This window comes from Squalius cephalus, assembly GCF_949319135.1.
Source record: "Squalius cephalus genome assembly, chromosome: 19".
NCBI classification, from domain to species: Eukaryota; Metazoa; Chordata; class Actinopteri; order Cypriniformes; family Leuciscidae; genus Squalius; species Squalius cephalus.
In genome coordinates, this window is record NC_137140.1 from 16,790,143 (window position 1) to 16,934,321 (window position 144,179).

At 41.5% G+C, this 144,179-nt stretch overlaps 5 protein-coding genes across 8 annotated transcripts in view; 3 read left to right on the forward strand and 2 right to left on the reverse strand.

Annotated features, from left to right (window-relative positions):
* Window positions 1-1,657, reverse strand: part of acbd4 (acyl-CoA binding domain containing 4) — a 6,489-nt gene extending 4,832 nt beyond the window's left edge. For both annotated transcript variants that reach the window (XM_079850673.1, XM_079850672.1), the window contains exons 1-4: window positions 1,445-1,657; window positions 1,061-1,198; window positions 729-849; window positions 520-604 (exon numbers count right to left, since the gene is read on the reverse strand). In XM_079850673.1, the coding sequence (XP_079706799.1) occupies window positions 520-604; window positions 729-849; window positions 1,061-1,133 (279 nt within the window). In that variant the 5' untranslated portion in view covers window positions 1,134-1,198; window positions 1,445-1,657. The remainder of the gene's footprint in view (window positions 1-519; window positions 605-728; window positions 850-1,060; window positions 1,199-1,444) is intronic.
* Window positions 1,658-1,733: 76 nt separating this feature from the next.
* LOC307147366 (uncharacterized protein) lies at window positions 1,734-6,142 on the forward strand. 2 transcript variants are annotated; one of them, XM_079852070.1, is made up of 5 exons: window positions 1,954-2,232; window positions 2,782-3,007; window positions 3,513-3,591; window positions 4,538-4,723; window positions 5,542-5,714. In XM_079852070.1, the coding sequence occupies exons 1-5, from the start codon at window positions 2,052-2,054 to the stop codon at window positions 5,617-5,619; spliced, it is 750 nt and encodes a 249-aa protein (XP_079708196.1). In that variant the 5' UTR covers window positions 1,954-2,051; the 3' UTR covers window positions 5,620-5,714. The 2 variants fall into 2 exon arrangements, 1 of the variants encoding a protein (XP_079708196.1); XR_013819289.1 differs by lacking the exon at window positions 2,782-3,007 and having other exon boundaries at window positions 1,734-2,232; window positions 5,542-6,142.
* Window positions 5,791-7,378, reverse strand: LOC307147362 (uncharacterized protein). The gene is made up of 5 exons (XM_079852065.1): window positions 7,273-7,378; window positions 6,858-7,040; window positions 6,261-6,756; window positions 6,005-6,171; window positions 5,791-5,858 (listed from the first exon to the last, which is right to left on the reverse strand). Exons 1-5 carry the CDS (start codon window positions 7,370-7,372, stop codon window positions 5,824-5,826), a joined length of 981 nt encoding a protein of 326 aa, XP_079708191.1. The 5' UTR covers window positions 7,373-7,378; the 3' UTR covers window positions 5,791-5,823.
* A 5,228-nt stretch (window positions 7,379-12,606) lies between these two features.
* plcd3b (phospholipase C, delta 3b) lies at window positions 12,607-117,513 on the forward strand. Of its 2 annotated transcripts, none has more exons than XM_079852052.1 (16): window positions 12,607-12,826; window positions 13,319-13,418; window positions 25,682-25,849; window positions 44,704-44,932; window positions 50,462-50,591; window positions 50,854-51,079; window positions 51,194-51,395; window positions 51,579-51,720; window positions 56,552-56,704; window positions 59,287-59,409; window positions 61,594-61,741; window positions 63,551-63,667; window positions 63,766-63,944; window positions 100,551-100,686; window positions 115,956-116,105; window positions 116,189-117,513. In XM_079852052.1, the coding sequence occupies exons 1-16, from the start codon at window positions 12,824-12,826 to the stop codon at window positions 116,314-116,316; spliced, it is 2,334 nt and encodes a 777-aa protein (XP_079708178.1). In that variant the 5' UTR covers window positions 12,607-12,823; the 3' UTR covers window positions 116,317-117,513. The 2 variants fall into 2 exon arrangements, with proteins under 2 accessions (XP_079708178.1, XP_079708179.1); XM_079852053.1 differs by having other exon boundaries at window positions 12,809-12,886.
* A 5,624-nt stretch (window positions 117,514-123,137) lies between these two features.
* On the forward strand, window positions 123,138-125,135 carry LOC307146666 (zinc finger BED domain-containing protein 5-like; the record flags this gene model as incomplete). The annotated part of the gene is made up of 1 exon (XM_079850875.1): window positions 123,138-125,135. The coding sequence occupies one exon, from the start codon at window positions 123,138-123,140 to the stop codon at window positions 125,133-125,135; it is 1,998 nt and encodes a 665-aa protein (XP_079707001.1).
* Between the last annotated feature and the right edge of the window lie 19,044 nt (window positions 125,136-144,179).

Genomic DNA, 144,179 nt, shown 5'->3' on the forward strand with positions numbered 1-144,179 from the left:
AATGAATCCTGAAAAAAGTATTCCAAAAAAATATATTAAACAGCACAACTGTTTCCATCATTGATAATAACTGAGTATCAAATCATCATATTAGAATGATTTCTGAAGGATCATAAGACACCAAAGACTGGAGTACTTGCTGATGAAAATTCAGCTTTGCATCACAAAAATAAATTACATTTTAAAGTATATTAAAAAAGAGAACCATTATTTTAAATTGTAATAATATTTCATAATATTACTGGGTTTTTTTTGTTTTTTTAACTGCAGGCTTGATGAGCATAAGAGACTTCTTTCAAAAACATTAAAAATAGTAATGTTTCCAAACTTTTGACTGGTACTATATATATATATATATATATATATATAATTTAAATGGAAACAAATTATTTGCTTGGCCGCTCTGAACACAAATTTGCATGTAATCTACAGCGACATGATTTAGAGAACATTTTCCAATACTTTCTTTTCCCTGAAGTTGCTTTATGGATTTATGAGGTTTCAATGAAGCTCTCACACCTCTTGTGCAACTTTCTTCATTTCATCCACATATGCAGCCATGGCAGTCTCTCGACTCATGTCTCCCAGCTGATTCCAAGCATCCCTGACACAAGACCAGGAAAACATTGTGTTAAAGTTTTTAAACAGTCCTTTAAACAGCTCTCATCACATGTACTTTAATTAGGCACATTATGGAACTTGATGTTCAAAATTGGTTAAAACTTTACCATTTGTAACGGCCTATAGGGTCCCAGAATCCAGGGCGTGGCGCTGTACATGGGCCACTGACTGCCTGTTTGTACAGGCCATAAAACCGCAGCATCACTTCATAAGAGGGTCTGTAGGAACCTGTACAAGTGCAATTTAAATTCACCATAGGTGTCACGTGCTGCTACAAATAATGTGAATCAGTGTGATGTGGTGGACTCATATTTATAACTTACAGAAATGTTTGCAATTACAAGCAGTGCAAGTTTTACATCTTCTACAATAAGATGATGTCATGTTGAATGACATAATCACTGTTATGTACAATAATGTCATTTTTGTCAAAAGCTACCATTTTTGGGCAGGGCTTGAATGACGTCGATAGCCGTCTGAAAGCGTCTTTGACAGTCCTCAGTCTCTGACATTGCAATATCATACGGTCTCTATCTTTCACACACTCCTGCTGTCGCATGTGCATTAACTGGACAACCTGTAAATTATATTGGTGACAAATGTGTCATTCTGCCATTCTAAACAATGATCAGATATCAAGTTTCGGAAGAAATTGTGCTCTCGGATTACATGGACGACACTTTAAAAAAGGTTATGAAATTAACAGCCCCTAATTTAATTAATATAATTATTTTTAGTCGTCCCGATTACTTAGATTTTCTGCCCTCTCTGATTTCAGGTTATTAGCCAGGAGGTCAAGCAGAGTTAGCTAGGTTCTACTCACCTGCCCTGTACTGCTGCTGCCATAACACCCGAACACTATAACTGTAATACAAACAATATTAACGACCGGTCACGTTGGAAACAGAGTTTATAAAAGCGGTGCACGCTTTCCATGTACAATCAGTTTGAGTACTGTATGCTTCTGTTCTTTAATAAATGGATCGTTCAACTTTTGGAATTTCGACCAGGAGTTCACTTCCTGGTTCTGTCACGTAATGGAGTATTCAGGGTGATGATTGGTCTCTGTAACAAAACGAGAGCCAATAGAGAGCCTAAGTCCCTCCCCTTCCGGTCGACCACCATGGGACCTTATTTCGGAAAAATATTGTATGGGAGTCAATGGCGAGAGACAACAAATATTTTGATCTCGTTTGAATTGTGCCCTGATTTACACATATGATGTTTGTCAATTTAAAAGATACATTTTAAAGTCAAGAAAGTCGCAGCTTGATGTAAAACTGCTGAGGTATAGACCAACGCTACTTTTGCGTCATCGAAGGGCAACGCCCCTTTTTGGGGGAAAACAAACGGATTCCCCTGTGAACAGAACTCGCTCTAGATCTGCAAAGTTTGAAGTTTCTTGATAGCAAAAACATACACACAAAAACATGGCACAAACATACACACACTCTTTGCCGACCGAGGACCGCGAGCGGTATTTAAAGAAGCTACTGGATACGGGGTTAAAGATGTGTCCCTTTGAAATGGTCGAAAACTGGATTAATGACCCCACGCAGTGGCCAAATGTGGACTACTCAGACGTCTACCACTATCTCGTGGAATCACCAAGTAAGTAGCCTATTTTTCTGTCATTAACACACTCACAGTATGACAAACTAGACGATGAGGCCATGTCAAGAGGAGTCGGTGGTTTACTTGGATCATATTTCACTTGATTTAAGCTATTGACATAGTTAGCTGCTAGCAGATAAGTTACGTGATTAGCTCTCACTATGCTTGGCTGTTAACTGATTTTACTGTTGAAATAGTGGCAGGCTAGGACTAAAGTGGACTTAGCTGGTTTCTGCTTGTGTCTAGAAAGTGCTAAGACTTTGAAAGTTGTAAAAAGGTTTACCTAGTACGGTAAAATATATATGGGACCAATGTATGTTATGTATGTATAGGGCTGTCAAATTGGATTTTGTGACATTACGCTAGCTAGACTATCTAGCCTAGAAGGCTTGATCTACTGCCGTTCGTGTTGTTACATATAACGTTAGCCCAGAGCAGTGGTCGTCGAAAAGTCATATAGGCCTAGTGCTAATCTTGATAGAGCAGACACCACTATAGTCAGAAATGATAAACAATGTAGGCTATGTAACTGTTTGTGTCTGACAGGCCTGTACACATCGGAAACAATGAAAAACAAAAGGTCCCTGGAGGCCCATAAGTTTTTCGTCAGTGGTTGGGTCCAGGCTGTTTTACACATAAAAACAGACAAGTGCTTTGTTTTCAAAAGCAGTGTTAAACCTTCTTGGAGGGTGACTAACAAGCCCCACAACACCTGGGTAGCTGTGGAAAATAGTGGCAAAGTTAGAGCAGCTCACTGCGACTGCATGGCAGGGTAAGAGATCCATACCCTACAAAGCAAAAAGGCAGTAACTACGCAGAGTGCAGAACTGAGAAAAATTACTTTAAAGTTATCCTGTCATCCAGCTTAAGTAGTTGTAGGTAGATTATTGGACATGTGGCTGTTTTGTTACTTTATATTAGCTTATTCTTTGTATATATCAATCCTCATATTTAATTTGATATTTTACCCCTATTTTGCAGTTACTGTATTCTTGCTTTGTATTACTTACCAAAAACGTGGCACCATACCAAGGAAAAAGGCAGTAACTACAGATTCTCCTAAAACTATTACCATTTTCTCCAAAACGACACACATTTGAGATAAGATGTTTTGTCACATAACAAAGGATGCCTTGAATGTCATGAAAATGATAATTCATTTTTGACCAAAAATACAGTTACTGCCTTTTTGTTTTGTAGGGTAGGAAAAAAAAAGTGGTTGACTTGTGCTCATGTTTTCGTGGAATTGACACTGTCTTTTTTGTTTTTTACTCAAGACTAGGGGAAAGCTGTTCCCATGTGGGTGCAGTTCTGTATAAATTGGAAGCTTCAGTCCGCCTGGGCATCACCACCACTGTAAGTACCAGTATAGCCTGTCAATGGAACGCTGTTTCTACAAAAAAGGTTGAGCCATCAGAAATCCGCTCAATAGATTTTGGAGGCAGTGGCAGGAGAGTCATAGGCAAGGTCAAAAGACCCATCCCCAAAGCCTCAGCAAGCCAACAGGCACAATTTTTACAAATGCTAGACGAGACAGGTGAATGTCCTGTGGTGCTGAGTACTTTCAGTAAATATGCAGGCTCCACACCACACCACTCCTCGTGGTTTGAAACACTAACCTTTACCAAGGAAGAGGCAGACAGAGTGGAGGCAGAGACTGTAATGCAGGCAGCCTGTAAGGCCTGGCGCAGGCACCGAGTAGGAAGAATCACCAGCTCATTTGCTCACACTGTTCTTCACACTAACCAAGAGAAACCCTCAAACACTGTAATCAGAACAATCATGTCAGAGGCTAAAAACATAAATAGTCCTTACCTTAAGTGGGGAAGAGACAATGAAAAACATGCCCTAGAGACCTACAAATATGCACTGGGCATTGGCCCAGCCACTGACCAATTATCTACCAACATATTGACAACTGAAGATGTATGCAAAGTGCATGAAGGATTAAGAGTGGACAGATCAGGCTTTAGAATCAGCCATGAAAGACCATACTTTGGTGTATCATGTGACGCCTATGTGTCATGTGATTGTTGCGGCAAGGGAGTGGTGGAGGCAAAGTGTCCGTATAAGTGGGCAGGTCAGCAGTCAGTTAGCTGGACAGATGATGAGAAAGGGCACCTTTCCACATTGTTTTCTTTGAAGCCCAACCATGCTTACTACACTCAGGTACAGTTTACTCTGCAAAGGCAAAGCTATACACAAAGAAATCAGTAGCTGTCAACAGAATTGTGACATTCTTTAACAAATACTGTAGGCACATTTTAATAATACTTCCTTTCCCTCTTCCTCCTTGCAAAAGGTTCAGCTGCAAATGTTTGTGTGTGCAGCACAGTATGCAGACTTTGTTACTTGGACCCCACAGCAGACCACCATCTTTAGAATCTTAAAAGATGATGAATTCATTCACGGAATGGTGGACGTGATCAGCAGATTTTGGGCAAAACACATCCACCCACGATTGATGACAACAGTGCTACAAAGTGAGGTGAGAAAAATAATAATCTTTTTTAAATAATCTATAAAAAAATAGAGACACTATTGAACATATTTTAGTATTTATTGAATAATACTTTGTGACATGTTTACAAGTGCTGCACAATCTCTGTACGAATAATAGTATTTGTTCTTGAAATAAAAATATATATATACAAAAGAAGTGTGATAAACCAATTTTACCCTCACAAGGGTTTGAAAACCAGACATAACAAAAATGTACAAATAACAATAAATACTACTTTAAAGGGATTGTTCACTCAAAAATGAAAATTCTGTCATCGTTTACCCACCCTAAAGTTGTTCCAAACTTGTATGAGTTTCTTTGTTCTGCTGAACACAAAGGAAGATATTTGGAAGAATGTTTGTAACCAAACAGATCTTGGTTCCCATTGACTTCCATAGTAGGAAAAAATGTATACTATGGTAGTCAATGGGGACCGAGATCTGTTTGGTTACAAACATTCTTCCAAATATCTTCCTTTGTGTTCAGCAGAACAAAGAAACTCATACAAGTTTGGAACAACTTGAGGGTGAATAAACGATGACAGAATTTTCATTTTTGGGTGAACTATCCCTTTAAGTATATATATATATATATATATATATATATATATATAAAAACAAGTGCTGCACAAACATTTACACGTTTGTTAACTGTTGCTTGCCCTTGGTTTTTGTCCCGTGCAGACTGAACCAGAACATATTTTAGTATTTATTTAATAATACTTTGTGCCATGTTTACAAGTGCTGCACAAACATTTACAAGTTTGTCAACTGTTGCTTGCCCTTGGTTTTTGTCCCGTGCAGACTGAACCAGACAGCGAGGGAGTGGACCGTCAAGGATGTGAAAGCGACCTTTCAGCACACCAATCACCCGCTCTGTAAGGACGACAACAACAAAAAAAGGAGCGCTTTTGTAAATTGACTTTTCAAATAAAACGGCATTACAATAATAAAATAATAATTTACTTACCAATATGAATCCGGATGTTTGACTTCCTACGAGACATTTCCACCTCTCTCCCAGGTAACTGCTTCCTCCCTTTTGTGAATGATGGTGTTATCAGCTCGACACCGAGTAGGGCAAAGTCATCCTGGAGTGTAAACCCCCTGTCTGCCAATATCTAGAGATAAAAAAAAATCCACCATAATATTGCATTGTATTTACTTTGTTCTGCTTTCTCACCAGAGGGTGGTGACATGACACCCTAATCAAATGACATGCATGTGGTTAGTTGAGATACACGTAATTCCAAGTTTACCTGATCACCTGGAGAATGGTACACTGAGGACAGGAATCCTGACTGTCGAACAATATGCACATCAGAGGCCCTTCCTCCCCATCCATTTGACAAAAATGTAATGCTGCCAGATGGACTGCATGCTATTAAATATTTCACTGTTGTCCATTTCTTGTAGTTAGAGTATGATTTTGCTCTAAGAAAGGATACATAATAGCAATGACATAGCCTTTTATTTCAATATGGGATGTGAGAGTGTGTAAAGACATTTCTTGTGACACTCACCTAGCTTTAAGGTTGCTGGGGTACTCTGTCCTGATTTCAAAACAATCTATGATTGCTGTGAGTCGTGGGAACTGGGCCTTCATTTCTGGAGGTATCATTGAAAAACATTCCCTATCAGGCCAGTGAACTAAAAAGGAAATTTTCCCATACATCAGGTCAAGCCATCGGATAAAAATTTGCCTGACAGTTGTTTGAGGCATTTTCAGAACGTGACTTAAGAAAAAAAAGGATGGGTTTTGACGTAGTTTTATCAGTGTAATAAACAGCTGGTCCCGTGGTGGAAGGGAGATGGAGCCTCGTCTCTTCACGAACTGATTAAGAAATGTAAATAGGCTCAAAAACATCGTCCAGCTGAGTCCAGTCATCTGTCGGCACTTTCCATCATTTCCCTCCACAGAATAAGATGACAGGCAGTTCCTTGACTCACGCATCTCATCAGGGACATCGTCAGCATCATCATAATCGTTGTCAGCTGGGCAATGGCCTTCATCGAGAACTAATGAGAAGAAGTTGCTTTAGCCCGCACATCTAACCCCAATCCAGCTTTAGCCTGACCATCTTAATAAAATCTCAACGAGTGCATGTCATTAAACTTACTTGTAGGTAGATCTGGGCTCACAGCAGTCGTTTTTGCCACCTTGCGTTTGAGAAGGGGTGACGTCTGCTCACGTTTCCTGGCGTGTTTATACCTATTTAATTTCTGGTTTGGGTCTGCCACAGTACGGTGAGGAAATATTGTGGGCACAAAATCCGGGTGCAGGGATTCTTTAACATGGCTTCCTGGAATTGGTTCAACATTGTAAAATACCGTTTCAATACATTCAATACACAGCATGCATATGAAAACTAGGCGGTATCCTAGCTGCCTAGCCATAACTAGATGCTATCTAGCACTAACTGGCTTAGCAGCTAGTTGATATGGAAACGAAATTAAAGCCAGTAACGTTAACTAGCAAGTAAGTTACACTACTTCATGTTAGTTTTGAGGGGATGAATTAAATAATCGGCTTACCTGTTATGAAATGTTTCCCACATACATATGTGTAAGGGGACTTTGGGTCCCATAACCCTCCATCTGGTGCTTCCCTCTTTATCGCCTGAAGCCATAACATTCTTCTTTCCGCTTGTTTTATTCGGCATGGTAAAGGTGTAAATTTTAAACCAGGGTTTTTACAAACATTTGAGGTGCAGCTCACCACGCAACAACTTTTGGGCATGTTATTTTTGTTCTTCAGTTACCGGAGTAAACAGATTTCAAATGTCTGTTGAGCGAGTTCTGTTCTCAGGGGAATCCGTTAATCCGTTTGTTTTCCCCCAAAAAGGGGCGTTGCCCTTCGATGACGCAAAAGTAGCGTTGGTCTATTGAGCCAATCGGATTGCTTGGGTCCTACGCCCGGACCCAATACACCGAGGCTGAGTCCCAATTCGCCTACTTATACTACGACCTAAAAGTATGTACTTTTTTTGTGATGAAAAAGTACATACTTTTGAGTGTGTAGCAAAAGAGTATGCACGTTCTGGGACATACTTCGATGACTTCATGCAACGTGAACTTGAACGTGGTTGCCTAGTTACGCACACCGCGACTGTTAACAAAACATTTTACATTTCATTCATTCTTATATATCCAAATATAATTTTATTTACTATTCCCATCTTTTTTTCCACAATACATTTACAATGTGTTTACCAAATTGAGGAGTGAAGCAGGGCGTCGTCGTAGATCAACCAAACGCAGGTCGTTTGTGAGGCGGCTGGTTCTGACGTTCATGTGCAAATGTGTGTAACGAAAGCTAGCGCTAACGTTACTTATTTTCTGAGTTAAAATATTTAAAGTTTATAGTGTAACTATTGTTTAACGTATTTTATACTTAATCTTATACTTATGTATAATACTTAAAAATACCCCGATGAAAATGAACCATGCTTTTACTATAGTAAAAGTGTAGTAACCATGTTTCTTTGGTTGGACTGATAAAGTTAACATATGTACAGCCACAGTATTACTACAAATAAGTCAGACAGAAACATCAAAAGAAATACATAAAAAAAGACACTTGCATGACACTGTACTAGAGCCTTTTTATTTATTGTTTTGTAGCCTGCACTGAGGCGCTCAGTATCTTCATCGGACCCTACAAGATAAACACGGTACTTTTTTGGCACAACATAAACCCATTAATATTACGAGACAATAAAATATAACTTTAATTAGGGTTAAACATTTGAATTCTTACACTTAAAAACTGAGGGCGCATCTCCGTTGCTGCATCCGACTGCCAGGTTTACATCACCATCATCACCGCAAAGCTCCTCCCTCCCGCACGCAATGGGTTGTGGGCAATATTAGCCGTTAGAGTGTGCATTGATCTGCACTTCGAATTCTAACCGGAAATAGTAGACCATCCGGGTATCTTTGGAACACTCATTTCAACATGCTACGATTTGGGACGTACTAATTCTAGTTTCGCATACTATTTAGGACGGATAGTATGCGAATTGGGACTCAGCACGAGTAACCAAATTATTCACCACACCGGAAGTAAAAATTCAATACAATTTCTCCATTGACAGTTGGGGTATAAGCCATAAAAACGTAACCATACATGGTAGACTTAAAACCAGCTACGGCAGTACTGAGTGATTGTATATGCTCATATAACCGCCAAAAGTTCATGGGGCACTAACCTTGTTTTGAGATAAATGCCTTTTATTCGTGATGTCTTGGAGAAGTACTTCATTACCCACAATCCTAAACAATCCCACAGTGATGCATCTGATTGGTGGAGCTCGTGTAAACCCCGCGAAAATCGTGAAGACTCAAGATAAATAGAAAAAAGAAAAAAAAAACTGTTTTTTTTGCACGGTATCACTGATGTGACATTTGAACCGAGGAGTCTTCATGTATGGTATGAGTCATATCAAGCATTTTATGATGCCACTGTCAAAACAATATTTAGCTTGCCACAGAGAGCTCTTCATGCATTTACTGAACATTTGTGTAATAATTCATGGCAAGTTAATAAACTGAATATGATGCACTTTCTGGTTTGCTGACCTTCACTTTTTATTAAGAATTAAGAAATTCTGTTATACTGTTATTAAGAAAATACATTTAATGTTATTAAAATTAAGGATGAACTATAACTTCATGAATAAAATGAGCATGGACCACAAGTGGGAAATTGTTGAGGCATTTGTCAGCAACCTGCCGCTGAAACTGATGAGCAGAACGCCGCGCGGACTGCCAGATCTGCACCCGTGAGCCGCGGACCGCCAACCATGCTTTCCAGTCTATTTACACAATTACTACTGAAAGAACTGCTATAAACGGCACAAGAAAAAGTTCGCGTGGCTGTCGTCAGATTTTAAAGTCGCTCTAAAGGCTCTTTCGCGGTTGTGGCTTCAGTCGACTTCAGTGAGGCGCGGTGGTTTATGGGATGAGTAGTTCCTTCGCTCGGAAATAAAAATATGTACACAGTCTTGTACCTTTGACTTTTTTTGGATTTTCTCACCGTTTTTTCACTCGAAATGATATGTTGTATGCCTATGAGTTCAGCCGTAGCTGGTTATCCTCAGACATGCTCTAAAACTCTTTAGATACGGATTTTCGAAAACGTCAATGGGAGAAATGAATGGGAAATTTACTTCCGGTGTGGTATAGTATTCAGTATTTTTTCTGTTTGTTAAATGCTTAGTTAGGGTTGGGATCTCTGCAAAGGAATACCTTCTCACAACATAGCAACACTTTATAATTAACTTAATGAATTACTAGCGTAATGATAGCAGCTGACATAGTTGCACATCATCCTCTTCAGTGGACCCATCCTGGTACATCATCCTATATATTTCAACCAAGTGGCAAGCCGTTGTGTTTTGATTTTTTTCCCCCCTCCAAACCAAGATGGCAAATGGTCAGTCAGAAATTGCAAGTTGCTCCGGAATATCCACCCATTCCTTCTATCCTAGGAGACTCTTGTAGGTAAAAAAAATATTGCAGCATCAAGCAATATCTAATGAGTCCTATCACAGTTGGGTCAATACGTAAACGTGCCATTTTGTGTCCCTTAGTGAAAAAAAAGCTCTGTAAATCTTAATAAACCATAAAACAAATAAAATATTTTATAATTTAGTTTCCGTAATATGTCTAATAATATAAGAATAAATTATTTTCTGTTTCTTTTGTTTTTATAGGATTTTAATCAAATTTTTTGTGCAAAGCATCTTGCAGAAATGTTGCAAATGGCATGTCCCTCGGTATGATTTTTCTACTTCTGCTTGCATCATCTGCCTTTCATGAAGTTGATGGTAGAAGACAAGTGTTCTCTTCTTTTCTTTGAGTTTATGTAATATCTGAAAGACAAAGACACGCTCATTGTGTCAGCCCTGTTACCAGAAAAGCATATGTTAAAAAGTTATTTGTACATATTTAAAAAGGGATCTCCATATCTCAGCTCTGGAAGGCTCTAGAGTCTCCAATCTTGCACTCCTGTCTGCGCCTCAGCACCCTCTATCCGAATCCAAAGTTTCAAGAAGATCCGAGAAACTTTATTTTTCGAACCAAAAAAACTATAAGGCTAAACTAACCCCTGTCGTTTTTTTTGGGTCGAAAAATAAAGTTTATCTGATCTTCTTGAACCTCTGGATTCGGATAGAGGGTGCTGAGGCACAGACAGGAGTGCAAGATTGGAGGCTCTAGAGCCTTCCAGAGCTGAGATATGGAGATTCCACTAAGCATTTGTTACACTGCAAAATAGTGGTTTCGCGGACAGTGGACAGTGTGCTTAGTACAGTGGGGGTGGTTTAATTAACGAGAATTGATATCACACATGACGGGAGAACAAAAACACATAAATGTCCCAGATCCAATCAGAGGATGCAAAATAATGGTTTCATGGACACTGCATTTTAATGAAAATCAAGCACTAAAATGACTTGAAAATGAGTGTGATGTGTTCAGTCGAGTGTGCTTAGTACAGTAGGGGTGGTTTAATTAACGAGAATGAAACTTTTAAACACCAAACTTTTCCGCCCGCTCCAGGGGGCCGTGGCGAGATGGAAAATGGCGCCCCCTAGTCGATCGGCCCTTTCTAAGTGGTGTCCATGAAACCACTGTGGCAAACGCATTCATTTAATGGGTAGGTGGGAGTTTTATACAAAAGTCCCAGGGGCTCCAAATTTGGCACGGTGACCCCTGGGCCTGCCCCGATCGACATACCAAAAGCGCAGGTCTACAGAGCAAAGGCAAAAATATTCCCTAACCCTAACCCTAAAACTAGCATTTTCAGCCTCTAACATTAATTGGTGAGTTGGAGTTTTATAGAAAGGTCCCAGGGGCCCCAAATTCGGCACGGTGACCCCAGGGCCCGCCCCGAGTGACATACCAAAAGCACAGGGCTCTAGAGCAAAGGTGAAAAATTTCAGCCGCTATTTTTGGGGATGCGAAAGTGGACTGACTTTTGGTGGCAGCGATATCTCTGGAACATTTCTCATTTGCAAATGCCTTTGCATTTATTTAAAATGGAAAAATGTATTTATTTATTTAAAACCTTTTCAAAAAGTAATTAATATGTCAGTAACAGGGTTGACCAAACACAAACATTTACATTGGTTATATGAAAAAATAAATAAAAATAAGATGGCACGACACATTTTCCTGAGAGGTAAGGAGGTAAGGATCTACTTCATCCAAAAAGGTGCTTACAGGGATGATTAATCAGATTTATCTCCCAATCTAAAATCAAAACTTGGAAAATGTAACTGGGTCATTATACGAAAACGTGCCATTTCCCACTTTTAATGTTTGATTTTCAAAGTACTGTACTCTTTAAAGGGATAGTTCACCCAAAAATGAAAATTCTGTCATCTCTGAATACTATACCACACCGGCACCGAAGCGCTCTCGGGCTGTGGGCGGGACTGTGATGCTCTATGTCAGCAGGAGATGTCCGCGGATTTACAGCACACAGGAGCCTTGCTAAATTCGCCAAAAAATAAATAAATAAATATATATATATATATATATATATATATATATATATATATATATATATATATATATAAATATATATATATATATATATATATATAGAGAGAGAGAGAGAGAGAGAGAGAGAGAGAGAGAAAATACAATGGATTTGACAAAAATCCGATTTAAAATTAACGTGTGAAATTAAGATATTTATTGAGTGTATTTGACAATTAATTACATGTTTATGTGAACTAAATGTAAGAATGTTTATAGCAAACAGAAAAAAAAATTGTGTATAGTTTTGTGAAAAAAATATCTGTAAGCGTTTACATTTAAATAAAATATCTAATGTACACCAATCATGTAAAAGAAGAAGAAGAAGAAGAAGAAGAAGAAGAAGAAGAAGAAGAAGAAGAAGAAGAAAAAAAACACTACAAACGTTAAACTTGTATCGTACCTTACGCTTGAAATAGCAATTCAGCTTTGATTGATTCAGTTGGTTGTTTTTAAATGTTTTTAAATGTGACATCGCTAGAGGGAGACATTTTATTAATCCGGATCTCAGCACAGGATCGTCTGCTCAAAGCTGTCTATGGTAAGAAGTCATCATGTAGCCTAGTCCAGCCATCATAAACCCGTTTGCTGTATATTTTCGGTGGGTTTGATTTTTGCGCTTTAATTTGAAGATACAGTCGCTGTATTTTTCCATGTCTGTGTCTAATCTCATTTGAAAGAGTTGCGATTCTAAATCGCCATTCATTAAGATAATACATTTGAGGTTACCGTTTTAGAGCATAGATTGGACACTATCATCTTTATCGGACACCTAAATATGTGGTTTATGTGCTTTAAGGGGTAACAGTTTCTGTCTTTATATTTATGTAGGTTAGAATTTGTGTATCGTAGACTTGTAAAATAACAACCGGAGCCAATGAAATGTAATGTCATAGCTACGGCACAGCAGCTTTTTAACATTCATGAGCTCATCACACAGGGGCAGTGTCTACACTGTTTAGTTAGAGCTATATCATTTCTGAACACTAACTAGACACCCATCGTTTATTTATCCACATCATAAACCCTCTAGCTTAAGACGCAAGAGGACCTATACTGCGTCATGTTGAGAAAGGAGAAGAATGGAGCGGGGACGTCCCAACTTAAACCAGACGATCCCCTGAAAAAAATGGGTAAGTCATTACATTATTAGGCTATTATTATTATTATTATGATTATTATTACTAGTGCAGTGCCCGTGCAATATCAGTTTTTGTTTGTGTTTTTAATAATTATTGGTTTGGTGTGTTTGAGTGCTCATTGTTACAATTACACAGCAAAAGTTCAGTGACATTTGTATTTGTGTATGGTAGAAAGCAAATACTGATACTGACATAATGACATACAATAAATATGGAAAATTGAACTACATGGTTGCAAAACAATTTATAATGTTGATATTAGGACATGTATTTGGGTATCTGTGTACAGGTATCAGGAGTTTAGATTAGATTAGATTAGATTTACGTAGTTTCAATTTGTGTCATTGTGCAGATTACAATTATAGAGAATGAAAGGCAGTTAGCGTCTAACCAGAAGTGCAAAAATGCAGAAAAGTGCAATGTGCACAGTATAGACAGGTAGTGCAGTATAAACAGTATATGACATAGTGCAGTGTAGACAGTAGTATACAGTTGATGAAGTGGTGTGGTGTACAGTAAGGATATGGGGATTTGCCGTCACGATCAGTAAGAGGAGAGTTAACCTTGTTTAAGCCTGCATAGCCTACATGAGCTGTCCTGTTGAATAGGCAGGGCAACTATTGAACATAGCATATTCAACATCATATAGTTACAGGCTAACTTCAGCGCGCATGACACAGTAATAACTTAGTATTGAGACCAGGCTATGCTTGAGCAAACAGTATGTGAATAGGCTACTACAAATGATGGCCGTGAAAGAGACTGTGAACACACTGAATAGGCAGAGGTGGGTAGAGTATCCAAAAACTGTACTCAAGTAAAAGTACAAGTACTTATAGAAATATTTACTCAAAGTAAAAGTAATAATCTTAATAGTTAGCCTACTTGAGTAAGAGTAAAAAGTATCCAATGAAAAAACTACTAAAGTTGCTAGTTACTAGTTACTTCGGATCATAGGCCTATGATATTATTTAGATATATTAAATTTAAATGACTATTAATATCATAATTAGATAGGCTATCTTTGCAACAAAAACAGAAGAGACAAACATTATTTCTGCCATCTGTAGCCCGAAAATCATTTCCTGTCCTTTGGTTTGTATAATAGTAACTTAACTACATTTGGATTATTAGACAATGTCGAAATAAAGTGATGAAAATGTAAAATGTATAAATTAATATTTCCAAAAAACAGGTAATGTTATACTTTGTAGTAGTGCTATCGTGGCGTAATAATCTGTTTGGTAAGATGTATTCCCTTAATGAAATGAAATCGAATGTATCGTCCAATCATTCATTCACAGACAGCATACGGAGATGCTCAACTAATAAAGATCCTCATCGCTGGCAAAAATATGATGCATTTGCAGATTTACTTTCACTTGACTGTACTGTAGGTCCATGGCTACTTCATCTAACGCTCTTGATGTTCTTTTTTTTGTAAATTTGGAGTGCTGTCAATACAGAGAACAACGACAAAAATCGGTGTTGCCTACACCGTGTTATCCTCTTTTTAAAATTTGAAAGGGCCGATCGACTAGGGGGCGCCATTTTCCATCTCGCCACGGCCCCCTATAGCCAGCGCACATACCTGTATTTTCTTCCTGTTTTCGGTCGAAGTCTATATTAATCGATTGTCGAGTTCACGCGCGTGATAAACCTATGCGTGTGAACCATAGACTGTAAAGGTGTGAACTCGACAATCGATTACTACGGACTTCGACCGAAAACAGGATGTAAATACAGGTATGTGCGCTGGCTTAAATAACATCATTTTTATTAATATCTTTCACATCTACTGCAGTCAGATTCACCCGTGATCACTCTGAAGGAATCACTCACATTAGCTGTGCACTTGTAATGACACATCAAGGATGTTAAGAGGCATAAAGCTGGTTTAAAACTTGCCCCATTTAAGTCAACAGGGTGCAAATTTTAAAAAGAGGATAACACGGTGTAGGCAGGGGCGTAGCAACCGGGGGGGGGGGGGGGGGGGGACACACGTCCCCCTCACTTTTAGAAACAGGTGATTCTGTCCCCCGCATTTTTTTTTTTTTTTTGACCCACTATTTCCGCCCGTGTTCTCTGATTTGTTACTTAGACTTGAGTGAACTAACATTCAGCCAATCACAGCGCGAATCATCTCTTGGGCGTGTCTGCCATGAGCTTCAAATCTCTTGTTGCTTGCTCTTGCGAATTTTCGTTCGTTGTTTAGCTTTGCTGTTTGGCCGTCTGGGGTAAAATGAACCCCAGAAAAAAGCAGAGGACATTATATCCTTTTATATCCATTATATCCTTTATGTCGCGATGACATGAATCACGCGTAAAGTTTCCTTGTTGATTTAACCAACTGTAACGCAGTAAGACCGTCTATGAGTAAAACGTGTAAGACAACAGAACCCGTATGGACCTCGTCACGTCGCGCCTGATTGTGCCGAGTGTGTGTTAAATCAAATGCTCTCCTACTTGTCGCTATGGATAAAAGCATCTGCTAAATGAGACATAACAGATTATTCCCATCAGGTAACTTACGCAATGTAAGACGTTGATATTTGGTTAAATTTCGGTTGCGACGTCGGGTGACCAAAATAATATTAAAACTTTGTAAATACATTGATTTAGGTTTTATTGATAGCCTATATTTAAATAAAATGTCTGTTGTATAAAATTAGGGGGAAAATGCCCTTTATAAAGGTACAAAAAATGAGTGTTTTCAAACAGTGATGTAATGAAACATTGACAATTTAAGTTTGAAGGGAGTAAAGCTTCTGTTTATGCTATTAAGGAAATGTAATTTTGCCAAAAGAAGAACTTTTATTTTAAATAAATGTTCATTTTAAATCAGCCTACTTCAGTGTGATATGTTACCATATTATCATGCTTAACACTAAGAATTTGAATAATTGTAATGTGATGATCAGATGCAGATATCTAAATCAAAGAATATGGGTGGTTGGCGGGTGGATTATTTATTTTTAACAGTGGATTCGGGTGACTAAAAGTGAACCAGATTAATGAATTTATCTTTAAAATGTACAAAATTTTCTTACGGGGGTGCATGCCCCCGGACCCCCCTAGAGGTACCAAGCTACACCCACAAAAATAATGTGGGAAACACATTAGGGTATATGATGATCTACAAATAAAATACACATTTTCATTAGGCTATTAGGATTTTACCACCTCTGCCTCATTTTGAGCCAGGAAAAACCCTGTTATGAACATCACCTTTGGGTCACATCCTATGGTCACATACAGCTTTCGTCCCCCCCCACTTTTAGAATGGCTGCTACGCCCCTGGGTGTAGGCAACACCGATTTTTGTCATTGTTCTCTGTATTGACAGCACTCCAAATTTACAAAAGAAATGAGCTCAATGTTAAAATTGACCGGAGTTCTCCTTTAAGTCTTCCTGTTACGACTCTGATTCGAGTGTGAATTGAAAGCGCTTCAGACGATTCAGTGTGTATGGGAAGCCGTTCAGGAAATAATTCATATGTAGTGTGTGAATATGGATTGGTTTACTGGTTGAACGTATGGTTTAATGACAAACGCATTGGTTTATAATACATTGGTATAACCAGACATATACTGGTTTAGATACATCGGTCTGATCAAGTGTACATGGGTTTGCTCATTTATACACTGGTTTGTTCAAGTAAACATTGGGCTCCTCAAATATGCATTGGTTTCCTCAACTATATATTGGTTTGTATATATTGGTTTCCTCAACTATATATTGGTTTAGATACATCGGTTTCCTCAACTATATATTGGTTTTTATATATTGGTTTCCTCAACTATATATTGGTTTCTTCAGTTATACATTGGTTTCCTCAACTATACATTGGTTTCTTCAACTATATTTTCCTCAACTATATATTGGTTTCCTCAACTATATATTGGTTTAGATACATTGGTTTCCTCAACTATATATTGGTTTCCTCAACTCTATATTGGTTTAGATACATTGGTTTCCTCAACTATATATTGGTTTCCTCAACTATATATTGGTTTAGATACATTGGTTTCCTCAACTATATATTGGTTTCCTCAACTATATATTGGTTTAGATACATTGGTTTCCTCAACTATATATTGGTTTCCTCAACTATACATTGGTTTCCTCAACTATATATTGGTTTAGATACATCGGTTTCCTCAACTATATATTGGTTTCCTCAACTATATATTGGTTTCCTCAACTATATATTGGTTAAGATACATTGGTTTCCTCAACTATATTTTGGTTTCCTCAACTATATATTGGTTTCTTCAGTTATACATTGGTTTCCTCAACTATATATTGGTTTCCTCAACTATATATTGGTTTCCTCAACTATATATTGGTTTAGATACATTGGTTTCCTCAACTATATATTGGTTTCCTCAACCATATATTGGTTTCCTCAACTATATATTGGTTTAGATACATCGGTTTCCCCAACTATATATTGGTTTAGATACATTGGTTTCCTCAACTATATATTGGTTTGTATACATTGGTTTCCTCAACTATATATTGGTTTCTTCAGTTATACATTGGTTTCCTCAACTATATATTGGTTTCTTCAGTTACACATCGGTTTCCTCAACTATACAGTATATTGGTTTGTATACATTGGTTTCCTCAAGTATATATTGGTTTGTATATATTGGTTTCCTCAACTATTTATTGGTTTGTATATATCGGTTTCCTCAACTAGATATTGGTTTAGATACATCGGTTTCCCCAACTATATACATGTATTGGTTTAGATACATCGGTTTCCTCAATTATCTATTGGTTTAGATACATTGGTTTCCTCAACTATATATTGGTTTGTATACAGTTATCACAACTGTTTTCTACATGTCAAAATATTATTTTATTACTTTAAACAAGAGGTATAACTAAAAGAGTGTATAGAATGCACATCATTTGCTTAAGTATTTAAATTAATATACACTCCTTAACATACTGATTCATCCAAAGTGTATTTCCTAGAGTGATTTCTTTGTTACTCATGTGAAATTGTCAGGGTATTGTCGGGAGTTAGTCGTACACAGTAATAAATTAACAACACAGACACAAAGAAGAAGTAGGAGTTTAATAAAAACATTTTTGATCAGGCCTGTTCATTTTGGCTATAATTATAGCATTTGTATATTCTGATAGTTTCTTTTTTAAGGTATGCATAAAGTGTGCTGGTTTTATGCATTCATGACCAAAATATATATATATATATAATTGAATTATATATGTTAAAAATACTTTTATGACTATTTGAGATGTTTCTTCCTATAAGCATTGGAGGAAGATTGCACAACTGGATAATTTGAGCTAACAATTATAGTGGATACGGCAAAATACAATATATCCAAAATATAAGTAATCGCATAGACAATTGAGGAAATTATAATAAATTCTGTTTTTAAGCAATTGAGGAAATTATGATAAATTATATATTTTAAGCAAATACAAGCTAATAGGATGAACACATACTGAGAATTGAGGAATATAAAGGAGAGGTCATATGTCATACAAGGCCTGCAGGAAACAGTACACGAAGAAGTGGGCTAAGGGTTGTTTTTGCGTATCAGTATTATAAAAAGCAGCATTATGCCAAAGGGAAATGTCAAATTGTACGGCCAGGTACTTTATTTAGATCCCTTGGAAGTATGGATAAACTCTAGGTAACTTTTGTGATGCATGTTCAAGAGCAATTAGATACATTAAAAAAAATTATATATATATATATATATATATATATATATATATATATATATATATATATATATATATATATAAGATGTTTGGCTTATCCAGGGCCAGGTCGCGGGGCAGGAGTCTAAGCAGAGATGCCCAGACTTCCCTCTCCCTAGACACTTCCTCCGGGAAGGTGTCCAGGAGGCATCTGGAACAGATGCCCGAGACACCTCAGCTGGCCCCCTTCTCGATGTGGAGGAGCAGTGGCTCTACTCTGAGTTCCTCCCGAGTGACCGAGCTTCTCACCCTCTCTCTAAGGGATCGCCCAGCCACCCTACGGAGAAAGCTAATTTCGGCCGCCTGTATCCGGGATCTTGTCCTTTAGGTCATGACCCACAGCTCATGACCATAGGTGAGAGTAGGAATGTAGACTGACCGGTAAATCGAGAGCTTCGCCTTGCAGCTCAGCTCCTTCTTCACCACGACAGACCGGTACATAGACAGCATTACTGCAGAAGCTGCACCGATCCGTCTGTCAATCTCCCGTTCCATCCTTCCCTCACTCGTGAACAAGACCTCAAGATACTTGAACTCCTCCACTTGAGGCAGGAACTCTCCACCAACCTGAAATGAGCAAGCCACCCTTTTCCGACTGAGAATCATGGCCTTGGTTTGGAGGTGCTGATTCTCATCCCAGCCGCTTCACACTCGGCTGCAATCCATCCCAGTGCATGCTGAAAGTCCTGGTCTGATGGGGCCAACACAACAACATCATCCTCAAAAAGCAGAGACAAAATCGTGTGGTCCCCAAACCTGACACCCTCCGGCCCCTGGCTGTGCCTAGAAATTCTGTCCATAAAAATTATGAACAGAACCGGTGACAAAGGGCAGCCCTGCCAGAGTACAACATGCACTGGGAACAAGTCTGACTTAACTGCCGGCAATTCGAACCAAGTTCCTGCTCCGGTCGTAAAGGGACCGGTCAGCCCTTAGCAATGGGCCCCAGACCCCATACTCCCAGAGCACCCCATACTCCACCTCCGAGCCCTCGGCCTCTGCTTCCTCAATGGAAGATGTGTCGGTGGGATTGAGGAGATCCTCGAAGTCCACTTGGCCTGCCGGTACCCGTCAGCTGCCTCAGGAGTCCCACAAGCCAGCCAGGCCCGATAGGACTCCTTCTTCAGCTTGACGGCATCCCTTACTTCTGGTGTCCACCACCGGATTCAGGGATTGCCGCCTCGACAGGCACTGGAGACCTTATGGCCACAGCTCAGAGCGGCCGTGTCGACAGTGGAGGTAGAGAACATGGTCGACTCGGACTCAAAATCTCCAGACTCCCTCGGGATCCGGTCGAAGCTCCGCCGGAGGTGGGAGTTGAAGATTTCTCTGACGGGGGACTCTGCCAAACGTTCCCAGCAGACCCTCACAGTTCATTTGGGTCTGCCGAGTCTGTTCAGCTTCCTCCCCCGCCATTGGATCCAACTCACCACCAAGTGGTGATCAGTTGACCGCTCTGCCCCTCTCTTCACCCGAGTGTCCAAGACATATGGCCGGAGGTCAGATGAAACGACCACAAAGTGCACGTGCACTGATGGACACCCTTATGCTTGAATATTGTGTTCATTATGGACAAGCTGTAACTAGCACAGAAGTCAAATAACAGAACACCACTCGGGTTCAGATCCAGGGAGCCGTTCCTCCCAATCACGCCCCTCCAGGTTCACTGTCGCTGCCCACGTGGGCGTTGAAGTCCCCCAGTAGAGCGACGGAGTCACCAGTCGGAGCACTTTCCAGCACCCCTCCCAGAGACTCCAAGAAGGCCGGGTACTCTGCACTGCCGTTCGGCCCGTAGGCGCACACGACAGTGAGAGACCTATCCCCGACCCAAAGGTGCAGGGAAGCGACCCTCTCATGGTCCTTGTTTTTGCTTGTAACATAAAGGGTTTATGAACCACTCTTAGTCTGACCCATTACCTAGGAATAATATAAAGACAATAATTATGTCAGCTACGGATTATGAGTATGGTATGGATCTACAATGAAAAATATTATAGTAGTACAGGCACACGCTAGAATTCACTTTGGCATAATGCTGATTTTTATAATACTGATATGCAAAAACAACCCTTAGCCCACTTCTTCGTGTACTGTTTCCTGCAGGCCTTGTATGACATATGACCTCTCCTCTATATTCCTCAATTCTCAGTATGTGTTCATCCTATTTTCTTGTATTTGCTTAAAAATATAATTTAGCATAATTTCCTAAATTGGTTAAAAATAGAATTTATTATAATTCCTTTAATTGTCTGCTATTACTTATATTTTGGATATACCGTATTTTACCGTATCTGCCATAATTGTCAGCTCAAATTATCCAGTTGTGCAATCTTCCTCCAGTGCTCATAGGAAGAAACATCTCAAATACTCAAGATCCTATAAAGATATTTTTAACAGATATAATTAAATTATCTTTTTTTTTTTTTGCTCATGAATGCATAAAACCAGCACACTTTATGCATACATTAAAAAAGAAATGATCAGAATATACAAATGCTTTAATTATAGCAAAAATGAACAGGCCTGATCATAAATGTTTTTATTAAACTCCTACTTCTTCTTTGTGTCTGTGTTGTTAATTTATTACTGTGTACAACTAACTTCCGACAATACCCTGACAATTTCACATGAGTAACAAAGAAATCACTCTAGGAAATACACTTTGGATGAATCAATATGTTAAGGAGTGTATATTAATTAAAATACTTAAGCAAATGATGTGCACTCTATACACTCTTTTAGTTATACCTCTTGTTTAAAGTAATAAAATAATATTTTAACATGTAGAAAACAGTTGTGATAACCCCATCAACTCACCAGCAAACCAATGTGTCCAAACCAATTTGAGCCAACAATATATAGTTGAAGAAACCGATGTATCTAAACCAATATATAGTTGAGGAAACCAATATATGGTTGAGGAAACCAATGTATAGTTGAGGAAACCATTGTGTAACTGAAGAAACCAATATATAGTTGAGGAAACCGATGTATTTAAACCAATATATAGTTGAGGAAACCAATGTATTTAAACCAATATATAGTTGAGGAAACCAATATATAGTTGAGGAAACCAATGTATTTAAACCAATATATAGTTGAAGAAACCAATATATACAAACCAATATATAGTTGAGGAAACCAATATATAGTTGAGGAAACCAATGTATTTAAACCAATATATAGTTGAGGAAACCAATATATAGTTCAGTAAACCGATGTATTTAAACCAATATATAGTTGAGGAAACCAATGTATAGTTGAGGAAACCAATATATAGTTGAAGAAACCGATGTATCTAAACCAATATATAGTTGAGGAAACCAATATATGGTTGAGGAAACCAATGTATAGTTGAGGAAACCAATATATGGTTGAGGAAACCAATGTATAGTTGAGGAAACCATTGTATAACTGAAGAAACCAATATATAGTTAAGGAAACCAATGTATTTAAACCAATATATAGTTGAGGAAACCAATGTATTTAAACCAATATATAGTTGAGGAAACCAATATATAGTTGAGGAAACCGATGTATTTAAACCAATATATAGTTGAAGAAACCAATATATACAAACCAATATATAGTTGAGGAAACCAATATATAGTTGAGGAAACCAATGTATAGTTGAGGAAACCATTGTATAACTGAAGAAACCAATATATAGTTGAGGAAACCAATGTATTTAAACCAATATATAGTTGAGGAAACCAATGTATTTAAACCAATATATAGTTGAGGAAACCAATGTATTTAAACCAATATATAGTTGAGGAAACCAATATATAGTTGAGGAAACCGATGTATTTAAACCAATATATAGTTGAGGAAACCGATGTATCTAAACCAATATATAGTTGAGGAAACCGATGTATACAAACCAATATATAGTTGAGGAAACCGATGTATACAAACCAATATATAGTTGAGGAAACCAATGTATTTAAACCAATATATAGTTGAGGAAACCAATATATAGTTGAGGAAACCAATGTATAACTGAAGAAACCAATGTATACAAACCAATATATAGTTGAGAAAACCGATGTATCTAAACCAATATATAGTTGAGGAAACCAATATATAGTTGAGGAAACCAATGTATCTAAACCAATATATAGTTGAGGAAACCAATATATAGTTGAGGAAACCAATGTATACAAACCAATATATAGTTGAGAAAACCGATGTATCTAAACCAATATATAGTTGAGGAAACCAATATATAGTTGAGGAAACCAATGTATCTAAACCAATATATAGTTGAGGAAACCAATATATAGTTGAGGAAACCAATGTATCTAAACCAATATATAGTTGAGTAAACCAATATATAGTTGAGGAAACCAATGTATCTAAACCAATATATAGTTGAGTAAACCAATATATAGTTGGGGAAACCAATGCATATTTGAGGAGCCCAATGTATACTTGAATAAACCAGTGTATAAAGAAGCAAACCCATGTACACTTGATCAGACCGATGTATCTAAACCAGTATATGTCTGGTTATACCAATGTATTATAAACCAATGTGTTTGTCATTAAACCATACATTCAACCAGTAAACCAATCCATATTCACACACTACACATGAATTATTTCCTGAACGGCTTCCCATATTGCAGGAAACTGAACAGATCATTCAAACTTATTTGCGAACCGATTTAGACAGATCTGCCAACTTGTTTGATAAAGTCTTTGAACAGAATCGACTCAAAAGAGTGATTTATTTGTGAATTGAGCATCGCTCATGCCCAGAGATACAGCGTGCTTGGTATAAACTACGCATTTAACAACATGTGTTGCATTAAATAAAGTAATGAGAGGAACGTCGCCCAACATAACGAAGTAAAAGTACAGTTTTTTAATTAGAAATGTACTCGATATGTTTAGTTGGTGAATAGCATAGGCTACTATTACACAGTAGCCTAGCGATAACGTTATGCGCACCAGAATAAAATATAATATTCAGAAGTAAACAGTGTAGCTGACTTAAAGATTCAGTTAACATCCACAAATGAATAAGCGCGACGATTCAGGGAGCAGGCTACACAGTGAACTCTGAAAAAAGGCTACTTAAGCTCCGCTACTTTCTTCGACCCTCTCTGTCTCTGGTCCTGCGCTGTAGAGTTCTCAACGGGCCTGAAAATTACAACCCGACCCGACCCGGCCCGTGGCTTTTAAAGCCCGGACCCGATGTAACCCGACACAAAAACATGAATTATCTGCCCGAACCCGGCCCGCGGCCCGACGCCGCGTCGGATTTTTTTTTCTCTCATACACGTATTATCATGACCAGCAGATGGGAATTCAAATCAACCTTTAATGTTCATGCCTTTTAACAATACAAACAACTGAAACAATAAACTTTAAATATATAAATAGGCTGTAGTAGCGACGGTGAATTCACCTGCGGCAAGTTTACTTCTCACCAACTCCATCTTCTCCAGACTAAAGGCGTGCACGCAGCGGCGTCAGGTCTGCCGCCGCCCCTCTCCATGATGCACGTTACACGCAGCAGCAAGACTTTCTTTACGGTGAACAGCAGCGATGATTAATAAATGGGGTTTTTTTGTTGTTGTTGTTTTTTTTTACTGAGCGGAAAAGATTAAGCCCGAGGTCCGACCCGACCCGAGTCATTTGATTATATTTTCGACCCGAACCCGGCCCGAACCCGCGGGTCCCGTCGGGTTTGTCGGGCCGACCCGACCCGTTGAGAACTCTACTGCGCTGTGCCCACTCAGTGTGCAGTGCGAGAGGGGGAGTGGCCAGTGGCTAGAGCGGCAAAAGCCAATGTGTGCTTCTTTTACCGATATATTTAACGATATCTTTTGCATTTCAAAATCCAAACAACGTCAAACTTGGCACTGCACTTACTCGTGCCTGTAGTAAGACACCTGTCAAGTTTGAAATCCATCGGACTTATGATTCGAGAGATATGCGAATAACAGACACAAACACAGACAGACAGAAAGACATTCCTGTAATTTATAGATAGAATATTATTTAGGTTTTATTTATGTATAGCCTATTTGTATACATGTCATTTTACTTAATATCTGTCGCAGTTTATCTGTCAGTCAGATGCGCGTGAAAGTTGTATTTGTTACTATAACAGACCTGCGCGTTCTCTTTCAGAACCATCACTGGCCGGTGAAAAAAACAGAGTAGCCCTATATAAAAGCTTTTTATTTAAAATGAAGATAAGTTAAAGACCCACTCGTCATGTTATAAAATGTCTGGTATAAATAGCCTAAATATTATGAATAATGCAATGAAATTTCAATAACCTGTGAACGAGCCAGAGAAAGAGAACAAACAACAGTTTTTTTCTTTTTGAAATATAACTTATACTATTCAAGAAAATAAACATTCTTTTTGCCTTCACTCACATTAGGTGTTATTAATATTCCACACAGTTTTGTTTAGAACAGCTTTGTTTCATAGGAACCTAAGACTGATTTGAGTGCCACAATCATCAGTCTTATAATACTCTCCTGCAGGGGTCCAGGACGATGATGATGTGAAGACAATGTTGCAGGGCTCCTCAATGATGAAGGTGCGTTCTCCACGCTGGAAGAGGAAGCGCATGCTAAAGCTGTTGAACGATGGAGTCACCATCTGGTGTGAATCCAACAAGGCCACCAACAAAGCCAAAACTCAACAGTCCTGTGAGTTTTCATGCTCAGCATATAGTGTTTATATGTATTGGATTAGAATATAATTTTTTTCATAGAGTGAAAATGTTCAAAATAAGATTTTCATGAAGAAGCAAGTGTGTGTAAATGATGTTCTGTGGTGTGGAAATGTTTGTGCCCCTCCCGGTGAATACACCTCCTAATTATGGCTGCCCAAACAGGCAGGATCCAGGTTTACTGGCCACAGCACTGACAGTCATTACAGGGCTGGCCTATTTGTAGATCATACTGGGGGGTTTCTAAGCTTCACTACACTCTAATTACAGTCTGTGACTCTGTGGGAAGAGTGCAGCCCTTCACTTTATGGTTTGCTCCATATAGTACATGAATTATTATCATTGCCCTGGCAACTATGCACATGTCTTAAATTAGAATTATGGTCTATAATTGCTTTTAGTTGAAAACATCATGTTTTGTGTGATGTGGCTGAGACATGTGCGTGTGCACCCACTTGTACACTAACACTGTGTGTGCCTGTAGGAATGGAAAAAAAAAAGTTATCTCAATTGTTTCTTCTAGACAACATTTGCTTAAATAATTCCACGTACGGGTCAATGACATGGCGTGTCAATTCTGGTGCCCAAAGCATATTCATAATATTAAAAATGTTTACATTTTTAAATGCACTTCAATTAAGTGACTCAACTTCCCCCTCTTTAATTACTCATTTGAGAATTTATTATAAATAATTAATCTTTAAGGAACTATTGAGCTCAAAAGTCCCAAAATGCCATTCTGGGTAACTGTCCCGGCTTAAAATATAAAATATAAAAATACAACAAAAATGTAAAAAATGTAAATAAAAGTATTTAAAATCTACTTGGGCATAATGGTATTGATGTTTTCAAGGATACCTACAAATATAGTGATAATACTAAGCTTATTTAAATTTTCATGACAGAAAGACTTCAGTCTCCAAATTGTGATTTCTCTAATGTCAGTCCTGGATAACATACATCAGTGACCATTTTATACCATAATGCATTTTGGTATGTCATGTGACATAATATTGTATCAAAAAGAAGACCCTGAAGGAGCACCAGAACATGTGCAAAGGTCAGGAAGCGTCTCTTAAAATGTTGATATTTTGACCTTTTCGGTCACTGGTGCACTTTGTAGCAATATCATGTGTCCTTTTGGATAACACTAATAAAACATTTATAATGTTTTTATATTAAATAAAAACTATCTATTTGATCTAAAAGATTACCTTAAGCGATGATAGCTAAGTTGTAGTTTTCCATAGGTGGTTAAGTTAGTGCCTGATTATAAAGAAAAAATATTTGTTTTGTCATTCCTGGATAACAACATGTCATTCTTGGATAACAAAAAAACCTCTGTTAGCCAGGGCATGTCATCCGTTATCCAGAATGACATATGCACAACAATCTGGTTTTTAATTAACATTTGTAAACTTTTAGGCATAGTTATTATAGTTATATTATTAACATTATTTACATAATTGTATGCTTTTTTGCCATATTTTTGCTGTCATTCATCTTGATTTCATATGATTCAATGAGTCACATGGGTCATTATCATTGAATTGAATTTTGTAATGTTAAAGGAGAAGTTCACTTTTAAAATGAAAATTCTGTCATCATATACTCACCCTCATGTTGTTTCAAAGCTGTATGAATTTCTTTCTTCTGCTGAACAGAAAGGAAGATATTTAGAAGAATATCAGTAACCAGACAGTTTTGGGTCCCATTGACTTCCATAGTAGGAAAAAAATATACTATGGAAGTCAATGGGACCCAAAACTGTCTGGTTACTGATATTCTTCTAAATAGCTTCCTTTCTGTTCAGCAGAAGAAAGAAATTCAAACAGGTTTGAAACAACATGAGGGTGAGTATATGATGACAGAATTTTCATTTTAAAAGTGAACTTCTCCTTTAATGGTCAAATCATGAATAATGTAATCATATTTATTAATATATCAACATTTTATTAAAGCTTTAGTATAGCTTCTGATGTTTTAAGGTCAATTCTGTCCTTCCAGATGCCTCTGTCTAATAAAGAGAGGCAGAGACTGTTCAGAGCCAGGATAAACGCAGATGCAGAAGCTAGGGCTGAGTATCTTGGAAAAAAGAGAGCAAGGTATTATAGTGATGACTCAGTGGAATGATAATGTATCAGTAACAAGCAAATTTGAAATATTAATCGAAATAGGTTCACACTCCTATAAACATTCCTATAAACTAAACCCGTAATATGCATGTGCACGGCATCAGCGTTCTCACAGGTTCGCGTTTTTAAAGTTTGTGCAGAGAGAACTTAAGGGTTTTCTGTTAGAACGGTGTTGTGTTAGCGGCCCCTAAGTTAATAACTAATGATCTTTGCGACAGAAGTGAATCAATCAAAACTAACTTTAGCTGGACAATAACTTTATTCTAGAGCTGAAGTAAAGCCAAAACAATCTCTGTTACTGTAAGTTCCTATTATCACTGTAAAGCTGCTTTGAAACAATCTATATTGTTAAAAGCGCTATATAAATGAAGGTGACTTGACTTAACTAATTTTCAATAAGCCTAAGGGCCCTATCTTGCACCCAGCGCAATTGACTTTGTACACCGACGCATGTATCATTCCTATTTCTCACCCGACGCACAGTGGACTTTTCCCTCCACAGACGCACGTTGTTAAATTAGGGAATGAACTTGTGCCCCCTGGGGCGGTTCAGCGAAAAGAGGAGGCGTGTTCCGGCGCAAACGTTCCCTGGTGCTATTTTGCAGTTTCAGAAAACAATTGCGCCACAGACCAGGAAAAACTTAGTCTAAAGTCAGTGGCACGTTATTCAGATGCTATTTTAAGGGTGCATGCTTAGCCATAATGTAGCGTGTGCACAAAGCGCATACACTTTGCTTCTCTCATCTACACAGACGCAGCAGTTCACATTTTTGCAAACCATACATAATTACAAGGAAAAATATTCCACACGAGGGAAATCATTGTTGTGTCCATGAAGATGTGAAAAATAGGCATAGATCTAGCTTAAACATTTACCCAAATTATTATACGCCTGTTTAACCAAAGCTAATTTGGGTGGGTTTCTCCCATCCCCATACAATGTTACTTCTCTGTTTTTTACGGCCCTGACGAGACCGCTCCTGGCGTGCGCCTGGCAAATCCGCCGTTATAAAAGTTATAACTTGCGTTTCGCGTTTGATACTTGCGTTTCAGATCGTTAAAATAGGACCCTAAATGTTTAAGCTGTATAATGTGTTGGACTTTACCCTTGGCCATTGTTTATTAAGCATTATAATTTTACAGATTTACTGTCAATTTTACAGATTTTTAAATCATTAAAAACTTATCAGTGTCTCTTTCTTTGTTTCAAGTTTGAGTTTTGGAAAGAAAAATTATACTGAGGATGGTTTTATGGTAATCCTGAAAAATATTGCAGAATGTCCTTCCGTCTAACAGTATGTAATTCCGGCTAACAATGACACAGGCAATTAATTTAACCCATATTTGTGTGTTAGATTACACAATTCAGTTTTTTTGTTGAGTTAATGATAAAACAAGTCTTATTTACTTTTTTGGAAAACATTTTAAAAAAAAATTCCAGCTTTTATTTTTATTTGGTTCTGAATTTTGAGTTATCAGCAGCCAAAAATGAGCCCATGTCTATATGAAATCCCAAATTGATTATATTAATTGTGATTAAAATGTAGTTTTCCAAACACTAATTGTTTGTTGAGCTCCAATTATGGAGATCAGTACATTTGTATATGCCAATAATGGTAGAAATGTAATTAATTAAAAATTTCATTACGTTACCCACGAATGACATTTTAATGGGGAAAAAGATCTGATTCACCAAAAAAATGGTTAATTACAATCTTGAAATGTGTTCATATCATTGGATTACATACACAACACTCTAATAAGTATAGAAAGTCCTAAAATTAGAATTTTTTGCCAGTTTTTTTTTTTTTTCACATTTTAAATCCTTATCCATCATTCACCCATACACTGTTCAATAGTTTGGGGTTGGTTAGATTTTTTTAATGTTTTTGAAAGAAATCTCTTATGCTCACAAAGGCTGCATTTATTTGATCAAAAATACAGTAAAAACAGTAATATTGTGAAATATTATTACCAATTTCAAAGTAACTGTTTACTATTTAAATATATATTTAAAATGTAATATATTCCTGTGATGGCAAATAATTTACAGGAGTCATTACTCCAACCAAGATATTATCGTATCAAGAAGTCAGAGATTTCAATACAAACTCCAATATTTCTCATCAGATTATTTCAATATCAAATCATCTGAGCTACCCTCATTCATTTTATAGTTTTATACTCTTACTGTATGTCAACTGTTGATTTCTCCTTAAAAATTTTAGGAGCAACATCTCAAAGTTAATATTTGAATAAAACATAAACATCCTCTGAATGATGAATGAGCATCTTCTGAGCAATAAATGTTTGCTAATAAACTACAATTATTTTGTTGTTGTTGTTGCAGGTGCCTTTGTCTAAAAAAAAAAAAAAAAGGAATGTATATCAGCTCTTATTTTAATGTCTGCAGCTTGTGTGCTATTTACTTCTCAGAAAATAGTTCTTAATCAAATTTTAATTCTTTGTTTTGGCACCACAATGCAGAAATAAAAGGAGATGATTTACCAAGCTCTTTCTGTCTGCACCCAGTAATAATTAATATCGTCTCGGTTACGTATGTAACGTCTCGGTTACGTATGTAACCCTCGTTCCCTGAGTAGGGAACGGAGACGTTACGTTGGATGACGACGAATGGGGTTTCGCTTAGAAAGCCTATCACCTTTGAGTATATAAAACGAGCCAATGGCAATGAAATGCCATGGGTCTGCGGAATTTGCATAGCGTATCTCCGCCCCACCCTGGGGGTATAAAAGGAAGTACGCCGGCAACATGCAGATATGTCTTCGCTGAGGAGCCGAGACTGAACTCAGGCGTTCCAGCGGTACAGCGGAAGTGGCAGGGAGACGTAACGTCTCCGTTCCCTACTCAGGGAACGAGGGTTACATACGTAACCAAGACGTTCCTTTTCGTTGTCGGATGACGACGAATGGGGTTCCCAGTGTAATCACGCCACCTCTCGACTGTCTTCCAGTGCCCTGCGTAAGTCTGAGCTCCCTGTCGTGAGACTGGCACGGACGAAGGACTCCTACTTAACACAGGAATACCAAGGTACACTGGGAAGCATACATCTCAGTGGAAATATGCAATCACGCCCAGCCCGAAGGGGGGGACTAGGAATACACATATGACCCCGAGGGGCTGTATGTGGAGAATCACTGGGGTGTCCAGCCGCAGGTGGAATATTTCAACCCCAGGGGTGGCAAGGTGGCTTGCCAAGGGAAAGACACATGCTCAGAGAGGCTTACAGTGGAAATACACATGTGGGGGTCACCCAGAGGGGGAACCATGCACATGGAGGCACCTAGCCAAGCACGAAAGCTGCCAGTGGCATAACTCTGGTGTTGACGTCGTCAGTGCTGGAGGAGACTCAGGGCTTATTAGGCTCACCTGAGGAGAATATCGCACGTATCCCGTCCGTGGAGAGGAATGGCGAGCAAGCGAAGACACCTGAGCAGAATCTAGTACCGGCTAGTTGAAGCGAGTACATGAGAAGAAACTAGCTCCACTCGGAGATTGTAGAATCTCGCGAATGTGTTAGGTATCGCCCAGCCTGCAGCTCTGCAGATGTCTGTTAGCGAGGCGCCATGCGCTAGAGCCCAAGAGGATGCCACACTCCGAGTGGAGTGGGCCGTCACACCAAGGGGGCATGGTCGACCTTGCTGCTGGTAAGCCAAAGCAATGGTGTCCACTATCCAGTGAGACAACCTTAGCTTGGAGAGAGCCTTTTCCTTCAGCTTCCCACCATGACAGACAAAGAGCTGGTCAGAGGTCCTGAAACACTGCGTTCTGTCTACGTAAGCACGGAGTGCGCGTACTGGACAGAGCAGTGCCAAGGCTGGGTCTGCCTCCTCCAAAGGCAGCGCTTGCAGGTTCACCACCTGATCTCGAAAGGGAGTGGTGGGAACCTTGGGCACATATCCAGGCCGGGGTCTCAGGATCACGTGAGAGTTAGCCGGCCCGAATTCCAGGCACGCTTCGTCAACCGAAAATGCCTGCAGGTCCCCTACCCTCTTGATGGAGGCCAATGCAACCAGGAGCGCTGTCTTCATTGACAGGAACTTAAGCTCCACTGATTGCAGAGGCTCAAAGGGAGCACTCTGCAGGGCAATTAGTACCACTGAGAGGTCCCAAGAGGGAACGAGAGGAGGACGAGGAGGATTCAGTCTCCTCGCTCCACTCAGGAACCTGATGATCAGGTCGTGCTTTCCCAGAGACTTACCATCAACTGCGTCGTGATGTGCGGCAATGGCGGCAACATACACTTTCAGGGTGGAGGGAGACAGCCTTCACTCCAACCCTTCTTGCAGGAAGGAAAGCACAACACTGATCGGGCATTTCGTGGGTTCTTGTTGTTTAGAAGAACACCAGTTGACGAAGAGGTTCCACTTCAACGCATAGGCATGTCTCGTGGACGATGCTCTAGCGGAAGTGATGGTAGCCACCACCGCTGGTGGTAGGGTACTCAAACCTGCCTCGTCCCGTCCAGGAGCCACACGTGGAGGTTCCAAAGATCGGGACGAGGGTGCCATAAGGTGCCCCGTCCCTGAGAAAGCAGGTCTTTCCTCAGAGGAATTGGCCAGGGAGGTGCTGTCACGAGGAGTACTAGTTCTGGGAACCAGGTGCGGTTGTGCCAATACGGGGCAACCAAAATTACCTGCTCCTCGTCCTCCCTGATCTTGCGCAAAGTCTGCGCAAGAAGGCTCACTGGGGGAAACGCATACTTGCGGAGGCCCAGCGGCCAGCTGTGCGCCAGTGCATCCGTGCCGAGCGTGCCCTCGGCCAGGGAATAAAACAGGTCGCAGTGGGACGAGTCGTGGGAGGCAAACAGGTCTACCTGTGCGTCCCCGAACTGATCCCAAATCAGCTGAACCTTCTGGGGATGGAGTCTCCATTCTCCAGCGAGAGGCCGAAGCCGAGACAGCTCGTCGGCCGCCTGGTTCAGGTCTCCCGGGATATAAATGGCTCGAAGCGACCTCATATGCTTCTGACTCCATATGAGGAGGTGGCGGGCGAGTTGTGACATACGGCGGGAGCGCAGACCACCTTGACGGTTGATGTACGCTACAGTCGCGGTATTGTCTGATCGGACTAGTACGTGTTGACCCCTGAGCAACGCACGGAAGCGGTGCAGAGCAAGACGTACAGCCAACAACTCGAGGCAATTGACATGCAAGAGGTGCTGGGGTCCTGTCCAGGAGCCCGCGGCAGCATGTCCATTGCACATGGCACCCCAACCCGTGGTGGAGGCATCTGTTGATACAACAACATGCCTGGAAGCTCGTTCTAAGGGCACTCCGGCCCGTAGAAAACTGAGGTTCGACCACGGGGTGAAGGTCTGACGGCAGGTCGGAGTCACTGGAACTCGGAACGTGCCGTGATGCCATGCCCACCTCGGGACTCGATCGCGAAGCCAAAGCTGAAGCAGTCTCATATGAAGCAATCCGAGCGGCGTTACTGCGGCTGCGGATGCCATATGCCCCAGGAGCCTCTGAAATAGTTTCAGTGGAACCGCACTCTTGCCCTCGAACTTGCGAAGACAAGTCAGCAGTGACTGCGCGCGCTCGCTCGTAAGTTGCGCGCACATGGCGACCGAGTCGATCTCCATACCGAGAAAAGAGATCCTCTGCACGGGGCAGAGTTTGCTCTTCTCCCAGTTGACCCGAAGGCCCAGACGAGCTAGGTGCCGGAGCACTAGATCCCTGTGTTCGCAAACCTGATCTCGAGAGTGGGCTAGAATCAGCCAGTCGTCGAGATAGTTCAGGATGCGAACCCCGTGTTCCCGTAGGGGAACAAGGGCTGCCTCGACGACCTTCGTCAAGACGCGAGGAGACAGGGCTAGCCCGAAAGGGAGAACCGCGTACTGGTATGCCTGCCCCTCGAAAGCAAACCGAAGAAACGGTCTGTGTCGAGGAAGAATGGAGACATGGAAGTAGGCGTCCTTCAGGTCGATCGCTGCAAACCAATCCTGCGGCCGTACGCATTCGAAAAGGCGTTTGGCCGTGAGCATCTTGAACGGTGTTGTAGCAAATTCTAAGTCCTCAAATCGGGTCTCGAAGAAATCTCTCAAGAGTCGAATTTCCAGGTGTCAGAAGAAGTAACTTTATTGACAAGCAACAAAGTGAGATGCAGCTGTTCATCTGATCTGCAATGGTCAGAACCTCAGGTTTTATACCTTTTCTTATCACTAGGTAGCCAATCAGCTATCGAGATCTCGCTACCGTTAGCGTCATCTTTCCGGAGACATTATTCTATTGGTGGAAAAATCTTTGGTCATACCCATTTTCTAGAACATCTTTGGTCACATGATTCAATGCACCTGCAGTGTTGTCATACCATCCATCATTTTTAATTAACGTTTTTAGTACCATCTTATCAGCTACCTATACACATCTTCTCTCTGAGCTTGTTAGGTACTCTTTCATCCTCACAGACCACTTGACCTAATTCAACCTGATGTATCCTGATTTAACCTGGGTTTTGACTGAGACACAGAAATACAAACTTTTACATGAGGCAAAGGAAAATCTCCAACAACGGCAGCCTGTGAAGGGAGCGGTTCAGGACGCGCAGGTCCAGGATAGGTCGTAACCCACCGGATTTCTTCGGTACAATGAAGTAGGGGCTGTAGAAGCCGGACTTCATTTCGGCTGGAGGGACAGTCTCGATCGCACCCTTCGCCAGTAGGGTGGCGACCTCCGCTCTCATGACAGGGGCATTGCCACCGACCAAAGTGAAGCGGACTCCGCTGAAGCGGGGAGGAGACCGTGCAAACTGAATCGCGTAGCCGAGCCCGATGGTCCTCTGGACCCAGCGGGACAGTCTGGGAAGCTCTAACCAGGCTCACAAAAACTGTACGAGCGGGGTCATGCGGACCACAGACGTACCCTCGGTGGTGCAGCGAGGCGGAATGACCGGCCCAGGCGTGGGTGGCATAGCGGCCCGGTGCGGGGGCACGGTCATTAGCCGCGTCCTGCCAGAGGAGGCCAGGGGAGGACCAGCGTCCCACGGGGGCGTGCTCTGGCAGGGGTCTGGCGACAGAGGGGGACGAGAGTGGCGAGGCTTGTGAGCGGCGCGCACTGTAATCCAAGAAGTCTGTGTGCTCAGAGATGGGGGAGTGAGTTCTTTCTTTAACCACATTAGGGTGCTGCCCGTCGAGGGACGAGCAGCGGGAGTGGGACAACCAAGGATTCTCCCCCGGCCCTCCACCGGGGGAAGGAGTGGCCCTGCTACCGTCTCCTGAAAAGAACTCAAAGCCATCTCTGAGCAGCCCATCTCAGGAGCGCCGTTTTGCCTGGCGTTTAGCGGCGCGCGGGGCGGGAGAGGGCTGTGGCGCCTTCCTGCGGCTTCCTCCACGACGCGACTCGGAAGCAGCTTGCTGCTGGGGCCGATCGGGAGGGGCGGGAGCCGCAGAAGGGAGCCCTCGGCGGCGAGCAAGTCTGAGGCACCTGTGCCGACGGAGCAGCGGGCCGCCGGGGCAGGATGTGTTTTAGAGCCTCAGTCTGCTTCTGGGCAGTCGAGAACTGCTGGGCAAAGTCCTCGACTGCACCGCCGAAGAGGCCAGCCTGGGATATGGGGGTGTCGAGGAACCGGGTCTGCTCGGCCTCCCGCATATCAGCCAGGTTGAGCCACAGGTGTCGTTCCTGGACCACACAGGTGGACATCACCTGACCCAGCGAGCGTGCGGTCACCTTCGTCGCCCAGAGAGAGAGGTCGGTGGCGGCACGCAACTCATCAAAGAGTGCTTGGTCAGTCCTCCCCTCGTGCATGTCACGCAACAGCTGGGCCTGGTAGACCTGCAGCGTCGCCATGGCATGCAGTGAGGAGGCTGCCAGCCCCACAGCTCTATAGGTCTTCGCCACAAGGGTGGAGGAGAACCTACAGGCTTTGGAGGGGTGCTTTGGGTCACCACGGGAAGAAGCACTCTGAGGACACAGCTGCATCGCAACAGAGCGTTCAACCTGGGGAACCCCAGTGTACCCTTTGGCAGCCGCCTGATCGAGAAGAGGCAAGGCGGAGGAGGTCGCCGAGCGATCACGGGAAGACAATGGTGCCTTCCAGGACCTCGTGACCTCCTCATGCACATCCGGGAAGAAAGGCATTGGGGTTGGGCGGGCGAAGAGGGTCAGCTGCCGCTCCCAAAAACCAATCATCCAGCTGCGAGCGCACCGGACCAGGTGGCGGGGACCACTCTAGACCAATGGCCACGGCTGCCCGGGAAAGCATGGCCGTCCAAGCATGACCTTGTGATGCAGCGATCGACATCGAATCTTCCTCTGGAGCGCCGAATGAGACCCGCGGCAAGTCAGAGGACTGTACCGCGGGCTCATTCGGAACATTCACGGGTTGCACGGTGGAAGAGGGAGGTGTGGAGCGTGGAATAGTCAGCGCTTTATTCCACACCGTAACCCTCAGGTCACCCTGGCCGCCAGCCGAAGTACCAGCTCTCGTGGAGCTCGTAGATCGGGGTGCGGATGAGGGGACTCTACCACAAAGGTCATTGAGTCTCGACCGCAACCGTGCGATGGGCATGTTCCCGCAATGGGAACATGACTCATCCACAAATGCTGCCTTAGCGTGCTCAACACCCAGACACACAAGACAGCGATTGTGCCCATCAGAGTCAGAAACGAAAAGACTGCACCCAGAAGTGCACGGGCGAGGCATCTTTAAAAAGACGTGCCGCGTGCAAGCTCTTTTAGAAAGGAAATTTCTCCGCAAATGCTGAAGCGACCAGGGAGAGAACACACAAACTCACTGAAACAAATCACTGCACAGATAAGCAGGGAATGTGCACTCGCTGGAACTCGCTGTCACACCAACACTTGGAGAGAGGCTCGTCTCGAAGAGAAGGAGAGATGAATCTCAGGATTGGCTGTGGAGTGAAGTACATCAACTTGGCTCCGAAGCGAAAACATATCTGCATGTTGCCTGCGTACTTCCTTTTATACCCCCAGGGTGGGGCGGAGATACGCTATGCAAATTCCGCAGACCCATGGCATTTCATTGCCATTGGCTCGTTTTATATACTCGAAGGTGATAGGCTTTCTAAGCGAAACCCCATTCGTCATCATCCGACGTAACTCGGAGTGACAACGAAAGGGAACCCTCGTTCCCTGAGTAGGGAACGGAGATGTTAGCAAACCCAGTTAGCCGGCCCGAATTCCAGGCACGCTTCGTCAACCGAAAATGCCTGCAGGTTCCCTACCCTCTTGATTGAGGCCAATGCAACCAGGAGCACTGTCTTAATTGACAGGAACTTAAGCTCCACTGATTGCAGAGGCTCAAAGGGAGCACTCTGCAGGGCAGTTAAAACCACTGAGAGGTCCCAAGAGGGTACGAGGGGAGGACGAGGAGGATTCAGTCTCCTCGCTCCCCTCAGGAACCTGAATGATGAAGACTTACCATCAACTGCGTCGTGATGTGCGGCAATGGCGGCAACATACACTTTGAGGGTGGAGGGAGACAGCCTTCGCTCCAACCCTTCTTGCAGGAAGGAAAGCACAACACTGATCGGGCATTTCGTGGGTTCTTGATGTTTAGAAGAACACCAGTTGACGAAGAGGTTCCACTTCAACGCGTAGGCATGCCTCGTGGACGATGCTCTAGCGGAAGTGATGGTAAACTGTGTTCGCAAACCTGGTCTCGAGAGTGAGCTAGGAACAGCCAGTCGTCGAGATAGTTCAGGATGCAAACCCAGAGGGGAACAAGGGCTGCCTCGACGACTTTTGTGAAGACGCGAGGAGACAGGGCTAGCCCGAATGGGAGAACCGCGTACTGGTATGCCCGCCCCTCGAAAGCAAACCGAAGAAACGGTCTGTGTCGAGGAAAAATGGAGACATGGAAGTAGGCGTCCTTCAGGTCGATCGCTGCAAACCAATCCTGCGGACGCACACACTGGAGGATGCGTTTGGCTGTGAGCATCTTGAATGGCAGCCTGTGAAGGGAGCGGCTCAAGACGCACAGGTCGAGGATTGGCCGTAACCCACCGGATCTTTTCGGCACAATGAAGTAGGGGCTGTAAGCCAGACTTCATTTCGGCTGGAGGGACAATCTCGATCGCACCCTTCGCCAGTAGGGTGGTAACCTCCGCTCTCATGACAGGGGTATTGCCACCGACCATAGTGAAGCGGACTCCCCTGAAGCGGGGAGGAGACCGCGCGAACTGAATCGCGTAGCCGAGCCTGATGGTTCTCGCGACCCAGCAGGACAGCCTGGGAGGCTCTAGCCAGGCTCCCAGAACTGTACCAGCGGGGTCACGCGAACCACAGACGTACCCTCGGTGGTGCAGCGAGGCGGAATGACCGGCCCAGGTGTGGGTGGCATAGCGGCCCGGTGCGTGGGCACGGTCATTAGCCGCGTCCTGCCAGAGGAGGCCAGGGAAGGACCAGCGAGAGTGCCACCCTGGCCACCAGCCAAAGTATCCCCTCTCGAGGAAGAGATAGATTGGGGTGTGGAAGAGAGGACTCTCACACATAGATCATTGAGTCTCGATCTATAAACATCGCGATGGTCATGTTCCCGCAATGAAAACATGACTCATCCACGAGCGCTGCCTAGCGTGATTAAGCCCAACATGCGAAACAGCGCTCCTGAACGTTAGGCAGATGAATCACGCGCCCACATCCAGTAAATACACGGGTGAGCCGTCTTGAAAAAGACGTGCCGCGTGCAGCTCTTTTAGAGAGAGGAAAAAGCTCAGCAGAGTGCTGAAGCGCCCAGGGAGAAACACACACACTGTCGGCAGATCACTGCACAGATCAGCAGCAGGCAATGCGATCTTGCTGGAACGCGCCATCACACCAACACACTGAAGAGCCGCTCGTCTCGTAGAGTGAAGATGATTCAGAATGGCCTGCAGGAGTGAAGAGAACTCTTGGCTCCGAAGCGAAAACATATCTGCATGTTGCCAGCATACTTCCTTATATACCCACGACGTGGGGCGGACTTACGCTACACAGACCCATGGCATTTTCTTGCCATTTGCTCGTTTTGTATACTCGAAGGTGAGAGGCTTTCTAAGCGAAACCCCATTCGTCGTCACTGACGTAACTCGTAGTGACCATGAAAGGGAACTGAAAATCTCTGTTAACACAGGCTGTGTAAGGTGTGCTCTTTATAAATTAGTATGAAAATCACTTTTATGCATACACTCTCAGAAAAAAGGTACAAAAGCTGTCACTGGGGTGGTACCTTTTCAGAAGGTACACTTTTTTTTCTTTTAGGTACCAATTTGTACACTTTAGGTACTAGTACCTTAAGCCAGTGTTTCCCAACCCTGCTCCTGGAGGCACACCAACAGTACACATTTTGGATGTCTCCCTTATCTGACCCATATATTTTTGGTCTTGGAGTCTACTAACGAGCTGATGAGTTGATTCAGGTGTGATTGATTAGGAAGAGTTGGAAAATGTGTAGTGTTGGTGTGCCTCCAGGAAGAGGGTTGGGAAACACTGCCTTAAGCTACCAATGTGCACTCTTTAGGTACAAAGGTGTACCTTTTGTAAAGGTACCACCCCAGTGACAGCTTTTGTACCTTTTTTCGGAGAGTGTAACATTTAGGTTTAGTCTCTCAGCAAATTAATTTCTATTAAAAGTTATTTAAAGGGATACTTCACCTTTCTAGACTGAGAAAAGCCAGAAAATGTATTTTTGGCTTATGTGGATGAAAGACAACAACTCCCAGAATGCATTTGCTTCGCTGCCTTAGGAGGCCACGCCTACCGGTTAGAGAGCACAGTTGAAAACAACAAGGCTAGCCTAAGTGATGAGTTTGCCAGGGATTTAGAGACCCAAAATGTCCGGGATTCGGCTTTTGCGTTCTACAGTCGCCATTCATCATGTTTACTGTGGCGAGCAGGACGAGGCTGACGGCCGCGGGAGAACGGCGCGAGGTCGGTGGCATCATTACTGAGACGCGCCTGTTTTACGGATCAACTGGGGATCATGTTAACTGGGGAACGCGCGTGCACGCAGATAGTTTTACCTGGATTTCCAGCAGATGTTAGACGGCTACAGATTTGTCGCAGCCATTTTTCACGGATCCATGATTAAAAACGTATGTTTCACCAGTTGTATATACACTGGTATGCATAATAAAGCGATTTGTTTTTGAAGTGTATATTCCTGCGTATTTGACGCAATTTCAAATAAGTTTAACATACTTAAGTGTCAAGCTCAGAAACCACGCCTATGTTAACATGGGGCATTCGGTTTCATTGGATGAACAGACTTGTCAGTGCACTTCAGAAGACGTGTAAGAATCTTCTTCTCAACATTAGTGTATCATATTTTCTGTAGTGTGTTGTCATGAGTTCTAATCACAAATAACAACAGACAGTAGATAAATTAAAGTAGCTAGGCTACCTAAAAGAAACATAAATTGCAAAGTCATTTACATTTTTTTTCAAGTTGCATTTATTGATCTGCATATAGCCTAATTTTATAATGGATCTATTATTTTTATATAAAAGCACTTATCAGCTTATTTTACCCTGCTGATTATATTAAGATCTCTTTTCTGTACAACCAGCTCTGACGCCTCTGTATCATTTTCCCTGGACATAAAGCAGCTATGCTTATACACGTAGGGTCATGAAGTTAATTATCTCATGAACTTGTAACATTTTCAACAGATTTATAAAAAAAAAAAAAAAAAAAAAAAAAAACGAATTTTGACTCTTCTTTCAGAACAATTCTATATAGTAGCAAATATATAGTAATATTAAATTATACATTGTGTCGAGTTTTCCTGTAGCTCAAACAGTTGAGCATTGGTGCTTACAACACCAAGGTCATGGGATCGATTCCCAGGGAAAGCAAGAACTGATAAATGTAAATGTGTACTTTGAAACGTGATGTAAGTCACTTTGGATAGAAGTGTCTGCCAAATGTGTAAATGTACATTACGCTCAGTAGGAGCATGAACTTGAATGTTGTGTATCTAATGTCTTGTATTGGACATGCAGAAAACACTTTGTCTTTAGTGATTAAAGTCCACCTTAAAGGCAACCACAAATTGTATTACTGAAATAAGCAAAATATATGATATAGTGATAATGAATTATTACAAATATATACTGATATTCTCTATGGCTAATATTCTCATAGGCCTACTGTCACCAACCTCTTAATCATTTGTCACCTCACACGAATAGCTTGACCCTCTCTAAAACAATAGGAAATGCTTTATTGTTTACTTTTTTGCTGACCTCTTTAACAAAAGAAATATGACACAATCTTTTTATGTAATATACATTTAAATTATGCCAGTTCTCTTCATTTGACTGGTACCATGAATCTCATTAACATGTTCTCTTTACTTGTTATCCATCACATCATGTGCTTTCATTATTGTTGTCTGCTAACCATTAGGAACAGATTAAAAGGTCTATAAATTAAGACACATGCCTTTGGTGTGAGAGACCCGGGTTCGAATCCACTGTGAGACACCAATGTGTCCCTGAGCAAGACACTTAACCCCTAGTTGCTCCAGAGGCGTGCGACCTCTGACATATATAGCAATTGTAAGTCGCTTTGGATAAAAGCGTCAGCTAAATGAGTAAATGTAAATGTAAAATGTAAGTGTCATTGTTGTTGTTAGGCCATATACTGCCACAGCAAATGGATGCAATTAAAGTTAGACAAATCAAAAACTTTGCAGGATAACCAATATCCCGATCGCTGCTCAAGAAAGGAGCGTGATTATATAAAGAGGAGATGTGAAAATTTCACAATGAAGGGTGATGGTGTGTTAAATTGTTCTTAAAAAGATAATACAACTGTGACATTTATTTACTAATATAACATGATTACATTAGATGGAGAACAGCATAGGTATGAAGGCCAAACTGGCCAATGGGTAAGAAAAATGTATACATATACATTGCAAAACAAGTAACTGTTCTTCATTAACATGTAACTTAGTCTATAGTTTGTTCTCCCTTCTTTAGATTGAATGTTCAGAATGTGGAAGGTGGGACTGTCTGGTCAGATCTTCCACTGTTGGCAAATACAGCTGTCCTGCATGCATGCACATTTGCCTATTTTTTTTCCTTTTTTTTATTGTTACTTTCATACCTGTTAGCTAATGAATATGTTTGTTGAACATTCCCCTGAATAAATGCTGTGGGTAATTCACTAGATCCATAAACTATGGCTTCTCAATTTTCAACACTCTTTAGGAACATTTATGGAGTCTAGCCTACTGTATGCTTTATGTTTTAACTCATTCCTCAGTAACATTAAAATAAATAATAAATACATGCTTGACATCCCTTTTACCACAGCAGTATTGCTGCTCAATTTAAATTAAGCCACAAATTGGCATCATAACAATAATCTGCGAATATACATGCACTGCAAAGACACAATGTCTATAGCATAATTTATTTAATCTACTAACAGTTGTCATCAGATATTCAATTTCATTGAAACGAGTAACAAAATAATGTGGGCGTGGTCTGTGTCGTGAAATTAAAACACATTAAAACTTCCCTTAAATGCGTCTGAAACATTCAGCAGAGCAGCGACAGAGTAAACAACAGTGTCCTAATATGATACAAACATTTACCAATAACGTGGAAAGCTTTTAAATCTGCTCAGTGAAAAATTCGCTGTGACGAATCTGTCACCGTTCAACATCTGCTGGAAATCCAGGTAAAACTATCTGCGTGCACGCGCGCGTCCCCAGTTAACATGATCCCCAGTAACAGTTGATCCGTAACACCGGGTCTCGCATCTCTCACGGAGGAGCGGAAATTTTCTTAGCAAGGGTAAAACGCACATCAACCGATCACTTGTTTAGCGTTCATGTAAACACTACATTCAGATTCACCGATCGGAATTAATTCAGTTAGATTGAAACGAGAGGTGTGCATGTAAACAATGAATGGCGACCGCAGAACGCAAAAGCTGAATCCCGGACATTTTTAACAGTCTCGCCCGCCGGACAAGTCCGGGAAAAGGAAGATGGTAACCCCTACTTACTCAGCTTTCTCCTATTATTCAGCTTTCTCCACAGAACAAGAGCATGCTAGTAGGGGTGGGCGATATCTCGATATTTACGATATATCGAGATATTTTTTAAACTCGATATGGATTTTGACATATCGTATATATCGATATATTGTTTATATTTAATTCTGATTTCGCCACTTTGCTTGTTTGCCTTCTCTGTGCTGTGCTCGCCCCCGCCCTCCTCCGCCTCCTTGCTTTTGTTCCCCCTCCCCTCTGCGTCAGAAGTGCGTCAGAAACAGCGCGCGCGCGATCAGTTGTTGTTGGCAATTTTTTGTGTAGCGTCGCCTCTCGCCGCATTGCTTTTGTTTGAGGGCGCTTAACACACTCACACTTAACATGCTCCCCTGTAGAAACGGGCCTGGCAGCTCGCGCCAGGTCTAGACACGGTGAAAGTTTCCTGATTGTGACGGATGGCCGAATTTACATGACACATTATAAATTAGCATTAGCCTACCTATTTTGCTATATACAGTGCCAAAAAGAAGAGAAGAGGATAAAGGTGGATAAAGACAGAGGTAAAGTGATGTAATGAATGAACAGTTTATCTAATTGCATAGTAGTAAGATACTGTAATTTAATGGCAGTTATTTTTGCCTTAAACTTTATGCTAGCAGTTGTTCTGAATTCTCCAGAGGCCCCAGACAGTGTGATTTTGTAACAGTCATGTCAATTTTTAGATGCATTTGTATCACTTTTTTTTTAAATTAATGTTTTACTCTACAGTTGTGCAGTTTTTGGGGGATATATGGCATTTTTTTATTTATTTGCCAAAATTAGTAATGATATTTCTATACAGGTTTATTTAAAATAGTGCAATATGTATTATTTCTTCCTTTATTTTACAGTTAAATTATTATTTTTGTATACAGGGATTTTTTTTTTTTAAATGTCGCAGAAACACTTTGTTCTTACATGAACTGCCTACCTATTTGCACTTCAATAAAAAAAGACTTTGTGGTATTTGGCATGTTTGTTTTTGCAGTAGTTTTTGGGGGGTTATTTTTCCTGTAAAGATATCGAGATATATATTGTATATCGAGATATAGCAAAATATATCGAGATATATTTTTTGCTCCATATCGCCCAGCCCTACATGCTAGCTTAGCTTCCAAAGAAAGACGGCTGATACTGTGTACATTCTGTGAGTGAGATCCCACCCTCTATGGGCGGGTTGTAAACATGCGGAACAACGCCATCTACTGGCTGTAGTCTTTAGCCTCTGGACAGAAAATCCCGCGTCATCGGAGGATTTTTTCCAGACAAAAAATACATAAATCTCTCCTCTCAGGGGGATATGAGGGGGGAAAGCATGGTAATTCGAAAATACTACAGGTTTTCTACTAATACAAAGCTTAATGCTAAATCCTGAAGTAACCCTTTAAACAGTTGACAGGACACAAATATGGATACTTTTTTGGAGTCAATACTCTGTTTTAGGCCACTGTTGTCTACCTTCTACACACTTTTAAAACATTTTCTAAATGTATAAGATGTTTTGGTATTTGGTCTACTGACTATTGACTCTATACACAGGAAAAGCAAAGTTGTCTGTGTGTTGGCTTAATCATTGTTTGTTTTCTTATTGTTGTGCCCCTGTCAATATTAGCAGTATTATTTTAAATGTTTGGTTAAACTATGTCGGTTGTGTCAAATTAAAAAATACCTCCTTTCCTCTCAGTCTCTGTCATGGAAGTGGAGTGCGTTTGGGAGGGCTGTAAGTCTGAGACGTTGAGAAATCTGGCAACCTCGCTTCCAGAAGAGCAGTGTCTCACAATTTTGTTCAAAGGAGGGAGGAAGAGCTTGGATCTCCAGTGTGACACAAAAGAGGAAGCCCAGCACTGGGTCAGTGGCATTCGAACCCTCCAGGGCAGAGTCAACAACATGACCCAGAAAGAGAAACTCGACAAATATCCTTCAGCAGATAATCAGATTCATTGTACTCTACAGTCCCAGCTCATTAGTCCAGGTCATAATCAAATGACAAGTAAAAATACCTTACTGTTATTCATTACTGATTATGTTACTCTACTCTTTTGCATCAGGCTAATGAACTAGAATTGTTGGTGTGTCTAGCATTTCTTTCCTTCAGTGGGGAACAAGTGACTGCAAATTTATTTGAGAGAAAAATACATTTAAATTCCTCAATTTGATGCAGAATTGCAATTAAAAATGTAAGCAGGTAGAATTAAAATGAATTTAAATGCAAATAATTTAATTGAATGTAATTTGTGGAGCACAAAATGGGTATGGGCTGGGAGGGTCTGTACACAGATTATGCATGTATGTTCCTGGTTGTCGATCATTCAGTGTATGGAACATTTAAATGAAAAATGGCTTGTGACAAAAACTATGTGTTATGAAAATTAGCAGTGATGAAGGAGCGTTAAAATAAGTGTGCTTGGGCTTGAAAATGAGAGTCGCAACAGAATTAAAAAGAACACATGGGCTCCAGATGCATTTTTAAATGATTGTTATAATTTGACACAATGTTTAAAACATGTCACGAGACAATGAAGTGCCACGCTAGTTTTGAGTTTGTTTGCCAACTGGCGTAAAAGTCAAGTCAAGTCATCTTCATTTATATAGCGCTTTTAACAATGTAGATTGTTTCAAAGCAGCTTTACAGAGATAAGCATATAATTTAAGGTAACATAAATTGTTTTGGCTTTATAGCGGTTCTTTAAAGGGGGGGTGAAATGCTATTTCATGCATACTGAGTTTTTTACACTGTTAAAGAGTTGGATTCCCATGCTAAACATGGACAAAGTTTCAAAAACTAAATTGTACGTTTGAAGGAGTATTTCTGTGCCAAAAATTGTCCTTCCGGTTTGTCACAAGTTTCGGAAAGTTTTTTTCGAGTATGGGTCTTCGTGACGTCAGCTGGGGCGGAATTTCCTTATATGGGTCCTAAGGGCACTTCTCCGCGGGCGCGCGCACACTCGTAGACCAGACAGAGAGAGAAGAGAGCGAAAGCAGTACCTCATCAAAGCGCTCTGCTCAGCTTTTGGAAGTCAATGTCACCAAAGAAGTGGGTTTTTGGTTGCCAGGGCAAGACAACCCTGCACAGATTCCTAAAGAACCCAGCGCTAAGGGACCAGTGGATGGAGTTTGTTTTTTCAGAGACTGTTTGTTTTTGTGCAAGACTGTTTGTTCCCTGCATTTCGACGATGATTGTTTTATAAACAAAGCCCAGATCGACGGATTTGCAGATCATCTAATGCTTAAGGATGGAGCAGTCACAATGATAAAGGTTCGCGGTCGCAGGCGGTGAGTAAAACTGCTTCAAATGTCTCTGTGTGTTGTTAGCTCGGCGGGTAAGCACAGCTTTAGCTTCGCCCACACGGCCCGCCTCCAGACGCTCGTTTTTTTCCGGAAAGACTCGGTACAGCCTATCTTTCTTTTATAAATATAATTCTGTCAGGTCCATTAAGTCAAGAACATACAGACAATAAAAATAATTTAAGAATTTTTATTGAATAGATTGCAAACAGGTTGATTTTCCTGAATTGAAATTTGGCGGTATGGCTCTGTTCAGGGAGTCCTCTGACCTTTCATGAGCACCATGAAATAGCAGAGAGTCAGAGGACAGCAGCAGCAGCATTAGGGAACGTTCACACAGTTTAGGACTGTGAGAGCTAAAATATCCCCCCTGTGAACAGAGCAGGCAACATGACAAAGCAAAATGCCACGTTATGCATAAGGAGGAGCTGGGGAGGTGGCGGGCAGCAGTAGCGAGCAGCAGGCATGTATGAGAAAACTGAATGTGCTTTAAATAGGGCGCCTTGTTTGAGCTTGGCCATTGAGCAGCGAGGGGAGTTACCCAGCTAATGCAGCTCAGCTGAAGCAGATCAGCTGGAGCAGATCAGCTGGCGGGACAGTGTTGAAGCAATAGCATTAGCAGCGTCTTGACTACCTGGTCTGCCAGAACTGACGCTGACGCTTAATTTCTGTCAGGTCCATTAAGTCAAGAACATACAGACAATAAAAATAATTTAAGAATTTTTATTGAATAGATTGCAAACAGGTTGATGTTCCTGAATTGAAATTTGGCGGTATGGCTCTGTTCAGGGAGTCCTCTGACCTTTCATGAGCACCATGAAATAGCAGAGTCAGAGGACAGCAGCAGCAGCATTAGGGAACGTTCACACAGTTTAGGACTGTAAGAGCTAAAATATCCCCCCAAACAAACCACACCTGACAATCCTCTGAGATACAGAGGATGATTTATTTTAACAATTTATATGCTTAGTAATCTTACGAATATATACGGATAATTTGCAATATGTTCATTACGTTATTTGACTAGATGAGCTATCCCCCCAAAACAGAAATTGAGTGTCTCGAACGGTGTCGTCTGAGCCGCCCTAATTTAGCGATTTATATTAGGCTATAGTAAAAATTAATTAATTACTGAAATGACTATTCAAGACCGCAATAACTAAAAACATGCTGTTAACTAGAATTATCTGTCTTTGAACTGTTTTGACGGTCTACAGTGTAAGCGCTATGAAGAGATGACTAAGCCACCTTCTGAGAAACGAGCTAGATGAAGGAATTAAACAGCTGGTAGCGCATCCAGGGGAGTTATACTGAGCAGAGCGCGAGCAAAGTAATGATCAAATGCGTTTATTAGTGAAACAAATCAGAGACTTGAGCTCATGGCTTTCTGGGCGTCAAGAATAGCCCGAACGTCGGGACGCAGGTATCGTTCGTAAGCAGCAGAAGACCACCGCCCCATAGCTTTAAGGGTTAAAACCGGAGCAGATGCTGCCGCTGTTGTAGCTGCGCCGATGCGCAGAGAATGAGCAGTATAGCGGTCCGGGGGCAGTCCACAGAATTGGCAAAGGAGGCGTAGGTGACAAAAAAACAAGGTTCTGGACATGGTTTTCCCTGCCTGCGGATTTTTTGAAGAAATATACAGCTGAGTATCATCAGCATAACAGTGAAAGCTAATTCCATGTTTCCTAATGACATCTCCTAATGGTAGCATGTACAGAGTGAACAGCAACGGTCCTAGTACTGAGCCTTGTGGTACGCCATACTGAACTTGTGATCGATGAGACATCTCTTCATTTACTGCTACAAACTGATAACGGTCAGATAAGTATGATTTAAACCATGCTAGTGCAATTCCACTAATACCAACATAATGTTCGAGTCTATTTAAAAGAATGTTGTGGTCGATGGTGTCAAATGCAGCACTAAGATCGAGTAACACTAATAGAGAGATAAAACCACGATCAGATGATAAGAGCAAATCATTTGTGACTCTAACGAGAGCTGTCTCGGTACTATGGTATGGCCTAAATCCGGACTGGAAATCCTCGCAGATATCATTTCTTTCAAGAAAGGAACACAGTTGTGAAGATACTGCCTTTTCTAATATCTTTGACAGAAAAGGTAGATTCGAGATCGGCCTGTAATTGACTAATTCTGTAGGATCAAGTTGCGTTTTTTTAACAAGCGGTTTAATCATAGCCAGCTTAAAGTTTTTTGGTACGTATCCTAGAGACAAAGACGAATTAATGATATTAAGAAGAGGATCTATGACCTCTGGAAGCATCTCTTTCAGTAGCTTAGTCGGTATAGGGTCTAACATACATGTTGTCGATTTAGATGATTTAATGAGTTTAGTAAATTCTTCCTCTCCTATAGCAACGAATGAATCAAATTTTTCCTCAGGGAGACTACAATGCACTGCCTGATGTGATACTGTAGTAGACGGTTGCATAGTTATAATTTTGTCCCTGATATTATCAATCTTATAAGTGAAGAAGTTCATAAAATCATTACTGCTGTGTTGCTTGGAAACTTTGGTGCTTGAAGCTTTCTTTTTCGTTAGTTTAGCCACCGTTTCAAATAAATACCTAGGATTATGTTTATTTTCTTCTAATAGGGTTGAACAATAAGCAGATCTAGCAGCTTTTAAAGCCAAAAACCAAAGTAGACTTTATTTATGCACTAGACAGACTGTTGTGCTGCTTTTTCAACATCTCGCACATGAGTGCCAGCTTTTATAACTTGTTATATGAAGTTAGACCTTTAAAAACACGCCTCTGTTCCTGCATTATTGTCCATTTCACTCCGCTGCTTCTTGTTTTTTAAATGTAAACATGCGTTGTGAGTGAATAGTCACTACAATCTATTGAATATCTGATTTGAATATACTGAATACCTTTTATATCTCTCTTAGTCTAGTTTTCATGATAAACTAAATATGGGCGCTGCCCTAACACATTTACACTGAATCAGCTCTCTTTGTTCAGTAGTCAGGGCACTGATCAGGGAGCCATTTTAACAGCTGTCTCTCTAAGGCCTACAGAATGTCCTGCATCCTGCAGTGGACATCCAACCCTGCCCACATCTAAGTGTGATATCAGAAGCCACTCCCATGTCCAATATAGGTAGAGTAGGTTTTAGGTGGGTTTCAGTATGTAGGTTCTAGATTAAAAGGGTTTTTAGGCGTATGGTTACAGTAACGGGTAGGTTTAGGGATCAGTGTTTGGTGTAGGCAATCAGTACTGTGATTGACATAACCTATAAAATCTTAAGAATTGCCTACAGGGTGGAGTTTCCCCTGAACTGGTTTGGGAACAATCAGGCCAATGAAAATGTTCTGTATTTGGACATGGTCGTGGCTTCTGACATCACACTTGGATGTGGGCCAGGTTGGATGTCCACCACAGGATGCAGTGATATGCTTCTCTCTGCTTTGCATGTATGAGGTCCTGGGTTCAATCCCCAGCATCTCCAAGGATAGTGATCCTTAAATTATAAATTTAGTTGTGGCCTAATGGTTAGAGAGTTGGACTTGTAACCCAAAGGTCACAGGTCTTAGTCTCAGTACCGGCAGGAAATGTAGGTGGGGGGAGTGAATGAATAGTGCACTCTTCCACTTTCATTACTCACAATAAGGTTGCCTTGAGCAAGGCACCTAACGCTCAAAAAATGGCTGCCCACTGCTCACGGTGTGTGTGTGTGTTCAATACTCACTGCTGTGTGTGTGCGCACTTGGATGGGGGAAATGCAGAGCACACATTCTGAGCATGAATTTATAATTATGTTACAGCTGATATATTTAAGTGATATGTAACAAAGTATTTATCATACTATAGGCTATAAATAGACATTTAAAAAATGATGTTAGAAAAATATTAGTTCTGCCATTGTTCTGCCATAAATACCAGTAGCGACCTTGTGATGTTGCTGGAAATAGAGTCATTGGTGTCCAAATGTGTATTGGTCGTTATCAGTGCCCGAATTTGTGAACACGATGTACTGATTCATAATCTAGGGAGCTGATTGAGACTCTGTCATTCAGTTTATAAATGTAGGAAAACGTTTGAATTTTTAAGACAATAAACTGTATAATAGTAATATAATGCATTAAACTGATTACCCAATTTTAAACAGTTAATACCCTTGACCACTCTCACTTGGATCTATGGCTACCTGAAACAAGCTGATATGAACAAAGATGGAAAGATGTCATACAAGGAGGTCCAGATCCTTTTCAAGATGATCAACATAGACCTGAATGACGAATATGCTGCCAACCTCTTTAAGGTCAGCCTTTATTCCTCAGCAGCACTTGACCTGCTTTGAAATGCTTCAATTGGAAATACTTCAATTGGAAATACTTTATTTACAGAACAATTAAAGTTCTGTAAAAGCAACACAGACAATAATGAACACTTAAGACGAAATGGATTTTAAGAACATGAAATGTATTTCATGTTCTTAAAATTCTTTCCACTAATTTAGAGTGGAAAAATTTAAATAAATGAATTTGCTTGGTATGTTTATAAATATATAATCTGTGTATCAGAAGTGTGATAAATCAGAAGACGGACGGCTTGAACATGAGGAAATTGAGCTGTTTTGCCGTGAGTTGCTACGTCGGCCTGAGCTGGATGCAGTGTTTCAGCAGTACTCCGCTAATGGTTGTGTCTTGTCCACCGTGGATTTGCGAGAATTCCTGAAAGACCAGGGCGAGGACCACACACTTGTGCATGCTCAGAGCCTTATTCTCAACTATGAACTCAATGAATGGGGTATTTGTACACTTAATTTACTGTAATAATCAGTACTATTTTATTGCAATTTGCACTTTTTTCCAGGCATGTGATACTGAGCGTAGAGATGCATCTTTGTTCTGTCTTTTGCAGCCCAGAAGAACCAGTTTATGACGCCCAATGGTTTCACCATGTACATGCTGTCTAAGGAGAATGATGTGTATAACCCAGAGCACAATAGAGTCTACCAGGACATGAGCCGCCCACTCAGTCACTACTTTATCTCCTCCTCACACAACACCTACCTCACTAAAGATCAACTCATCAGCGAGAGCAGCGCTCACGCTTATATCAGGTAAAATGCTCAAATATATATAAAAAGACAGCACTGGCGCTTTTAGTAGATAACGCGTTCACATTTACATGCATACTGGATGAGATGACCTTTTCAGTGAAATCTTTCACACAAACATATTTCACACATATACTTTTTCTTGAGCAAATATTGTAAAAGTGTTTATGTTTGTTTGTGGCACAGAGCTCTAAGACAAGGCTGTCGCTGTGTGGAGCTGGACTGCTGGGATGGGGAAAAGGAACCAGTCATTTACCATGGGCACACCCTCACATCCAAAGTGCCATTTAGCGAGGTGGTGAAGGTCATTGCTGAATACGCTTTCAGGGTGAGCACAGGAAGTGGCTCTTCATCTTCAGCTCACTGGGTGATGCATTTATTTTGGGTATATAATGCAAACAGTTATTTTGTTTGCGTTTTTACCTTAAAGGGCACCTATGCTACTTTTTACTAGATGTAAAATAAGTATCTGATGTCCCCAGAGTGTGTAGCTCAAAATACCCTACAGGTATTCAAGTGTGCACACTCCCTTTCATTACTGCCGTGACCAATATTGGTCCGGAGACTGTAAACAGTCTGGAGTGAAATGAATTGCGCAGACATAAACAAATTTAGGTATATTTTGCGGCGCATTTATTCAAAAATAAAGCTACTCCACTGTGTCCTCAGTGGCTCGGATGATGGGAGAAAATGAAGACTCTTATGTTCATTCTTACATCCAACAACAGAACACCGAGATTGCTTACAAGACATTGTCACTACAGCTGCTCGAACATGGATAAAATGGCGGATAGTGTACAACTCTCTGAGGGCTGTGGGCGCGGCCTGAGCAGTGTGAAAATCAAAACAGCATGTCTAATGAAACTTTGGTTTAATGGGGATTAAAAAAAAAAGTGGGTGGATTTTTATCATTGTAGGGTAATTGTCTTCACACACTGCCAACACACATTTATGTCCAAACACAATATAAAAATGGATTTGCATAATAGGTGCCCTTTAAGACTATAAAAATTATATCAGTATTTTTTGTCTTTGTTTTATTGTAAATATCTTAACATCCTTAAAGCAAGATAAATTTCTAGCATCCCTCCACCAACCCAACTCCTCACTCTTAAATATTTTCTATTCCAACTAGGGTTATGGGAGTACTCTTGGTTCAGGCCAAATTCCGAGCTTGGAGCCCTCCCCTCAGCAAATATGTATACTTTTACTTTATCCGATTATATGTAAGGGTGAACTCGTGAAATGGTTTATTTTATATTTCGAATAAATGAGTAATGGCTTCACATATTTTTAAACGTGTTTTTAAACCGTACTTTTATTAGGCATAATGTGAATTAAAAAAGAAAGAAGAACGTCTTAGTTACTGATGTAACCCTCGTTCCCTGATGGTGGGTACGGAGACGTTATTATGTCAACAAATGCAGTCTCACTTGTGAGCCCCAATTACCTCTGAGTTTTAGAAAAACAACCAATTGACCGTCCGCAAAGACCCACCCCCTTTAGTTACTGTTGATGTGTCCGACAAGCCATGCTGCTCGCACTCTACACCATGTTCTCACGCAATACAACGCGGAGCAAAGAGGACACTGACAATGCGCTGACAGACAAGACAGAGCAGGTTACTTTTGATAAGAAACAGAGTCTCAACATCAAATTTGTTCATTTTTTAAAAGAAATTTCAACAATAAATACCGTTTTGTTGCTCTTTAATGTGTCGTGACAGATCGCTGTAGAGCCTCAGTTAAAGCTGCTGTTCCATGCTCATCTCTTCCTTCTAGTTAATTTATAGCATCAAATAAACATGATTGAACATCAGAAGGATTGTTTTTTCAACCGTGGAAAGATGTCAGTACACACTGTTTTTCAAGTTCAAATCCACCGACGTTAAAATACTAACTCTCCTGACTGCTTTGTCGGACAAAAATTGGTGGATGGCGGATTATGATTGGTTAGATCGCCTGTCAATCAAACTCCCTGCGAAGGGTGAATTGAATAATTGGCTAGTGGAATTTGCATGCCAAGGCCCATCCAGGAGCCAGATGCTGCATGCCCATTGCATATAGTACCCCAGCCCATCCTTGAGGCATCTGTTGTAACAACAACTTGCCTGGACACTTAGCAGAAGATTGGTGTGATGGTCACACGGAGTGTGCCGCGGGACTCAGCCTGTGCTGTAGCGGTCTCATATGCATCAATTCAAGTGGCCTGACCGCAGCTGCAGATGCCATGTGCCACAGGAGCCTCTGAAATTGTTTCAATGGAACCACTGTCTTCCCCCTGATTGTATTCAGGCAGTTCAGCACTGACTGTGTTGACTCGTTCGTGAGATGTGCCATAATATTGACCGAGTCCAACTCCATACAGAGAAAAGAGATGCTCTGCACAGGGGGGAGCTTGCTCTTCTCCCAGTTAACCCGAAATCCCACATGGCTGAGTTGCCTGAGCACCAGGTCGCTGTGTTCGCACAACAGATCTTGAGAGTGAGCTAGAATGAGCCAGTCATCAAGATAGTTGAGAATGCGAATGCCCACTTCCCCTAGCAAGGGCAGCCTCCATGACTTCGGTAAATGCGGAGAGACACTGACAGTCCAGAGGCGAGTACCTTGTACTGGTAGGCACGACCCTCGAAGGCAAACCAAAGAAATGGTCTGTGTCGAGGCAGAATTGAGACGTGGAAGTACACATCCTTCAGGTTGATTGCTGCGAACCAATCTTTGGGACGAACGCACGTGAGAATGCGTTTCTGCATTAGCATCTTGAACGGGAACTTGTGAAGGGCCCACCGCCTTTCTTGGGTATGATGAAGTAAGGGCTATAAAATGCCGACTTCATCTCGGCTGGAGGGACAGGCTCTATTGCATCCTTCGCCAGCAAGTCCACAATCTCCGCATGCAGGGCGGGGCATATTTACCTGCCACTGAGGTAAAGAGGACACCAATGTCTGGCAAACTTTGCCGAGTCTGATTGTCCGCATGAACCAGCGGGATTGGGCTGGGAAGCACTACCCAGGTTCCCAGACTCTGACCGAGCAACACTAAGGTGACAACCGGCGTACCCACGGAGGGGCAGCAAGGAGGAGCACTGGGGCCCAACCCGGGAAGCATAGCATCCCGAAGTAGAGGCAGTGAGTGTGGTGTGACACTTACCTGGCTCCAAGGATCGTGAAAGGTGGTGACTAAAGACACATGAGGAGGCAACGCATCCTCGAACCGCTACCTCTATAGGCTTGTGGCGAATGGGGAGTCGAGGCTGGGAATGAGGTAGCATAGCGTTGCTTACTGCCAGACTGAATGGCTGAGAGATTGAGGAAACTGCTCTTTTATTGACAATGTGGTAATCGCCAGGGGCTCTTTTAGGTGAATAGAAGAGTGATCGGTAAGAGAAACAGACAACCACTCGGTTCCAAAGCAAAAACCTGAATAAGTGGATGTGTGCCACCACCTTTTATACCCATATGTACGGGGGAGTGGCTTGTAGGGTTGGGCGATATGCTCCATTTTCATATCGTCCTATCGTCAGCCTGTGAGATCGGCGATACACGATATTATCGTGAGGGGTCGGGGCTTACTTATTTGATTATTAACTTGCTTATTTACTCATCAATTTGCTTGTTTTATTACTTCGTTTTAAATGATAATCTTTTTCTATTTTGCTAGCAAAGGTGGAGTGTTTATTAATAGGCTAAATCAGGTTATTTCCTGGTATAGTGAGGTAAAAAAAGATCCTAATCATTATTGTATCTGACTCTGAGTATTCCAACATGTCAGCGGGAAATTTACGGACACACATTATCCTCTCATGCCGTTACAGATGCAGCATTTTGACTGTAGGCTGCTTCTGCACGAGATGAGAACACGTTTTAATTTATTGGGTCAAGAAAGAGTCGGAGTCTGCGATATGTCCTCCTACCAGTGCTCTCTCTGTCTGGATGCACTTCACTTATGTGTACCGCACTTCAATAAGCACAAATAACGCGGGTTAATGTGTTTTAAATGCCGGGAGAAATCAGAGGCAAAAATCTAAAAGTCGATCGGTTATACTTAAACTTATGACTTGACTCTGATAAAGGAAAACGGGTTAATCCGTTTACATGACCACATGCATTGTCAGTTTATTCAGCATAATCGAGTTAATAACGTGCATGTAAACGCGCTCATTCCCTGAAAACGAAAGCAGAAACGGACTGCGCTTTCGCTGCATTAACGGCGCGTTCTCTCAGAGACGACGGTGGATAACGGTAGGCTACAGCAACTATCTTAATTTACTGGCTTAATATTTCTCTTGTGGACTTACATTATTGACAGTGAAAAAATTAGAAGAATATTTCTTGTTAAACAAGTTTGAAGTTTCTTGTGATTTTCACAGATGGCAGAGTTTCACAGATGCTTCGTGAACTAAAGAATTTTATTAGGCCTAGGCGGCCTATGTAATTTTATTGATATTATTATTATAATTAATATTTTGTAATTGTATTGTTTTTAGTGTTATTAGTGTCATTAAATATTTTGTTAATGTGCTATGGAAACAAAATACTGACAAACAACGATGCCGCGTCTTCATCTTGGCTCTGTATAAGAATGATGCGTCTGTTAAAACAAGCACTCTTGACAATTTGTGAATGGATCACCTTGCAATTAAATTTCGTTGTGGGATGTAGTTTTTTTTAGTCTGTTTTAAAAACATTTTCTTTGAGGAGTCCTCATACGCGCGCGTCGGTGATGTCGCAAGTGTGATTATGTGGTGATGCCGTTATGAATTTAGGCAAGGCAAATATAATTGTAGTTCCTAATTAATTTAATAACTATACTAGCTTCATAATAATAATAATAATAATGATTTAATACATTAATGGGAAATCGAGCCAATTATCGTATTGATATCGTCAAAGGCATCTGCCATCGGCGATATCTCTGTCTATCGTCGATACACGATACTATCGTCTATCGGCACAACCCTAGTGGCTTGTCATGCAAATTCCACTCGCCAATTCGCCAAGGTGATTAGGGCTCCTAAGTGAGACCCCATTTGTCAGTCTACATAATGTGTTTAGCCCCTTTCCTTTGAAAATAGGCCTTGCCTTAAAAATGCCAAAAGGTAAAATAAAATAAAACATACATAAATACATATGTATACATAGATATATGCTTATCTTCTAGACTTCTCCATATCCTCTTATTCTGTCTCTGGAGAACCACTGCTGTGTGGAGCAGCAGACAATGATGGCCCAACTGCTGCAGTCAATTCTGGGAGACAAACTGCTCACCAAACCTCTCAATGACAAGCCGCTTCAGTGGCTACCATCACCAGAGGTAATACAGTCAGCCCTTCCTTAAAAGATTTTTCATTAAATGTACTCTAAAACCAGTAAAAGCAGTCTATCTGTAATGTTTTGAATTTTATGCAAAAGACAGTGCTTGATTTTCCTGGACTGTCATAACAGTTCTTCTATATAGGTTAACTGTGAGTATATCTGAGCATATGCCTTATAATTCTCAACACCTCTAATCTGTAAGAATACATAGATTTCATTGACAGTAGATGAAAAGCTATCCACAAAGTGCTTTTGAATACTTTGTGTATTGAAATGTGTTGGTCTCATTTTACCTTTAATATGTAAAGTCAAGTCACCTTTAATTATATAGCGCTTTTTACAATACAGATTTAAAGCAGCTTTAGGCCGTGTGTCCACCAAAGCGTTTTAGCCAGCTGAAAACGCTAGGCGCTCTGCTGAAAACGCCTAGCTGTGGGCGCTTGAGAGCGTTTTGGCAGCGTTGGTCTTTTTTCAGTTGAGACACTTTGCTTGTTATGATACGGAATATCCGCGAAAGTGTTACTAGTATCTCATTTCACACATATTTTGTTTCTGTGTTGATTCTATATTAAAATGTAGATACAATGCAATGTATCGATTGCACAATCTGGCTCTTGTTTTAAATAATTTTTTTCCCTTATTATGCTTGTTGTTGTCATCTGTTGACGTTGTACCATAGACTGTAAAAAATATGGACAAAGCGTCTGTGACGTCACCCATAGACTTTCTGATGAACGGGTTTGAAGCCGTTTATGGGGGGTATGGGCGGCGCCATCTTGGAAAATCTCGGGAAATCCTAACCCCGCCCACCTTCTGGCCAATCCATATATGGGTAAAAGGGCGGGCTTTGCGTGAGACTGGAACGATGTCATTTTCGCGTGAAGAAAGCAACATAAACAACAATGGATGACATACAGCAGATCTTGTTCTTGCTTCTCGGCGTGTTTGTCACAAGAAGCCAAGCGCCGACATTAGGCGTTTCTCGATAGCAAGTACGCAAAGTTCGGACTTAATTGCCAAGTCCGACTCAGGAGAATGACTCCCGAGGACGCGAGTCCGGTTATTCTGCATCACTCCGCTCGCTCTGCTACTCCGGTTATCTCTGTATGTATATTTTAGGCAACAATAAAACGAAATATGTTATAAAACACCACACTGCCACTTTTCGTTTTAATTTAAAGAAATCTTAAACATTATAGCCACAGAAATGTGGTTCAGGCAACGCGTATTGATTATATTCACTGCATATAACATTAGCCTATTTATAACAAAACGAAATATAAAACACAACCCTGCCTCTTTTCGATTTATATAATATAAAAATATTAAACATTTTAATATGGTCCAGGCAATATGTGCATTTGTACTAAACAACAGATGTTGCAGTAAACAACATTACAGACCATCTTCGTTGTATTAAAATTTAAAATGACAAAACTCAACCCAGTCTCTTTTTGTTAAATTTCAGTTTTATCAATATTAGCCATTATAAAAGTATAAGTAAAAGGTACAAGAAGCTATACAAATAAAGCAAACAATTCAGTCAAACATACAAAGTCAGCGCTCTAGTCTAACCATACAACGGTAAAGTTAAATAGCTTATAAAGTTATGAAAATTCACTTAACTTAGCCCTCAGCCAAAACGATTGGCCAGGGAACAAATTATAGATTCACGAGACCAAAGATCGCCCGTTAGATATACACAAGACGAATTATATCTCATGTTTAACCACTACAGAGACGCCAGAGTCAGCGGCAAACGTCAGAACGACTATCCGAGGAAAGGCTGTTCCCGGCGGGGTACATGAGCGTTGAGCGTCCGCTGATCGCCTGCATCTCACAACCTGGATCAAATTTTCATAAATCTTTATGAATAAACCACAGATTTGAGCTTTAAACAACTACATTCTCACCTGAAAAACTCTTAAAACTACATTTCATGATACAGAAACAGTAGTATTATATTTCAACTGTATATTAAAAAAATGGCGCTTCCTATGTTGTCATTCTCCTTGGCGCAGCCTATGCTCGTTATCAGCTGTCAATCAAGCTGTCAATCAAAGTTAACCACGCCCTTATTTGGCATACATTTTATATCTAAATACTATCTAAACTAACGAGTTAGAAAAAAATTCACCCCCCTCACAATTGTCAGGCACTCGGAACCTATCGAAAAATACAATAAAAGTCCATGGGACCAACCTGTAAAAACATGAATTTATGCTGTGAAAACGGACATTTTAACATGGGGTCTATGGACATTTGCTCCCTTTTCGATGGGGATACCCATCCATCCCATCCACACTCCCAGGACCATGATTTCAATTGAGGAAATCCTACAGCAACAACCTGCACTGGGGCTCCAGATACAGATAAGGCCCTGGAGCAACAACCCCTCGGGTTGAAATAGCAGGGGCCCCCTGAAAGCCAGGGGCCCTGAGCAATGTCACCACCTTTCTCCCCTCTAGTGATGGCCCTGCTTAACACTGAAATAATAACCGAAATAATATTATAATGCTAAAATGTAGATATGTGTGGTGATAGATAAAAAAAGCTATAGAGATATATTTTTTATGGCAGGACCTAAAAGGGAAGATCTTGATAAAAGCAAAGAAGATCAAAGTGAAGCAGGACAGCTCCAGCTCTGACTCAAGCTCCTCAGATGATGAATCTAAAGCTGAAAGCAAGCCTAAAGCATGGAAGGTCAGCGTCTGTCTTTTTGCTACTTGTTTTGTGCAAATATTAGGGGTGTAACAATATATCGTGTCACAATATATCGCAATACAAAAATGCAACAATATGTATGGTGAATAGTGACAATATGTATTGTATATAATTCACCCAAAATGAAAATTACTGTGCATGAAAAAATTCAAGTTTACAGAGTTTTAGTGTCAGTGCTACATTAAACTACTATAATGTTGAATATAATGTATAATAATGCAATGGGGGAATATTTGTGGGTCCTGATAAAGATAAAAAAATATCTTATGTTAACAGGAAAAAGTTTTACATTATTTTAAATATATCTATTCAGTGACAGAGTGGAAGCATATTTATCTGAAATAATTCTGTATTTTCAGCTTCAGAATCATGAATATTTTTATTCTGGTGTCACTATTTTCCTGTGCATTGGGTTACCAGCACCAAGTCCAAGCCTATTAATTTCCACACCCAATGTAATAATTTAGCATTTTAATCAACAGTACATTTTTTGTTAACCTTTTACCATATGTCTTGGAGTATCGCAATAATATTGTATCGTTATTTCAGTATCGTGATATGTATCGAATCGTGACATGAGGGTATCGTTACACCCCTAGTATATATACATGTTTCTATTTGCATTTGTATGTACGCTAACTTCAAAAGTTTGGATCTAGTTCGATTTTTTTTTATGTTTTTGAAAGAAGTCTCTTATGCTCACCAAGGATGCTTTTATTTGATCAAAAATACAGTAAAAACAGTAATTTTGTGAAATATTGATATATGATATAGCTGTTTTCTATTTTCTATGTAATTTATTCATGGTGTGGCAAAGCTATATTTTCAGCAGCCATTACTCCTGTCTTCAGTGTCACATGATCCTTCAGAAATCATTCTGATTTGGTCCTTTAGAAATAATTCTGATTTGGTGCTCAAGAAATATTTCTTATTATGAATGTTAAAAACAGGGGCAAGTTACAAAAGCCACTATGTGAAGACTGTTTCTTAAAAGGTTAGTTCACCCAAAAATATAAATTATTTTATTAATTACTCAACCTCACGTTGTTCCAAACCCTTAAGACTTTCGGTCATCTTCTGAACATAAATGAAGATCTTTTTGATGAAATCTGAGAGCTTTCTGTCTGTCCCTCAATAGACAGCTACGCAACTGACACTTTGATGCTTCAAAAATAATTATAAAGAAATCGTAAAATAATCTATATGAATTGAGCGGTTTAGTCCAAAAGTTTCTGAAGAAACACGATCGCTTTATATGATGAACAGATTGAATTCAGGCTTTTATTCACATATAAACATTTATCAACTCACTCATCAGTTGAGGTAAACAGAAGCTTGACACGTGAGAACCAATGAGGTTCATTCTCATGTTACACAGCACGTTTGAGCTTTCGCAAGAGGTTTGTTTAATCTGTTCATTATATAAAGCGATCGCGTCAATTCATATGGATTAGTTTTACGATCTCTTTTTGAACTTATTCAAGTGTCAAAGTGTCAGTTGCGTAGCTGTCTATGGAGGGATAGAAAGCTCTCAGATTTCATCAAAAAGATCTTCATTTGTGTTCCGAAAATGAACAAAAGTCTTACGGGTTTGGAACGACATGAGTTGACATTAATGAAATAATTTTCATTTTTGGGTGAACTATCCCTTTAAGAACTAGTTAGATAAGAGGTAATCAGTCTTACTTTTCCTATTCAAATTCTATAGACTTCTCTAACTTTTTATGTAACTGACTTAAAAAAAAAATGATGACTAAGTTTTAAGACTAGTTTAAGCGGCTTATGCAACAGGCCACTTTTGTGCTGGTTAATCATTTTGTGGAAACCATGATACATTGTCTCCGGGATTATTTGATGAAAAGAAAGTTCAAAATTACAGCATTTATTTGAAATAGAAATATTTTGTAACAATGTAAAAGTCTTTACTGTCCCTTTTGATCAATTTAGTGCCTTGCTGAATAAAAGTATTAATTTCTTTAAAAAAATCCTACTGACCCCAAACTTTTGAACTGTACACATGTTTGGGTAGGTGTATCTTCCTCATATCACTACTCATTTCATATCATTACTTTTTTTTTTTTACTCATTTAATCACTTTTTTGCAGTCTGGCAGTTTGACAATTTTATTTGAGTACAAATTTAGCTTTTTCTTTTCCTTTGAAGGACTGTAAGTTGAGTCCAGAGCTGTCTGATCTGGTGGTGTATACCCGCAGTGTTGCCTTCAAACAATTTGATCCATCTGCCAAGAAACCTCCCAATGAGATGTCCTCTTTCTCTGAGAGTGATGCATTGAAACTAATCAAAGAATCAGGTACTATTGTGTTTATTAACATTCAGTGATAGAAATTGCATCTTAAATCTTTTTTGAATAAAATAGCTGACATTTTATTTATCTATACACAGAGTTAAATAGAAATATAGTAATTTGACAAAATTACTGCCTGAGTGAAAATGTAAATTCAATCTTGAAATATTCTGTAAATTCACAAGTGATATTTGCGGTGATTTTTTTTTTGTTTTCTACACATGACATCTCATATTTAGTTTTTGTGGCGGCTGCGGGTCTTTCAAAGAGGGGAAGCTCATTTTCGGCCGACAAAAAATGTCAGTTTATTTATACGTAAATTGTACGTTCCTTCTCAAGAAAATGCTCTGTGACCCTGTTGTACCAACTAGGCGTCTTTTCCAGTGACTTGACCAGTGTCCTCTCAATGGCCAGAGCTATATAATTGTATAAATGTAATAATATAATAAAGGTATAAATAATAATATAATATAATAAAGTATAATAATACTACTACTACTAATAATATATTTTTTTATTATTTTGATATATTTTTTAAATTATTACTAATAATAATATAAAAAATATAATAAGTAATAATATAATAAAGGTATAAATGTATAATTGTGTGAAATGTTTTATGAAAATTGGCTGGCAATTTCGACAAGCAAATACCAAGAAATAGGTTGCAGCAGTTTGTCTTTCGACTATACTTGCAAAATCCGCAATGGGACTGAGCTCGAATAGCTTCAGCATTTTGTCTTTCGACTATACTTGCAAAATCCGCAATGGGACTGAGCTCGAATAGCTTCAGCATCAGCGACTTTTTATTGTATGAAATCGCTGTCAATCAAAAGGAGATGCAGCCTTGCGACAGACCCTCCAATCATCACGCAGAAGCCCGGAGTCCAGGCCAGCCCACTCCTCATTCACCCCCAGAGACGATGAGCGTCCGTGGGCGGGACATAATCGCAGCATTTATCCAATGACCGTCTAGTTTGAAGCACAAAAAAACTGTTCAAAGCAGCCCCAGTGAAGTCAATGGACGCTGGGCTTCAACAGAAAAATGCACGATGATGCTACAGGAATGTATGTGTCACGATCGCTAGCGGAGAAATGGGTGGATCCAACCGCAGCAACATGGTAATCAGGGCAATCCAAATAATCGTCATCCATGCAAGAGTCAAAGTCCAAATAATCAGAATCGTAGTCCTCCATGCCAGTGTCGAAAACCATTTAATCAATCAGATAACGAATAAACAAAACAAGCCAGGACAACAACGAGAACAGACTTGAGAACAGACCCTAGAGTTGACGAGTGACATACAATAATGACTCCGTAACATGAACTAACACAAACAGGGTATTTATGCACCGACACTAACAACATAAATGGGAACAGCTGGGTGTAATCACAAGTGATGGGACCAAACAAGGATTATGGGAAATGTGGTTTCAGGATGAATGGAGACAGGAAGGAAGGGACCTCTAGTGGACACCCAGTGGAAACACAACAGACACTGTGACAGTATGAGAAGGAAATCGAGTCAGCCAACCTGCTATATGTAACTGATTCTGAATGAACTCGTCTTTGAGATGAACGTTTTCTAACGCATTTTTAGTCAATAAAATGTTAACACAATAGTACATATCTGACCATTCATTTTTTGACATTATAGGGGAAGCCAAGCTTCCCTTGCAGTCTTGCAGAAAGCCCCACTGATATATATATATATATATATATATATATATATATATATATATATATATATATATATAGATAAACATGTTCTTGTTTGTTTTCATTGGTTCTAAATTTCTCTCTTTTTTTCATAGGCAAGTTGTTTGTACGTCACAACAGCATGCAATTGAGCAGGATCTACCCATCTGGTCAGCGGGTGCAATCCTCCAACTACAATCCTCAAGACATGTGGAATGCTGGTTGTCAGATGGGTAAACATTTAATTAAAGAAAACTTGCAGACTGCACGTTTTTAAAAATGACTGCACAGTCAAAATTTATAAATTACTGACAGAAAAATTATTTTGCAGTGGCATTAAACTTTCAAACCCAATGTAACGAGATGGATCTAAACAGAGGCCGTTTTTTACCAAACGGCCGCTGTGGCTATGTGTTAAAACCAAGCTTCATGTGCCAGCCTGATTCAGAGTTTAACCCGGAAAACACTGGGGGAGGCCCTGGCCACAACCCAGTACTGCTTACTATCAAGGTGAGTTAATGAACAGAGGGATCTTTATGAAAACTAAACTTCTGTTGAAAAGAATTTGCCTATTTCCTGCTAGAAAATAAATTAAAATACTTGAGTTTTTAATGGTTTTATTGTGACATGATGTCACAATATTTGACTTCCAAAAATTGACGTATCAATACAATTGTAGTACATCATCATTCATCATTTACTTTAACCAAAAGCAGCTATTCCACCGTCAGAGTAATGACCGGTTCCAGTTGTATTTCCACTTAAGCCTGGTACTGCACGGCACGGTTACAAACTGTTCTCGACCCATTCTTGACACGGTTGCCTAACCGTGCTGGTAGAATACATGTAGTGACTTTGCAACCCAGGATTGGTCACTTGTCTGTTGCTTGGCAACCAGTTTCTCTATAGCTTGCTAATCATGCTATTTGATTTGTATACACAAATTAATAAAATGAAAAGAAATATCTGATCATCCTCCATCACGCAGTCGCTATTTACATCTCATTTCATCTGTAAACTCTTGCTTTACCAAGGCAACGACTGACGCATTTGTAGGGGTGGGCGATATGGCAAAAATATCATATCACGATCAGGAAAATCACGGTTCACGATTTGATCACGACTCTCTTTCATGTTGGTTTTACTATTTTGCAAGTGCCTGAGCATAACAGCCAAACTAGTTTCCCTATTTTAAAAACAAAGCCTTGGCTTACAAGGTATCAAAATATGAAATAAAAAAAGAATGGCAGACAAGTATAGGCCAAAGTGGCACAAATAAAAATAGGCTACACAACATAATATACAAAGAAATAAACAGGGCTTTATTTTTCCAGCTACAGTAGGTGTATTTAACAGTAGCATTCAAGAAAGAAATGAAATGAACAAATATAAAAATAAAACACTACATAGACATCACTGTATAAATTATACATTGATTCTTATTAAAGCTACATTTAAAGTTCTCAGTCAAGAGCAGTGAGTGATTTTCTCTTTGTGTTTTGTTGTTTTATTAACATTAAAGGATTAGTTCCCCCCAAAATGAAAATTGTCATAATTTACTCTCTCAAGTTGTTTTAGATTTTTGGTCCCCAGTGACTTCTATAGTATATTTTTTTCTTATGGAAGTCAATGGGGACCAGCAACTGTTTGGATAGCCACATTCTTCAAAATATATTCTTTCTTTTTTTTTTTTTTTTTTTCAGCACAAGAAAGAATTAATACAGGTTTGGAACAAAATTAGAGTGAGTAAATAATGACATAATTTTCATTTTTGGGTGAACTATCCCTTTAAGGATAAACGGCAGCATGTTTACTATTGGGCTACTGTCACTTTAAGACCGGCACGCATTTAATGGACATGCATATGACACGCATCCTATTTTCTCTCAAATGTGTGCTTTCACTTTAGACATAACCAACTGTGTTTATGTAAACATTGTGTGTATTTGACAGTATTAGCGCAATAAGGCTTGAAAAAAATAACTTAGTCCAGTAATCAGGCGCTGTTTGACGTTTTAGTGTGTGTGCTTAAGGTGTACGCGCTCAGAAAATCGCACAGGGCCGCTGGAAGTAATTTTGAACGGGGGTGCTGTGAAATTTTTTTTGTTTTTTTTTTGGACAAAAAACCTATGAGCCTATAGGCCTATTTAAAATACATTTTAAAAATACATTGAGATTCACTACTTTATTGTCATATACACTTCAGTGCACACAGCCAGGGTCTGAAACACACAGACATCATCAGGGGCCTGTTTCAGAAAGGAGGTTAAGTGAAAACTCTGAGTATGTTAACCCTGAAATGAGGGAAACTCTGAGTTTTCTGTTTCAGAATGGGAGGTATGTTAAACCTGAGAAAGCAGAGTAAGTCAAGCCTGTTTCTGAAAGAGAGGTAACTTATACTCAGAGTCAGTTACCATGGTAACTTACTCTGTGAACCTAACCTGGTCGGGAGCAGGTTTTCTTTGGTAAACCCAGAGTTTCTTCCGGTCTCCTCCCCTTTTTTAAAGAGGAAGTGGTGTTTAAACACCTCATTCATTCTTTCAGTACCTTTTTATTAATAAAATTAATCGTTTATTAATAAATAAAAGATTGCTATTTTTACTGCTGTTTTTTTTTGTTTTTTTTTTTGTTTTTTTGTTTTTTTTAAAATAATATATAACTCCTTAACTGGCAACTGAAAATACAGTAGTAGATTAGAGTTACATAATGTAGTTCTAAACAAATTCTACAGAATTAAACTGTGGCATTTACTGAAAATCACTGAACTGTGTTCATCTGTGCACCAGAAGTTGATGGACCGTCCTCCTGCTGTTCTTCCACACTCTGGGGGCGGGGGGAGAGATAAGAATACCCGTTTATACTTAGATTTAAACTTAGATTCTAATGGCTACTCCACATAAAAATGTGAAAAAATGTGAATGTGTAGATTGTTTGATGTGTAGACACATAATATTAGCATTACCTCTGTAGGCCTCTCTGTGGCAGCAGAAACTCTTTATCCCCATGTGATGAGCATTTGGTTGAGTACACTTTATAACACTATTTGTCATAATTTCTGGTGTATTGAATAGGCGACTTACAACTGCCTGGGGTTCTGTTGGGACAGGAGGCTCCAAAAGACAGATATTACCATCAGAATTTATTGGGACCAACAAAAATCCTAACCCAAAGTAAAATATATGGAAATATAAAAAATAGCCTATATAAAAAATAACACATGTAAACACATTTTATGAAGGCCCTTGGATCTTTGGGACTGGCTCTGAAGTCCCTCCAGGAATTCCCTCAGCCAAAAATTCTACTGCACTGCTGGACACTGGATGCTATTTAGTTATTTAATATGTCAAATGTTTGTAAAGTCAGGTAGCCTACACCCATGATATGCTCAAACCTTACTTGATTGAATTATGTTTTTATATTTAATTTTCAGCTGCTGCCATGTTCTTTTAATGCCTGCAGGATTGCACCTACATGAAAATTAAAATTAGGTTCTTCCAGTTTCACCTCTGATATTATAACAGTTGGGTAAATTACTTGTATTACTAACTACAAATGACATCTTCAACAGTGTAATTAGATTAATGTAATAATGACTATCTTTAGAAATTATTGGTCTACTTATTACTAATTACTAAATCCCATGTCAACCTTAAACACTTGAACAATAGACCCTTTTACAGTTGGTAAACATGGTGACGTATTTGTGTGGGCGGGGCTTAGCTGGAGGCAGAAAGATCCCTCTGGCCGCTTCACTAACGCTAGTTTGCCAGTTTGTTAGCTTGTTTTTTTAACAATGACTGGAGAAAATCCAGTTTTATCTTAATGTGCAAGGTCACTCACTGTCCAGGACCGCGATTGTTATTTGCAAAAGTTAATTTTAACGGACGGAACCAGACTGGCCGACCCGTACACGTTCAGTCAATGGATGGACGATCTGACAGGATTAACGTTAACGCTACCAACGGTTGAGTGGCCTGACTTCTACACCTGCCCGATAGAGATACTGAGGACATATAAATCTTTAGATGCCTATAACTATGTGCTGAATGGTCATGTAAAGATTTGTGTGTACGATCCGCAGTTCTGCCTAACCAGCGCCAAGAAGACGGCAATGTAAAGAGTGACATATTACGGTGCAATTTTAAAGATGTGGATATTTTCTAGAAATAAAAATTCCAGATACAGCATACTCATTTTTCATCGATTCTTGCACCCAATAACACAACAAGATGACATTTAATAATAAAAATAATAATTTAAGGTCCTTATTATGTAGCCGAATCTGTGCTGGTTTGTATTGGCCGCCTCCAGTTTTCCGTTTGTTTTGCCTCCAGCTAGCGCCGTGACTAACTGTGACGTCGGCGCAAAAGGGGTCTATACAAGGAGAGACAAGAAACAGCACTTTTAATGCTTTCAAATAAACAATATACAATTGCATGAATTATTCTTGAATTGACCAAAGTGTGTAGAGGGAGAAGGTTACATTAAAAAATATACCTTTTAAAAATGTATGTTAAATAGCCTATACAGAATTGTTCTATAGTCTAATACAATTACATCAGATTTAACTTTAAATTACAGAAGAATTAAGAGTAATCCCTTTAATTAAATTACAGTATTTAGATTACTTGGTAATTAATTACACCCATCACTGTATAACAGTAATTGAAATGTAAACTTATAACTTATAAACGAAATAATGTTCATACTCTCCATATGCTTGCAGAAGCACATACAGTTATGCTGGTGAGAAATATGAAGACCTCTTTTTGTCTGGCGCTGTTGCCATGGTGACTCATAATATCTGCGCTCCATTGATAATGGCTTTTTATAGTTGTGGTGCACGCGCTTAACTCAGAGTCAGTCAACTCAGAGTTGATTGAACTAACTAATTTCAGCTGTTCTCAAGAGTTTCCCATCTCAGGGTAAGTCAACTCAAGAGTTCAAGTTTTAACTCAGAGTTGGTTGAACATCCTTAATGAAACAGGCCCCAGTTCTCAGATGAATATATGCGCTATTAATCAGAAGCTGCAGCAGAATCAGAATCAGAAATACTTTAATAATCCCAGGGGGGAATTACTTTCGTTACAACTTCAGATATACATACATACAACATATTTAGATACAACAAATAATATTATAACAACATATAATATTAAAGGTCCTGTTTTTCGTGTGTTTTTGAAGCTTTGATTGTGTTTACAGTGTGCAATATAACATGTGTTCATGTTTCGCGTGTAAAAAAACACTATTTTTCACACAATTTACTTATCTGTATACCGCTGTTTTCACTGTCCTAAAAACGGGCTGATAACTTCCTTGTTCTATGAAGTCCCTCCTTCAGAAATACGTAACGAGTTCTGATTGTGCCAGCAGTTCCTGTGTTGTGATTCGACAGCAGCTTAGCGCACGTTGCCCGGAAAGGTCACGCCTCTTACCATAACGTGGAGATGCATGCGCATGCGCATAAATTATAACCATTGATCTCTAAGTACAGCGTTCCTGGGAAGGCCAAACAAAGGTGATTGGACTCCGGGATGAAAATAACAGCGTCTCGACGACATGGCGACAAACACACTCTCAAACGCAACTCTTCCTCTTCTCTGTGGGAGCGCAACAAGACCACGCCCCCTTTTTTTGTGTATTCCTGTGGGCGGAGGTTAGTCAAAAAACTGTTCTAGTGACGTCATTAAAGAAGGAAGTAGAGGGATGTAGTCCAAACCGGCCGTTCACTGTAGGCGACTTCTGTTAAATAAAATATCTCGCTTGGCATTGAACTTTGAGCTTTATAATTTTACAGATATTATTTATACTCTAACAACAACATTACACACTAACTAAAGTTTTGAAACATGGGATCACGAAGAACGGGACCTTTAATTAAACTTCACAATAATGCTATAACAATGCAATCGATTTGGTCAGCTGGCATGAACCTGAATCACTGCACTTTTATGTCACACGCAACTCCAAAATCCTTTTACGCATACCACAAGGAAATAATCTCTGACTATTTAAGCACGTTATTGAACAGTTCTCCACATCCATTACGCAAAGAACACACGCACAAAATAACGCTTTCTGTCTCCATCTCCAACCTTTTTACACAAACCACAAGGAAATAATCTCCGACTATTTAAATGTTATTTAACAGTTCTCCACATCCATTACGCAAAGAACACACGCACAAAATAACACTTTCTGTCTCCATCTCCAACCTTTTTACACAAACCACAAGGAAATAATCTCCGACTATTTAAACATCATTTAACAGTTCTCCACATCCAATGCACAAAGAACACACGATCAAAATAACACTCTCCATCTCCATCCCCACCACCTTGCAAAAATACTATAGTGTATTACTTACAATTGCTTGGCTAGTCAAAGCTGATCCCACTTGTTGTCTAAAAAATAAATGTTACAAGCGCGGCGGCACCATGTTCTTACCTGAGCTACAGGCAGGGTGCCCTGGTTACAGGTATCCAAATGTCGAAGTGCGCTCTGGGGTCGTGGAGATAAAGTCTCTCATGAGGGGATGAATGTCCAGGAAGTTCAGAATGTCTGTGTTGGTATGCATCAGCGAAAGGTGTGTGAGTCTTTTCTGGGTCATGGTGCTGCGTACCCATGTCTTCAAAAGACGCAAGGCGGAGAAAGTGCGCTCGGATGAGGCCACGGAGATGGGTAGGCACAGACATAACTCGATCAGTTTTTCTGTCTCTGAAAACATGGCTCTTGTTTGTGGCTGGAGCTTTGTCAAACATGCTGCTACATAGCTGCTACAAGATGCTACATCTTGGACTGTGACACACTTAGGCCCTCTGTCTTTTGTGACATCGGCAAGCTGCTTGGCGATGCTTGGCCTAAGCATTTTGAGCTGGAGTTCAAGGCGGTCTGTGTCAAGCTCCTCCTGGAGCTGAATGGCATCCAGATTGATGCTCCTTCCCTCTGCTGCTTTGATAACAGCCCTCTCTCGCTTTGCGGCAAGCTTCATACTGGCCTGATCAAATCTTCTGTCCAGCCCTGCCGATATCACATCAATAGCCTCGAAAAAGCTACGTCGCCAATCCACTGTTTGTGCGCCATGCGCGACTGCCTCTGGCTCTCTAGTTTGGCGAAGGCGAGCTGGGGTTTTGCTTACTCTAGGAGTGGTGGTGTCTGGCATTTTCAGGGAGGTTTGTGATGCGCAGGTTTCAACCTTGCGGATCAGCTCGTCCACAACTAACTCATCACGTAGTGTGGCTATTTGTTCTCTCAGCACACCTGTGCATTCCAGTGGACCTTGCGAACTTGCTGTGGCACTCTGTAGGCTTGTGGCAACTGCTCCACAGGGCTCGAACAGGGCATGGCAGCATAAAAGACCGAAATATGTTCTCCCTTTTAAAGCCTGTTTGCAGAGTCCCCCGATCTTTACTCTGCTGTCCCCCCTGACACTCTTGTCATCCTTCAGCTCGTGCAGTGTAGTCAGGAGAGTGGGGTAAGCTGCAGTGACGCGGTTAATGGACATGTCACAGATACACCACCTTGTCGGGCAAAGGCCTAAGATGTTGACAGCAACCTCATCACAGCCAAAAAACGATTGGTAGAGCCGTTTTCGCTTTAATGACTCTCTTATCACAGATCAGACACCCTGAACAAAGTTCAAAGTATCGGCTACAAGACTCACTTCATACGCGACTTCTTGAAGAATCAAATCCAGTGAGTGGTTGTTGCAATGCACATAAAGTGAGTGTGGGTTTAACTCTTTAAGCCAAGCTTGCACGCCTGAAAAACACCCTGACATATTAGCTGCTCCATCAATACAAAATCCTGCGATGCGTTCAATGGGGATGTTTAGTCTTAAAAAAATATCCTTGATGCAGCTGAAAAGAGTTTCTCCAGTGCTGTCCCGGGCGTTATAAAATCCCCAAAACACAGTGTGAGGCTCCAAGCAGCTGTCAACATATTTCAGACTCAGGAGAACTGCTCAGTGGTGCTGATGCCATAAAATCGGCAGTGCTATGAGCGGGCAACAATTTCCCTCTGGATAGCATGAGCAAACTTTTCAATTATTTAATTTTGTATAGTGTCCGACATCCAGTTGTCTCTTCCTTCTATCCACTTTCTTTCTTCAGGGAGATCATAGGTGCGCTCCAGCATCAATTCATACAGTATTCCTTTGCGTGCTGTGTCGCCCTTGAAGGCAATTCCCTTGCTGCCAAGGAATCAGGTGGTCCTGAAGAGAAGCTCCAAACAGTGTCAGGCAGTAGCCTGCTTTCTGGCATGAGCGCTGGATAAGGGAGCATCTATGGGGACGTCATCCAAATCGGCCAACTTTTGTATTGACTCGCTGTGCAACTCTGATCTCTCATGCTCGTTAAAATTTTCAGTGGCTTTACGCCAATTTGAAAAGCCGGCATTCACGAAGGGGTTCTCTTTCTTAAATTTGTCTCTAGGTATGACTTTTTTTCCGACTGCTTTCAGGCAAACAAAACACAAAATATGATCAGTCTCTTCCACATAATGCAGCCACTGCCATCTAACAAACCAAGCCGATGCCACAGAACGTGAGAACGTTTCATTACCACAACGCCGTGCAGGAAATTTGAAACTGGATGTTGGCTGGAAGGGCTCGTCTAATCCAATCACGCTAGGTTGGGTTGCGGGTGCTGGGGCTGGGCCTGCCGGTGCAACTGCAGGCAGAGGTGGGCGGACAGACTCCATTGTCATGGTTGCGGTACTAGAGTTCTTCACTGGTGGTTTTCCAAAAAAATCCAAAATCCGTTTCTGTGCCATATTTCCTCCTTGTTTCTGTCATTAGACTATGTAAATTTACTAGTCTGCTGCTGCCATGGATGTATGTATGCTGCATGGAACGATCGGGAAACCTCTTTACTCGATGACCACTAGCCTGCCAGTCTGACGTTGACAACGTAACTTCCGAACCTGTGTTGATTAGGCCTCAAAATAATGAAATTAAAATCCAAATTACACGTAATAGCCTACGTGTGTCAAAATCATTTCCTAAAATATTCATAAGGAATTTATAAATTGTGCAAAATATTTTTAATAGGCCTACATTTTTTAAAAATCTCCCTCTCGCCAATAGGAGGTGCTGCAGCACCCCCACTTCCCGAGGCCGTGAAATTGCATGTTAGTTAGAACCGCGCATCAGCACGCAAATTAAATGTTTAACAGGCAAAGCTTTAATGCACAGGCAAATAATGAACTTGCATGAACTGCAGTGTTCTGTGAGTGTAACTCTACCACTATATTGTAAATAGTCTAGATGGAAATAGGGGTCCACGCGCACCCCCCGCCTTTTTTTATGCCACCTGATTTTTTCAAATCTTTAAAGTGTCTATTTTCAGAATCTGCCAGGTGCCAAGCTGAAATAATGTCCCAAAGGCTTCATTTTTAACCCTTTGCTGCACCCGACCGGAACCCGAAAAATAAAAAAATTATATAGAAAGTGGCATAACATTTGAAGTAAACAACATACAGAGACAAATGAACATATTTTCCCATACAATTCTGACCCCAAGAATTGAATGGAATGGTTATTTTTGACATTTGAAACCATATTGACCCTATTTCTGGACAAAAATAGCAAAAAATGGCCAAAAATGTGTAGAGGATCAACTATATTTTCATTTTCTCAAGTGCATAGGGTGATTTTTTTTCCACAAACTGTTATTTCTTTATCATTCAAGTGTCTATTTTAAAATTAAATTGGGTACCAAGCTGAAATAATCTCCAAAATGCTTTATTTTTAACCCTTTGCTGCACCTGACCGGAACCCCAAAAATCCAAAAATTATATAGAAAGTGGCATAACATTTGAAGTAAACAACATACAGAGACAAATTAACATATTTTCCCATACAATTCTGACCCCAGGAATTGAATGAAATGGTTATTTTTGACATTTGAAAACATATTGACCCTATTTCTGGACAAAAATAGCAAAAAATGGCCAAAAATGTGTAGAGGATCAACTATATTTTCGTTTTCTCAAGCGCATAGGGTGATTTTTTTTTTTCACAAACTGTTATTTCTTTATTACGGAAGCCCTGAACCGCAAGGTGAGAAAAAAAATAAAGAAAACTTATCTCGTTATTTCGACTTAAGTCGTTATTTCGACATAATATCTCGTTATTTCGACATAATATCTCGTTATTTCGACATAATATCTCGTTATTTCGACTTAATAAGTCGTTATTTCGACATAATAAGTCGTTATTTCGACATAATAAGTCGTTATTTCGACATAAATATCTCGTTATTACGACATAATAAGTCGTTATTTCGACATAATATCTCGTTATTTCGACATATCTCGTTATTACGACATAAGTCGTTATTTCGACATAATATCTCGTTATTTCGACATAATATCTCGTTATTACGACATAATAAGTCGTTATTTCGACATAATAAGTCGTTATTTCGACATAATATCTCGTTATTTCGACATAATATCTCGTTATTTCGACATAAATATCTCGTTATTTCGACATAATAAGGGGACATTCTAATATGCATTAAGCTACATTTAGCGTTCTTATAATGAGTTTCTATGGGAGGAAAATGCTTAACGTCAAATTAAACGCTTTGCGTTCATATTCTGGACTTATCTGATTTTTGTAGTAGCATATAGCCTACTTTATTATGATTTTAGTATCATATTGATTAATAAATGCACGCACAATTATCCGTGAACTTGATAAATGTTGCAGATATGTTTTAGGCTACTATCCACAAACAAATTGCTTTCAATTATGTGTGCAAAATTCAGAATTCAACGAATGCAGTGCAACAACAACAATAATAGTTAAATTAATATTAGTATTATTAATAATAATAATAATAAAGGTCGCCGTAGTGCTAGGCTAAGGCAGTGCAAGCCAAGTCAAGTAAAACAGAGTTTCTTTGCGTTCATAGTCTGGACTTATCTGATTTTTTTGTAGTATTTATTATGATTTTAGTATCATATTGATTAAGAAATGCACGCACAATTATCCTTGAACTTGATAAATGTTGCAGATATTTTAGGCTACCCATAAACAAATTGCTTTCAAATGTGCAAAATTCAGAATTCAACGAATGTGCAGCGATTTGTACAAATAGAGACATTTTTGTGTATAAAAGACATTTTTGTTTTATTTTGTATTAGTGATTATAATTTGCGCGTCCATTTATTGACGTCTGAGTCGATCTCATTTGAGTGTATTCGGCAATTTGCTTAACGTGGAATTAAACGCGTATATTCTGAGCTCATCAGATTTTGTTGTGCATATACTTTATTACTATGATTATTTACTGTGTTTGGTCTGTTAGTAAATATGTTAAGATTTGTATTCATTTCGATATGCCACTAGAGGGCAGAATAAGACCGGGAATTATAGAATGCATTGTAGTTATGTTGACCTACTGTTTTCATAACACTGGATATTCTACTAATTTATACTTTTCTAAAACGTTGCATATTAATGGCAATTAACTTTGGCAATTACACTAATAATAATAAAAATGATAACAGCCGCAGTAGTGGTATAAGGCAGTGCAAGCCAAGTCAAGTAAAACATAGTTTCTGATCTGCAAAATAGGCTATCTGCGATTGAGTTGTGTAAAGTTAACAAATAAACCAATCTAATAGATAAACTATCAAGCTGGCTGAAAGAGCAATACTGACAACAAAACTAGCACAAAACTATGTGTAATTGCCAAATAATTTATTTGCCATTAATATGCAACGTTTTAGAAAAGTATAAATTAGTAGAATATCCAGTGTTATGAAAACAGTAGGTCAACATAACTACAATGCATTCTATAATTCCCGGTCTTATTCTGCCCTCTAGTGGCATATCGAAATGAATACAAATCTTAACATATTTACTAACAGACCAAACACAGTAAATAATCATAGTAATAAAGTATATGCACAACAAAATCTGATGAGCTCAGAATATACGCGTTTAATTCCACGTTAAGCAAATTGCCGAATACACTCAAATGAGATCGACTCAGACGTCAATAAATGGACGCGCAAATTATAATCACTAATACAAAATAAAACAAAAATGTCTTTTATACACAAAAATGTCTCTATTTGTACAAATCGCTGCACATTCGTTGAATTCTGAATTTTGCACATTTGAAAGCAATTTGTTTATGGGTAGCCTAAAATATCTGCAACATTTATCAAGTTCAAGGATAATTGTGCGTGCATTTCTTAATCAATATGATACTAAAATCATAATAAATACTACAAAAAAATCAGATAAGTCCAGACTATGAACGCAAAGAAACTCTGTTTTACTTGACTTGGCTTGCACTGCCTTAGCCTAGCACTACGGCGACCTTTATTATTATTATTATTAATAATACTAATATTAATTTAACTATTATTGTTGTTGTTGCACTGCATTCGTTGAATTCTGAATTTTGCACACATAATTGAAAGCAATTTGTTTTTGGATAGTAGCCTAAAACATATCTGCAACATTTATCAAGTTCACGGATAATTGTGTGTGCATTTATTAATCAATATGATACTAAAATCATAATAAAGTAGGCTATATGCTACTACAAAAATCAGATAAGTCCAGAATATGAACGCAAAGCGTTTAATTTGACGTTAAGCATTTTCCTCCCATAGAAACTCATTATAAGAACGCTAAATGTAGCTTAATGCATATTAGAATGTCCCCTTATTATGTCGAAATAACGAGATATTTATGTCGAAATAACGAGATATTATGTCGAAATAACGAGATATTATGTCGAAATAACGACTTATGTCGAAATAACGACTTATTATGTCGTAATAACGAGATATTATGTCGAAATAACGAGATATTATGTCGAAATAACGACTTATTATGTCGTAATAACGAGATATTATGTCGAAATAACGAGATATTATGTCGAAATAACGACTTATTATGTCGTAATAACGAGATATTTATGTCGAAATAACGACTTATGTCGAAATAACGACTTATTATGTCGAAATAACGACTTATTAAGTCGAAATAACGAGATATTATGTCGAAATAACGAGATATTATGTCGAAATAACGACTTATTAAGTCGAAATAACGAGATAAGTTTTCTTTATTTTTTTTCTCACCTTGCGGTTCAGGGCTTCCGTACTTTATCATTCAGGTGTCTATTTTAAAATTAAATTGGGTACCAAGCTGAAATAATGTCCAAAATGCTTTATTTTTAAACCTTTGCACCAAACCCGAAAAATCTAATGTGATATAAAGTGCCATAACTTTTGATGTAAACAACTCACAGAGACAAATGGACACATTTTTCCATACAATTCTGACCCGGGGAAATTGTTATTTGTTATGTTTTACAACATCTTGACCATCTATGGTCAAAAACAGCAAAAAAAAAGCTAATTTGACACCATTTTTATTATACTAATAGCAGCCTGAAATGGGGTTTATTTTAACCTTTTACTGCACCTATCCTGAACCTGAAGAAATTGAAAATAGCTTTATTTTTGAAGTAAACAAAACAAAGCAAATTAACTTAAAAAGTTTGAGAATGTTGGGGCTTTGCAGTTGGCAGTTGGTGGCTGTCAGTTGGTACCTGCAGATCGCCATCTCCCACTGCTTTCTCTTTTGATAATTTATTTCTAATAATTTAAAACGCAGTGCAACTGCACAGCGAACACAGCAGAGCGTCTAGCTCGCCCATTGGCTGTGCTGCAGCAACTGCACAAACTATGGCCAAGCGCCTCTGACGTGATGGGCGCCAAGTCATTTGATTGGGTCGCACGTCAGAGCGCGCCTAAATGGGCGTGGCCTTAGTCTAATAAAGGAAGCCAATTCTGGCCAAATAGCAGATTTTATCTCCTTCAGCGACTCTTCACGATTCTGACCTCCTCTGAAGCTTTCGCCGTCGAAACAAGCAATAACAGCTAGAGCAAGCCTTGCATACAGTAGACAGCGCCTTCAGCTCACCTCGAAGCCGCTTCTCTTCTGTCGCTGCTCTCCTGAGGCCATCCGGCGAGAAAAACGCTATATCCTTTTACTGCTACTGTTGTGTTCGCTGCTGCGACACTCAGTTCTAAAAGAGTCAAATTTAGCGAACGTTGTTTCAAATGCCTCGCCCCTCGTGCACCTCATGCGGAGCACGCATACACAAGGAAGATGGGCACTCAGAGTGCGCCACGTGCCTGGGACCCACCCACACTGAAGATGCACTCTCTGCCGCGGGCTGCTCTCACTGCAAGAGCCTGCCCATCTCAACACTGCGGATGCGGCTAGCTTTCTTTCGAGACGGCGACACTGTCGCTTTCTCACTTTCTCACTCACTTCCTACTTCGCCGGTCCTGTTCACTCAGGCAGACCAATGCCCCCTCTCCCTTCAAGCGACAGGTCTCGTCTCCTTCGGCAGATCGCACGAAAAACACGACGACAGCCTCTCCATTGCTGCGCTTGAGGAAGAGTGGACAGGCCCAGCTGACCCCGCCTTCTCACAGTCTGGTGCTAGCGCTGCTGCTACCGGAACTAGGCTAATTCGGACACTGAGATGCTGCGTATCCTCACTGCGGCCGTTTTAGACCTCGGTCTCGAATGGGCCTCGCCTGAGGAGCAACCTAGAAGCAGGCTGGATGGATGGTTTCTGCCTGGGCGCCAGCAGGCCCCCGTCACAAGCCAGCGCCTTTTTTCCCTGAGGTCCACGACGAACTCACGAAATCATGGCGTGCACCGTACTCAGCACGCATGAGCGCTTTTACTTCCGCCACGCTCTCCTCTGTTGACGGCGCAGCAGAAAAAGGTTATGAGAAGCTGCCTCTGCTCGAAGAAGCCCGCCCACTGCTGTTGGCTGGAGATCCAGAGCGGTTCACAAGACATCCCTGGAGTGTCGTAATTTTTTTACGGTGGATCTGAAAGACGCTTACTTTCACATTAAGATAATGCCCCATCACAGGCCATTCTTGAGATTCGCCTTCGAGGGGTAGGCTTATCAATACACGGTCATACCGTTCGGTCTGTCTCTAGCAGCCCGTACTTTCACAAAGTGCATGGACTCAGCACTTTCTCCCCTGAGGCAACGGAGTGCGCATGCTGAACTATCTCCACGATTGGCTCATTATGTGTCAGTCGAAGACCGAATTATTGACAGACAGATCTATGCTCCTCAGCTATTTGGAATGCCTGGGGCTCAGGGTAAATTTTTCCAAGAGCAAACTGTTACCCAGCCAGAACGTAATCTTTCTGGGCACAGTTATCGACTCTACAATGATGAGAGCGCGGCTCACACCAGAGTGCGCTCTCTCTATAAGGGGTCCTTCAGGGTAGGTGCGTGCATGCCCCTCAGGAAGTTTCAGAGGCTTCTCGGTCTCATGGCCGCTGCATCGTCAGTACTCCAGCTAGGGTCCGATCTTATTAGTCTACCTATTACTGTCCATTAGCACAATTGTCCTGGGACTTATGTTCGGAGCGACCCTTATACTCCAGCCCCTTATTCATGAAACCCGACTCACGTCTGGTTACTGTCACTATGTTGGGGTTTGTTATGGCTTGTTTCTGTGAACCTCGGGTTGCTTCCCTAGGAGCCAGTTGTATGCAGCCACTTGCTAATAGTGCGGCATTTTACATTGCGTCCCCACTGCGTATTAGCTACATAATACGAAGTGACCGTTCTCGAAAGGGAACGTACTCGTTTACTAACGTAACCTCAGTTCCCTGAGAGTAAGGGAACGAGTATTGCATAGCCTGCCGCACTATTACAATCTGTCGGGATTTGTCACTTCAGTCGATTTAAACCTGCTATTTGGCCAGAATGGGATTCCTTTATAGACTAAGGGGATATTTTGGGGATATTTAATTTTATTTTATCAATGAATAAATTCCACTAGAAACAAACCTTGTTGTATTATTTTAATTTAATACTGTGAAGCTGCTTTGATACAATCTGTATTGTGAAAAGCGCTATACAAATATACTTGACTTGACTTGACTTAACTAAGGCCACGCCCATTTAGGCGCGCTCTGACGTGCGACCCAATCAGATGACTTGGTGCCCATCACGTCAGAGGCGCTTGGCCATAGGTTGTGCAGTTGCTGCAGCACAGCCAATGGGCGAGCTAGACGCTCTGCTGTGTTCGCTGTGCAGCTGCACTGCGTTTTAAATTATTAGCTTTAATATTCTCGAGGAAAGGAGTTTGCCACTGCGTATTAGCTATGCAATATGAAGTGACCGTTCTCGAAAGGGAACCTTGATTTTCCAATGTCTTCATGTACAAGTTGGGTCTTAGCTGGACAACCTCTTTGCATTCAATCACATTCCTAAGAATGTAATCCTTTACCACACAATACGACTTATGTGCTGCTATCTTCTGGGCCTGCAGGCTGTCAATGTTGTCTGCTGCCTTTTCTGCCCTCTCCCTTCCATGCTCATGGATTTGGTACTCTGTGTTGAAGTTGTTTCTGCATGATAGATGATACTTAGCTTCCATTGCAAAAAGGTCCTTGTCCTACACCTTGCGATAAAGAGCCTATTTCTTTAATCCCTGTGCCCTAGGTTCAATAACTTTCCAGGCTGGTTCCTTGTGTTTCCAACTCTGAAACTTTGTAAGCTCTTCAGTCTTGCCCTTGAACTTGGATTTTGCTTTGTCACAGAAAATGCAATGATTGGGAAACAAGAAGGAACACCTTCTTGGAGCTCCTTCAGATACCCTGGTAATCCAGAGTTCTCACGAGAGCACAAGTTGAATTTGCTCAGCGAGATACTCTGGTGTTGAGTAATGATGCTCATTAAATATGCCCCTCGATCGGAGCTGCACCAATCACATCGGGTTATCTGATATAGATGACGACAGCGCTGTGACGTTGAAGTCATTAGTAAACATTGCAAGATGGCTATGGATGAATACCAGTTGTTTGAAACAGCTTTGGCCGCTACAATGAACGAGTTAGACTTGGCTTTTTATCTAAAAGAGGAACAGAAGACGGTGCTTGAATCGTTCCTTTGCAAGAAGGACGTTTTTGCTGTTTTGCCGACCGGATACGGTAAGACTATAATCTACCAGTGAGCTCCGCTGGTAGCGTTTTATTGTTGTGATTGGTCGTAGTGTTATCCAATTGCGTGCAGTGAGATTTTCAAATGCACGCTTGGTGCCGCCCCTCGAGCTGGGCGATTTGCATTAGTCGACACCAGACCATTAATCTTTTAGATTTAGGTCTGGATTTCCAGGCTATCCTTCAGATTGAATTGACAGAGATTTGACATGGCGCAAAGAGTCCTTTTTCAATGATGATTCTCCAGATGTAGAAGCCTTTGGCACTTGTAAAACAATCTATTTTCCCTGTAAAGCTTTTATAGCAGTATTGGTGATAGCCAATTGTATTCAAAGGTAAGTCCTCTAATGTTAATGGAATCTGTTCACAAATATCCATCATGCGGTATGGTGAACTGGCTGCTTCACAGAGTCTCATATCTCGAATACTGTGTAGATATGATAGCTTCTCGCTTTCCGAAAGCCTGTGATTATAGTAAAAACTGTTATGACTTAGTTATGACTACAAAGGTATATCTTAATTATAGTTTCAAATACGTACTGAAATTGTTCCAAAAGAGAAAGCAGTGGGAGATGGCGATCTGCAGGTACCAACCGACAGCTTGCTTTGTTTTGTTTACTTCAAAAGTAAAGCTATTTTCAATTTCTTCAGGTTCAGGATAGGTGCAGTAAAAGGTTAAAATAAACCCCATTTCAGGCTGCTATTAGAATAATAAAAATGGTGTCAAATTAGCTTTTTCTTTGCTGTTTTTGACCATAGATGGTCAAGATGTTGTAAAATATAACAAATTACAATTTCCCCGGGTCAGAATTGTATGGAAAAATGTGTCCATTTGTCTCTGTGAGTTGTTTACATCAAAAGTTATGGCACTTTATATCACATTAGATTTTTCGGGTTTGGTGCAAAGGTTTAAAAATAAAGCATTTTGGACATTATTTCAGCTTGGTACCCAATTCAATTTTAAAATAGACACCTGAATGATAAAGAAATAACAGTTTGTGAAAAAAAAAATCACCCTATGCGCTTGAGAAAACGAAAATATAGTTGATCCTCTACACATTTTTGGCCATTTTTTGCTATTTTTGTCCAGAAATAGGGTCAATATGTTTTCAAATGTCAAAAATAACCATTTCATTCAATTCCTGGGGTCAGAATTGTATGGGAAAATATGTTAATTTGTCTCTGTATGTTGTTTACTTCAAATGTTATGCCACTTTCTATATAATTTTTGGATTTTTGGGGTTCCGGTCGGGTGCAGCAAAGGGTTAAAAATAAAGCATTTTGGCCATTATTTCAGCTTGGTACCCAATTTAATTTTAAAATAGACACTTGAATGATTAAGAAATAACAGTTTGTGAAAAAAAAAATCACCCTATGCGCTTGAGAAAATGAAAATATAGTTGATCCTCTACACATTTTTGGCCATTTTTTGCTATTTTTGTCCAGAAATAGGGTCAATATGTTTTCAAATGTCAAAAATAACCATTCCATTCAATTCCTGGGGTCAGAATTGTATGAAAAAATATGTTCATTTGTGTCTGTATGTTGTTTACTTCAAATGTTATGCCACTTTCTATATAATTTTTTTATGTTTCGGGTTCCGGTCGGGTGCAGCAAAGGGTTAAAAATGAAGCCTTTGGGACATTATTTCAGCTTGGCACCTGGCAGATTCTGAAAATAGACACTTTAAAGATTTGAAAAAATCAGGTGGCATAAAAAAAGCCGGGGGGTGCGCGTGGACCCCTATTTCTATCTAGACTAAAAGTGTCATGTGAATATACGTCGCGTTGTAGACTACAGTATGTTGAGACGGAGGCGCCAGAACTGAACTGATAGAATAGACTGTAGCACGATACTACGATATTTCTTTAAAAGCAGATCTTGGAGGCATTTTAATCATCCACGATCAAAAACCGTCATATTGCACACCCCTACGCATTTGTATTACATTTAAAAGAGCTCCGTTATCAGCACCACAGTAGAAAATTAAACCATATTCTTACCGGATGGGCACGAAATGGAATGATTAATCAAAGAGAATGGTGGAAAAGCTGCTAAAAAGTTAACTAAGAGTGTCGGAGGGGAAAATTGGATTGGCTCACTGATCATGTTCAATCAGTTTTGTTGGAAAACAATCTGATATATAAGTAAATTACAGTAAAATAGTTGGCAAGCTCCATTGCCATACATCGCTTCACATAGTCTAGTAGGCAGCAATGCTCTCTATAGTGTGTTTTAAATCCCTGCTAAAAAATACATGAAAAAAATACATCCAGCATGGGATGTTGGTTGCTGGTTTGCTGATCCCCAGCATGGGATGCTGTTTGCTGGTTTGCTGGATCCCAGCATAGGATGCTGGTGTGCTGGTGGACCAGCATATGTTGTCTTTTGGGTGCTGGTATGATCCCAGCAAGACCACAACAAAACTTGTGTATGTGTTACACATCATGTTTCATAGTGTGTGTTTGTACTTAAATATAATTTTTGTTTAAAAAAAAAACAGAATTTTAATAAATTATTTAATAAAGAAAAACACGTTGCTGGTTACACTTTTACACAGTAAAAATCGCCAGTGTTAAACAAACACTGCTCAGTTTTCATATGGTCCCAGTCTATAGAGTGTAAAAGTAACACTGAAGCAATGTTGCAGTTAGTGAAATAAAGTAGATTCATTCTACAAATGATGATAGAACATTGGTGATGACACCTGCAGTTAACAAGCAGAATTACTGAAGATAAGAGGAACAACAAGAACAGGATAAAAAGGAAGAGATGAGCAGAAACACAACAACTTGTCATAACTCAAAAGGAAAAAGTCAGAAGGATCCAAATGCGAGTGAACAGTAATGAGTTTATTGAAGAAAGAAGAGATGCTGGTCAGAGTCGAGGTGGGCAGATGTAGAATACGGGCTCGGTAACGCAGGGATGCAATGGGCAGAAGTCACTGGAAAAGCAGCAAATCCATAAGGAAACTCGGGAAACAAACTCGACAGGAACCAGGACTGAGAACACAGGAGACAGCACGTGAGCAGTGAGAATATCAATATCTCACTAGAGGAACTCCAAAAACAGCATTACCATATTCACTTATTACAAACCAGTTTGGTTTTATTTATTTCATATGATACATTAGGGATGGGCAAATGAAGCCTCATGAGAGCACTGAGGCTTTCCCCTAAATGTTTCGGTAAAAGATTCGAAGCACCAAGAGTGTCGAAAACAGCGCCATCTTGTGGCAGGTCAAATTTATAGAAGCCATGTTTATGAGCAGCTGAGTGTGCAGCGCCGTTGTTTTATCCATAAGCACAAATAAAAGCCTGACAACGCTAAATGTTCAGTTTTCTGATAATATAATTCACATATTAAAGTGTGGCAATAAAATAAATGTAACAATTGTATTAAAGGTCCCGTTCTTCGTGATCCCATGTTTCAAACTTTAGTTAGTGTGTAATGTTGCTGTTAGAGCATAAATAATATCTGTAAAATTATAAAGCTCAAAGTTCAATGCCAAGCGAGATATTTTATTTAACAGAAGTCGCCTACAGTGAACGGCCGGTTTGGACTACATCCCTCTACTTCCTTCTTTAATGACGTCACTAGAACCGTTTTTTGACTAACCTCCGCCCACAGGAATGCTCCCTCAACTCTACCGAAATTCGTTTATGTACTTGCGCACTTCTTATAACTTACTGTGTTTACTCAGCTCTTACGGTGATTTTCTGAAGTAAAACTGACGCTTCATCTTTTGTGTGATGTACAATAAACTTTATTAAACTCATCAGTATATGTTTGATCATCATTCAGACAGCAGACTTGTAGGCTATTAATAAATAATGGATACATACAAGCAGATGACAAATATGTTATAATAACCGTAATTAAACTACTAAACTATACCTGTTTCATTTCTATACAGCACTCTGACTCTGTAGGCATTATTGTCCGACTCCGAGTCGAAATGAACACCGTTACTGAGAGTTTCTGATATTATCATCATTCCGTGAGATGAAATTGTCCTGAGAGACTGAGCGCAAGCTCATGAAGCTCCGCCCCCTGTGCCGTGCAGCAGCAGCTTATTTGCATTTAAAGGGCACACACTAAAACAGTGCGTTTTTCTGAGCCCCAAAAAATGACAATTTAAACATGCTGTAAAAAATTATCTGTTGGGTATTTTGAGCTGAAACTCCACATACACACTCTGGGGACATCAGAGACTTATTTTACATCTTGTGAAAAGGGGCATAATACGGGACCTTTAATACTATACAGAAATAAAAATACCAACAGAGTTGCTTGATGCAAGTAAACGTTGGTCTAATTATTTTATGGTTTCTATGCTGTTTATGTGTCAGAATATATGATCATGTAACATAGGCTGTAGGCTTATTTATATATATTACACACACACACACAAATGTTAGTAAATGGACTTAAACTTCCAAAAACCTGTAGAGTAGTGGTCTGGGTTCAAGCATTCCGACAAGTGAAGTGAAGCATTCACCTGACTAGAAAGAAAGTGAGGCTTTGTTTTTCGTTGATCACGTGTTTCTCTGAAAACAATACGTGCTCTGGTACGGAGCTTTGTAAGAAATTGAGCTGCGTACTCGATACGCGCTTTGAAACTTCAGTGTCAAATGTAACATCACTATGATACATGTACAAAGGTTGTTGTAGTCTGTTTAAAGATGTTTTGCCATTATGGTGATTAGTTTTCCCTTTAGTTGAGCACTTGGCCATTGACTTTGGTTGACTAAATTCTCTTTCAGCAATTGTTGAAAGTGTATGCTCATTTCAACAACATGTCATGTTCCTGGCTGCACTGACATAACTTTTACTATATGCACTTTGAAAAAGTCTTTAAAAACAGCAACTTTCAGTTTTGAACTTTCAATATCAAGTTTTTACTAAATGTCCCATTGAAAGCACTCTTCTCATAACCCTTGCTATTGAACAAACTGGTAATGATTATGCTTTTATTAGGCATTTATTCTTTAAATGTTTTTATGCTTCTTAACTGATTTGTGTACAAATCTTGTGAAACAGGAGACAATTAACGCTTTGAAACGTTTTACCAGTTTACTAGTTACTGATTAATAATGTAATCATTAAAAATTTCAGTTCCCTTTCGTGGTCACTATGAGTTACATCAGTGACGACGAATAGGGTTTCGCTTAGAAAACCTCTCACCTTCGAGTATACAAAACGAGCCAATGGCAAGAAAATGCCATGGGTCTGCAGAATTTGCATAGCGTAAGTCCGCCCCACCTCGTGGGTATATAAGGAAGTACACTGGCAACATGCAGATATGTTTCCGCTTCAGAGTCAAGAGTTCTCTTCACTCCTACAAGCCATTCTGAATCATCTTCACTCTAAGAGACGAGCGGCTCTTCAGTGTGTTGGTGTGACGGCGCGTTCCAGCGAGATCGCATTGCCTGCTGCTGATCTGTACAGTGATCTGCCGACAGTGTGTGTGTTTCTCCCTGGGCGCTTCAGCACTCTGCTGAGCCGGGCGTCCTCGCCTTCGCTGCACTCGATCGCGTGGTGATCATGGGCTGTATGTTCTCTGTCACTATCGTGGCACAGGCATGCAGTGCTGTGTGTCGCCTTCGAGGCAGTGCTGACCCGGGAGTTTTGTCAGACCAGGCCGCCGTGGAATGCTGGTCCTTCCCTGGCCAACACTGACAGAATGCGGAAACTCGACCACGCCTCCACGCAGGGACGCTATGCCTCCCATGTCCGGGCTGGCCAACACTGACAGAATGCGGAAACTCTCGAGGCAGTGCTGACCCGGGAGTTTTGTCAGACCAGGCCGCCGTGGAATGCTGGTCCTTCCCTGGCCAACACTGACAGAATGCGGAAACTCGACCACGCCTCCACGCAGGGACGCTATGCCTCCCATGTCCGGGCTGGCCAACACTGACAGAATGCGGAAACTCGACCACGCCTCCACGCAGGGACGCTATGCATTCCATGTCCGGGCTGGTCAATCCGCCACGCACACTACTGACCTCGCTCTACGGGCGACATCGGTACCTGTGTGATCCCTGGGCCAGTTGATGTCCACAAGTGTGGTCCAGGAATGGGTCATCCGTCCATGCGTTCTCCTTAAGGGGGTCGCACACCGGACGTGCAGCTCAGCGCAGCGCCACGTCTTTTAAATTCGAACACATTATTCTCTATGAGAGTACACACACCAGCGGCGCCTTTCAACGTCTGTCCGCGGCACCCAGCAACGGCTCAGGACCGTGTTCAAAATCCTGCCGCGCCACAGAGCGCCATTTACATACAGTACCAGTCAAAAGTTTGGAAACATTACTATTTTTAATGTTTTTGAAAGAAGTCTCTTATGCTCATCAAGCCTGCAGTTAAAAAAAAAAAAAACAAAAAAAAAAACAGTAATAATTATACTGTTAGAAATAATATAATTTCAAATAATGGTTCTCTTTTTTAATATACTTTAAAATGTAATTTATTTTTGTGATGCAAAGCTGAATTTTCATCAGCAAGTACTCCAGTCTTTGGTGTCTTATGATCCTTCAGAAATCATTCTAATATGCTGATTTATGATCAATGTTGGAAACAGTTGTGCTGCTTAATATTTTTTTTATAACCTGAGATACTTTTTTCAGGATTATTTGATGAATAAAAAGTTAAAAAGAACTGTATTTATTTAGAATAGAAATCTTTTGTAACAATATACACTACCGTTCAAAAGTTTGGGAACAATAACTATTTTTTTTTTTAAAGAAATTAGTACTTTAATTCAAGAAGGATGTGTTAAATTGATAAAAGGTGATGGTAACGATTTATATTGTTAGAAATGTTTTTATTTTGAATAAATGCTGTTTTTATGAATAAATGCTGTTAACGTTTTACTCATCAATGAATCCTGAAAAAAGTATTCCAAAAAAATATATTAAACAGCACAACTGTTTCCATCATTGATAATAACTGAGTATCAAATCATCATATTAGAATGATTTCTGAAGGATCATAAGACACCAAAGACTGGAGTACTTGCTGATGCAAATTCAGCTTTGCATCACAAAAATAAATTACATTTTAAAATATATTAAAAAAGAGAACCATTATTTTAAATTGTAATAATATTTCATTATATTATAATAAAAGGCTAGGCAGCACTCTTGAGACGGGCGGCTTGCTCGGCGGTGTGGTTGAGGACTGCGCCCAACAGTCTTCGACCCCCCGAAGCGGACTGAGGCCTTCTGCACCAACGGTCATCCGTCCATGCGTTCTCCTTAGTCTGCTTCCCGCCGAGGCCGCCTCCCTGCAGCCCCTCCCCTCGAGCCTTCGCTGGCCACGAGCAGGACAAGGTTGCAGGAGGGCGGCACTGCCCGTCGCCGCCCCTTAGCCGGCTAAATGCCTGGCTAGGCAGCACTCTTGAGACGGGCAGCTTGCTCGGCGGTGTGGTTGAGGACTGCGCCCAACAATTTTCGACCCCCCGAAGCGGACTTGAGGCCTTCTGCACAAACGGTCATCCGTCCGTGCGGTCTCCTTAGTCTGCTTCCCGCCGAGGCCACCTCCCTACGGCTCCTCCCCTCGAGCCTTCACCGGCCCCGGACAGGAGGAGGATGCAGGAGGGCGGCACTGCCCGTCTCCACCCCTTAGCCAGCCAAACGCCAGGCTAAGCAGCCCTCTCGAGACAGGCAGCTTGGAGTTAGGGCTCAGTTCTTCTCAGGAGCTGGTAGCAGGGCAACTCCTTCCCCCGGTGGAGGGCCAGGGGAGAATCTCTTGTTTCAAGAACTGATGCCCCTTCCTCCGAGCCCCAAGAGGCTATGGATGACAGTGCATGCCGTTCACGAGCCTCGCCACTCTCGTCCCCCTCTGTCGCCAGACCCCTGCCAGAGCACGCCCCTGTGGAACGCTGGTCCTTCCCTGGCCTCCTCTGGCAGGACGCGGCTAATGTTCAAGTTCATTTCAAGTTCATTTTATTTGTATAGCACATTTTATAGCAGCCACTGACTGACCAAAGTGCTTTACAGAACTACAAGATTAAAACAATAATACCGTGCATGGGAGCACGGCACAGATACAACAGCCTTAAGCAGGATGTAGAAACATTGACGAAGTTCAAATTTAGAAGATAAAAAATAAGAAAACAAAAATGGCAAAACAGTAACAGACACATAGAAATAAAATAAAGAACATCAGACTCAAAGGTAGAAATAGTGAAACTAGCCATCGTTAATTATAGGCCAGAGAAAACAAGTGCGTTTTTAAAAGCGACTTAAAAGAGATCACAGAATGGGCTGTCCTAACTACTAAGGGCAAATTATTCCACAACCGAGGCCCAACCACAGCGAATGCTCGATCACCTCTGCGTTTGAGTCTGGAATGTGGGACTCGTAACAGGTTCTTATCACTCGATCTCAGACTTCTTAATGGGGTGTAAGGTTGTAACAATTCAGATAGATAGCTTGGTGCTTGGCTACAGAGAGATTTGTAAACAAATAAAAGGATTTTAAAATCGATCCTGAAATGAATGGGTAACCAATGAAGAGACCTCAGGATAGGGGTGATATGATCACTTTTTCGACTGTTTGAGAGGAATCTTGCAGCAGCATTTTGCACTATCTGGAGACGAGCGATTTGAGTTTTCGAAATACCGCAATAAAGTGAATTGCAATAGTCTAAGCGTGATGAGATAAAGGCATTGACAGCCGTCTCAAGACTTTTGTGATTAAGAAAGGATTTGACTTTCGACAGCAGACGAAGTTGATAAAAGCTAGAGCTTATTACAGAGGAGATTTGTTTATCAAAGTTTAAGGACTCATCTAGTAAAACGCCCAGATTCCGTACACGTGAGGATCTAAAAGACGTTAATCTGCCTAGGTCGAGGGTGGCAGCCTGAGGATTTACAGTGGACCCAAAGACAATGATCTCGGTCTTGTTTTCGTTTAAAACTAAAAAATTTTGGTCCAGCCAAAATTTGACTTCGTCTAGACAACTTAATAATGATGAAAGGGCAGAGGGATCGTTTAACTTAATTGGTACATACATTTGTGTATCGTCTGCATAACAGTGAAAGGATACCCTGTGTCTTCTTAGAATAGTGGCCAGTGGTAACATGTAGAGAGAGAAAAGAGACGGTGCTAAGATAGATCCTTGAGGAAGACCACAAGTTAGATGCGCAACGGAAGAGGAACAATTTCCTATCTTTACTCTAAAAGTTCGACCGGAAAGATAAGATTGGAACCACTGGAGGACAGTACCTTTTAGCCCCACATAATACTCCAGTCTGGATAACAGGATAGAGTGGTCGACAGTATCAAAAGCTGCTGATAGATCTAAAAGTAGAAGGGCCACAGAGTCCCCAGAATCCGTGGATAGATAGATGTCGTTTAAAACCCTCAGCAGGGCAGATTCGGTACTGTGAGCAGACTTAAAACCAGATTGAAATTTTTCGGAAATATCGTTGCACTTTAGGAAAAACTGGAGTTGGCCAAGAACGACTTTTTCCAGCACCTTCGAGACAAAAGGTAATGCAGAGATAGGACGGAAATTATTTAGCACGGCAGGATCCAGTGAAGGCTTCTTGAGTAACGGTGTAACCGTGGCTGCCTTAAGGGCAGCAGGGATAGAGCCGATGAGGAGGCACTTATTTACAAATGACACCAATCCTGGCCCTACTGAGTCAAAAATTAATTTAAGAAACTTAGGAGAAATTATGTCGAGAGAGCATGATGAAGGTTTCATAATTGCTATAATTTCTTTGAGGAGATTCAGGGTGATTGGCTCAAAAGTATCCCAAGTAACAGAATTCGACAACTGACTAAAGTGTTCAGAATGAGAGGGATTAGCTTTGCGTCTCAGATTGGATATTTTGTCAATAAAAAATCTCAAGAAGCTTTCACATAGTTCATCAGAAGCACCAAGCATTGAATTGACCGGTGGATTTAAAACAGAGTCTATAACAGAGAATAAAACCTTTGGTCTAGAGTGGTTTGCCAAAATCAGGTCAGAGAAGTAAGTGGCTTTAGCCGCCTTTACAGCATTCTGGTAGGTCGACAAACTGGCTTTGAACAGCTGGAGTGAAATATGTAACTTGTCCTTTTTCCATTTACGCTCAGCCCTTCTGCTAATTTGTCTTAGTTGACGAATATCCACGTTGAGCCATGGTTCAGATTTTGGTTTAGGTTTATAAGGCTTGAGCGGAGCAATTTCATTTAGGACATTCAGCCAAGCAGAGTTTAACAGACCGAGATGCTGGTCGGCATCTAGGTCCAATAGCGGAGAATCCAGAAGCAAATGTGAGGAGGATTTCACAAAGTACTCATTGAAATTTGATCTGAACTGAGGGGAGTAGGACCGAGACAGTCTTACATCTGCAATATCGGAGTGAGAAATGCAAGGAAGAGATGCAGAAAATAATATCGGCTTATGGTCCGAGAGCATAAAATCGGATATTACAACATCACTGATTGCCATCCCATAGGAGAGTACAAGGTCCAAGATGTGACCCTGAATGTGGGTGGAGTCATTGATCCACTGAACTAGATTAAAAGATTCAATGAGGCTGAGGAAATCCTTTGATAGGGTGTTTGATTGACAGCAAACGTGGATATTAAAATCACCTACCAATAAAAAACGGTCGTAGGTTGTGGTGATATTACCAATAAATTCTGTAAATTGCTGAATGAAGTCCTGTAGTGAGTGTGGAGGACGGTAAATCACCCCTAGTAAAATAGGGCCGTTCCAGTCTAGGTGGAGTAGCTGAGCTTCAAAGCTAGAAAATGCACTAACAGGAACTGACCGGCATCGCACAGAAAATGAGTTTTTAAAAATGGTCACTATACCCCCCCCCCTCGTCTGTTTGGACGGGGGGAGTTATAAAACGAACAGTCAGTTGGAACTAATTCAGAAAAAGGGGTTAGATCGCCCACCTTAGTCCAGGATTCAGTGATGAACATAAAATCCAAACTATGAGAGGAGAAAAAGTCGTTGAGGAGGAAGGTTTTGTTCACCAAGGATCGGGCATTAATCAGAGCCATTTTAGGCGGAGGAGTAACATCGAGGGAAAACGAAGCTTTCCTCAATGAACGTAGATTTCCAAGAGTCACGCCATTTTGCCGATGGCAAAAGCCGATCCGAGGGAAGCCATCCAAATAGGCAGGAGACGGGCGCAGGGGGATAATAGGTTGAAGCCATCGATGAGCCAGCGCTCGCAGTCGCCAGGTAATATATCCGCCATAACACCACATACGATGCGGGTGTGAATCGATCCCAGCTCGAAGATGCGCTATCAATCTGATGATACGTCCACCCCGACTTCCGCGTTTCCTCCTACGTTTCCTCCGCGAAATGTTGAGAGGCCACTGGCGAATACACTCCAGAGTATCTGTAGTGAAGCTTCTGTGCGTTTGATTAAAAACGTGCGCTGCATCCTGCTTGTATGTGTCCATAAAAGAGGTACGAATGTTCAGTAGTGCCTGGCGGTCGTAGACCAGGCGTGTGCAGCAATTTAAAGTCCAGGTAAACATCCATAAATAGATCCATACAAATATACACGGGAGAGACCGACGGCCAGCCAAACACACAGGCGCCATCTTGCCACACCACACACAAAAAAAAATCCCTTCCTCCGAGCCCCAAGAGGCTATGGATGACAGTGCATGCCGTTCACGAGCCTCGCCACTCTCGTCCCCCTCTGTCGCCAGACCCCTGCCAGAGCACGCCCCTGTGGAACGCTGGTCCTTCCCTGGCCTCCTCTGGCAGGACGCGGCTAATGTTCAAGTTCAAGGTAGCACTCTTGAGACGGGCAGCTTGCTCGGCGGTGTGGTTGAGGACTGCGCCCAACAATTTTCGACCCCCCGAAGCGGACTTGAGGCCTTCTGCACAAACGGTCATCCGTCCGTGCGGTCTCCTTAGTCTGCTTCCCGCCGAGGCCACCTCCCTACGGCTCCTCCCCTCGAGCCTTCACCGGCCCCGGACAGGAGGAGGATGCAGGAGGGCGGCACTGCCCGTCTCCACCCCTTAGCCAGCCAAACGCCAGGCTAAGCAGCCCTCTCGAGACAGGCAGCTTGGAGTTAGGGCTCAGTTCTTCTCAGGAGCTGGTAGCAGGGCAACTCCTTCCCCCGGTGGAGGGCCAGGGGAGAATCTCTTGTTTCAAGAACTGATGCCCCTTCCTCCGAGCCCCAAGAGGCTATGGATGACAGTGCATGCCGTTCACGAGCCTCGCCACTCTCGTCCCCCTCTGTCGCCAGACCCCTGCCAGAGCACGCCCCTGTGGAACGCTGGTCCTTCCCTGGCCTCCTCTGGCAGGACGCGGCTAATGACCGTGCCCCCACACCGGGCCGCTATGCCACCCACGTCCGGGCCGGTCATTCCGCTTCGCTGCACCAACGAGGGTACGTCTGTGGTTCGCATGACCCTGCTGGCACAGTTCTTGGGAGCCTGGCTAGAGCTCCCAACCTGTTCCGCTGGGTCGCATGAACCATCAGGCTCGGCTATGCGATTCAGTTTGCACGGTCTCCCCCCCGCTTCAGGGGAGGCCGCTTCACTATGGTCGGTGGCAATGCCCCTATCATGAGAGCGGAGGTTGCACCCTACTGGCGAAGGGTGCGATCGAGAATATCCCTCCAGCCGAAATGAGGTCCGGGCTTTACAGCCCATATTTCATTGTCCCGAAGAAATCCGGTGGGTTATGGCCAATCCTGGACCTCCACGTTCTGAACCGCTCCCTTCACAGGCTACCGTTCAGGATGCGACGGCCAAACACATTTTTTTGTGCGGCCACAGGATTGGTTTGCAGTGATCGACCTGAAGGACGCCTATTTCCATGTCTACATTCTACCTCGACACAGACCGTTCCTACGGTTTGCTTTCGAGGGGCAGATATACCAGTACACGGTCCCATTCGGGCTAGCCCTGTCTCATCGCGTCTTCACGAAGGTCGTCGAGGCAGCCCTTGTTCCTCTACGGCAGGGGTCGGCATGTAACTTTGGCCGCGGGCCAATATTTTTTTTAGCCAGTAGATGGCGGGCCAGCTACACAGAGTAGGCCTATGGATACAAATGAAATATTCTTATATAGGCCTATAATCGCGGAATATGATGGGTCCGTCACCGTCCGTGGACCATTCGACTTGTTTTTCCATTATTTATTTCCTGAACTAAAATGGACTCCTGATGAAGGTCTTGTGACCGAAACGTTGTGCATTAACCCCCTGAGGTCGGCTATCGCGCCGGCGCGATAGGCTCGTTTTTTTCCGTATGAGTGCAAAAAAAATAAATTAAAAAAATATTAATTTTTATCTTATATGCTTGTGGTATACATCAATCGATCCTGTTTAGTGTGTATTTCTTTTGTGTATGCTCATAATAAAAACAAAGTGTTGTGCTTTTCGCCAAATAAAGAAAAATAAACATGATGCGAGTTCTGCCTACTCTCCGTCAGTGAAGTCAATTCTGAAACGCGTCCGAAAATGAACTGTAACTCAGCGAATACTCAGTCAAACAGGCATACAGTCACACAGGCATGAAGCTTGAATTCTCTTCTTTTAAATGAAGTAATTTTTATAAAAAACAAATATTCACAGTTTATGTAATATGTATGCAAAGAGAGAGATGTCAGTCGTTCTCATCTCAGCTAATTAAGTTTTAATGTGCTCCGCCCACGGAGAGCGCGCGCGCTATTCAAACGCAAATGTGAGGCGATCCAAACAAACCTGTGAAATGCCCACATCAGCTGGATAACACACACCGCGAGTTCACTTTCAGACTTATGTACTTTACGATGCTGTGAGGAATAATACTATCTTGATAATAATCCTGCAAAAATGTACCTCAGAAGTTCTGGAAGTATCATTTCGAGGAGCAAACGGATCCCGCTGAGGAATTAGGTCAGTTCTGTTTGCTTTGTTCTAATCGGAATGAATGAACGCAAAGATGCGTGCTGTTGTGGAGCTACTACAGCTGGCAAAAATACTGTTTATGAATCGCGTTTCTATGAATGAATGAACGCACAGATGCGCGCTGTTGTGGAGCTACTACAGCTGGCAAAAATACTGTTTTAATATGAATCGCGAATACAAAGAAAGATTACACTGGAAATATTGTTACAATTTTAAATGTTGTTGTAATTGTATAACCTTAAAAAAAAAAATATATATATATATATATATATATATATATATATATATATATATATATATATATATATATAAGGATAGATGTAAACAAAATCTTAAAAGGTCATTATGAGCCTTCTCTTTAAATAATTTTATTATGCTTTATTAGTGACACATTTGGGAAGAGAATATATTCCAAATCTGAAAATACAGTATGAGAACAATTAACTGCACAATTACTAGAAATGTTTACCTTGGATATTGTACAATTTGCAAGCAAAATTTGTGGAAAAAACAACAAACCAGTTATATATTGTCCTTGCATTCTTGTGGCTCAGTCACACACCTGAATGAAAGGCTCATTACGTATGCAGCCTCATTATGCGGGCCCCATTGACTCCGCAGGTGTGAATCAAGCCCACCCGCATATGGCCTTTCCAAACAAAAAGTGTTTTACAAGATTTAAATCAATGTATTGTGTTATGTGAATGATTAGGCAGGATGATTTTCACATAATTTTGAAGAAAAAATTCTAGGCAACGTCATCCATTAGTCAAAAGTCTTATTTACATATATTTAGAATGTGTTTTATGGCCTTATTTCAGAAACTTTAGTTTTTTGTTTTTGAAAAAACCATGCATAAACATTATTCTATCAAAAATACAAACATGTACATGCAAGTTGTTCACATATTATGGTAGCCCTGTTTGTGCTAAATAGAGTGGATTTACACCTTTGCCATTAATGTTTATAAGCAACTGAAAAAAGCACAAATGTCAGGGCATGTCAGAACATCTCAAGGACCCCAAAAACCCCTCAGACCCCAGAGGGTTAATAAAAAAATAATTTAAATTGCAAGTTAAGATAGTGTGCGGGAGTTCCTTATATGTTGAAACGACCTATCTGGCCTTATTATCCTACGCACCTATTACTTACAGGTGTGCGATGGAGTTCGTGCACTGAACTAAAATGAAAAAACTAATAACGACGGGTTTTCTGATTTTCTGATTGTGCTCAGATCAAAAATAGAAAAAAATAATTACTGTATTAGACAAATTTTAATTTTGATTTTTAATTTTTAATTTAACACCTTAGGCATATATCAAGGAAATCATTTTAAACAGATCAAGTAGGCTACTTTTGTGGTAACAGATTACAGCCATTTTAATAAAGTTGTGAATAGCAATCATGCCTCATTCGCTTATAGTCCGACTTTTGAACTTTATTCCTTTTTTTTTTGTATTATTTATTCGGGACACACTCATACACACCTAAGGTTTAAGGAGGTCTGCGCGGGACTGTTTTGTTTCCGTCCCGCTCCCACAAGGTTCTATTCAGCAACCGCTTAAAATACACTCTGTGTTCACCCGCTTTATTTCCCGACCTGACGGGTCCGCAAAATTTAGATCTCGTTTCCATAATCTCACATTCAAATGTCTCTAATGAAAAGGAGATTAAGTAGCCTATAATAATTATAAATGCTATACAAAAAATTGTGTTCATGTCAATAAATATTAGGCTATTTTAACATTGTAGCCTACTGTCAGCAGAGAAAACAAATGCCACAGAAAAAAATTATGAAATATAAATAACATAAATTAAATAGGACAAAGCCTATCACTCAAATTTCTAAGCAACATAAACGAAAATCATATTGCCCCACTGGCAAATTAAGTAGCCTAGGCTATTTTCTGCCGAACTATTTCAAACATCCTTGCAAAAAAAATAATGTTGTTGACTGACAATGGTTTCCAAACAGCTCCTCAGAGCTAGGTGTAGGCTACAGAATTATAGGGCTGTACCAGAATATTCGAGTATTCGAATATTCGTTCGGTGGGTTGGTATTCGATTTTCAAATTTGACATTCGAATATTCGTTTTAATTTTTTTTTTTTTTTTTTTTTTTTTTTTCACACCTGGCATCCCCCTAGAAACGGTTCCCATTCGCGCTTGAATGGGGCTGTCATGCGTTTTCTCAGATCGGATAGTTCTCTCTGATTTATCAATATGAACAATGAACACATAAATGTGTTTTTGCAAAATGGATATGAATCCGAACTTCAAATCCCGCGCTATAGGCAGATGTAATGGAGTGCACGTCACTAGCAACAGATAAGCTGCATTTTACTGATCGTCAGCTAAAATGTCTAAATCAAAGACCGCAATAAGAGAGCGGCAACAGCCCTGGTAAGATCATTTCGGTTCTTTACTTTTAATGAAGTTGATTGTGTGTTAAAGCATCTGCGACCCACTTTCACTTTGATTTGCGATAGTTTGCACGTTGGCTTGATGAATAGATGCTGATCTGCGGTGACGCGTGCTGTAAGCGTCGTCATATCTGGCTATAACATGATATAAAACACGCTCTCACACGGTTATTTTTTTAGCATTTTTGGGCGAAATACAATACTCTTATTTTAGAGCGCAGAACAGCGGAGTTTGTATGGGCAGAAGTGCATGCCTGAGCTTGTAGGCTATAAGCTGCGTTGCTTTGACATTGTGGAAATAGAATAGAAACAATATATTAGCCTACCCTTTACTGTGTCAGTAATTACTGTGCTGCTGATTTCTGATTTGAGAGTTATTTGTTACTCAGAAAAATATTAGGCTGTGTTTTGTATCACTAGTGCAGTGTCCGTTCTCGGAGCCCTGCGCGCGCTTCCCGCTCGCGCTGTTCTGTATTAAAAGTTTATTAATTCTGAACGTGTCACGTCTCGCGTGTCTATATTGCACCAAATGTGACACTGCACTCGTGAAGTCGATTGGATGAACGGTTCTAAATGCAAGATAAATAATCTAAATGCAAACAGACAGACGCATAGAGATTCCTGCCTTTATTAGAGAGAAGAATATGTTCAGCCCCCTCCCTCCGAAGCTTCGAAAATTCGATGTTAATTCCTATCGAAGCTTCGAAGCTCAAAAAATGGTATTCGGACCAGCCCTACAGAATTAAGTGCGGATAACTGTCAAAAGATGTCGGGAGTGGACTATTGTCAGTCAGACCGCACGCTCCGTCCAAAGTACACCACAGTTCCGACTGCAACCGTCTTTTGACGCGCAAATGGAGACAAAGTGGTCAAGCGTATAGACGCGAATTTGTGAACGCACCGTTATACTTTAAAATTTAATCCCGCACCGCATGATTCCCTATGGGCGTTTCACACAGTGAGTTTGCGGCGGTGAAATCGCCGCGCGACTACGGCTTTTCTCAAGTAGTGGAAGAGATTTGTGCAGCATTTAGGACTTCCAAAATAATCCGGCGGGCCAGAAAATATTGCTGGCAGGCCAGTTTTGGCCCGCGGGCCGCCAGTTGTCGTTCCCTGCTCTACAGGAACACGGGGTTAACATCCTGAACTATCTCGATGACTGGCGGATCCTAGCTCACTCTCGAGACCAGGTTTGCAAACACAGGGATCTAGTGCTCCGGCACCTAGCTCGTCTGGGCCTTCGGGTCAACTGGGAGAAGAGCAAACTTTGCCCCGTGCAGAGGATCTCTTTTCTCGGTATGAAAATCGACTCGATCACCATGTGCGCGCAGCTTATGAGTGAGCGCGCGCAGTCACTGCTGACTTGCCTCCGTCAATTTGAGGGCAAGAGTGCGATTCCACAGCAACGCCGCTCGGGTTGCTTCATATGAGACCGCTTCAGCACTGACTTTGTGATCGAGTCCCGAGGTGGGCATGGAAACACGGCACGTTCTGAGTTCCAGTGACTCCGGCCTGCCGTCAGACCTTCACCCCGTGGACGAATCTCAGCTTTCTACGGGCCGGAGTGCCCTTAGAACGAGTTTCCAGGCATGTGTTGTCTCAACAGATGCCTCCACCAAGGGTCTGGGGCGCCATGTGCAATGGACATGATGTCGCGGGCTCCTGGGCAGGATCCAAGCGCCTTTGACATGTCAATTGCCTCGAGTTGCTGGCTGTACGTCTTGCTCTGCACCGCTTCCTTGCGCTGCTCAGGGGTCAGCACGTACTAGTCCGATCAGACAATACAGCGACAGTAGCATACATCAATCGTCAAGGTGGTCTACGCTACCTCCTCCTAAGGAGTCAGAAGCATCAAGGTCGTTTCCAGCCATTATATCCCGGGAGACCTGAACCGTGCTGCCGACGAGCTATCACGGCTTCGGCCTCTACCTGGAGAATGGAGACTCCATCCCCAGACGGTTCAGCTGATCTGGGATCAGTTAGGGGACGCACAGGTAGACCTGTTTGCCTCCCACGACTCATCCCATTGCGATCAGGGAGGACGAGGAGCAGGTAATTTTGGTTGCCCCTTATTGGCACAACCAGACCTGGTTCCCCAAACTTGTACTCCTCGCAACAGCACCTCCCTGGCCAATTCCTCATCAGGTTCCTGAGAGGAGCGAGGAGACTGAATCCTCCTCGCCCTGCTCTCGTTCCCTCTTGGGACCTTTCAGTGGTGCTAACTGCCCTGCAAAGTGCTCCCTTTGAGCCTTTACAATCAGTGGAGCTTAAGTTCCTGTCAATGAAGACAGCGCTCCTGGTTGCATTGGCCTCCATTAAGAGGGTAGGGGACCTGCAGGCATTTTCGGTTGATGAAGCGTTTCTGGAATTCGTGCCGGTCTACTCTCACGTGATGCTGAGACCCTGGCCTGGATACGTGCCCAAGGTTCCCACCACACCCTTTCGAGACCAGGTGGTGAACCTGCAAGCGCTGCCCTCGGAGAATGCAGACGCAGCCTTGGCACTGCTCTGTCCAGTACGCGCCCTCTGTGCTTACATAGACAGAACACAGTGTTCAGGACCTCAGACCAGCTCTTTGTCTGTTATGGTGGGAAGCTGAAGGGAAAGGCTCTCTCCAAGCAAAGGATGTCTCACTGGTTAGTGGACGCCATTGCTTTGGCTACCAGCAGCAAGGTCGACTCGCCATGGGCTCTAGCGCATAGCGCCTCGCTAACAGACATCTGCAGAGCTGCAGGCTGGGCGACACCTAACACATTCGCGAGATTCCACAATCTCCGAGTGAAGCCAGTTTCTTCTCATGTACTCGCTTCAACCAGCCGGTACTAGATTCTGCTCAGGTGTCTTCGCTTGCTTGCCATTCCTCTCCACGGACAGGATACGTGCGATTATTCTCCTCAGGTGAGCCTCCCCACAGGCCCTGAGTTCCTCCAGCGCTCGACGCCAACACCAGAGTTATGCCACTGGCAGCTTTCACGCTTGGCTAGGTGCCTCCATGTGCATGGTTCCCCCTCTGGGCGACCCCCACGTGTGCATTTCCACTGTAAGCCTCTCTGAGCATGTGTCTTTCCCTCTGCAAGCCACCTTGCCACCCCTGGGGTTGAAATATTCCACCTACGGCTGGACACCCCAGTGATTCCCCATATGCATCCCCCTCCGGGTCATATGTTTATTCCTAAGTCCCGCCGTATTCCCACGTTACGTCTCCCTGCCACTTCCGCTGTACCGCTGGAACGCCGGAGTTCAGTCTTGGCTCCTCAGCTAAGAAACATATCTGCATGTTGCCAGCGTACTTCCTTATATACCCACAAGGTGGGGCGGACTTATTCTATGCAAATTCCGCAGACCCATGGCATTTTCTTGCCATTGGCTCGTTTTGTATACTCGAAGGTGAGAGGCTTTCTAAGCAAAATTCGTCGTCAATGACGTAACGTCTCCGTTCCCTACCCAGGGACTTTCAGGAGAGGGAACAAAAGAAATTACAAAGTTATAATCATATAATTCAATAAATCATGTTTTAACCTTATGAAAATTGTTTTTCCTTTACATCATTAATGTGTTTGATATAGAAATATGCAAGCAAAAACAATGTTTGTCCCCAAAACACTGCTTGCATACAGACAGCTGGCCTACTCACACTCAACTCTGCAAGACCATGCTGGTGAACCAGCTTCACCAGCTACGTTTTGCTTGAGAACAGAATATGCTGGTCCACCAGCTAGACCAGCTCTATGCTGTATTTTTAAGCAGGGATGTTCTTCCTGGTAAAATCATAATCATATATTTGTATTGTTTTAGGTGATTTCAGCCCAGCAGCTACCTAAACCTGACAAAGAAAAGCTCAGCTCCATCGTGGACCCTCTTGTATGGGTGCAGACTTATGGGGCTCCCATAGACAACAACACAAAGAAGACGCACCGCATTGACAATAATGGTACTTCTGAATTTTTTTGACATTTATTAATTATACACCAATGAGCCAAAACTTTATGACCACCTGCCTAATATGCTGTTGGTCCTCTGCCTGCTGCCAAAACGGCGCCGACCCACTAAGGCATGGACTCAACAAGACCCCTGAATGTGTCCTGTGGTATCTGGCACCATGTTAGAAGAAGCAGATCCTTCAGGTCTTGTAGGTTGCGAGGTGGAGAGGTGCATGGATTGAACTTGTTGGTCCAGCACATCCCACAGATGCTCAATTGGATTGAGATCTGGGAAATTTAGAGGCCAGGTGGCATATTACAGAAATATCTAACTTTAGAATCTTATCTTATCTGTTTGGTAACCATGGCAATTTCAGTTAGAACCTCATTTAGAACAAAAGCTATAACAAAATTGCATTTCTTAAGTGCATAATCTTATTTTAACTACAGATAGGAAAAGGGTAATACAGAAGCATCCTAACTCCAAAAAAAATTCTAAAAAGTGTCTTAACTTTAGTGTCCTAACTTCAAATTTATTTGAAAGCCAACTCTAAAAATCACATAACAATAGCTCTCATTTATTAATGATACAAGATGAAGACTCCCATGAAATATACTGATAGGCTTTGCCTTTTCTACCAAGCTTATCAAAACTTCTCTTTCGGCAGCACTTAATTTAAAGCACACCTATTTCGTTTCTCCATTCTCTAGCACTTACTTCAAAGCAGCTGCTTTTTGCGTTGTTGTTTGCTTGGTAACAGACCTGAAAGTTGATTACCGAACACGATGGAGCGGTTAAAGATTTCCTACAGATAAGATGAGATTTTGTAAGATAGGATAAGAATCTTAAATCAAGTTAAGCTTCTGTAATACAAATTTGTGAAAAATCCTAAATTAACTTGTCAGATCTTAACTTAAGCCTTAAGATAGAAAGGTTCTGTAATACACCCCCTGGACAACACCTTGAACTCTTTATCATGGTCCCTCTTGTGGTCCTCATTTGGGAGTCACACTTGTTGTCTTCGCAGTCAAAAGTGACCGGACACCTGAAAATGTAAAACTCATTTATAACCGTTGCGTACAGACAAAAGTCACATTCATTTATATAGCGCTTTTAACAATATAGATTGTTTACAAAGCAGCTTTACAGCTTTACTCATTTATAACCATTACATACGCACAAAAGTCACCTTCATTTAAATAGTACTTTTAACAATGTACATTGTTTCAAAGCAGCTTTACAGTGATAATTGGAAATGAAAGTAACAGAGATTGTTTTGGCTTTACAGAAGCTCTAGAATAAAGTTATTGTCCAGCTAAAGTTAGTTTTTATTGATTCACTTCCGTTGCAAAGATCTTTAGTTATTAACTTAGGGGCCGCTTACACGACACGTTCCAACAGAAAACCCTTAACGCGCTCCGGCCTGCTCACCCGCACAACAAAAGTGCCTGGCTGCTCGAGAATGCAAACCCCGAAATAGGTTCCAAGGTGCAAGCCCTGAAAAAATAGGTAAAGGGAAGGAGAAGGGGGCCTTCACAGGGAAGAGACTAGTTGACACTTCAGGACTGCGTTGTCATCGTGTCCAGGCGCAGGTCCTTCATCAGATCTGGATACGGCGGACTGCCGTAAACCTCAGGATAAACAGAGACTAATATTAGCATAGACGCCATTCTTTTTTTATGATTTAACGAGTACATCAGGATTCATGGGGAGTGTTCTCGGTTCCAGCTGACCTAATCTATGCAGCCTAACATTGAATTATAGAAGTTTATAATGTGTTATGTGTATGCTAGGTCAAAAAGATGTGTTTAAGTCTAGATTTAAACTGACAGATTGTGTCTGCTTCCTGCACAATGTTCGGAAGACTGCTCCAGAGTTTTGGTGCTAAATAGGAAAAGGATCTACCTCCAGCAATCAATTTTGATATTCTAGGTATTATCAACTGGCTGGAATTTTGAGGTCGCAATAGACAAGAAGGACTATAATGCGTTAAGAGCTCTCTCAAGTACTGGGGAGCTAAAACATTTAGTGCTTTGTAAATAATCAGCAATATTTGTACATTTATATGATGTTTAATAGGGAGCCAATGCAGTGTTGATAGAACTGGGCTAATATGGACATACTTCCTGGTTCTAGTAAGAACTCTAGCTGCTGCATTTTTTACCTGCTGTAGTTTATTTATTAAGCGTGCAGTGAAACCATCCATAAGAGCATTACAATAATCTAGCCTTGATGTCATGAACGCATGAACTAATTGTTCCGCATTTGTCATTGAGAGCATATGACGTAATTTAAATATATTATTAAGATGGAAGAATGAGGTTTTACAGATACTAGAAACGTGACTTTGAAATGAAAGATTGGTTTCAAAGAGCACACCCAGGTTTCTAACCGATGACGGAGAAGATTTGACAGAGCAGCCATCAAGTGTTAAGACAGTATTCTAGGTTATTACATGAGGAAGTTTTTTGTCCAATAATTAAAATATCTGTTTTTCAGAGTTAAGTAGTAGGAAATTACTAGTCATCCAGTTTTTTATATCAGCTATGCATTCCGTTAATTTTGTGAATTGGTAAGTTTTGCCAGGGCACGAAGAAATATAGAGCTGAGTATCATCAGCATAACAGTGAAAACTAATGCCATGCTTCCTAATGATATCTCCCAAGGGTAGTAGAGTGTACAGAGTGAACAGCAACGGTCCTAGTACTGAGCCTTGTGGTACTCCATACTGAACTTGTGATCGATAAGACATCTCTTCATTTCTTTCATCTCTTCATCTACAAACTGATAACGGTCAGACAAGTATGATTTAAACCATGCTAATGCAATTCCACTAATGCCAACATAATTTTCGAGTCTATTTAAAATAATGTTGTGGTCAGTAGTAAGTCAAATGCATCACTAAGATCAAGTAACACTAATAGAGAGATACAACCATGATCGGATGGTAAGAGCAAATCATTTGTGACTCTAATGAGAGCTGTCTCAGTACTATGGTAAAGTCTAATTCCTTACTGGAAATCCTCACAGATACCATTTCTTTCTAAAAAGGAACATAGTTGTGAGGATACTGCCTTTTCTAGTATCTTTGACAGAAAAGGTAGATTCGAGATCAGCCTGTAATTGACTAATTACAGGCCGATCAGGCCCTGAAAGAGGCGTACGCCACTTCAGACGCACGAGTTGTGAATTATAAAAACAAACTTGATGGGAAAATGTACGCACCTGCACGCAAACTCTGACCCATATGTACAAACATTTTGGAGATGGAGCAGTTTGGCAAAACTGATGGTGAGCTGAAGGTACTGACGGCAGATGCAGGAAAACCACCTTAAATCTTCATTAGGAGTCCTAATCAAACAGTGGCATGTTCACAATAACAGTTTAAATAAATAAAAGAATAATTTAAACTATGTTTTACAAATGATATGGTCACAAACAGGTTGTGTAAACACACACAAAGAGGAAGGAGTGTAAACAGGTAATCTTTAAGAATCCACACAGGTTAAGTCCAACATAGAGTTAAAGGTCCCATTGCATGAAAATTTCACTTTATGAGGTTTTTTAACATTAATATGAGTTCCCCTAGCCTGCCTATGGTCCCCCAGTGGATAGACGTTTTGATGGGTGTAAACCAAGCCCTGGGTATTTTTGAGAAAATGAAAGCTCAGATGGGCGAATCTAGAAATCTTCCCCTTATGTCGTCATAAGAGGAAAGGTCACCTCCCCTTTCTCTTCTTTGCCCGCAAAAAGAATTTGGGCCACCCATGAGAAAATGAGCTGCGTGAGCGCGATATTGGTTTTTCCTTGAGAGACATCATGGCTTGCAAATGAGTGAAGCATGGCAGTTGCTCAGTGTTTGGATGTACAAATGAACACAAAAGTATTTTTATAGTTTCTTCATCCGAGCCTCTGAAGAACCAGTGGGTTATGTGAATTTCTGATGTGTAATTGTTCAAGTTCAGACAGATAATCTTTCTCTCAAAATCGTTCAATACTGTTTATGCATCAGTAAATCAAGCCAGTGACTAAACGATCAACTTCATATCGTTTCTCTTAGTAGGATGAAAATAATCTTACTTAAACTGTGATTAAAATATATACAGAAAGCGATCAAAGATCAATCCCTTTCCAATCGCCCAAGCTGTCAATCACACAGCACGAGTTTATCTGGACACTTGCCAAAACTCGTTATGAAATCAATGACGCTGTTACACTGCACAACGAAGCTCTTACTGTACTTACCTCATGTTTGCATTGGTGAAATTATTAGTGAGAGTGTAGAAACTGCGCTGCAATGATAAGATCTTCATTCACGCGTTTAATAGGCTGTCATCTGCTCAATGCTCATCACTGCAACCTTTTATGTGATGGGAATAGATCTAAATACTTAAAAAACTTCTCACGATTCGTTAATCCCGATAGCTGTAATAGTAAAAACGTACAATAGATGTAGGAGTAAAAGTTTCCGAGAGAGTTCCACATGTAATGCTAGATATTTCATATGCAAGCATGTCAGCTAATCACATCAGTGGGCGTTTACACTGAAGTCTCACTGCAGACACACCCCTTCAAACAGAGCGTTCAAATCAGAGGCTAAAATCAGGCTAGGAAATATGCCTTTTATTTCTAAATTATAACAACTTTTGATCTAAAAAACATACTAACATTATAAGGGCACCCCAGGAAACATTCTAAAATAATAAAATAATCCATGCAATGGGACCTTTAAGCGATCCAACACAACCATAGTATAGACAAGACCAGACAAAGACACACACAGAACTGAACTTGAATAGAGATGATTAGTGGTCGACCGATATGGGATTTTTAATGGCCGATGCCGATGCCGATATTGAGAAAGCAATCTGGCCGATTGGCCGATATGAGGCCGATACAATACATGTGAATACAGTAAATGAGAGACAAAGAATATTGGTGAAACTAAATGAACATTTATTGTACATACTATTTATGCAAAATTCTTTTTGCAATAAAAAATATTTACTAAGAAATTAAAAAGTAAACAAAAAGGTAAGGTAACACTTCAATAAGTTTTAGTTTTAGTGTTTTAGTGCAACTTCTTGTCTGCTTTAATATTTACAGTCATTTTTTCAGTCACATAAATAATTACTGCTGCTTACTGCAGGTTACAAATAACATTTATCATTAATGAACCAATCGAAACAATATTCATAAATTAATGACAAAATAGTATGTGAGATTACATACATTTTATGTACAACATAGTTAAATATAAATCTCACATAGTTTATTTACACTATTTACTTTAAAATAGTTTAAATAGTTCAACCTTTTTTTAAGGTTGTTTTACTTCAAGTATATTTAAATAATAATGATTTATGTGTTTAGTTTTGCTTGTTTGTTTCTTTAAAACGTTGCAAGCCATCACATGTATTTGCATGACATACATGAACATATGAAAATGTATACTACACACGATATTACGGATATATATAATCATGGATAAATAAATACAGTAGATAGTGAATAACATTTTCAAGGATTTATTTTCAAACGTAATATTATTACATAGTGTTCTCCTCTCATCCACCTCACGCGACCAACTGATCTGTAATGCACGCGACCCAGCTTTTCCGTGCACGCGAGTCAGTCCGTTGGAAAACAGCGTCTAGTTTAAATGTAACCCGAGAACAACGCGCGTATCTGAGGGACAGCCAGTTACAGGATTTTTGACTGTTTGTGAGGTAAAATGTTTTCAGTTTTGTTTGAATTCGTTTATATCACACATCTGTGACCCCCACTGGAGCTACCGCTGGGCTGCGGATCTGACATATCACGGTACTTTGAATAGACTCTGCTGCACGCCGGAGTGTTTTTGTGTGTAACACAATGTAGCGTCAGGTTAGAAAGCGAACGCGAATGGTCATTTACTGTGTCTGTCAGATGTCTGTTTCACTTCTACGTGGCTTGTTTTACGGTGCTGGGCGGAGCAGAGCGAGTGTATTCAGTTCATTCACGCTCGCTCTGTTCGCGTCAGTGGAAAAAAGCGCTAATGCACAGTCACAAACTGTTTTGAAATATATCGGCCAAACGGAAAGATTTATCGGCCGATGCCGATATCTAAAAAATTCCAAATATCGGCCGATATATCGGCCTCGGCGATATATCGGTCGACCACTAGAGATGATTAATTAGAGCACAGCTGAAACTAATGAGTGTCCATTACAACAAACTAACTAAGGAAAAATGGTACTGACTAAAAACAAGAGTCCATGTGGTGCCAGAGTGTGACAGGACGCCCCCTCCCAGAAGGCACGTCCTCGCGCCGTGGTGACGAGGAGGCAAAGAGGAGGAGATGGCAAATGGTTGGCAAAACAGGCAGAGGACACAGGAGGAGGTTTTGGAGGTGGACGGCCGACCAGGAGGAGGCGGAATACAAAAGTCCAGGGTGGTGCAGTAGGTGGTAAAAGCCATAGAGGAGCCTTGAGCAAAGGAAGAAGGTTACTGACCCAAGCCACACTTGAGACTGTGCCCCATGGCACAGGATGGAGGAGCCATGGAGATGTTGTCATTGATGCCACCATGAGGACGACCGGAGGTGATGTCATGGAGGAAGGAGCCCACCGCACAGCCGGAGAGCCGATGTAGCGAAGGGACTCTGACGATCTAGACGGCTGCAACGTAGCCGCAGTGACGACCCCCTGAGATGGTGGTAGGGATCCGGAGGGCTCCGTCTCGCCTGAGAGAGGGAGGAGCTGGCCGAAGCTGAAGGGGTGGAGGGCCGGAGAGCAATGACTCAGGTTGAGCCGACGTGCTGAGGGAGTCCGGTGAGGCTGAATGGCCGATGGTCACTGCCGACAAGGAGGGAGGAAGGAGGGCCGGTGCAGGAGCCAGGGCGATGGGTCGAGTAGGAGTGGAGCACACAGAGGCAGAAGGCGGAGCCTAGGGCTTCCCATAGCCAGGAAGAGATGGCCCCCAGCAGTCCCAATGTGGATCCTTGCCACTGAGAGGAGGTTGAGGTGAAACTGAAGGGCTGATGGGAGGCAGCGATGACTGGGTGGCAGGTGTGGCTGGGGACTGGAGAGGGGCTTGGAGAGTGATGCAAAATCCAACAAAAAATAAAGTTTCAAATATTTTGGAGAGGTGGTGGGAGAGGGAGGTTGGGTGGGACCAGAGAATTAGAGACATAACAGATTCAGATGGTAGCAAACTGGGCAGAAAGTTAACCTCTCCAAAATCAAAACAGTTTTCCCATGTGCTTGCCAAACACTCAGGCCGTTTCTCAATATGCGTTCTTGTCTGTACTTGTGTTCTTGTGGACTTGTGAAACGTCATCAGTCGCTGCCCAAGTACTGTCCCAATACACAAGTTTGCATTTTGGCAAGAATGGTTAAAAATCCCAGAAGTGTTCTTGACACGCCCATTTTACCGAGGATGTATAGGTTGGTAACTTGTGTGAACTTGACGGCAGAAATATCCCAGCATTCATTTCGGCATTCGAAAGAGAGGCAGGTCAATACAGCAAGTCGTTTTTCTACAATTTCGTACGCTATTTCATCACTAAATTCGCTTCTGAGAACATTTGATGCGAGAAATCAACTGTGTAGATTTCAAATATTGGCATTTTTACGAAAATTTATGGCGAATCGAAAATGTGCTCAAAGGTTTTCGGAAGTGAGAATCTCCATAAGCGTAGCTTTATTGTTATGCATATACATTACATTGTAGTGTACAGTTGTAGAGTAATCCCTTGAGCTGAGGGTAGGCTTGGGCTTGGTCAATAATTCTCGTTATGTTTGGGTACTGCAAACAGCGTCTGTGCGGGGGTATTATTGTGCAATACCAGCAGCGTTCTATGTGTTCGTCACCTTGTGAGTTCATTCTTCCAAGAACAACTATCAAGAGCGTTCTCCCCAAGAACACAAGTCCGTTCTTTGCATTCTTGGTTTTGAGAAACACCCTCACTCTCAGTGGTGGGAGGTTGGGTGGGGCTCACTTCCATACCCTCATATTCCACTAGCACTCCCTAGGCCAGGGGTTCCCAAACTTTTCCATGACAAGGCCCCCCAAATACCACTAGGTTCTGGCCAAGGCCCCCCTTTTGCAGGATGTGTTATTGAACCCATCAACAATACTACAGCAAATGTAGAAATAAATAAATAAAACATCTTCCACACACATTGAGTTTGACCTGCCGATACAGATTTTAGCCGATTCCGATTTCATTTTTTCTAACCACTTTACAGCACACACAAATATTTATTTTCTATATATATATATATATTTTTATATATATATAAAACACCACTTTTACCCAAACTGATTAATAATAACAAGTTTAAATGGGTAAATTTCTTATAAATATTTTTGAGTCTTCATTTTCTTTTCTGACATAGCCTACTCCAGTTCTTGTTAAAACACACTATACATGCAAATTATGTGCATTTTAGGTTCTTTTTGTGTGAAATCATATTTATTTTGTCCATCAAAAGTGTGCTTTCACTTTAATTGAGCGTGAGCAGCGCAGCAAAAATAGACTCGGCGCCGAAACCCTCCGCTTCACTACTGCTCACGCGACGCTCCTGCTTGACGCTCACGTGCTGTTCCTGCCTGCGGTGTGAATGCACTTACTGAACATGCATGCCGAAAACAATTCGCGCTGCTCACGCGCCGCTCGTACTTGCGGTCTGAAACGGCTGTAATTCACAAGGTTTCCTACATGTGCATTCCGTGTGGTGTGGTGTGGTGTGGCGCAGTGGATAAGACACATGCCTTTGGTGTGAGAGACCCGGGTTCGAATCCACTGTGCGACACCAATGTGTCCCTGAGCAAGACACTTAACCCCTAGTTGCTCCAGAGGCGTGCGACCTCTGACATATATAGCAATTGTAAGTCGCTTTGGATAAAAGCGTCAGCTAAATGAATAAATGTAAATGTAAATGTAAATTCCGTGTGCACGTGTGATGTTGATGTTGCGCAATGTTAATCATGCGGCGCCCGAGTGCATTTGACCAATTCTGGTCACCAGCCAATTAATCAGTTAATCTCTAAAAGATTAGCATTAAATGTATAATGTTCAGATAGGCTATGCAACAAATTATCATAATGCTATTTCATAACAATACTCATATTAACAAATATTTTACGTTTTTTAACTCTTGTTCTTTCCGCTTTTTTTCAACTTGCTGCGGCCCCCACTTTAAAAACCCCGGCCCTAGGCGACAGATAGTGCTCACACACCTGGTTAGGCATGCGGTGCTTAGGCTCCTTGGCGATGTTCAGCTCGGTCGCTCTTGTTAGCACTGGCCAGCGGCAGAGTCGCTCTCGTTGCCTGCGGTGGGCTCGGGGTGCCGATCTCCGCAGTGTGGGTGTTGTTGCCTGGGCATTGGGTAGTTAGTGGGGCTGGTGTCATCGTCGACAATGTCCACTGTGAGCAGTAAATCACAGGACACCAGCACCCACTCTACATATTTGGTGAATATGCATATGCAAATGATATGCAGATGAGGATATGCATAGTAAAACTAGGCGTTGTAAGCTTCATATATAGTTATTTTGGGGAGGAGTTGCATGTGCGCACAATCTTCCGCAGCCTGGGATTTATAAAGGGAATTTTGCGCTTTATAAGTCTGATCATTTTGGGGCGTACGCCATTTTTGGCTTTTGGGTGCATGTAGACTTTTAGTAAGGATCCTATGCACAGTTTTATAAATGAGACACCTGGTGAGAGCAAAGAAAGAAAAACATGTAATTCTATGGTGTAACCACTAGATGCTAGTATAGCTATCTACAGAGAGGCTTGTGAACTCCCTAGTAGTTTTAAGACAAAATGAATGAAAGCTTTAGTGTAAGTTCTGCCGGGAAGACTCAATTGTTACGTCACTTATTTTCTCATCTATCCAATCATGTTCTAATACTTGTAGTATAAAAGATCGGTACTTACACATGTCTGAGTTCGCAGATGCTGACGCTTTCATTCACCTCCATCCTCCCCACCACCACCAAGATGGTTCCTTCCCCTCCATCCTCCCAACCACCACCAGGATGGTCCCTTCCCATACCTCACAGGGGGTCGGCTGCACCCCTGCCTTCATCTTCAGGCAGGAAATGCAGAGTCCGTACCCTTGGATTGCGAGCTACAAACTTTATATCATATATTGCTTGCTGGGCTGTTAATAAATGTATAATTGTTACGGTATTTATTCTCCCGGGTCTTTCTGGTAGAACTTACTTTTAAGTTGTGGATTTGAACGTATTTTTAGAAATTCTCAAATACTACTTTTTGTCAAGTGTTATATATATATACATTGAAATTTTGGTGTGACGTTATTACTACGGATCCGGGCCGTATCCAGATCAGATGGTGGACCTGCCCCTAGACACGACCACAATGCATCCCTTAAGTGTCAGCAGAGATTGTGAACTAGACTCTCCCCTGTGAAGGCCATCATCAACACGACAGCCATCGGCACTGATCCTCAACAAACCCGTCTCCATACCGTGTGAAGACTCCGATCTTCAACCAGATGGAACTGGATAATTTTCTGATTGTTGCAATCTGACTTCTGACCTAAAATGCTGCCTGAATCATAATCATACACTATTCGTTCGTTGGCCAGAGGAGAACTGGCCCCCCGACTGAGCCTGGTTTCTCCCAAGGTTTTTTTTTTTCTCCATTCTGCCACCTAATGGAGTTTTGGTTCCTTGCCACTATCGCCTTTTTCACCTTTGTCACCTTTTTTCACCTTTGTTGCTATTTGTAACGATCACCAGCTGGAGTGCCTTTGAAAGCCACCAGAGGGCTCTCCACACCGGACTATCATATTCACTCACAGACTACATTTCCCATCCTGCATCTTCCTTAACTGATTACTCCATACACCTGCACTGCATTACACACCTGCACCTCATGATCAAACATCTATTTAAGCCACACTTAAACAACACTCAGAGCGAAGTCTTGTTTCACTGTTGAGTGCATGTCTGAGCGTTCCTGATTTTCCTTGCCTACCTGTGTCTCGACTCTTGCCTTGCTGAATCTCTCTGATTGTCTGCAGCCTGCATAGTGACCCTCTGCTTGTTTCTGGATTCCGTTTGCCTGCAGCCCGGCCTTGATCTCCAGCCTGGTTCTCGACATGCCTTTGTTTAACCCTGAATCTGTTGATGCTGAATCTTATCTTTGACTGAGTCTTTTATTTAAGAAATTGTTGCACTTGGATCTGCCTCTGTCATCTCAATCATAACAGAAGACTTCGCCAAAATGAAGATCCAGCAACTATGTCTACTCTGTCTGCTGCAGTCACCGCTCGAGCTTCCCTGCTCGCCACGCATCAGCTCCAGCTGTCTCGACTGACCTCAGTAACAGAGGAACTGCTCAAGGCTGTTCAATCTCTGCAAAAGTCTGCTGTGGCTTCATCTCCAGCGTCAGCATCTCCTGCACCAGCACACGCTTCCGAGCCTCTGACTACCGAAAGTACGAACCCTCACCTCGCATTCCCCGAAAAGTTCACTGGAGATCCTGGTAAATGCAAAGACTTTTTTTTCAGATGCTCTCTGTATTTCACCCAGCAGCATTCGCTTTATCCTACTGATGGCGATAAGATCGCCTTTGTTTGTTCGCTGCTCTCTGGCTGCGCATTGGATTGGCTCGTCGCGTTCTGGAAAACGGATGGATCCGCCTTCCCCTCATTCGAGGTATTCATGCAGCACTTTCAAGCAATGTTCGATGATGTCCAGGAGGGTGAGGAAGCGGAGAAACAAGCGCATCGCATCAGACCAGTCAAGCCTTCACGTTTCGTCATGCCTGTGCAGCCAGCTCTTCGCGTCGGCACTGTCCGGACCGTGCCTCGCACCGGATCCTTCGAATCCATGCTCCACGTCAGCCCTGCCGAGCCTGCGCCCCACGTCAGCCCTGCCGAGCCTGCGCCCCACGTCAGCCCTGCCGAGCCTGCGCCCCACGTCAGCCCTGCCGATCCAGAGACTGTTCACGTCACGTCTGCCGATCCAAAGACTGTTCACGTCACGCCTGCCGATCCAGAGACTGTTCACGTCACGCCTGCCGAGCCAGTGTCCCCGGACAAGATGGCCGCCACCGCCAAACCAGTGTCTCAGGACAAGATGGTCTCTACGCCGAGCCAGTGTCTCAGGACAAGATGGCCGCCGCCGAGCCAGTGTCCCCGGACAAGATGGCCTCCGCCGAGCCAGTGTCTCAGGACAAAGATGGTCTCCACCAAGCCAGTGTCTCGGTACAAGATTGTCTCCGCCGAGCCAGTGTCTTCGGACAAGATGGCCGCCGCCGAGCCAGTGTCTCCGGACGAGATGGCCGCTGCCACTGTGTCTGTCCCTGTCCCTGAGCCGGTGTCTGTCCCTGAGCCGGTGTCTGTGTCTGTCCCTGAGCCGGTGTCTGTTCCTGTGCCATGGCCGCCTGAAGGGTCATCTCCGCCCTGGCCTCCTGAAGGGTCGTCTCCTCCCTGGCCTCCTGAAGGGTCGTCTCCTCCCTGGTCGCCTGCACTGCCTGCTCCTCCCTGGTCGCCTGCACTGCCTGATCCGCCCTGGCCATCCGTTCTGCCGCATTCTGCAGGTCCTTTTCTGCTCCACGGACCTGGCCCTCCATCCCACCCCCGGATCCGCCTCCGCTCCACCGGGGGGGGGGGGGGCTATGTAACGATCACCAGCTGGAGTGCCTTTGAAAGCCACCAGAGGTAGGGCTGGACGATTTTGGAAAATAATCTAATTGCGATTTTTTTTTTACCAATATTGCGATTGCGATTTAATATGCGATTATTTTTTAAGCTCTTTATCTTTTCTATTTTTCAACAAAAACAAGCAATAAATCATTGTAAAATAGGGAAGGGAATCTTTAGGCACCTCATGAGCCGATACATTTTTTTTCTTTAATTGATCTTATTAATAAAACTTAAAATATTTAATTACATAATTATAAGTAGGCCTACTTATAATAATTACACATTAAAAAACTAAATTAATGCAATTACATGTTAATAATTTTAACAAATATAGCTTCAAAACAAATAACAAAGAGGGAAAAAATATTACAAGCAATAAACAAAGAGTGCTTTCAGTATTTAAGAGTAGGCTGTCTGAACGTGTTCATCTCTTTTGAAATTATAAGATGTGGTTTGTCCTGTTTGTTTAATAACTGACTGTGTCACATTACCGGTAAATTCGCGTCATAAAAGCATTTTGAGATGTAAACGTACATTTAACCACGTAGACTCGCTCACAGCCGCATGCTCAAATGCTCTTCGCAAAACGCACGTGAGTATTTGAAATTGAAAGCAGCTTCTGTCGGTGATTTTCATATTTTTAATATATAAGCCAACTGCATTCCAAGACATATGATGCCTTCGTAGAACATTTGTTAGTAAAATACCGGCAGGCGAGACCGCGCACTAAATTACTGAAGTAACATCACGCAGACCGCGCGTATCTCATATCTTGCGCAATGAAGCCCGCGAATGTCCTTGTAACTCGCTTCAACTTTTCCGAACTTTATTAAAGATTATTTCTCGTAAGGTTCGAGTGGTGTCGTGTGTGTGTGTGTGAGAGACAGAGGAATTAGAAGCAAGCAGAATACGGTTGTTTATAAAGCACGCGCGTCGTACACGTCTGTGTTTAAAACTAAGCTCAGACATATACAATACAGAATCGTTGGAGAGAATCTATAACACAATATAACATAAATTAAACATAAACTGTTATTTCCTGTAGCCAGGTCTATATGTGTCGCGTGCCAAGTTGATGCTTCATCTGTAAATCAGACTGGTTACTCTCGCGTGTCACGTGACCAGACTATAATCGCAGCTTTGCGGTTTAAAAAATCGCATTTCATCATATCGCGATATTATCGCAAATGCAATTAATCGTTCAGCCCTAACCAGAGGGCTCTCCACACCGGACTATCATATTCACTCACAGACTACATTTCCCATCCTGCATCTACCTTAACTGATTACTCCATACACCTGCACTGCATTACACGCCTGCACCTCATGATCAAACATCTATTTAAGCCACACTTAAACAACACTCGGAGCGAAGTCTTGTTTCACTGTTGTGTGCATGTCTGAGCATTCCTGGTTTTCCTTTTTCTAATTTCAACATCTTATTTCAGTCTTCTGACTCATTTTTGCTGTATGGTTATAGGCCTACCAGTTCTTTTGTGTGTGTGTGTGTGTGAGTGGGTGTGTCTGTTTTGCACTCTTGATGTTTAGAGTATAACCCCTTCCTTGCTGTCCACTTTTTACTGCATTGTGGTTGAATTATTGATTTTATTTGACATATTTTTTGTGAATTTTTTTTCTGCATTGTGGCTGATTTGTAGATTGTACGCATCAAAATGTTCTATATTTTCATTTTTTTTTTTGCCCATTTCCCATTCATGTCCTATGGCGGTCATATTTGACCGTGAAGACCACAAGTGTGACCTTTTTTTTTTTTTTTTACAACCACTTAGGCTTTTCAAATCATGAAATTTCCACCAGGGAACACCATTGTCATGAAGGGGTGTACCTGGTCTGTAACAAGGTTTAGGTACATACTCCCTCCGCCAGCTCCTCGTAGTCCCACAATGCATCCTGGTGCCATCACTTCACCAGTTAAATAGCACCATCGTCCACGTCATATAAAAGAAAATGCGTCTTATCGGACTATGCGACTTTCTTACACTGCTCAGAAATCCGACGCTCACATACCCATTGTAATTGCTTTCAACGGTAGACGGGTCATCATAGCCCCTCTGATTGGTCTGCGTCTATGCAGCAGTGTCATGCACTGTGTGTTGTGACATTCCTCCCATAACCATCATTAAAATAATGACTTAAAGAGCCACAGTAATGATGCCACAGTGGACCTTCTATTGGCTCTTACCAGACAGGATAGCCGTTGTTGCCCTCATGCATGGATGAGCCTTGGGGGCACAACACTTTCTCACCGGTGTTGTGGTTTGTCCCTCCTCGGACCACCGTTGGTAAATTCTCATCACTGCTGACCATGAAAAGCCCACAAGCCTTGATGTTACTGCGATACTATGACCCAGTAACCTTGCCATAACAATTTGCCCCTTTTCAAAGTCACCTAAATCTTTATTCTTGTCCATTTCTCCTGCATCCAACACATTGATTAAGAGAACTAATTGTTTGCTTACCATCTAATCTACTCAGACCTTAATATGTGGCCTTGTTAGGAGATGATCAGCGATATTCGCTTCAAAAATGATTGGTCATAATGTTTTGGCTTATCAGATGTGATTTAAACATGTTTTACCCTCCTCAGGCTTTAACCCCAGGTGGGACTGCACCTGTAAGTTCCAGCTTCATGTGCCAGAACTGGTATTAGTACGTTTTATGGTCGAGGACCATGACTACGCCACCAGTAATGATTTTCTGGGCCAGTTTACATTTCCTTTCACAAGCATGCGGACAGGTATGACTTTTATTGATTCTTTACTGAACACAAACTGCCCTGTTTTGGCTGCACACACTTATTCTGTAACATTTGTTCTACAGGTTACAGACATGTGCATCTGCTGAAAGCAGACGGCTCTAGCATGTCTCCCTCCAGTCTCTTCATCCATGTTAAAATCACTCCTGGCTACAGCAGCCCTACCAGACAAGCGGGCACACATAGTACCTGAGAATAAAGCGTGCAGTTAAAGCACCTGAAGTGCACAGACCCTTTCCCTTATCTGGGAAATCACAGTTTTTTACATCAACTTTGTGACCCAAAATTGCCACCACTGTGTGAGAGTTATATGTTATTAAAAAAATATATGCAGAAGCCATTTCACACTGTAAAAAATAGGGCTGTGTTGAAAAAATCGATTCACCGATTCTGAATCGATTTTCATATTAATTTCTAAAGATCGATCCGTAACTCAGAGGATCGATTTTCCCCGTGAACTTTAACTTGCCGCGTCATTGAATTCACGCATGCGCGCGAGGTGGAAGGACATTAAAACAACGTCAGTAACGTTAAGCAAGCGGTTGCTTTGAAAACTCCAGAAACGCTCAAAGCTGCGATCTGGCACCATTTCGGGTTCAGAAGCAATGCAGAGAACGAGCTTGACAAAAGCAAAGGTTTTCTAAAGGTTTTGTAAGTTCAAATTTTATTTACATTCTGTGTAGAGATGCGCGGTTGGCGGTTACAGCCGCGGACTCCGTGGATAAACCGTGGATCGGGCGGATGACGTGACGAAAAATTATATTTTAATTAAATTCGGATGGGTGGCTGGCGGTTAACCAATCAAATAAAAAATATATGCATACATTAAGTGGATGGCGGGCGGGTGCGGTTTTGAAAATTGGTCAAAAACGTTGGTGCGGACGGATGAGTTTTGTTTTGTGATGCGGTTGAAATAATAGCCCATCCGCGCATCTCTACTGTGTAATGTTGTCTGTTTACTGTGAAGCCAGTAACCAACAATCTGTTTACATTTGCACTGGCTTAGAACAAATGTGTTCTAAATGTTGATAATTAAAATAAAAAAATAAAGGTGCATTTGCATCTGAACTGTAGCAGCTTTTTGGAAAATTCTTAATGTCATTTTTAATAATACATCAGGTTCGCGTCTAAATAATCGGTCTACTGCTGCTGATATACCTCTGCGTCCTCGGTCGTCTACACCAGTGCAAGTTTGTGAAAGCAGTTGTATCAACACTCTGGAAGGGGGATTGTTCTTTACAACCACCAATACTCCATTAATTTGCAGTTGAATGTCTATAATAATAGTATCAATATGTTGCATAACTACAGTCCTGTAATTCAGGTAACAGCTGGAAAAAAAATGCTTTTTTCAAAAACCATTATCTAAATCTCGAAGATCGGATCGGATCGGATCGAATCGGATCGAATCGAATAATGATAATCGATTCAAGATCTTGAGAATCGGAATCGAATCGATTCTTGAAATTTGAATCGAAACCCAGCCCTAGTAAAAAAGGACCCTGACAACAATTTTAATTTAGAGAAGCAAAATAGGGAAAAAAGATACTTTGCTAAATTAAATTTTATTCTAGTTTAATATATATAAAGTATAAACCCTACTCCATTGTTAAATCAATACTTAAATGTAGGGGGGGGGGGGGTTATGCTTATATATATATAAATACACTGCTCAAAAAAATTAAAGGAACACTTTGAAAACACATCAGATCTCAATGGGGAAAAATATCATGCTGGATATTTATACTAATATGGACTGGGTAATGTGTTATGAACAAAAGGATGCCACATCGTTTGATGGAAATGAAAATGATCAACCTACAGAGGATTGAATTCAAAGACACCCCGGAAATCTAAGTGAAAAAATGATGCAGCAGGCTTGTCAATTTTGCTGAAATTTCATTGCAGCAACTCAGAATGGTACTCAGTAGTTTGTATGGCCCCCACGTGCTTGTATGCATGCCTGACAACGTCGGGGCATGCTCCTAATGAGACGACGGATGGTGTCCTGCGGTATTTCCTCCCAGATCTGGACCAGCGCATCACTGAGCTCCTGGACAGTCTAAGGTGCAACCAGGTGATGTCAGATGGACCGAAACACAATGTCCCAGAGGTGTTCTATTGGATGTAGGTCAGGTGAGCGTGGTGGCCCTTCAATGGTATCATTCCTTCATCCTCCAGGAACTGCCTGCATGCTCTCGCCACATGAGGCCGGGCATTGTTGTGCACCAGGAGGAACCCAGGACCCACTGCACCAGCATAGGGTCTGACAATGGATCCAAGGATTTCATCCCATTACCTAATGGCAGTCAGGGTGCCATTGTCTAGCCTGCAGAGGTCTGTGCGTCCCTCCATGGATATGCCTCCCCAGACCATCACTGACCCACCACCAAACCGGTCATGCTGAATGATGTTACAGGCAGAATAACATTCTCCACGGCTTCTCCAGACCCTTTCCTGTCTGTCACGTGCTCAGGGTGAACCTGCTCTCATTTGTGAAAACCACAGGGCACCAGTGGCGGACCTGCCAATTCTGGTGTTCAATGGGAAATGCCAATCGAGCTCCCTGGTGTTGGGCAGTGAGCACAGGGCCCACTAGAGGACGTCGGGCCCTCAGACCACCCTCATGAAGTCTGTTTCTGATTGTTTGGTCAGAGACATTCACACCAGTGGCCTGCTGGAGGTCATTTTGTAGGGCTCTGGCAGTGTTCATCATGTTCCTCCTCGCACAAAGGAGCAGATACCAGTCCTGCTGATGGGTTAAGGACCTTCTACGGCCCTGTCCAGCTCTCCTAGAGTAGCTGTCTGTCTTCCTGGAATCTCCTCCATGCTCTTGAGACTGTGCTGGGAGACACAGCAAACCTTCTGGCAATGGCACGTATTGATGAGCCATCCTGAAGGAGCTGGACTGCCTGCGCAACCTCTGTAGGGTCCAGGTATCGCCTCATGTTACCAGTAGTGACACTGACCCTAGCCAAATGCAAAACTGGTGAAAAACAGTCCGAAAAGATGAGTAGGGAAAAAATGTCAGTGGCCTCCACCTGTAAAACCATTCCTGTTTTGGGGGTTGTCTCACTGTTGCCCATCTAGTGCACCTGCTGTTAATGTCATTAACACTAAAGCAGCTGAAACTGATTACCAACCCCCTCTGTTACTTAACTGACCAGATCAATATCCCAGGAGTTTAACTGACTTGATGCTATTCTCTGATTAAAAAGTGTTCCCTTTATTTTTTTGAGCAGTCTGTGTTAATGACATTAACAGCAGGTGCACTAGATGGGCAACAGTGAGACAACCCCCAAAACAGGAATGGTTTTACAGGTGGAGGCCACTGACATTTTTTCCCTACTCATCTTTTCGGACTGTTTTTCACCAGTTTTGCATTTGGCTAGGGTCAGTGTCACTACTGGTAGCATGAGGCGATACCTGGACCCTACAGAGGTTGCGCAGGCAGTCCAGCTCCTTCAGGATGGCTCATCAATACGTGCCATTGCCAGAAGGTTTGCTGTGTCTCCCAGCACAGTCTCAAGAGCATGGAGGAGATTCCAGGAAGACAGACAGCTACTCTAGGAGAGCTGGACAGGGCCGTAGAAGGTCCTTAACCCATCAGCAGGACCGGTATCTGCTCCTTTGTGCGAGGAGGAACATGATGAACACTGCCAGAGCCCTACAAAATGACCTCCAGCAGGCCACTGGTGTGAATGTCTCTGACCAAACAATCAGAAACAGACTTCATGAGGGTGGTCTGAGGGCCCGACGTCCTCTAGTGGGCCCTGTGCTCACTGCCCAGCACCAGGGAGCTCGATTGGCATTTCCCATTGAACACCAGAATTCGCAGGTCCGCCACTGGTGCCCTGTGGTTTTCACAAATGAGAGCAGGTTCACCCTGAGCACGTGACAGACAGGAAAGGGTCTGGAGAAGCCGTGGAGAATGTTATGCTGCCTGTAACATCATTCAGCATGACCGGTTTGGTGGTGGGTCAGTGATGGTCTGGGGAGGCATATCCATGGAGGGACGCACAGACCTCTGCAGGCTAGACAATGGCACCCTGACTGCCATTAGGTAACGGGATGAAATCCTTGGATCTATTGTCAGACCCTATGCTGGTGCAGTGGGTCCTGGGTTCCTCCTGGTGCACAACAATGCCCGGCCTCATGTGGCGAGAGCATGCAGGCAGTTCCTGGAGGATGAAGGAATGATACCATTGAAGGGCCACCACGCTCACCTGACCTACATCCAATAGAACACCTCTGGGACATTGTGTTTCGGTCCATCTGACATCACCTGGTTGCACCTTAGACTGTCCAGGAGCTCAGTGATGCGCTGGTCCAGATCTGGGAGGAAATACCGCAGGACACCATCCGTCGTCTCATTAGGAGCATGCCCCGACGTTGTCAGGCATGCATACAAGCACGTGGGGGCCATACAAACTACTGAGTACCATTCTGAGTTGCTGCAATGAAATTTCAGCAAAATTGACAAGCCTGCTGCATCATTTTTTCACTTAGATTTCCGGGGTGTCTTTGAATTCAATCCTCTGTGTCTTTGAATTCAATCCTCTGTAGGTTGATCATTTTCATTTCCATCAAACGATGTGGCATCCTTTCGTTCATAACACATTACCCAGTCCATATTAGTATAGATATCCAGCATGATATTTTTCCCCATTGAGATCTGATGTGTTTTCAAAGTGTTCCTTTAATTTTTTTGAGCAGTGTATATATATATATATATATAAAAGCAAAAACCCTACTACATTGTTAAATTAATACTTAAACTAGAATAAATTTTAATATAGCAAAGTATCTTTTTTCCCTATTTTGTTTCTCTGTAAATTAAAATTGTTGTCAGGATATTTAGTTATTGTTACTTACAAACAAGATATAATATATATATATATATATTATTACTGTCAATCGATTAAAACATGAACTAGGTTAATCACACGTTTTTTTCTGTGATTAAATAGTAATGTAGAAACAACATAAAGATGGGTCTCATTCACTAATAATTGTGTGGATTATTTCGTATTTGTACGCACTGTAGAACTTCTCACGAAAAATCTCTGCCTAATTCACAACACGTTCGTATCATAGACTGTAAAAAAAGATGGACGACGCACCTTCACTCTCTTCCATTGTTGAAAGGTGAAGCCACCAATGTCCCAAATGGCGCTGACATCTTGCGGTGATATGGGACCTGATTCTGTACGGTAGTAAACGGGGGACCCGAGTCTGTGCAGTAGTGAGCGTGAAGAGTAGCCGCATTATCAAAGCCCTACCTACACTCCCCAGAACAACTCATTATGTCGGTGTGAAATAAACAGTTATGGAAATATAGAAATTAAAGTTGAAGCTCCAATCTCCTCCTGAAAATCCCCCAAAAAAGTACATACTTCGAAGTCACTACTTCGCTCTGAGAAGCTGTCAATCACAGCTGTTAATCATGACGTACCACTCCAGTTTTTATAGCATTAAATAACTAACTAAGACCAAACTTATTTCAAAGATCAAACACTTAACCGTACATAATCGTGATAAAAACTACCTAAAATGACAGAAAACATCTTTGGAATTTTTTTTTTTTATTTGAATTTGATTGTTTAGTTTGCCTTATGTCCCATTAGACTAAACGGAGAGCACAGGGTTTACGACCTATACTGGGATCAACCACATGGGGGTGATCTAGATGCTTTGGCTTCATTTTCAGGACATGTGCGGCACGCTTGGTTCGTACCAAGCGGCAACCTCCTTGGGTGCTTCTCATTTCTTATTTGTGCATTCTCGTTTCCTTTCCTCGCTTCCTTTCCTCGCGTCTCAGCTCCACCCCCTGTAGGATGTGAGGGAAGGATGCAAGGAAAGAAAATGAAGACGGAGGAATCGAATGAAAGCTTTTTTATATATTGGAATACTTGATCACTCAAGTGTAACTTCACTGCATTATCAGCTGCACTCAAAGGATCTGCCCTTATGTTGTATTAGTTATTTAAGAAATTCATAATAAATAATAATAAAGCAAGATACCCTGTTGAAATATGTGAGATGTGTGGTTTATATAAACTACAAAGGTAAAGTATAAATTTAAATTATTGTGACCGATGTGAAGGGGGAGGAGAATTTATACGTGCGTCACGTTTAGTCAATAAAGCTCTTCCGCAAAGGATACACCTGTGTATCCTCGCTCATGACTCCCCAAGAAGCCTCCTCACTCCTCGATCCTCACCTCTTCGCAGTGCAATTAGAGAATTGAGATGTCCTTCAAGATGGCCAAGCTCGATCGGTTTCCGGGTCATAGGATAGAGGACGGAGGAGCGAGGAGATCAGGGACGGACTGGGACTAAAAAACGGCCCTGGACTTTGACTAGGCCCGGCCCAAAGCAATCGGTACGCGGAAACTCAACAACAACAACAACAATAATGCCTGGCATGAGTGTCACAAGACTTAAATTGTGGCTCATGATACTATACCATCCAAATTATAGCAATAGCACTGATGTTGAGTAGATGTTGTGTTAAAAGCAAATTATTCTAGATTAACTTGAATACTCACATAAATGGACTTGGTCTAAGCTCAACCTGAATAAACAAATGATGGAATGGATTTAAAAAAAAACAAAAAAAAACAGGTTTTATTCCAAGAGAACATGGAATAGATTATATAATATGCTGTGACAATCTATTCCAGGGATTCCCAAACCACCAGGGGGTGCGCGAGAGGAAAAATGTAATGGCGGTCTGTTTTTTTAAGTGGGATTTTTCCATACAATAAAAAAAACATGAACAGTAAACATTTCCTTTGTAAATGACCTTTCCTTTTATTTTAAATAAAAAAACTATAATTTATTAGTTTTTGATAGAAACGTAGAAGACAGCCGCTGTCTTCTTCTACGAACTGCTCTTCTTTTATGCACTGCAGGCTAGGCTATATGCGCGCCAACTCATTTCATTCATTCCATATATATATATATATATATATATATATATATATATATATATATATTATAATTTATCAATATGCTTAACTGGCTGAAATCAGGGAAACTGTCAAGTGAGACGTCTTATGATAAAGTTGTTAGTCACGAAGGAGAAGAGGGACAAAGAGAGAGTGAGGATTTGGAGGCAACAGAGACGGAGAGAATAGCGAAAGAAAATGAGCGGGAAGATGCGCCGGAGGAAACCGAAGAGGAGGGAATGAGATGGCAAAAAAGAGGTGATGAGGGTGAACACCAGACGGGGAAAAAAAGAAGGAAATATGATGACAATTATCTGGGTCTGGGCTTCACTTGGATCGGCGATACAGATTGCCCGAAGCCTCAGTGCGTGTTGTGCAGTGAAGTTTTAGCGAACAGCTGTCTGAAGCCGTCTTATCTCCGTCGTCACCTGCACACGAAACATGGCAATTTAAGTCAAAAGCCCCTTACATTTTTTAAAGCAAAGTTGGAGGAGTTGCAGAAAAGCCAAAAAAAAGAGCAGTTTCATTCATGCATTGGGTCTACGAAAGACGCGTTACGAGCTTCATATCTGCTCAGTTACAGAGTAGGGAGAAAGGGGCTGCCGCACACAATTGCCGAAGACGTGTGTTTGCCAGCGGCCAAAGAGATGGTGGAGTGTATGATTGGAGAGAAAGAGGCAAAAAAGATGGACATGATTCCTGTGTCCAATAACACTGTGTCGCGCCGCATTGATGCCATGTCTGAAGACATCCTGGCTACACTAGTCAGTCGTGTGAAGAAAAGTGAGTTTTACTCTCTGCAAGTAGACGAGTCTACAGATGTTACAAATCTGGCCAATCTTCTTCTGTATGTCCGTTACCTTTTTGAAGGAACGGTACAAGAAGATTTTTTGTTCTGTCGGCCCCTTGCTACCCGAACAACAGGACAGGAAATCTTCAATTTAATTGACGTTTTTATGAGGACCAATGGGATCGACTGGGAGCGCTGTGTTGGAATTTGCACAGACGGGGCAAAATCAATGACGGGGAAACACACGGGGCTTATAGCTCATATTAGGAGCGTCTGCCCATCCATCAGCTGGGTACACTGCAGCATTCACAGAGAGGCCCTCGCAGCCAAAAACATGCCAGCTGATCTACTTGCAGTGCTGAACGACGCAGTCAAACTGGTGAACTTCATTAAAGCTTGTCCGCTAAATTCACGAATATTCACACTGTTATGTAATGAGATGGGCAGCGAACACAAATCACTGCTGCTGCACACAGAGGTGCGTTGGCTGTCCCGCGGCAAAGTGCTGACAAGGCTCTTTGAACTCCGGCACGAATTGCAGCAGTTTTTTGAGGAGAATCCGTTTAATTTGGCCTCCAGTATGCATGACGAAGAGTTTCTGAAAAGGCTCGGCTATCTAGCGGACATCTTCTCAGCTCTGAATGAACTCAATCTAAGTCTGCAGGGAGTCAGTGTAACTGTGTTCAACACCCAAGACAGGATTGAGGCCATGATAAAGAAGCTACGGTTCTGGGCGAGTTGCGTGAGTGGGAACACACACCTGTGTTTCCCTACGCTTCACGAGTTCTTGGGGGAAAATGACGTGGACCTGGGTGAGCATGTAAAAAGTCTCATAATTGAACACCTCAACCAACTCGCCGGGCAGCTACGGAAACACTTCCCACCTATGGACACATCTCGCGCTTGGATTCGCAATCCATTTGAAGTTTCCCTGCCCGTCCCACAGCTGTCATTTCACGAGCAGGAGCAGCTGATCGAGCTGTCATCTGATGGAGCACTGCAGTTACAGTTCAAACGAAAGCCACTTGTGGATTTTTGGACCGAGTCACTGACATCATACACAGTCTTGGCAAAGCAAGCCTTGAGAGTTTTGATGCCCTTCGCCACAACGTATCTCTGCGAGGCTGGTTTCTCTGCTATGGCAGCAGTTAAAACTAAACATCGGCAAAGACTGGATGCTGTTGAGAAGGAATTGAGGCTTAAACTGTCTTCCATTGCGCCAAACTTCGGAGAGCTTTGTGCCAAGATGCAAGCCCACCCGTCACATTAATATGGGTAAGTATTTCATATTATTGCTACACATATAGGCCTACTGAGAATACTAATACATCCTCCTCCCCGTCTCCCACCCCCTACCTCTCTCTCTCTCTCTGCAGGCTGAGCGACTTTTGCGCTGCACTTCCAGTTCCAGTTCCAGATGGATCCTCTTTTAATTTATTTTATGTTTGAGCCTATGCTCTTTGTTACTTAATTATGTTGTGGATCGTGTGTAGGCTAATTTTATTGTCGTAAAATTGATCCTCGTTTTTATTATTGTATCTATTCTCCAGTAAGGGCTAGCGCAAAATGCGGCTCTGGCATCTCAAAGCGGCACTTCCAGCGGCCAGCGGCGTAATCACTATTTTTTATTTTATTAACTTAACACTTAACAGAGTAGCTACTTAAAAGTTGTTAATAAAGTTTTGAGTTTCTTATTCTCCATTACACCAGAGAAAGCTGCAGTTGTTCTGAATAGCCTGATATTGTGTATTCTTTTGGCTACGGTCCCGCCGTGCAGTGTCGTAGACATGCTAATAATATCTTATTTCGTTATTCAAGATTTGTGAATTCGTGTGACGCGGTCCTCCGGTCCGAAATACGCGTATTTTTTATTTTATTTTAACCATTCTGATTAGTGAGAGGTTCCACAGTGCAGTTTGGGCCAGTTAAAGGGATAGTTCACTTTGAAAATAAATGTTGGTATGTTTTTAGCTTACCTCAAGGGCATCCAAGATGTAGGTGTCTTTTTTCCGCAGTAATTTCAATTTTGATATTTTTAGGTCAAACCGTTCCTGTCTTTCAGTCCTATAATGCAGGTCTGTGGTCACCACCTCAAAGAGCATGCACAGAGTCCAAATTAAACAATTCCTCATCGTCCAAATAAGAAAATTACCCATCGTAAGTACACACTGAAGTCACGAAACGAGCGGTTTGTGTGAGAAAACGAACAGTATTTATATCGTTTTTAACTCTTGTACACAGCCACGTCCATCTGAGGGCGCGCGCGCATCCTGGTGTGTGATGTGTACTCAGACTGGTGCATAGATATATATACACTAGAATAGATGTCGCCTTGCCTACGGCATTCGTTCCAATGAATTCGTTCTGGCGAAATCTAGTGTATATATATCTATGCACCAGTCTCACTTGGACCTGGCTGTGTACAAGAGTTAAAAATGATATAAATACTGTTCGTTTTCTCACACAAACCGCTCGTTTCGTGTCTTAGGCCACACAGGTTTAATTTGGACGATGGGGAATTGTTTTAATTTGGACTCTGTGCATGCTCTTTGAGATAGTGACCATAGACCTGCATTATAGGACTGACAGACAAGAACGGTTTGACCTAAAAATATCAACATTGAAACTACTGCGGAAAAAAAGACACATACATCTTGGATGCCCTTGAGGTAAGCTAAAACATACCAAAATTTTATTTCAAAGTGAACTATCCCTTTAACCCTTCACTGAGTGTTTAAAATAATAACCATTCTGATTTGTGAAATGTTCCACAGTTCAGTTTGGGTCAGTTAACCCGAAGGTTTAACTGACCCAAAATGAACTGTGAAACCTTTCACAAATCAGAATGGTTATTTTAAACACTCAGTGAAGGGTTAACTGGCCCAAACTGCACTGTGGAACCTTTCACAAATAAAGCTCAATATAACAAGTGTTTTTGTAATCCGTCGGTCACCGTGTTTATTATAAATTGATGTTAAACGTGAAGAGCGGCTATTTACCAAATTCCTGTCTAGCGGACTTACCAAACAGTTTATGGACATGAGCTTTGCTGTGAAAAAATTCACAAATCAAGCAGGTCAAGATGAAGCTGGGTTCAGTCTTCTAAAAGTGACCGACTTTTGGAGCTATACGCAATTAAAAAATAAAAGTCAGTATAAAAAAATACGCGTATTTCGGACCGGAGGACCGCGTCACACGAATTCACTAATCTTGAATAACGAAATAAGATATTATTAGCATGTCTACGACACCGCACGGCGGGACCGTAGCCAAAAGAATACAAAATATCAGGCTACTCAGAACAGTTGCAGCTTTCTCTGATGTAATGGAGAATCAGAAACTCAAAACTTTATTAACAACTTTTAAGTAGCTACTCTGTTAAGTGTTAACTGTTAAAATGCAGTTAATAAAATAAAAAATAGTGATTACGGGAGATGCCGCTGGCCGCTGGAGATGCCGCTGCACTGATGGCCGCTGGAGATGCCGCCAGAAGTGCCGCTTCGAGATGCCAGTGCCGCATTTTGCGCTTGCTATTTCGGCGCCTATTCTCTTTAATGTTGTGGATCTTTAGTAACTACATTGTAATTTAATTCAATGTACTGTCGTTCTAATTTCCATAACCGTTGTATTATGATGATGATGATGATGCTAGCTCCACGGTCATTTAATATTGCTGCAATGTTTCTTTTACGCGGCTGAAAATAACCGTGCTTTCTGTTACTGAGCCTGTGTCTGTCACTCGTCCTCTTAAAAGTGGAAGCTTGTGCGTATCTTTGTTGCATTATATTGAAACTTTGTTGATGTTGTTATTGTCATGCGTGTTCTGGTTATTTGCGCATGATTAAACATGAGTCCATATGGCGATAAAACAAAGCTTTGTTGCGTTTTTTTTTTTTGAAGTGGGGATTGGGGGTGCGCCAACCCGGTTGGGACATAGAAGGGGGTGCGCAGGAAAAAAAGTTTGGGAACCGCTGATCTATTCCATTCTGTCTTAAAATGAATTTATTACTTAATAATCTTAATTCATTTATGCAGTAATTAATCTTACTGCACAAGTAATAATACCACATCTAAATGAAAATACACCATTACAAATGTAACTTCTGTATTCAAAATCTTCAAAGTTTGTAAGCATTAACTGTAGTTACCAACATTTTTACCAACATTTTTAAAAGTAAAAGCACAACATATTTCTTAATATTAGCTACTGCATGTGGGATTTTACAGTTAAAATGTTTAAGTTTAGCTGTTTTAACAACTGTAATCATTAAAAATGTAGCAACCTGAATATCACTTCCTAACATCATCCCTAGCAAGTAACTCTCTTTCTCCTCTCATGTTCCATACTTACTTGCCCTGGATCTGCCTGTGGAACCAGCTCATCTTTCTGTCCCTCATCATCACTGGTGGCATGTTGCTGCATAGCTGTCTGGCTCACTTGCTGTCTGGCTGCTAATATTTAACTGCGAGGTGCTGCTGCTGGCTGTGCTGCTAAATATTCCAGTTAGTTTGCGACATTTAGCGGCTTCAGTATCTAAATTCCGCCATTTTTTTTCTCTCGCATTCTCAGCCCCACCCTTTTTTTTTTCTTCCGTTTTGTTTCTATGCTTTTATCTAACGTCTTTGCTTGTTACTTGGCGGCCACGGCCAGTGGAGCTGGCATCCAACTTAAAGGTGTAATGCTGCCGCCTACAGTACTGGAGTGTGAAACAGATTAGTGGGGGGAAAAAAACAGGTGATAACTGCGTGCGTGGCGGGTGGTGGGCCGGCCCACCGGCCGCCCTGGAGTACCGGCCGTTCTGTGATTCTCCAGATCACACAGATGGCCAGTCCGCCCCTGGAGGAGATGAGAAGGGATATTGAGAAGCACCCCTCGTCTCTCTCTTGAAGCCAACACGGATGTGAATTGAACTGCAATTCATCGACCGTCCGCTTGAGACTGGATGCAAAAGTGAGTCAAATCTGTATCTCCCCCATGTTAAAATACCCAATTTTTACAGCAGAAAAAAATATGTTTACAGCCTGGTGCAAAAAGTTGTTTTGGTCTATATACCTAATTTTGCCCTTCAGGACAACTGTGACGCCCGTTTCACACATACTCCGTGTGCAGTGCGTATGCGGTGCGTGTTGCAGTGCGTATGTGGTGCAAGACCAGCTCGCGCAATAGTGCTTTCACATATGCTGCGTTTGCAGTGCGTGATCCGCGGCTGTACCACAAATACATACTCACTATTTGTATTTCAAATCCAGAAGTTATTAGCAACTTTTATTTAAAAAAAGTTTTTTTGTCAGCATTGCGATTCTCTTTGTACACACGTATACACTCTTTAATAGACGTATTCACGTTTAAATACAATTTAAACAACGTATTATTCAATGCATTACTCTTATATAATTATATATTAAGTTGCTCAAGCAAGTGGTAAAATATTTAACCATGTAGGCCTACTTCGTATAGCCTAAAATCGTATAGCCTACATTTTAAAATAAAACTTAAAATTGACAAAAACAGCAGACTCATACTCTTTCTTTTGCATAATTTAAATCTTTATACAATAAATCTCGAATGTCACAAAGAACTTGTTTTTCCACCTCCACGAATGAGACGAGTGTTGTTCATTATGTTGCCTGGTTGAAATATGTATTTTCCCTTGATTTACCCTGGTCTTAACGTCTCAGCATTGTGATTCTCTTTGTACACATACACTCTTTAATAGACGTATGCACGTTTAAACACAATTTAAACAATGTAAGCCTATTATTCAATGCATTACTTCTACTTATATTAAGTTCCTAAAGCAAGTGGTCAAATATTTAACCATGTAGGCTACTTATATAAAAAAAATAAGTAATAAGTAATAAGTAAAATAAGCCGACTCTCATGCCTTTTCTTTTATATTTAAATTAATACAATAAATCTCGCATGTCACAAATAACATGTTTTTCCACCTCCACGAATGAGACGAGTGTCGTTCATTATGTCGCCTTGTTGAGGTACATTGTAGTTTTCCTTGCTTTACCCCGGTCTTAAAGTGAAAATAGTATTTAATTAAATACATTTATGGTGAGATTACTACATTTTATTTAATTAATCGCATTTATGGTGAAATTACTACATTTTTAGGTCAATCTGTGTTCATTTTGACCACGAAACATGCGCTGTCACTTTAATTCAGCGCGTGCAGCACAGCAAAAATAGACTCGGTGCGGAAACGATCGCTGCACTGCTGTATACGCACCGCAACTGGGACGGATCGACGGACTGCAACCGCGTGCAGTGTGAAAGCTCTAACCTGTTAACATAGGTACGGAAAAAAATACGCACCGCATACGCACTGCAAACGGAGTATGTGTGAAACGGGCGTGAGGTTTTTTTTTTATAACTCATCCGTTTAAATTATGAGATCTGACTGTCAATCACAGTTCGTGCACACGCCACAGATCCCCCCTCCCTCGCGGCTCGCGCACATTACAATATCACATGCACACGACACGCCTGAAGTTCGCCTGAAGATTGTACGAAGCGTGATGGCGGAGAGAAAATCTACTAACAAGCTTCCAATTCCTCGGTTATTGCTATCTATGGATAGATTAGCCAGGGCAGCCTAGTCCATGGTGTTGATCGATGCTGAAGAGACGCGCGCGTTCACAGAAAATCAGGTACACACGCACTGACGATGGGCGGGTGCTCGTTGGTAGTGGGGGAGGGGCATGAGAGTTGTAAACATTCAAAATTTTGGCTAAGTCCACTCAATCTGCCAGACTTGCCGACTGCAGCTTTAAAGGACAAGTTCGGTATTTTACACTTAAAGCCCTGTTTACAGATCGTATCTGATTAAATAGAACGGGTAAGATTAAAATTTGGACACATGCTGCTGTTCCGAGAATTTTAGGTTTATTTCGCTTTCCCCCCACCCCCACAATGGATGTCTATGTGCACTCGAACATTCATTCCTAAAACACATTAAACTTTCGTTTACAAAGACGTGAAACTCACCGAGTGGTCAGGGGTGTTCACTGGTATGTTCACTCAAAAATCGCTGAAAATGATGCATTCCAACAGGTGTTTTACCATTCGTTGTAAAACTGTGGATCTATTTTTCCAAACGTCTCACACCCGTAAATTCTTCCGTTGAGAGCTTGAATAATAGACACTCCAGCCCAGTTGGTGGCGATAATGCACCTTTGCCAATTGCAAGCAAACCACTGGCATTTCATTGAATACACAGAAGAAGCAGAAGAAGAAGTGGCGGAGTAATACCGTACCTCACACAGCTCTTTCAATACAAGTCAATGGAGTTGGACAAAAACTACGATAAAACCTGTTGGAATGCATCATTTTCAGCGATTTTTGAGTGAACATACCAGTGAACACCCCTGACCACTCGGTGAGTTTCACGTCTTTGTAAATGAAAGTTTAATGTGTTTTAGGAATGAATGTTCGAGTGCACATAGACATCCATTGTGGGGGTGGGGGGGGGAAAGCGAAATAAACCTAAAATTCTCGGAACAGCAGCATGTGTCCAAATTTTAATCTTACCCGTTCTATTTCATCAGATACGATCTGTAAACAGGGCTTTAAGTGTAAAATACCGAACTTGTCCTTTAAGCTTTAAAGTTCTGCATAATTAAGGGCGTGGCCACTTGAGTGACAGGTGGATTGCGGCTGTTGTCACTGCTAGCCGTTTGTCTGCTGTCTGTCAGCATCACGACACGTCACCTCAGCTAATCCCAGCCGCTGAATTTGGCATCTCTGCCATGTTGTACTTATTTCGTACACGCATATTATAGTATCGAGAGAACAACCAGTGTTGTTTTTCAGTTGTTTTCCACTGTGAACATGCACTCATGGATGTCTGACAATTCCTTTGCTTTTTGGAGTTGTTTTAAAAACGTCTATAGAGACTACACTTGTTCTGCGGTACCGTTGCTCTTATGGAACAGATGGACTATGTATGCTTATTTAACTTTTTAGTGTTAAATAAAAAGTACCGTCAGATGAAATCCTGCAGGTGTCAGTGTTTTCTCTCTGTCCATGCAATAGATGCACACCCTTGAATGAGCGTGGATTTCTAGTGAATTTACTTGAACTTCTTGGGTAATATCTATGGTTTAATCCATTTGAGAGGCGGCCAAAATCAGAATTTAAAATGGACTGAATAAAGGTCTCTACGAAACTGAACTTGATGTGCGATGCTGCGCTGGGTGACATGTATCCGCATTAATCACTGTCACACACACGCTCAGATCAATAAGTTACTGCATAATACATTTTTAATTAGCAGAATAATAATGCATCATGATACACATAGTCTCACTTTTAGTTATGTCTTTTAACTATTATAGTATTTTGAAGGGCAAAAACATGGACTTTAACTATTGGCTTTATTTCTTCAAGTCAGCTGTCACTTTACTGCAAGGCCAGTAGCATATAGCATTAGCTCCTATGCCTAAGCTAACTCGATCATGTAGAGCTAGGGGGCGTGGTTTCAGCACCTGGCTCCTCAGCTCCACACACGTCCCGCCTCTTTGCCCATTTTCTGTTATCTGGGAGTGACGCGCTGCCAAGATGTCGACGGACGGCTCCGCCCACTTTAGGCTTCAAAAACGCTCTTCAGAATCCTACAGGTGACGCCACGGACACTACGTCCATATTTTTTACAGTCTATGGTTTGTACGCACAAGAATTTGTTCTTAACCTTGTTGTGATATTAGTGAATTCGGAGTATTCTAAATGAGCGGCCACGTGCACGAGGTTAGTCATTTGCATAAAACACACCCAAACCATCTCCATATAAGGGCTTCCCGCAAACGCTTTCCTTACAGCCTTTTGTCACTCTCGTCAAATTTGCCGCTGTTTGCAAAGTCGGCAATTAAAAATATTATTCCGGGAGTAAATCCGCTACATTGTTCCGCGAGTTGCGCTTAAAATTGCTATGATTGACAGTGATAACCGTAGCAACGGACTGGACAAAACATTTGTCAAAATAGACATTAAGGGCCCTATTTTAACGATCTGAAACGCAAGTGTCAAAGCGCAAGTAACTTTGTGGGCGGGTCTTGGCGCTGTTGCTATTTTCCCGGCGGGATAAATGACTCTTGCGCCAGGCGCAAATCTAAAATGGGTTGGTCTGAAGTAGCTTCATTATTCATAGGTGTGGTTTGGGCGTAACGTGAAATAAACCAATCAGAGAGTCATCTCACATTCCCTTTAAGAGCAGACTAGGGCTGGGTATTGTTAGGAATTTCACAATTCGATTCGATTTTGATTCTTGAGGCTTCGATTCGATTCGATTTCGATTCAATTCGATATTGATTTATTAGCTTTGATATCGATTCAATAATAAGTAAATACACAATTAATTAAGTACCTGAGTATATTTTTAAATAATGTGTGCAGTATTACCAATGTTTAAGAACAAATTGACCCCAGTAAGTTTTCCTGTCATGGTTTATTTAGCAGAACAGACTGTACAATATTGTACATGTGTTGAATACAAAACACAACTGTAACAAACATGTGCTTTATTAACACCACTAAAGTGCATGTAACTGTAAGTAGTAGAAAGTATATTTCTTTCTTTCTATACATTCAAGTTATAAAATAAATGTAAACATAAGCACAAAATGTGCATACTCATAAAAAAAAGTGCAACCTATTATAACATTACAAAGTGCTATTTTGTCAACACAATAAATAACACTGCCAATTAAAAGTTCCTATTTTTGCCCTTCGAAATATTATGATAGTTAAAAGACATGGCTACAAGTGAGACTGTGTATCGTGATTCTGTACTATTCTGCTAGTTGAAAATGTATTATGCAGTAACTTAATATTACTCTGAGAGTGTGTGTGTGAGACAGTGATTTATGTGCATACATTTCAGTCACTTTTTTATAGTCTATGGTCCGTCAGCGCGGCATCGCTCGTCAAGTTCGTAGTGAGCTTATTCAGTCCATTTTAAATTCTGATTTTGGCCGCCTCTCAAATGGGTTAACCCATAGATATATTACCTATGAATTCAAGTAAATGCGCTAGAAAATCCACGCTCATTCAAGGATGTGCATTTATTGGATGGACGGAGAAAGCGCCGACACCTGCAGGATTTCATCTGACAGTACACAAGCATATTATAATCTCTCTGTTCCGTGAGAGCAGAACGAACGAGCCTTTATTGACGTTTTTAAAGGAGCTGTATGTAAGAAATGTATTTCAATTAATCATAAAATGGCCCTGATATGTCACTAGACATTAAGAAATCATGTTCATTTCAAATACTTATATCGCTGACAACAGTAGTACGGCCAGGATATTGTCATTTAAAAAGTGAACTTGCAGCCCTCAACTGATGTTGATGTTGTCATCTTGTGTTTTGGCCTGAAGCCCCACCCTCCACCTATCTACCAATCACGAAGTCAAAAGTGTTTCGGCATCCGGGTTGCCAGCTCTGCTGCTCTTACCATAGCTGCAGCTCCTTGTAGCAGCCTACGTTCCTGTTGGATCCTGCAGCATATCTGGCAACCTCGAGTCAGGGGGAGGGGGAGCGGATACACTGCTCTACAGTAATTTGAAAGTGATTGCAGTACCAGTTTTGGCCACAATCTTACATACAGCTCCTTTAAATTTGAAAACTCCAAAAAGCAACGAAATTGCCAGACATCCATTAGTGCATGTTCACAGAGGAAAACAACTGAAATACAGCGCTGGTTGTTCTCTCAAACGATACTCGACGACAACGACTGAATCCTAAGCCGTGGGCGAAGTAACGTCAATGGGTGTATTAAATTGTATGAAATAATCCCGGAAAAAAGCACAAAACACTGCAGAGATGGCAAGTTCAGCAGCAACATTTGCTGAGGTGAAGTGACGGCTAGTAACAGCAGACAAACGGCTAGCATTGACATCAGCGGGAATATCAACTAAACGGATGAGTTATAAAAACATTCACCCTCCTCACAGTTGTTATGAAGGGCAAAATTAGCTGTATAGACCAAAGCCACATAGAGATCCAGGCTGTAAACATGTTTTTTTTTTCTGCTGTAAAGTTGGTAATTTTAACATGGAGGAGATACAGATTTGACTCACTTCTGCAGCCGCTTGCTTGTACAACGCTGAACGCTCTCACTACTAGAGTGTTGCCCACAGCGCCGCCACTGGCCGGCGGGCTGAATCGATTCATAGGATTTGATGAATCGATATTGAATTGAGAAACAAATAATTGCAATGCATTGATGAATCGATATTTTTACCCAGCCCTAGAGCAGACGCGCTTTTTCTAAAGCGGATTCCTATTATAACGGCGGATTTGCCAGGCGCGCGCCAGGATCGGTTCACAGCCAAGGAGAGCAACGCTCTCGTCAGGGACGTTGGGGATGGAGAAACCCACCTAAATTAACTTCGGTTAAAAAGGCGTATGATAATTTGGGTGAATGTGTAAGCTAGATGTATGCTTTTATAATAAATTGTCTATCTATGTATCTATCTATCTATCTATCTATCTATCTATCGTAATAATGTATGATTTGCAAAAATGAAAACTGCTGCTTCTGTGTAGATGAGAGAATCAAAGTGTATGTGCGTTGTGCACACGCTACATTGATTATGGCCAAGCATGTGCCCTTAAAATAGCATATGAATAACATGCAACGCGCCACTGACTTTAAACTATTTTTCCTGGTTAGTGGCGCAACTGTTTTCTAAACCTGCAAAATAGCATGAAGGAACGTTTGCGCCGGAACACGCCTCCTTTTTTGCGCTGAACCGCCCAGGGAGCGCAAGTTCATTCCCTAGTTTAGCGACGTGCTTCTGTGGAGGGAAAAGCGCGCTTTGCGCGGGTGCAAAATAGGAATGATACATGTGTCGGTGTACAAAGTCAATTGCGCTGGGTGCAAGATAGGGCCCTAAGTGTGCATTAAGTGCTGTAGTGTAAATAGACTAATGACTAGACCTGCAGCAACATAGATATTACATTTGTGCAACGTTTGGTGCAAAATGAAAATTCAATTATTTAATTTACATTTGCCATTTCATACAAAAGTTTTAATATTTAAATTGAGTACATATTTTAACGCTTTATAAGTTGCAAAATTAAAATGAAAATGTATTACAGAAATTATTAGATATGTTGGCTGGATGTTCTGTTGCCAAAGAGTAAACGGCTATCGTCCTCCTGAGTGACTTTTATGAGAGTCTCAAAGAGATTTTAAATGTGTCAAATTATGTTTTAGGTCAAGAGTTGATAATTTTGGGTGACTTAAATACAGATATGCTGAAAAAGGATTCGTCAGTGTTTAAACATTTTAGTTCATTTTGTAAGTCATATGCATTGAAACAAATTATAGTTTACCCTACAAGAATTACTCCTAAAAGTAGAACAATTATTGATATTATATTGGTTTCAGACAATTCCAAGATCTTTAGAAGTGGTGTTTTGGAGGCAGGATTAAGTGATCATAACATGGTGTATGTAATTAGGAAATTAAAGAGAGAGGCCATAAGACAGCATAATACATTAAAAATTAGATCACTTAAAAGGTATAGTCCACAAATATTTGTTGAAGAACTTAGTAAGGAATTTCTTGCAAGTTTTGAACAAAGTTGCGCCTTACAAGGAGATAAGAATTAAACAAAGAACAGAACCTTGGATGGCAGATAGCATTTTGAAGGATATTAAGGAACACAATGATAGTTTAAAAGCATTTAAAAGGGATGGAAATAATGATAACTTCAAGAAATGTAAACATAAAAGAAATGAGGTAAGATGTAACATTAAAGAGGCTAAAAAAAGATTAGTGAAGTAAAGCAGGATTCTTAAAAATTATGGCGAGTTTTAAATGATTTAGGGTATCGGAAAAGGGCTAAGAGTAAAGGTTCTAGAATTAGTCTTAAAGTTAATGGTCAATTGATGACAGAGCAGAAAGAGGTAGCAAATTGTTTTAATAGATTTTTTACTACTGTTGCTGACAATTTGATAAAGGAGCTACCAGCTCAAACCGGTTTATATAATGACAAATTAGTTAAGGAGTATTATGCTAATTGTGGTGTCACTTTAGGAGGTTTTTCATTCAATAAAATAAATAAGACTATAGTTTATAAGAAATTAAGGGAACTGAAATGTAGTAAAGCAACAGGTTTAGATAATATTCCAGCAAGGTTTATTAAAGATTCAGCTAATTTTATAACCCCTGTGATTACTCACATTTTAAATCTCTCTATTGGCCAAGCAAGGTACCTGCTGATTTAAAACAAGCAAGAGTTTTTCTCCTACTCCCTAAAGGGAGTAGGTTTGAGTGTAACAATTATAGGCCTGTGTCAATTCTATCTTCCTTATCCAAAGTGTTTGAAAAGATTCTTTTTGATCAAATTGAAGAATATATTTCTAAATGTAATATTTTATATGAATTTCAGTCTGGCTTTAGGAGGATGCATTCCACTGAGACAACAATTTTGTATTTGACAGATTACATAAAGAAAGAATTGGATAAAGGCAAATTAAGTGGGATGGTTTTGCTAGATTTACAGAAGGCTTTTGACACAGTTGACCATAATATTTTGCTTTTAAAATTATGGGTTTTGATTCTAAAGCATGTAAATGGATTAACTCCTATCTTTCAAATAGGTGTCAAATTGTAGATTTAAATGGAGTGTTTTCAGATAATTTGTCCATTTCTTGTGGAGTACCACAAGGTAGCGTATTGGGACCCAGGGTCCCGGACCCTTACTTTTTTTAATGTACATAAATGATCTAAAAATGGCCTGTTCTAGTCACCTTTTATTATATGCTGATGATGTTACAATAATTGTTACTGATGAGAGGAAAGAAATAATAGAAAGTGAATTAAGTAGAGCGATTGCGGAAGTATCCAACTGTTTTTTTCAAAATAAGCTGTTTTTACATTTAGGGAAAACTGAAGCTATTTTATTTGGTTCTGTGGCCAAATTGAGAAAATGTTCCAAATTAGAAGTAAGGGTTGGAGATTTGACTATTACTTCTAAACTGGAAGTGAAATACTTAGGATGTACTTCGGATAATAAATTGACAGGGGATAGTATGGCTGTTGTAGTTCATTCTAAAGTATGTAATCGAATAAAATTCTTAGCGAGACAGGCTGTTTATGTAGATAAACAAACTTTAAAAATGTTAGCTGGTGTATTAGTGCAAACACATTTTGATTATGCGGCAGCTTTCTGGTATAGTGGCTCTACGAAACGAATTAAAAGTAAATTACAGACTGCTCAGAATAAGTTGTGTAGAATTATTCTGAGGTTTCATCCACGAATGCAGTTGAATAGTAATCATTTTAGGGAAATAAGGTTTTTAAAAGTGGACAAAAGGGTAATTTTTCTTAAGTTGATGTTGGTGTATAAAATATTACAGAGAAATGTTCCAAAATACTTGTATGACTACTATGTTTTTGTAAGAGATTTTCATGTTTTTTCTACAAGAGCAAGGGTAAATAATATATACTTGTGTCGGTTTAAGAGTTTAATTGGGAAGAATTCTTTTTTGTATTCTAGCGCTGTTGCTTGGAATGAATTGCCTGATTGCTTAAAACAAATTCAAGAAGGTCCTTTTAGAAGAGAAGTTAAGAAATGGCTTTTTTAACTATGTTTCTAGAAGTTTTCATGTGATATGTTGATGTGTGTTTGATTTTATTCCCATTATGAACTGCTCGTCCATTTTTGAATATAGAGGACCACAATGGAAATAAGCCTGAGGCTTTATTGTGTATATCCTCGACAATTTTTTTTTAAATGTGTATGAATTGGTCTTTTGGGCTTGATTGTACTTGTTTTAACTTTTATTGTCAAATAAATCAAATCAAATCAAATCAAATCAAAGACGTCATAAAAGGAGGAGGACAGAAAGCCTGCAGTATTATTGGTCTAACAACATTAGTAGGGACCTTAGGAACATAGCCTGGCCTAGGATGAAGGAAGGCCTTTACCATGCCAGGAGAAAATTCCAGGCACAAGGGAGAAACCGAGAGTGCTTGAATGTCTCCAATTCTTTTGAGAGACAAAATAGCAAGAAGAAAGATCATTTTTAGAGTAATGTATTTCTCAGAAACTCGAACGGAGCTAGGGAGAGGCCTTCCAATACAACGGCCAAGTCCCATGTTGGCACCCTCGTGTGGACTGCTGGCCTAAGCCTCAAAGTTATTAATGGGTGTCTCCCCAGAGAAACTCCACTCAAAGGGACATGGTGTAAGTAGCTAGTGCTGCCACGTACACCTTCAGTGTGGAGGGGGATAACCCTGCGGAGAAGCGCTCCTCCAGGAACTCCAGCACTGCACCCACCGGGCAGTTAACTGGGTCCAACTAGTGCTCTCCACTCCAGGAAGTGAATAATTTCCACTTCAAGGCGTAAAACTTCCTCGTGGACAGAGCTCTGGACTGGAGGATGGTCTCCAAAACCTCAATTGACAGACCTAAACTTATGAGCTGGGCCCCCTCAGAGGCCAAGCCCACAGTTTCTGCCCACAGTTCTGGGCAGGGCTGAAGGATCATCCCACTTGCCTGAGAGAGTAGGACCCTCCTGATCGGAATCTCCAGAGGAGAGCCGTCAAGGAGAGACACTAGGTCCGCAAACCATACTCGGGCCGGCCAGAACGGGGGTACCAACAGTAGACTGACCCCGTCCCAGTGAACCCTTTCCAGAACTCCTTGGAGCAGAGCACTCGACCACGCCTGCACCATAGCGTCCAACCCCAGAGGGGCTGGATGGCTAAGAGAGAACACAGTGGATATTGTGATGTCTCCTTGGAAGCGAACAGGTCGACCTTGGCATGACCGAAGTTCTTCAATAGGAGCTCCACCACCTCGGGGTGGAGTCTCCATTCCCCGGGCCTCGGCCCCTGCCTCGACAGGATGTCTGCCCCCTGATTTAGATACCCCGGGTTATAAATCGCCCTCAATCGCAGACCCCCCTGATGATTTATGTAAGAGACCACTGATGTGTTGTCTGACCGAACAAGCACATGATGGCCCCTCAGGTCTGGGAGGAAGTGTTTCAGAGCCTGGAACACTGCCAACCTTTCTAGGCAATTTATATGCCACGATAGATGATGGTCCTGCCACAGACCTCGCCCCCCCCAACCCGTGAGGGAGGCATCCGTTGTTAGCATGACGCAATGACAGGGAGCTCCCAGCACGGGCCCTTGGGACAGGAACCAAGGTTCTTTCCACATGACTAAGGCACGAAGGCATCGCCGCGTGACCTTGATCATGCGGAGCGGGTTTCCCCTCGGGGAGAACCCCTTGGTCCTGAGCCACCACTGCAACAGTCTCATGTACAACAGACCGCATGGTATAATGATAGCTGCTGCTGCCATCAGACCTAACAGTCTCTGAAACTGCTTTACAGTGAGCGGCTGGCCTAGCTTCACTTGTTTCACGGCTAAGAGAATCGAAGCAATACGAGCAGGAGACAGGCGTGCCTGCATCGTTGTCGAATCCCATACCACACCCAGAAAAGTGGTCCTCTGTAGTGGCGATAGCACACTTTTCTTGGCATTCAACCTCAACCCCAACTTTTTGATGTGAGGGAGAACGACATCTCGATGCCGAACCGTCTGATGCTCCGATTGAGCTAGAATCATCCAATCGTCGATGTAGTTCAGTATACGAATGCCCTGGAGTCGCAGCGGAGCCAGAGCTGCCTCCTTACACTTTGTGAACGTGCAGGGTGGCAAGGCTAGACCGAACGGAAGAACACAATATTGGTAAGCTTCGCCCCCGAAAGCAAACCTCAGGAACTTCCTGTGTTGTGGAAGGATGGATACATGGAAGCATGCGTCCTTTAGATCTATCGTGACAAACCAGTCCTCGGATCTGATTTGTGACACGATCTGCTTGAGAGTGAGCATTTTGAATTTGAGCTTCCCTACTGAGCCATTTAACAGGCGCAGATCTAAAATTAGACACAACCATCCATCCTTCTTTGGGACAATGAAGTACCGACTATAATACCCGGACTCCCTGCTGGGAGGAGGAACCCGTTTTATAGCCTCCTTTTTCAGAAGAGCTTTTACCTCTTGTTCCATTACCAGAGCCTGCTCGGAGCCCATCACTGTGGGCAGGACCTCTCTGAATTGTGGTGGACGAGACCTGAACTGAATAGCGTAACCGTTTTCGATCGTCTGCAGGACCCACTGAGATATATTTGGAAGACTTTTCCACTCTGCCAGAAAATCTACTAAGGGTACCAGTCTCTCACGACTGGCCTCTGGAGTATTCCGAGCAACAGACACAGTGCCCTGTAACGGCGCACCGGCAGGGAACAACTGGTCTGACTGCTCTAGGCCCCTCCTCGGAGGGAGCGAGCGCCCCTTGGGAAAACACTCGCTGGGACCCTCAACGCCCCGGCATAAAGGCGAGATTGGCTATAATGAGATGAAATCAGTTTTCTCTCGGTGGGGACTACCCTCAGAAGCTCTACTACCCTCTTAGATGAAGCCTTCTTCGCAAAAATAATGGTCCTCAGATCCATTTTGCCCTTGGAAGACTTCGCCTGAGATCGCCGCGCCGCATTCCATTCTTTTTGTGGGGGAGCGCAAGACGCGACACTTTTTGCTGTGAGGAGCAGGTCGACAGCCGGAACTGCTCCCGCCCAGCAGTCCCAGTGACATGAACAAGGAGTGACAGGAATTTCTGAAACGCCGCCGCCTGCTTTTTTTCAACGAATGGGCCAGCAGGGTAAAGCGGGTCATCCAGAAGGAACGTTTTCTTTCGATTTACTTTCTTTCATTCCTGTGAGGCTCAGACAAAGATGTCCGTAGCCACCTAGGCTGCCATAGAACGGCCCCTTGAAAGTCACGTGTCCAGTATCTGTAAAACTGCATTTTTCCATCTTAAAAATATATCTAAATTACGTCATATGCTCTCATTGACAAATGCAGAACAATTAGTTAATGCGTTCATGACCTCAAGGCTAGATTATAGTAATGCTCTACTGGGTGGTTGCCCTGCACGCTTAATAAACAAACTACAGCTGGTTCAAAACGCAGCAGCTCGAGTTCTTACCAGAACCAGGAAGTATGACCATATTAGCCCAGTTCTGTCAAAACTGCACTGGCTCCCTATTAAACATCGCATCAATTTTAAAATATTGCTGATCACGTACAAAGCACTAAATGGTTTAGCTCCGCAGTACTTGAGCGAGCTCTTAACGCATTATAGTCCTTCACGTCTATTGTGATCTCAAAATTCCGGCCAGTTGATAATACCTAGAATATCAAAATCGACTGCTGGCGGTAGATCCTTCTCCTATTTAGCACCAAAACTTTGGAACAGCCTTCCTACCATTGTCCGGGAAGCAGACACACTCTGTCAGTTCAAAGCTAGACTAAAAACACATCTCTTTGACCGAGCGTTCACATAATACATTATAGACTTCTATAATTCAATGTTAGGCTGCATAGATTAGGTCAGCTGGAACCGGGAACACTTCCCATAAATCCTGATGTACTCGTTACATCATAAGAAGAATGGCATCTACGCTAATTTTAGTGTCTTTGTTTATCCCGAGGTTTTCCCGCAGCCCGCTGGATCCAGGCCGTATCCAGATCTGATGAAGGCCCTTCGCCTGGACCCGATGACAACGCTGTGCTGAAGTGCCATCTAGTCTCTCCCTATGGAGGATCCCTTTACCATTCTACAGATAAAGCGTTGTCGGGAAACTCAATTCGCGTATCTACCCCGAATTGATAAAATAAAATAAAATTCTGTATCAAAAATTATAAGGAAAGACCAGTACTTGGTTTAGGCTTGGTTTGTAGGGAATTACAAACCTGTGTACATATATTCAAATGCACATAACTATAGAACCAATTCTTAATGCGCATGTGAACGCCATCAGCGTTTCTCACAGGTTCATGTTTAAAGTTTGTGTAGAGAGAATTGTGTCGTCTTAGCGGCCCCTAATTTAATAACAAATTATTGTTGCGACGGAAGCGAATCAATCATAACTAACCTTAGCTGGAAAATAACTTTACTAAAGAACCGCTATAAAGCCAAAACAATCTCTGTTACCATAAATTATACGTTTATCTCTGTAAAGCTGCTTTGAAACAATCTACATTGTTAAAAGCGCTATATAAATGAAGATGACTTGACTTGACTTGACTTGACACTGACTTGGCCGTCTCCTTGGTGGCACGGAGAGATAAAGCCTTCTGGCTTGGAGGGTAATGCCGGTGCTTTAAAGGATGGCTCGCAAGCGTCTCTTCAGCCCTGGGCATCGCCCCATAAACTTGTGGTCTAGACCCATGTATATTGGAATATGTAGATGTTTGGGGACTAAACACACGGTACGAAACCGGCTTTTTCCAGGACTTCGACACCTCAGTGTGGCGGTCTGGAAAAAACGGCAAGCACCGGCGTGGAGGCTGCATGTGGGAAGGCAGAAAGCGTTCATCTAGTTTGCTTTTCTGCCTTGATTCTTGCTTATCCGCAGGCCACTTGATGCTTCATTTTTCTACAGCACAAGTCAAAACCTCCACTAGCTCCTCACATGCAGGAGACTGAAGTGACGAGTCTTCAGTATCTCCTGTACCGATACTAATAACATCCAGCTCCTCAGAACTGGATAATTGCAGTATCGGGGCCTCAGCCTGGGCGGAACCCTGAACTGAGGCACTGGAACAGGTGAAGGCTGAGATAGGGCTGGGCCCGTCTCAAACCCCGCTGTCAGATTAATTTGCGAACCCCACGTCTGCCTTGGCAGAAGTGGGACCTGAGCCTCAGGGAGCGCGAACCGAACCGCCCTCCTTGATGAACAATTGGCGGTAGCGCAGGGTTCTTCAATGCTCACAATCAGCCCCCTCGAGAGTTGACTGGGCATGCTGCACTCCCAAACAATCAACACATAGTTTGTGTGTATTCCCACCCATGAGATATCGAGTGCAGGGATGTACACACTTCCTATATTGCTGTTTGCTCGCCATTTATATAGTTTTTTTTTATAATGAATATATGTGACAAAACTCCTGCCTAGTAGCAACCAAGGACAGACAAAAACACTTTTCATACAATGATTCACACAGTGTGCTGGCTGAAGGCACAGAAGCTAGCGCTGTTATGATTCAGGGGTGCTTTATAGTTTCCTGGTTGATGACGTCACCTGCCTATGATGTTTGGACTGATTCCATACGTGCTTCATGACGCAATCACACAGGGGCGTTCCCATGGCGTTTCGACGCAGCTCGAGTTCCCTTGAAATGGAATTCAGTTTGTGGACGCATATGTTGCGCGACATGATCCAAACGCAATTGCATTTGTGTTTCCATTTTCTTTTCTGTGTATGTAGCGTGT

Bases quoted from the DNA above. Each gene is read 5' to 3' on its own strand.
- plcd3b (XM_079852052.1), top strand. The intron at 25,850-44,703 runs GTGAGTTTTCAT...CTTTCCTCTCAG, and splicing joins AGCCAAAACTCAACAGTCCT to TCTCTGTCATGGAAGTGGAG. The intron at 100,687-115,955 runs GTACTTCTGAAT...TACCCTCCTCAG, and splicing joins GCACCGCATTGACAATAATG to GCTTTAACCCCAGGTGGGAC.
- LOC307147366 (XM_079852070.1), top strand. From the start codon at position 2,052: ATGGCACAAACATACACACACTCTTTGCCGACCGAGGACCGCGAGCGG. The intron at 2,233-2,781 runs GTAAGTAGCCTA...TGTGTCTGACAG, and splicing joins CTATCTCGTGGAATCACCAA to GCCTGTACACATCGGAAACA. The intron at 3,008-3,512 runs GTAAGAGATCCA...TTTTTACTCAAG, and splicing joins CACTGCGACTGCATGGCAGG to ACTAGGGGAAAGCTGTTCCC.
- LOC307147362 (XM_079852065.1), bottom strand. From the start codon at position 7,372: ATGTTATGGCTTCAGGCGATAAAGAGGGAAGCACCAGATGGAGGGTTA. The intron at 6,757-6,857 runs GTAAGTTTAATG...TCTTCTCATTAG, and splicing joins GAGCCCAGATCTACCTACAA to TTCTCGATGAAGGCCATTGC. The intron at 5,859-6,004 runs GTGATCAGGTAA...TTTTATCTCTAG, and splicing joins CTCAGTGTACCATTCTCCAG to ATATTGGCAGACAGGGGGTT.